Here is a 144,179-nt window from a genome sequence, read left to right as displayed (position 1 = left end):
CCATCCCTGTTGGAATACAGTAACCCAGCCATATGACAATGTAGATGTGCCATAGTCTAATCATGTCAAACCACGCCAGTCTCCTCATGTCATGTTGTTTGCCGTAGACCTACACACTCGTAGTCACTTTAAACACGCCTGTCTAAAGCACTTTACGTTTCGACCAATCCATTTCCTTGAGATGGTCTAATGCAGTAAATCAGGAAGTTGTCATTGATGGAGTGTAAATGCCGTCACACACGTCACGATGCTAATAAACTCCTTGTAACAATGGCGGCAGGACATGACTTAAGAGAGTGACCATTGATAAACCACCACAGATACTTCCTGGTTACTATTTGTTTCGAGGCTGAATATCTATTACAGTTGCCCAACAGTGAGATCAAACACATTTTTTAAATATTTTTTTTAGATTTCCTGAAACGGGTTTGTTTTGAATGAGACACAGAAAGACGAACGTTGTAGACAGGTTGTCAGTCAGTCGAGGAAGGAGACACCGGAAGAGGAACGTTGTAGACAGGTTGTCAGTCAGTCGAGGAAGGAGACACCGGAAGAGGAACGTTGTAGACAGGTTGTCAGTCAGTCGAGGAAGGAGACACCGGAAGAGGAACGTTGTAGACAGGTTGTCAGTCAGTCGAGGAAGGAGACACCGGAAGAGGAACGTTGTAGACAGGTTGTCAGTCAGTCGAGGAAGGAGACACCGGAAGAGGAACGTTGTAGACAGGTTGTCAGTCAGTCGAGGAAGGAGACACCGGAAGAGGAACGTTGTAGACAGGTTGTCAGTCAGTCGAGGAAGGAGACACCGGAAGAGGAACGTTGTAGACAGGTTGTCAGTCAGTCGAGGAAGGAGACACCGGAAGAGGAACGTTGTAGACAGGTTGTCAGTCAGTCGAGGAAGGAGACACAGAACAAACATGATATCAGAATATGTGTTTAATAGAGAGTAGTTTTACTGGTGCACACTAGTTTTGATCAGAGCCCTTGGTCAAAAGTAGTGCACTAAAAGCAGTGCACTAAAAGTAGTGCACTCGTTTTGATCAGAGCCCTTGGTCAAAAGTAGTGCACTAAAAGCAGTGCACTAAAAGTAGTGCACTAGTTTTGATCAGAGCCCTTGGTCAAAAGTAGTGCACTAAAAGCAGTGCACTAAAAGTAGTGCACTAGTTTTGATCAGAGCCCTTGGTCAAAAGTAGTGCACTAAAAGCAGTGCACTAAAAGTAGTGCACTAGTTTTGATCAGAGCCCTTGGTCAAAAGTAGTGCACTAAAAGCAGTGCACTAAAAGTAGTGCACTAGTTTTGATCAGAGCCCTTGTTCAAAAGTAGTGCACTAAAAGTAGTGCACTAGTTTTGATCAGAGCCCTTGGTCAAAAGTAGTGCACTAAAAGCAGTGCACTAAAAGTAGTGCACTAGTTTTGATCAGAGCCCTTGGTCAAAAGTAGTGCACTAAAAGCAGTGCACTAAAAGTAGTGCACTAGTTTTGATCAGAGCCCTTGTTCAAAAGTAGTGCACTAAAAGTAGTGCACTAGTTTTGATCAGAGCCCTTGGTCAAAAGTAGTGCACTAAATGGGGGAATGAATAGGGTGCAATTTGAGATGCAGACAAGACTGTGATGAAGTGTGTTATTGAGTTTATGCTTGAACTAAACTGAGTGGTGGTGATGGAAATACACTCATGTAGAGATGCCAAAGAGAAGAGGCTCTTCTCTATCATATCTATGTTGGCCAGTGCAGGCTTTTGTTCCAACCCAGCACTAAACATTTGTTTTAAATCATGGCCCTCTGAAAAGAGAAGAGAAGAGGCTCTTCTCTATCATATCCAAGTTGGCCAGTGCAGGCTTTTGTTCCAACCCAGCACTAAACATTTGGTTTAAATCATGGCCCTCTGTAGGTGTCAGCCAAACGGCTGACCGGCTTCTCAGGGTTCACTGTCAGTTTCCACAGCCTCCTGTGTGTCAGGTATAGCCAATAGGATGGTCAGTCTGTGCGATGCTCTACTCTCATAGGTCCACTTCCCTGTCTGTCTCTGGTCTGGGTGGGCATTTTGATCCCATGGCAACAGCACTTTGCCATGATCATGTGACTTTACAGAGAGACTAGCAGTTACTGTACACACCAACAACGTACACTTTATGATCATGGATCTCAAATGATCCAAAATCAACCTCTCTCTCTCTCTCTCTCCCACTTAACTTTTCACCATCTCTCTCTCTCTCCCACTTAACTTTTCACCATCTCTCTCTCTCTCCCACTTAACTTTTCACCATCTCTCTCTCTCTCTCCCACTAACTTTTCACCATCTCTCTCTCTCTCCCACTTAACTTTTCACCATCTCTCTCTCTCTCCCACTTAACTTTTCACCATCTCTCTCTCTCTCTCCCACTTAACTTTTCACCATCTCTCTCTCTCTCCCAAACTTTTCACCATCTCTCTCTCCCCCCACTCTTAACTTTTCACCATCTCCCTCTCTCTCCCACCACTTACCTTTCCTCGCTCTCCTTTTCCTTTCATCTCCACCCCTCAACATGCCCCCCACCACCACCACCTATGGGTCTGCTGTTGCTGATGAACAGAGTGAAATGAGAAGGTGGGTGTATTAAAACTGGTAAAGGACCAGGCCAAGTTAAAGAGTGATTTAAGGAAGCTGGGGTGTAAAGTGATGATATTGCGGTTCCCGGAACAGGAAGAGAATCCTCAGGTGAGGGGTTTACAGAATGTTGAAAGGAGAGTGAGGGAGGTACAGAACGGTGTAAATATAATGTGGTATGGTTACATTACCGTGTAGGTATTGGATTATGACTGCTGAATGTCCCTTTTTTTGGGGGGTGTGGTTGGCGAAGCTGCTGTCGCCCCTGCAATGCTCCTGTACCCCCCCCCAGCTCAAGCTCACCCCGTCGTTACCGCCCCCTAACACTTCCTCCCCACCGGACCACCCTCCGATTCCCTCCTCAGACAGACCCATCTACCCCCCGTGAAGGAGCGTATTGGAGAATATTGATGTCTAAAATAAAGTGTATATATATATATATATATATATATAAGGTGGATATGTGAAGTGAAGAGCGTATAGATATATATAAGGTGGGGGAGGTGTGGCAAAATAATGATATATAAAATATATATATATAGTCGATTTAACGTCGATTTCTCCTTTGGAGGATCTGGGATGTATTGGATAAAATGTGTTAATATTGTACATTTAGAATAAAAACATTATTTAAAACAAAGAAAAGCAATTCAAAGTCAAGACAAATGAACTGCTTGTATTGTGAAGTCACTGTGATAACTGACACGGTCTCTAACGATGGTATTTAACAAGACAATGAATACGAAAACATCAACCACATACCTTGTACACACACAAAAGGTGTGGTTCTGGAGCAGTTCTATTGAGTTCTGTTGGATTGATCCCATTGAGTTCTTTTGGAGCCCATTGAGTTCTTTTGGAGCCCATTGAGTTCTGTTGGAGCCCATTGAGTTCTTTTGGAGCCCATTGAGTTCTTTTGGAGCCCATTGAGTTCTTTTGGAGCCCATTGAGTTCTGCTGGAGCCCGTTGAGTTCTGTTGGAGCCCATTGAGTTCTTGAGTTCTGGAGCCCATTGAGTTCTTTTGTTGAGTTCTTTTGGCCCATTGCCCGGAGCCCATTGAGTTCTTTTGGAGCCCATTGAGTTCTTTTTGGAGCCCATTGAGTTCTTTTGGAGCCCATTGAGTTCTTTTGGAGCCCATTGAGTTCTTTTGGAGCCCATTGAGTTCTGCTGGAGCCCGTTGAGTTCTGTCGGAGCCCGTTGAGTTCCGTCGGAGCCCGTTGAGTTCCGTCGGAGCCCGTTGAGTTCCGTCGGAGCCCATTGAGTTCCGTTGTCTCCACCAGTTCAGATTCTCCACTGACCTGTGAACTATTCTCAATCTTCTCTCTTTCACACTCATCCTTTCTGAAAAGAACCTTCAGGTCTCTCCCCAAACTGAGGAGGATGTGCTGTACTCCTCTTCCATCTTCACCCTTTTAATGTTTTTTATTTTCTGTTGGTGGTTTTATTTATCTTATTGAGAGAAATGGTTGGTTTTATCTACATTGATTGATCTCATTTCGATTGGCCATATTATGATGAGATCTACTTTGAATGGTGAGATTTAAATTAGAGATTCACTCTGATTTGGTTCATCCTTGGGGTGGCAGGATGACATCTCTGTACAGTCTGTTTGATCAGTATTCCTCTTCATTTGTTTTCACTTCCCAGGTTGAGTTACAGTACCCAATCCCATGTAGCCTGTGTTAAACTGTATAGATTGTGCAAAAAAAAAGATGTCTGAAAGATTACATAAAAGAAAAACCCTATCAATTACAGAAAAATAAAGTGATTTTAAAATGTATAAAAGAAGTTGAGAAACAGTTTTAAGGGACAAATGTAATGTTTTGTCATTAATGTTTTTGTTGGAAGCGGGCTACTGGACAAAGAATCGACTGTAATAAAGTCATTTTGGTACTTCTGAGTCCTGTCAGAGTGTAGTGTGGGTTCAGCGTGAATGTGTGTGTGTGTGTGTGTGCGTGCGTGCGTGTGTGCGTGCGTGCGTACATACTGCTTATTCAACAACTCTGCAAGACAATGACAGATGATTGTGGAAAGAATACAAATCCTTCTAGCTTTACTCAAAGAAGATATAGTAACCGAACACATGACCAGGGATATTTTTGACATCAGGTCACATGGTGGGTCCGGTATGGCACCTTGCACTGTTGAATGTCAATGTGGCGTTTCATTCCCTATACGCCCCTTTCTGTGTTTGTGGCATGAGGGCGATGCGCGTACCCCTCCCTGCTAATACGGAAACCTCTCGTTACGGATGTTGTAAATCTGGAACCTCTCGTTACGGATGTTGTAAATCTGGAACTGATAGTTACGGATGTTGTAAATCTGGAACTGATAGTTAAGGATGTTGTAAATCTGGAGACTGGGAGACTAGTCAGGATCGAGGCAAAGATGAACAGAGCAAAGTACAGAGAGATCTTTGATCACAACCTGCTCCAGAGTGCTCAGGACCTCAGACAGGGGCGAAGGCTCACCTTCCAAGAGCAACGACTCTAAGCGCACAGCCAAGACAACACAGGAGTGGCTTCGGGACAAGTCTCTGAATGTCCTTGAGTGGCCCAGCCAGAGCCCAGACTTCAACCTGATCGAACATCCCTGGAGGGACCTGAAAATAGCTGTGCAGAGCCTGAGAGGATCTGCAGAGAAGAATTCCCCTTTTTATCCAACCTGGAAAAAGTCATTTAACCTTTATTTAACTAGGCAAGTCAGTTAAAAACAATTTCTTATTTTCAATGACAGCCTAGGAACAGTGGGTTAACTGCCTGTTCAGGGGCAGAACGACAGATTTTTACCTTGTCAGCTTGGGGATTTGAACTTGCAACCTTCCGGTTACTAGTCCAACGCTCTTAACCACTAGACTACCCTGCCGCCCCTACACTCTAACCACTAGACTACCTACCCCCCCACTACACTCTAACCACTAGGCTACCCTACCGCCCCTACACTCTAAGCACTAGGCTACCTGCCGCCCCTACATTTTAACCACTAGGCTACCTGCCCCCTGTACACTCTAACCACTAGGCTACCTGCCGCCCCTACACTCTAACCACTAGGCTACCTGCCCCTCCCCTCCCTACACTCTAACCACTAGACTACCTGCCCCCCCCCTCCTCTCTTCTCCCTCCCTCTACTCTTCTCCCTCTCTCTCCCTCCCTCCCTCCCTCTTCTCCCTCTACTCTTCTCCCTCTCTCCCCCCTCTCCCATCTCTCTTCTCCCTCTCCATCTACTCTTCTCCCTCTCTCCATCTACTCTCTATATGCTCTTCTCCCTCTCTCCTCCCTCTATCTGCTCCTCTCCCTCTGTCCTCCCTCTCTCGTCTCTCTATCTACTTTAATCCCTCTCTCCATCTACTCTTCTCCCTCTCTCCTCTCTATATATGCTCTTCTCCCTCTTTCCTCTCTATATATGCTCTTCTCCCTCTGTCCTCCCTCTATCTACTCCTCTCTCCTCTCTCTCTCTTTCTACTCTTCTCCCTCTCTCCTCCATCTATTCTTCTCCCTCTGTCCTCCCTCTCTCCTCCATCTATTCTTCTCCCTCTGTCCTCCCCCTCTCCTCTCTCTCGTTTTACTCTTCTTCCTCTGTCCTCCCTCTCTCTTCCATCTATTCTTCTCCCTCTGTCCTCCCTCTCTATCTTCTCCCTCTGTCCATCTCTCTCTCCAGGTATGTTTGTTGTGGTTGTGGTCATCAGAGCTATGGCTCCTGGTTATGTGCCTTCAGAAAATATTCACAACCCTTGACTTTTACCACATTTTGTTGTGTTACAGCTTGAATTTAAAATGTATTAAATTTCGATTTTATTTGTCACTGGCCTACAAACAATACCCCATCGTGACATCACAATACCCCGTCGTGACATCACAATACCCCGTCGTGACATCACAATACCCCAATAATGTCAACGTGGAATTATGTTTTAGACTTAAAAAATGAAAAGCAGAAATGTCTTGAGTCAATAAGTATCCGACCCTCTTTGTTACGGTAATCATTCAACCCTCTTTGTTATGGTAATCATTCAACCCTCTTTGTTACGGTAAGCATTCAACCCTCTTTGTTATGGTAATCATTCAGCCCTCTTTGTTATGGTAATCATTCAACCCTCTTTGTTACGGTAATCATTCAACCCTCTTTGTTATGGTAAGCCTAAGTAAGTTCACTAGTAAACATTTCCTTAACAAGTCACATAATTCGTTTCATGTACTCCCTCTGTGTGCAATAATAGTGTTTAACATGTTTTTTGAAGGACTACCTCATCTCTGTTCCCAACACGTACAATTATCTGTAAGGTCCCTCAGTCGAGCAGTGAATTTAAAACGTGACGCTTGACATTCAGGTCAAAGAGTTGGTTTCATCAGACCAGAGAATCTTGTTTCTCATGGTCAGAGTCCTTTAGGTACCTCTTGGCAAACTCCAAGCGGGCTGTTGTGCCTTTTACTGAGGAGCTTCCGTCTGACCACTCGACCATAAAATGCCTGATTGGTGAAGTGCTGCAGAGATGGTTGTTCTTCCTTCCAAACCTCATGGCTTGGTATTTGCTCCGACATGCACTGTCAACTGTGGGACCTTTTATATAGACAGATGTGTGCCTTTCCAAATCATGTCCAAACAATTTAATTTACCACAGGTGGACTCCAATCAAGTTGTAGAAACATCTCAAGGATGATCAATGGAAACAGGAGTAGAGATATGAATGATTTATTTTTTTCCCCATATACAGTGGGGCAAATAAGTATTTAGTCAGCCACCAATTGCGCAAGTTCTCCTACTTAAAAAGATGAGAGAGGCCTGTAATTTTCATCATAGGTACACTTCAACTATGACAGACAAAATTAGCAAAATAAAATCCAGAAAATCACATTGTAGGATTTTTAATGAATTTATTTGCAAATTATGGTGGAAAATAAGTATTTGGTCACCTACAAACAAGCAAGATTTCTGGCTCTCACAGACCTGTAACTTCTTCTTTAAGAGGCTCCTCTGTCCTCCACTCGTTACCTGTATTAATGGCACCTGTTTGAACTTGTTATCAGTGTACCTATGATGAAAATTACAGGCCTCTCATCTTTTTAAGTGGGGAACTTGCACAATTGGTGGCTGACTAAATACTTTTTTGCCCCACTGTATAAAAAAAAATGACTATAGCGTCTATTAAGTGCCAAATAAAGTAACAGTTGTATCTTAAATGACAGAGGGAATGGAAGCTGTGTGGTGTGCAACAGGGAGGATGTCTTCATCTTAAATCAGAAAATGTGTTCTTGTTCAAACCTTTCTGTCTAATGGGTTTGGCGTGTTCCAGCTCGACCCACTCAGTTTTCCACAAAATACCAGAAAATGGCAAAAAAAAACAACAACAAAAAAAGAGTAGAACCAACTCACCTGCTGGTTTATTTCTCTATTTGTCCATTTATTTTACCAGGTAAGTTGACCCCTACTCTCACTGATTGTACTATTAGATGTTTAATGTTTATTTTGGAGGAATGAATAGTTTCATCATATTTAAAACGCGAGTTTGGTTCACCTTAAGGGACAGACGTAAACGAATCACTAATCACATAAAATAAATAATAATCTTCAGATTATTGTCAAAGCAACAATATAATTAGGACTTTACAAATGATGGTGAAAACATGGAGAAATGTTGTGGCTAAGTGGGATAAAAAAAAATCTTCCTAGAAGTGACACAGGGTTGATGGACGGATTCAAAACCGCTGAATTTTGGGCACTTTATTCAAATGTATTGAATTGTCCATGTGGTCTATATTATATGTATCTATATTAAAAGGGCACATCAGTTAATATAACAGACTTTTTAAAATTCAATATCGATCCATCATTTCTTCTCAAATGATCAAAAAAAGGCAGGTTATGAGCTACGCAAATCCATAAAAATAAAAAAACTATACAAACTCAAACTTGAATAGATGTTTGACAACTCAAGACCTGTCCTACGCAAGGACTACAGACAACAAATCCAGCCGCGTGTTGCCTTCCTCACAGACGAGCTATGCATACTATGCTCGCTTCGAGGCAGACGATACCGAGCCATCCACAAAGACGGTCGCCGCTCCGGACGTCCAGGTGCTGTCGCTCTCCGAGACTAGCTGGAGGAAAACTCTCAGAAGAGTGATTACTCAACAAAAAAACAAAAACGCTGGCCCAGATGGCATCCCTGGCCGCGTCCTCAGAATGTGCGCTGACCAGCTGGGGGTGCTTCAAGGAGATCACCATCGTCCCAGTCCCCCAAAATCAAGGTAACATGCCAAAATGATTATCGCCCTGTCGCACTTGTCCCGGTCATCATGGAGTGCTTCGAGAGGCTGGTCATGGCCCACATCAAGGCCAGCATGCCAGGCACACCGGACCCAGTCGCCTACCGTTCCACCCGATCCATCACTATTCACACGGACTCAACACATCTGGACAAGAGGAACACCTATGTGAGAATGTTGTTCATTGACTACAGTTCAGCATTCAACACTATTGTTTCCCCTCCAAGCTCGTCACCAAGTTCAGAGCCCTGGGTCTGGACACTACCCTCTGCAACTGGATCCTGTACTTCCTGATGAGCACACCTGTGAGGATTGGCAACAAAACACCTCCTCTACACTGACTCTTAACACAGGATTCCCCCAGGGGTGTGTCTTCATCCCTCTGCTGCACTCCCTTAGGGCCCCCCCAGGGGTGTGTCCTCACCCCTCTGCTGTACTCCCTTAGGGGCCCCCCAGGGGTGTGTCCTCAGCACTCTACTGTACTCCCTGTTCACCCACGACTGTGTAGCATTGCACGACACCAACTCTATCATCAAGTTTGCTAAAGACACCAGTCAGTTGTAGGCCTGATAACCAATAACGATGAGTCAACCTGTAGGGAGGAGGTCCCCACTTGTCCAAATGTTCCTTGTTTTACTGTCCTTGTGAGGACTTCTGGTCCCCACAAGAATAGTAAAACCAAACACACACACAATTGCTGTTATCAGACTCTTATTTACTACTGCTAATACTGCACAATTTAAACACTCGGCCGCCCCAAACCACTTTTCTCTGATACAGCAAGAACAATATTTACACATGTATTATACTTATGCTAAAATCTTTTTTCTACTCGACTGGGATAAATGTATATTATGTTTGTATTCTTGTGTGTGATTGTTGTTGCATTGTAGAGAAGGAACCAGGAAGTAAACATTTGGTTGGACGGTGTTCACCAATGATTATCCTTGAAAACACTTGTAATGGCTGATGTATTTGGTGCTGTTCTTCTTCTCTTGTAAACACATCAGCCAGACAGCAGGACTCTGGTCCTGTTTACGCTGATTAGGCTGTTTGTTTAGCAGCCTAGATATACAAAACCAAGACTGGCAGTCTTTTGTGTTTAAAAAATAATAATAATTCTACCTGCCGTTTAGTTTAGTTCACCTGTGATTCAGCCTAGACGTACTTTATTCAGAGAACTACCAGATAACATCTGATGAATAATTCAATTCATAAAATCGCCACCGGACAATTAACATTGAACCCCCTCCTCCCCTCCCCTCCCTTTTCTACACTGCTTCTACTCGCTGTGTGTTTGTTACCTGTGAATAGTCACGTCGTCCCCACGTATATGTACAGATTACATCAACTAGACTGTACCCCTCCACATTGACTCTGTACCGGTTCCTCCTGTATATAGTCTCCACATTGACTCTGTACCGGTACCCCCTGTATATAGCCTCCACATTGACTCTGTATCGGTACCCCCTGTATATAGCCTCCACATTGACTCTGTACCAGTACCCCTGTATATAGCCTCCACATCGACTCTGTACCGGTACACCCTGTATATAGTCTCCACATTGACTCTGTACCGGTACCCCCTGTATATAGTCTCCACATTGACTCTGTACCGGTACCCCCTGTATATAGCCTCCACATTGACTCTGTACCAGTGCCCCTGTATATAGCCTCCACATTGACTCTGTACAGGTACCCCTGTATATAGCCTCCACATTGACTCTGTACCGGTACCCCCTGTATATAGCCTCCACATTGACTCTGTACCGGTACCCCCTGTATATAGCCTCCACATTGACTCTGTACCGGTAACCCCTGTATATAGCCTCCACATTGACTCTGTACCATAACACCCTGTATATAGCCTCCACATTGACTCTGTACCATAACACCCTGTATATAGTCTCCACATTGACTCTGTACCGGTACCCCCTGTATAAGGCCTCGTTATTGTTATTCTTATTGTGTTACTTTTTATTTTAGTTTACTTGGTAAATATTTTCTTCTTCTTGAACTGCACTGTTGGTTAAGGGCTTGTCAGTAAAGCATTTCACGGTAAAGTGTACACTTGTTGTATTCGTCGCATGTGACAAAGTTTGATTTGATGCAATATAGCATAAACACATAACGAGCAATCATGGCTCAAGTAATACTACTGTACTGTAGCTTTAATATATTTACAGAAATGCAAAACCATAGAACTGAAATTCCCATTTAAAGACGCTGGACTATGCTTCTGTTGAGGCGTTGTCATAAACAATGAAGTGCTGTGTCTGTTCTAGATTTAAGAGCAAGATAAGTTCTACCACCCATTCTATGTCTATATCTATGCTAGAATCATTCCCGGTCCCATCTGTTTCCTTATGAAAGCTAAGCTCACAGAGTGCCTGTTAGAATCACAGATCAATGCATTAATTGTTTTTTGGTAGGCTGGGTCCTGAAAGTGACATGTACCCCCACCTCCCTCCTGCTGTGACTGAAGATCACATCTGCATCCCACATCTCCTGTTCTGAGTAACACTGATTCAGGAGGAGACCACTCAATAACCCATTCAATAAACAAGACTGTTCTCCAAGTAGCTGGACAGCACAGCCACACACACACACGCAAGACTTGGTTCTGGGTTTCGAGATTAAATGGGACATTCAGATTCACTGTGCTCTTTCAACTTTGGTTGACCAATCGAATTTGTCCATTGAAGAAAAGCACGTGTCCAAACCAAGGGAGGCTGCTGAGGACGGGCTCATAATAATGACCGGAACGGAGTAAATGGAATGGCATCAAACACCTGGAAACCATGGAAACCATACGTTTGAGGTATTTCATACCATTTCCCGCTCCAGCCATTACCTCCAGCCCCGTCCTCCCCAATTAAGGTGACACCAACCCCCTGTGGTCCAATCCTCAGCCATATCTAAGGAGGGCGAGAGGATTAAATTTGATCGCGCTTTTGTCAGCTATGCAAATTTTAAAGGCAACTTTCCCGCCTTCGCAGAGACCCAATTCACGGTAAACACTCCATACGTCAGCTCAATCGGAAATTACCTTTAAATGTCAAGCTTGCTATAACGCGGATCTACCTCTGATCGGATTGAATCCAGTCTTAAAATTATTATTTTTCTTTCCCTGTACTCCCCTCATCTTCCTCATTTTCTCTCTTTCATCAGTGCTCTCTGGGGTGTCTCCTATTTCACTCTTCCTCCTTCTCTCCACCCTCTCCTCCTTTCTCAACGTGTGTAGGACCTCTGCCAGGTAAACTGTCCCTCCTCCCCTCCTCCCCCTCCATCATTGAGGTGTTCCTGTGTGTGTGACTGTGTGCTCGGTCTCTCTCTCTTCATCATGGACTCCCTCCTCTTCCTCTGGGGGGGGTAGCATGGTACTGCCCCTCTGCCCACCCCTGCCCATGCCCGTACTCCCCCTACACCCCCACCTCATCCCCTTCCTCTCCTCCCCCTTCAGAAATTCAGCCACCACCCTGAAGTACTCCAACACAGACACGCTACTCCAGTTACCTCCCACCTCTCCCTCCCCCTGTCCTCCCTCCTCCAGTCCAAACCCACAGTGTCCACCCGTCTCCGTGAGCGCCAGCAAGAAATAAGGGTTGTTTTGGAAAAGGGCGAGGGGCAGGGTGGAGGGGGGCGGCAGGAGGGGGTCGTCACGGCTACAGAGGCAGAGCACGGGAACCGCCACCTCGTCTGCGTCCCTCAGAGGTTCGTTCCTCTCCCAGTAACTCTCCCAGTCCCTGGCAGGACGACCCCGCTCCCCCAGCACCCAGGATGCCACCCCACCTACCCCTGATACCCCTGCTACCCCAGCTCCCCTAAGGGAGGCTGGGGGAGCAGTGGCCTCTCTGGCACCTGATCTGGCTCCAGAGGTGGAGGCTGGGGCCCCAGGGATGTGTGTGGAGGTCCCAGGGAGGAGGGGTCCTATTGAGTGGTGTGGGGTGTGTTGGTGGGGTGCTGTGTCCCCTGCTCTGGTGGTTGGAACCCTGGGAGTGGAGGCAAGGGTGGGGGAGACTGTTTTGGCACCGGGCATGGCCTCCAGTTTGGTGTTGTGGGGTCCTGTCAGATGGGGGGTGTTCAGGGGGCGTACAGTAGTCCCTGGTTTGGTGGTTGGTGTCCCGCTGGCGGTTCTGGCCCCTGGGGTCGGTGTGTGACTGGTTGGGTGGTGGGGGATATTGGGTCGTAGTGCAGAGCAGAACAGGGTCTCTTCAAAGTCTCTGAGGGAGGAACAGTGGAGAGCCCTGTCTACATCTAACACCCCACTAAGGGCACTGGCATACCTGGGGAAGACAAAGAAGTCAGAACATCATCTCTGATGCTTTAGCACAGTTTACCAACCCCATCATCACTATGGCCGGGATTCAATGCCAGGCATTGTTAGAGTGGCACACTATAATGGACTTTTCCAGGTAATTTACGGTTCAGCCGTCACCGTTTATCCTGAAGGTGATAATGTAGGAGGAAATGACATCAAAAAGGTACACTGTGTTGTGGGTTAACATAAACATCATAACGATAATCATCATCATCATCTCTCTCCTACCTGCTGAGCTGCAGTTTGCGTTGGATCAGCACTGCCCAGCGGTAGAGTGGCGGCAGGGGCGTGTCAAACCACAGTTGGCCCTGCAGGACAGGTGAGATGCAGGCTGCAGCCGTCAGGTAAGAGGAGGAGCCACACTCTCCCAAGTAGGACAGCAGCAGGCCCGAACCAGAACCCTCGCTCACCGCTACCAGCACAGAGGACGGGTGCCGGCTACGCACATATGCTACTGTCTGGAGGACACAAGGTTAAAGGTTGTTTAATATTGTTGTTATAAAACCAGCTGATATTGTTCTGAAACCAGCTAGCTAGCTAGCTTACTGATATTGTAATAAAACCAGCTAGCTAGCTAGCTTACTGATATTGTTCTGAAACCAGCTAGCTAGCCTACTGATATTGTTATAAAACCAGCAAGCTAGCCTACTGATATTGTAATAAAACCAGCTAGCTAGCTAGCTTACTGATATTGTTCTGAAACCAGCTAGCTAGCTAGCCTACTGATATTGTTAGAAAACCAGCTAGCTAACTTACTGATATTGTTATGAAACCGGCTAGCTAGCCTACTGATATTGTTAGAAAACCAGCTAGATAACTTACTGATATTGCTACACTCACTAGGAGGGGTCTCACTAGGTGGGTTCTAGGACTAGCTCAATGGTCTCACTAGGAGGGTTCTAGGACTAGCTCAATGGTCTCACTAGGAGGGTTCTAGGACTAGCTCAATGGTCTCACTAGGAGGGTTCTAGGACTAGCTCAATGGTCTCACTAGGATGGGACCTAGGTGTGCATTTACAGTTTAAGTTGGAAGTTTACATACCCTTAGGTTGGCTTTCAACCACTCCACAAATTTCTTGTTAACAAACTATAGTTTTGGCAAGTCGGTTAGGACATCTACTTTGTGCATGACACAAGTCATTTTTCGAACAATTGTTTACAGACAGATTATTTCACTTATAATTCACTGTATCACAATTCCAGTGGATCAGAAGTTTACATACACCAAGTTGACTGTACCTTTAAACAGCTTGGAAAATTCCAGAAAATTATGTCATGGCTTTAGAAGCTTCTGATAGGATAATTGACATAATTTGAGTCAATTGGAGGTGTACCTGTTGATGTATTTCAAGGCCTACCTTCAAACTCAGTGCCTCTTTGCTTGACATCATGGGAAATTCAAAAGAAATCAACCAAGACCTCAGAAAAAAGGTGTAGACCTCCATGAATCTGGTTCATCCTTGGGAGCAATTTCCAAATGCCTGAAGGTACCACGTTCATCTGTACAAACAATAGTACGCAAGTATAAACACCATGGGACCACGCAGCCGTCATACCGCTCAGGAAGGAGACGCGTTCTGTCTCCTAGAGATGAACGTACTTTGGTGTGAAAAGTGCAATTCAATCCCAAAACAACAGCAAAGGACCTTTTGAAGATGCTGGAGGAAACAGGTACAAAAGTATCTATATCCACAGTAAAACAAGTCCTATATCGACATAACCTGAAAGGCCGCTCAGCAAGGAAGAAGCTACTGCTCCAAAACCGCCCTAAAAAAAGCCAGATTACCGTTTGGAACTGCACATGGGGACAAAGATCGTACTTTTTGGAGAAATGTCCTCTGGTCTGATGAAACAAAAATAGAACTGTTTGGCCATAATGACCATCATTATGTTTGGAGAAAAAAGGGGGATGCTTGCAAGCCGAAGAACACCATCCCAACCATGAAGCACGGGTGTGGCAGCTTTGCTGCAGGAGGGTCCTGTGCACTTCACAAATAGATGGCATCATGAGGGAGGAAAATTAGGTGGATATATAGAAGCAACATCTCAAGACATCGTTCAGGAAGTTGATACTTGGTTGCAAATGGATCTTCCAAATGGACAATGACCCCAAGCATACTTCCAAAGTTGTGTCAAGGTATTGGAGTGGCCATCACAAAGCCCTGATCTCAATCCCATATAATTTTTTGAGGCAGAACTGAAAAAGCATGTGCGAGCAAGAAGGCCTACAAACCTGACTCAGTTACACCAGCTCTGTCTGGAGGAATGGGCTGAAATTCACCCAACTTATTGTGGGAAGCTTGAGGAAGGCTACCCAAAACGCACCCAAGTCAGGCTATTTAAAGGCTATGCTACCAAATACTAATTGAGTGTATGTAAACTTCTGTCCCACTGGGAATGTGATGAAAGAAATAAAAGCGGAAATAAATCACTCTCTACTATAATACTGACATTTCACATTCTTAAAATAAAAGTGGTGATCCTAACTGACCTAAGACATGTTAACTTGGATTAGATGTCAGGAATTGTGAAAAACTGAGTTTAAATGTATTTGGCTAAGGTGTACGTAAACCTTCCGACTTTAACTGTAAAGTCTGAGATGTCAGAGTACTGAGACCACGTTGTACGCACGTGTCCCATTCAGCATTTGTATGTTCAACATTAAACACAATATCATTATTAGGTCAATTATAGACCATACAATTATTATAGTAATATTGTGTACCTGCATCAGGTCAACAGAGTCTCCATACTCAGTCAGCCGTGGCGTGGTGAGAGGGCACCCCCCCGTGCCCCTACGGTGAAACACGAGGGAATAGAAACCCTGACGAAGAGCCATTCTACACAGACCTCTCAGGTGGGGCGTCACTCCTCCCCAGTAGTGAGGGATGAGGAGGAGGATTGGAGGTGTGGAGGTGTGGCAGCCCAATGCCTTCCCCCCAGGATGGTGCTCCTTCCCTCTCTCCCATCCCACTGCCTCTCCCCCGCCTACAGCCCAGTCCAGAGCCACTAACCCCCCGTCCTTCAGTAGAAGGTGGTCTCGGGTAAAGTTGACCTCTTGTCCCTGGTCTCCTGCAGTCAGGCCCCCCAATAGAAAACTTGAGAGGGTCTGGAGGTGGGGGTCCCCCCTGGGCCATGGGGCCAGTCTGGGTCTGGCCAGGGAACAGCAGTGCTGGAGCAGGAACCGGGCCAGGGCTGTGGGCTTACAGGCTAGAGTGGGTCCTGGGGCTGGGGAGAGGGCTGGATGTGATCCCAAGCCAAGGCCCATTCCACTCTCCCTACCCCAGCTTTTCTCTGTTGACGGTCCTATGGCAAGGCCTGGGGATGATCCATGCTCCTGTTCCTGTGTTCCTGCCCTATCCTTGCCCCAGCCTGGCTCTGTGTGAGGGTGGTGGATGGGGAGCTCCAGGACCCAGCACAGTGCCACCCACAGCCACCAGGCGGCAGCCCTCACCCCCAGCCTCGCCATTCGCTGTACCGGGGGCCAGCGGAGAGCCAGGTAGAGCAGGAACAGCAGCAGGGAGGGCAGGAGGTACAACACCCTGTCACACTCCCACTCACAGGAGGAGACGACATCCTGGTCAGTGGCCATTGTTACCATGTTTAGAACCAGGTCTAGAACTCCACAATGTCCAGGTCTAGAACTCTACAATGTCCAGGTCTAGAAATCTACAATGTCCAGGTCTAGAAATCTACAATGTCCAGGTCTAGAAATCTACAATGTCCAGGTCTAGAAATCTACAATGTCCAGGTCTAGAACTCCAGAATGTCCAGGTCTAGAACTCCAGAATGTCCAGGTCTAGAACTCCAGAATGTCCAGGTCTAGAACTCCAGAATGTCCAGGTCTAGAACTCCAGAATGTCCAGGTCTAGAACTCCAGAATGTCCAGGTCTAGAACTCCAGAATGTCCAGGTCTAGAACTCCAGAATGTCCAGGTCTAGAACTCCAGAATGTCCAGGTCTAGAACTCCAGAATGTCCAGGTCTAGAACTCTACAAGGTCAAGTTTTTCAGGTCAGCTAGAACCTCTTTCCATTCACAACATTTTCTCTCATTTGGTGGCTACTGAATGTGGCCCTGAGTAACAGATATGGATCGCACAGAGAGCTAAAGTACAGCCAGGGTTGTATAGCAGGTATTTACATTGATCTAGTATAGCAGATCTTTACAGCAGTCCAGTGATATTGTATAATGTAGCAGGCCTTTGCAGCAGTCCAGTGATCTAGTATAGCAGGTCTTTACAGCAGTCCAGTGATCTAGTATCGCAGATCTTTACAGCAGTCCAGTGATCTAGTATAGCAGGTCTTTACAGCAGTCCAGTGATCTAGTATAGCAGATCTTTACAGCAGTCCAGTGATCTAGTATAGCAGATCTTTACAGCAGTCCAGTGATCTAGTATAGCAGGTCTTTACAGCAGTCCAGTGATCTAGTATAGCAGGTCTTTACAGCAGTCCAGTGATCTAGTATAGCAGGTCTTTACAGCAGTCCAGTGATCTAGTATCGCAGATCTTTACAGCAGTCCAGTGATCTAGTATAGCAGGTCTTTACAGCAGTCCAGTGATCTAGTATAGCAGATCTTTACAGCAGTCCAGTGATCTAGTATCGCAGATCTTTGCAGCAGTCCAGTGATCTAGTAAAGCAGGTCTTTACAGCAGTGTTGGCTCCCCTGTTTCTCCCTTTGTCCCCTGCTAATATAGCAGCCAGTTAGTGTTGCTCAACCTCTACGAGTGACAGAAAGAATAGACTGAGAGAAAAAAGGGGAGGTGAGGGGAGGGGAGAGCACGTCACCTCTCTCTCTCTCTCTCTCTCTCTCTCAGATACCAAATATATTTCCCTCTCACCCTCCCTACTCTATCAATCTTTCCCAACCCCATTAGTCCCTCCCTCCCTCTCTAAATCATTAGCAATCAGTGCTGGGTTTAAACTCACCATAGATATAGAGTGAAAAGAACAGACACAACACTTTTATTCCATGTCTACATAGAGAAGGTAATTTGGCAATTTGGGTAAACAGATAACAGTTACACGTGTTGGACTGAGCAAACCCTGAGCAAACATGAATATCTAAACTCAACCAATCAAAGTGGTCACATCAACAATTGGCTGGTGATAAACTATGGTTTCTATGTTGCTTACACAGACACACCAGGGTTTGGTTAGCGGTAATTACGGCTTTTGGCCTTTAAAAAAAATAAATTGAAAAGCCAATAAATAAAATTGGCACCGGCCAATTGTCCAGAAGAGAGAGAAATAAGGCCAGTTGATGGAAATATATTTGACCTGTCATGCTTATCGGTCTATGCCTTAATTTGCATAATTTCGTGGAATTAAATTGGCACGTGTTATGTATTTTATTTATCACACACACGTCATACAGACACAGAGCGGAAGAGTCAGCCTTCGAGCAGAAAATATTTCCGCGGTCTAATAAGCCCAATCATTGCGAAACAATTCTAAATGCAATCACGTGTTTAAAAAAAATTGGTTTTGGCCATGATCATTTTTTTTCTTCAATATTTGTATTTCACAACTGGTAATTGAAGCGTTTCCCATTCACCATTCAAATACATAGTCCACGGAAGGTAGGCTTCATCAGCACGTCACACACCACTTTGCAATGAGTTGGAGGCAGTACGCATTTGGAAAACATAAAACATTGAAACCTGAACGTTTTACTACACTTTATGAGGCATGTTTTACCTTGCTTCTGAACATATACTTTTCTACTATGGGGTATAGTAGATTAACATAGGTTCATAGGCTAGGTAAATCTTTACCTAAGTAAATTTAAATAAATTACCAAAATTACACTACATGACCAAAAGTATGTGGACACTCGAGTTCCAAACTGGACACAGCGTGAGCACAATAACTGTTAAATGGAAGCTTCATGAAATGGGTTTCCATGGCCGAGCAGCTGTATACAAGCCTAAGATCACCATGTGGAATGCCAAGCGTCGTCTGGAGTGGTGTAAAGCTCGTTGCCATTGGACTCTGGAGCAGTGGAAACACGTTCTCTGGAGTGATGAATCACGCTTCACCATCTGGCAGTCCAACGGACGAATCTGGGTTTGGCTGATGCCAGGAGAACGCTACCTGCCCCAATGCATAGTGCCAACTGTAAAGTTTGGTGGAGGAGAAATGATGGTCTGGGGCTGTTTTTCACGGTTGGGGCTACGCCCCTTAAAGGGCTCCCAGTCTAAGGCACTGCATGTCAGTGCTAGAGGTGTCACTACAGACCTTGTTTCGATTCCATAGGGCAGCGCACAATTGGCTCAGCGTCGTCCGGGTTACGGGAGGGTTTGGCCAGGGTAGGCCTCATTGTAAAATAAGAATTTGTTCTTAACTGACTTGCCTAGTTAAATAAAGGTTAAATAAATAAAAAAGTTACATTGAAGGGAAATCTTAACGCTACAGCATACAATGACATTCTAGACGAATCTGTGCTTCCAACTTTGTGGCAACAGTTTAGGGCAGGCCCTCTCCTGTTTCATGCACAAAGTGAGGTCCATACAGAAATGGTTTGTCAAGATCGGTGTGGAAGAACTTGACTGGCCCTCACAGAGCCCTGACCTCAACCCCATTGAACACCTTTGGGAATAATCGGAACGCCGACTACGAGCCAGGTCTAACCGCTCAACATCAGTGCCCGACCTCCCTAATGCTCTCGTGGCTGAATGGAAGCAAGTCCCCGCAGCAATGTTCCAACATATAGTGGAAAGCCTTCCCAGAAGAGTGGAGGCTGTTATAGCAGCAAAGGGGGGACCAATTCCATATTTTAATGCCCATGATTTTGGAATTAGATGTTCGATGAGCTTGTGACCTTTGGTCATGTAGTGTATATAGCCTAATTAGCCTACTCCTGTCTATACATAAATAAAATAATTCATAATAGACTACTAAAACAAGGTTTGGCCACAGAGGATCATTAGATTCCCGTAGCCTTAAAAAATAAATAAATTGTGGATTGTTTTAAATCGAATTGCCTACAGCTCTCTTTCCTTCCCGCTGTAGGCAATTCGATTTAAAACAATCCACAATTTATTTATTTGCACGCTGCAAATACCAAATAGATGATTGTTGAGTTGCGACTGTCAGTGAATATAAGTAGAGACCCAGCCAGGCAATATTCAATTAAATTGTGGGAAAACAGTTTGGAAAGCAAATGATAAAGAGAATATATTGAAAATACTCGAATCTTTCTTTTAGTTGAGCAAACAACAGTAACGTTAGGCGATATACCTATTTTATTGGCACCAGAGGAGAGCATATTCACTCATTATTGTTGGGTCAGTGGCACTTAAAAAAAAAAAAAAATTGTAAAAAAAAATGTTTCCTCCTGTCATAATCTATTTCTATATATTTTCTATATATTCTATATATATATATTTCTATATATTCTATATATTCTATATATATATTTCTATATATTCTATATATTCTATATATATATTTCTATATATTCTATATATTTCTATTTCTATCTATTTGTCTCTTTCCTCTTTGTTCCAAAGTCGCTTTTATTGATTGTTTTGTCCAGGTTAGCAGAGTAGGCTCCCCAGTAATCTATCGTAGTAAAACTCCAGTCGTACAAAGTGTAGTCGAATTGTATGCATTTTTCTCCCATGCGAAGAAAGAAGAAACGTATCTGATAAATCCAATAGCCCAGTCCTTTTTTTTGTTGCGAAAAGGGATTGAGTTATATATATTTTTTTGCCTAAATTATGACTATCCAATATACTCATCACATTACAAATAGTAGGCTATCTTACATAAGTCTGTAAATGCGATGATGCATGGAATGCTTTATGATAAATGTGCATTTTATTTTATGGTGAAAATGTGCTTCCCGAAATATGAAACTCCCGTTCTGCCTACGCATAGACTAGTGATTTATTTTGCTGTTCGTTACTCGTCTTGTTGGCTGAGGAAAAGGACATGTGGTAACCATTCAGTTACTCGAACATCTTCAAAGTGCGCGGTAAGAAGAACACAAGTCATTGCATCCTCGATTTGCATGTTCTGTTGAGATGAATTACCATAATCTAAACGTGATTTCTGTTATTCGGTGTACTGTGGGTGGACGTCATATTCAGGTTACACACCCAATACATACAGTGCATTCGGAAAGTATTCAGACCCCTTGAATTTTTCCACATTTTTTTTTTAGAGTTACAGCCTTATTCTAAAATGGATGAAATAGATTCCCTCCCTCATCAATCTACACACAATACAACATAATTACAAAGCAAAACCCGATTTTAGAAATATTGGGACCTTATATGGACAGGAGTGTGCCTTACAAATCATGTCCAATCAACTGAATTTACCACAGGTGGACTCCAATCAAGTTGTAGAAACATTTCAAGGATGGTCAATGGAAACAGGATGCACCTGAGCTCAATTTCGAGTCTCATAGCAAAGGGTCTGAATACTTATGTAAATAAGGCGAGGTCTGAATACTTATGCAAATAAGGTGGGGTCTGACTACTTATGTAAATAAGGCGGGGTCTGAATACTTATGTAAATAAGGTGGGGTCTGAATACTTATGTAAATAAGGTGGGGTCTGAATACTTATGTAAATAAGGCGGGGTCTGAATACTTTCCGAATGCACTGTATGGTGCCGGGACTTTTCTCAAATGTCCGGTAAATGCTGCCGGTCAAATGACAGGCACCTCATTTTCATAACGGAAACCCTGACACACACACGCACGCACGCACACACACACACGCACTGCCATCAGAGGTTATCAGGTTATTGATTCTGAGAGCAGCAGTATATTTCACTTTGTTTCTCCCTGTGTGTGTGTGTGTGTGTGTGTGTGTGTGTGCGTGCCTGCGTGTGTGCGCGCAAGAGAGGTCAGGGTGTGTGTGTGTGTGTGTGTGTGTGTGTGTGTGCACAAGGGAGGTCAGGGTGTTTGTATGTGTGTGTGTGTGTGTGTGTGTGTGTGTGTGTGTGTGTGTGTGTGTGTGTGTGTGTGAGTGTGAGAGAGAGAGATGGGGAGGGAGAGACTTGTGGATTTGCCACCATTTTCTGACCTAATAACACACAGCTACAATATGAGCAGCTCCGTGAGAAATTGAAAGGATAGCTCAAGCTTTAAAAAAAAAGAAAGATTGTTTTTATTGATGTCGTGTCTCATCCGTTACAGAATACACAAAAATCTATTTGTTATTTTTGTTATTTTTATAATTGCACTATTTACATTTTGAAAAGGTTGACAGGTCCTGTTATTACTGAGTATTGGTCAGCGATGGGTGGATAAGGATGGGGGCAGAGTGGGGGACAGAGGGGGAGACAGAGGAGGGGGACAGAGGAGGGGGCAGAGTGGGGGACAGAGGAGTGGGACAGGGTGAGGGAAAGAGGAGGGGGACAGAGTGGGGGACAGAGGAGTGGGACAGGGTGGGGGACAGAGGAGTGGGACAGAGGAGTTGGAGACAGAGGAGTGGGACAGGGTGGGGGACAGAGGAGGGGGACAGAGGAGTGGGACAGGGTAGGGGGCAGAGGAGTGGGACAGGGTGAGGGAAAGAGGAGGGGGACAGAGGAGGGGGACAGAGGAGTGGGACAGGGTGGGGGACAGAGGAGGGGGAGACAGAGGAGTGGGACAGGGTGGGGGACAGAGGAGTGGGACAGGGTGGGAACAGAGGAGGGGGACAGGGTGGGGGAACAGGAGGGGGACAGGGGGGGAGACAGAGGTGGGGGGTGGGGGACAGAGGAGGGGGACAGAGGAGTGGGAGACAGAGGAGTGGGACAGGGTGGGGAACAGAGGAGTGGGACAGAGGAGTGGGAGACAGAGGAGTGGGAGACAGAGGAGTGGGAGAGAGGAGTGGGAGACAGAGGGGGACAGAGGAGGGGGACAGGGTGAGGGAAAGAGGAGGGGGACAGAGGAGGGGGACAGGGTGGGGGACAGAGGAGTGGGACAGAGGAGTGGGAGACAGAGGAGTGGGACAGGGTGGGGGACAGAGGAGGGGGACAGAGGAGTGGGACAGGGTGGGGGACAGAGGAGTGGGAGACAGAGGAGGGGGACAGAGGAGTGGGAGACAGAGGAGTGGGACAGGGTGGGGGACAGAGGAGGGGGACAGAGTGGGGGACAGAGGAGTGGGACAGGGTGAGGGAAATAGGAGGGGGACAGAGGAGGGGGGGGACAGAGGAGGGGGACAGTGTGGGGGACAGAGGAGGGGGACAGAGTGGGGGACAGAGTGTGTGTGATCCAATTTCCAGAAGCACCTAGAGCGAGAGAACTTTCATCAAAACCTTTCCTCTGAAAACAATAATAAAGAACATCTAAACAAACTTGAATCACATACTTTAGTCCTTCAACCAGACCTGCATTAATCTTTTGGACAGTATGTAAATACAAACACAAAACTAGGATTGGCTGCAAAATTCAGATAACCCACATAAAAAAAATACTACAGTTTACTATAGAATACTACAGGATTTAATATAAAATACTCCAGTAAACTTTAGTATACTGTACTACACACTGTAGTACACACCTCAATCATGTGTAGTACTTAGTATAGAATTTTGTAGTATGCTGTAGAATACTGTAGTAAATACTACAGCATTATCAACAAAATAACACTGTAGTAAATACTACAATGTCAGAAAAAAACACTATGTTTAAAAAGAATATAGTAAATACTACAGTATTTCAATTTGCATATACCCTGCCCATTCCCCGCCCCCCATTCCCCGCCCCCATATGAGAAACCAACATGCAAAGTTTAGACCGTATATTGTGTTCCATCACAGGTTGTAGAGAAGAGCAGAAGCGCTGAAGTCTCCTTTCCTTACAGAAAATTTGCTCTTTTAGTATTTCTCCAGCAGGTTCCTTCAAGGAGACCCCCCCCAACACACACACTTCTATGTCAAAGATAATAAAATAAAAACACTTCAGTAAATACTACAGTATACTACAGTCTGCAAAAACACTATAGTAAATATTACAGTATACCACAGTCGGCAAAAACACAACAGTAAATATTACAGTATACTACAGTCTGCAAAAATACAACAGTAAATACTACAGTGTTCTACAGTCTGCAAAAACACAACAGTAAATACTACAGTATACTACAGTCTGCAAAAATACTACAGTAAATACTACAGTATACTACAGTCTGCAAAAATACTACAGTAAATACTACAGTATACTACAGTCTGCAAAAATACTACAGTAAATACTACAGTATACTACAGTCTGCAAAAATACTACAGTAAATACTACAGTATACTACAGTCTGCAAAAATACTACAGTAAATACTACAGTATACTACAGTCTGCAAAAATACTACAGTAAATACTACAGTATACTACAGTCTGCAAAAACACAACAGTAAATACTACAGTCTGCCAAAACACAACAGTAAATACTACAGTATTCTACAGTCTGCAAAAACACAACAGTACATACTACAGTATACTACAGTCTGCAAAAACACAACAGTAAATACTACAGTATACTACAGTCTGCAAAAATACTACAGTATACTACAGTATACTACAGTCTGCAAAAACACAACAGTAAAAACTACAGTATATTACAGTCTGCAAAAACACAACAATAAATACTACAGTATTCTACAGTCTGCACAAATACTATAGTAAATAATACAGTATACTACAGTCTAAAAATACTACAGTAAATACTACAGTATACTACAGTCTGCAAAAATACTACAGTACATACTGTTATTTTTACTACAGTATTTATACTATAATAAACTTTAAATACTACAGTACATACTGTTATTTTTACTACAGTATTTATCCTATAATAAACTCTAAATACTACAGTGTTTTGCTGACTCCACTCCGTATTAACACTACAGTAAATACTACAGTCGTCCTACCAGAGTAAACACTACAGTGTTTTTTCATGTGGGAACTTTCAAAACAATTCCCAGGTTTTCCAGAAATCCTGTTTGTAGGATTCCAGATTTCCGGCTCATTCTCTCCTGATTCTAGAATTCTTCAAACACAAGATTTCTGGAACATTTTGGAGAAATGACCGGAAATTTTGCAAACCGACTAACAGCTCACTTTCTCACAACCCTTTACTCATACAGTATGTTCAACTGACATCTCTCTCTCTCTAGGGTGAGCATTGGTGTGGTGTGTGTTTTTATGCATGTGTGTTTGTGTGTTTTGAGGGGGTGGGGGTTATGTTTGTGTGTTTTGAGGGGTGGGGGGGGTTATGTTTGTGTGTTTTGAGGGGTGGGGGGTTATGTTTGTGTGTTTTGAGGGGGTGGGGGTTATGTTTGTGTTTTGGGGGGTGGGGGTTATGTTTGTGTGTTTTGAGGGGGGGGGGGTTATGTTTGTGTGTTTTGGGGGGTGGGGGGTTATGTTTGTGTGTTTTGAGGGGTGGGGGGTTATGTTTGTGTGTTTTGAGGGGGTGGGGGTTATGTTTGTGTGTTTTGAGGGGGGTGGGGGGTTATGTTTGTGTGTTTTGAGGGGTGGGGGGTTATGTTTGTGTGTTTTGAGGGGTGGGGGTTATGTTTGTGTGTTTTGAGGGGTGGGGGGTTATGTTTGTGTGTTTTGAGGGGGGGGGTTATGTTTGTGTGTTTTGAGGGGGTGGGGGGTTATGTTTGTGTTTTTGAGGGGGTGGGGGTTATGTTTGTGTGTTTTGAGGGGTGGGGGTTATGTTTGTGTGTTTTGAGGGGTGGGGGTTATGTTTGTGTGTTTTGAGGGGGTGGGGGGGTTATGTTTGTGTGTTTTGAGGGGGTGGGGGTTATGTTTGTGTGTTTTGAGGGGGTGGGGGGTTATGTTTGTGTGTTTTGAGGGGGGGTGGGGGTTATGTTTGTGTGTTTTGAGGGGGTGGGGGTTATGTTTGTGTGTTTTGAGGGGTGGGGGTTATGTTTGTGTGTTTTGAGGGGGTGGGGGGGTTATGTTTGTGTGTTTTGAGGGGTGGGGGGTTATGTTTGTGTGTTTTGAGGGGGTGGGGGTTATGTTTGTGTGTTTTGAGGGGGGGTGGGGGTTATGTTTGTGTGTTTTGAGGGGGTGGGGGTTATGTTTGTGTGTTTTGAGGGGGTGGGGGGTTATGTTTGTGTGTTTTGAGGGGTGGGGGTTATGTTTGTGTTTTTGAGGGGGTGGGGGTTATGTTTGTGTGTTTTGAGGGGGTGGGGGGTTATGTGTGTGTTTTGAGGGGGGGTTATGTTTGTGTGTTTTGAGGGGGGGGGGGTTATGTGTGTGTTTTGGGGGGGGGGGGTTATGTGTTTTTTTTGGGGGTATGTGTTTTTTTATGTGTGTTTTTTGGGTGGGGGATATGTGCTTTTTTTTTGGGGGGTTATGTTTATGTTTTGGGGGGTGGGGGTTATGTGTGTTTGAAGTTAGGGGTTATTGGGATTGTTAGGGACAGATTCATTTAAAGGCAGGTTGCACACTGCACCTCTGACAATGCGCCTTTAAAGGTCAAGTGCAATGTGCTTGTTGATTACGCCTTTGACTGAATCACGCTGTGTATATAAGGTAAGTAAGGTTATTGTGCAGTGTGTGTAGGGGAATGGCGCTGTTGTTTCAGTGTGTTTTAACGTTGTATCTGTATTTGTGTGTGTAGGGGTTGCCGCGGTGTGTGTGTGTGTGTGTGTGTGTGTGTGTGCGGGATGTGTATGTGTGTGTGTGTGTGTCAGGCTGTGCCGTTGGTATACTTGGATAGTTTATTCTCCAGGTCACAGATTCTCTTCTCTTGAGACAGAACTGTCACCTTGAGATTCTTAACTTCCTCCAACAACCGATCTACCAACTGAGGCTGGAGGGATGGAGGGAGGGAAGGAGAGAGGGAAGGAGGGAGGGAAGGAGGGTGGAAGGAGAGGGGATGGAGAGGAGGGAAGGAGAAGGTGGAGGGATGGAGGGAGGGAAGGAGAGAGGGATGGAGGAGGGAAGGAGAGGGGAAGGAGGGAGGGAAGGAGAGAGGGAAGGAGGGAAGGAGAGAGGGATGGAGGGAGGGAAGGAGAGAGGGATGGAGGGAGGGAAGGAGAGAGGGAAGGAGGGAGGGAAGGAGAGAGGGAAGGAGGAAGGAGGGATGGAGGGAGGGAAGGAGGAAGGAGGGATAGAGGGAGGGAAGGAGACAGGGAAGGAGGAAGGAGAGATGGAGGGAGGGAAGGAGAGAGGGAAGGAGGAAGGAGGGATGGAGGTAGGGAAGGAGGAAGGAGGGATGGAGGTAGGGAATGAGAGAGGGAAGGAGGAAGGAGGGAGGGATGGAGGGAGGGAAGGAGGGAAGGAGAGAGGAGGGATGGATAGAGGGAAGGAGGAAGGAGGGATGGAGAGAGGGAAGGAGAGAGGGAAGGAGGGATGGATGGAGGGAGGGAAGGAAGGAGGGAAGGAGGGATGGACGAAAGAGAGAGAGGGAGGAAGGAGAGATGGAGGAAGGAGAGAGAGGATGGAGGGATGGAAGAAGGCAAGATGGAGGAAGGAGAGAGAGGGAGGAAGAGATGGAAGGAGGAAGGGAAAGAAGAGATGGAAAGAAGAAACAGGAGAGAAAGGTCAAGGACAGGACAGACAGGTCAAGGACCCTACAGGCAGGTCAAGGACAGGACAGACAGGTACAGGACAGGACAGACAGGTACAGGACAGACAGGTCAAGGACAGGACAGACAGGTACAGGGAGAGGACAGACAGGTACAGGACAGACAGGTACAGGGACAGGACAGACATGTCGGGGACAATGATTTTTAGACAAACAGTCAGATAAAGAGGTGATATATTTAGTGTGACTCACGGGCAGGTTGGCTGAGCCATCGCAGGAGGACATGCTGCGTCTGGGGATGGGTCTAGAGTCCAGAACATTCTTCCTAGCCACTTTGAGCTCGCGGCTCTTGGGGGGAACGTAGCCATCCCTCATGGACTGAAGGATGGGGTCCTCGTCTCGCCCCTCCAGCCACTCCTCTGGCTCCAGGGCCGGGTCGGGGCCCGTCGTGTCTGGATACAGGTCATCCTGGAACAGGTCCGACTGGAGGGGAGGGAGGTGCAAATGGGGAGAGAGGGAAACATGGCTCGTTTTAACAAGCCGTTAATGCAGGGCAGTCAAACACATTCCATGGAGGGCCTAGTGTCTGCTGGTTTTTCAATTGAGCCCTAGACAACCAGGTGAAGGGAGTTCCTTACTAATTAGTGACCTTTATTCATCAATAAAGTACAAGGGATGAGAGAAAACCCACAGACACTCAGTACTCCGGGGAATGAGTTTGACACCTGTGTTAATGTAAGGGGAGAGAGAGAGAGAGAGAGAGTGAGAGAGAGAGAGAGAGAGAGAGAGAGAGAGAGAGAGAGAGAGAGAGAGAGAGAGAGAGAGAGAGAGAGAGAGAGAGAGAGAGAGAGAGAGAGAGAGAGAGAGAGACTTACCTTTCTAGGTACTGTCATGGCAATGGGTTCACACTTCTTGTCATGGAGTTTATATAATCTGGAGAACAGAGAAAAGTCAGATTTAGAGAATAACCACAACAAATACTCTCACATTAGCCTGCTGAGCTAAAGCCTACACCCTGTGCACCTGTGCATAACGTCTATCCCTAATTGTGTGTGTGTGTGTGTGTGTTTATTGACAGGAACCGGGTAACCGAGATTTACTAAGATTTACCTCCCAAACCCACTCTTGATTTTCCCGGGATAAATACTTGCGAGAAACTGGTAAATTATAATAAATGTTTTCTATGAACAGCATGACGTGAAATGGAACTGTTAAATAATATAAATATAAATAAATATAAATATATATAAATAATATACAATGTCTAAATGTAGCTTCTCTATGGCCAATCTCTCTGCATTCTCAATTATCAATCATCAATGCTCAGGGTGCTGACAGACAGCTGGTAACTTTCTCACTTTGCGACAGGTACATTTGTTGCATCATAGCCGATGCTACAGTGATATTAGGACAGAATGTGTAATTTACACATCTCCGTCTGGATTTCGGGGGGGGTCACCTTATTTTGTAATTGTAAAGATATATATTTATATAGTCCTTTATTGCAGCTGAAGAGGTTTTAAACTATACAACAGAACAGATGAACAGGAATGACATTTACTCCAGAAAACATTGATCTTAAAGCCACGCCCCTACTAAGCCACACATCCGCTCCAGGGGACCTGTTGCTGCATTGCAACATTAAAGGTTCCTCCAAGAACCCCTCTACCCTCCGAAGGTGCAAATAGGAACCACTGACTAGCAATAGTTCCTTGAGTATCTCCAAGGGTTCCTTGAAGATCTCCAGGGGCTCCTTGAGGATCTCCAGGGGTTCCTTGAAGATCTCCAGGTTTTCCTTAATCATCTCCAGGGGCTCCTTGAGGATCTCCGGCGGCTCCTTGAGGATCTCCGGCAGCTCCTTAATGATCTCCAGGGGCTCCTTGAGGATCTCCGGCAGCTCCTTAATGATCTCCAGGTTTTCCTTAATGATCTCCAGGGGCTCCTTGAGGATCTCCAGGGGCTCTCCAGGGGTTCCTTGAGTGTAGTGTGCTTGTATGTGTGTGGGTGTGTTTGTATGTGTGTAAGTCTCCTACCTGGCAATTTCACACTTGCTGACATCCACTCCCCTCTTGGGCATGAAGCCCATCCCCCTCTGAGGCTCCTTGCTGCTGAAGGTACTGAGGTAGTGGACATAGGGAGGTTCCTCTGTTATCTCAAAGTACCGGATACTACTGTCCCCCTGGAGAGGTGGGAGGGGAGAGCAAAGAGGAGAGTAGTGGGGAGGTGAGGTAAGGGGAGGGCAGAGGAGATGGGAGTAAGGGAGGCGAGAGGAGGGGTGGGAGAGGAGGGGTCGGGAAGGGATAGCAGGGGAGGGGAGAGGAGATGAAGGGAGAGGAGGGGTGAGGAGAGGAGGGGTGGAGAGCGGAGGTGAGGGGAGAGCAGAGGAGAGCAGAGCAGAGGAAAGGAGGTTGGGTGGGGAGGAGAAAGGAGAGGAGAGGGTAGAAGAGGGGAGGGGACAACATTATTTACTACTAAAGCACGTGTCAAACTCATTCCACGGAGGGCTAAGTGTCTTTGGGTGTTTTCGCTCCTCCCTTGTACCTGATTGATGAAATAAGATCACTAATTAGTAAGGAACTCCCCTCACCTGGTTGTCTAGGGCTTAATTGAAAAACCAGCAGACACTAGGCCCTCCATGGAATGAGTTTGACAGCCCTGATCTAAAGGGAGGTTTACAGCACTAGTAGTACTAGAGGAGGTAGTATTATCTACTGCCACTGTACACAGAGAGGGAGTGTGAGTGTGTGTGTGTGTGTGTGTGTGTGTGTGTGTGTGTGTGTGTGTGTGTGTGTGTGTGTGTGTGTGTGTGTGTGTGTGTGTGTGTGCGTGCATGTGTGTATGTGTGTGTGTGTGAGTGTCTGTGTGTGTGTGTCTGTGTGTGTGTGTGTGTGTGTGTGTGCGCGTGTGTGTGTGTGTGTGAGTGTGTGCGTGTGCGTGTTTAGGTACGTGTGTGTGTCTGTGCGTGTGCGTGTGCGTGTGTGTGTGTGTGTGTGCTCATAACGTCATACCTTTCCACAGAGGTAAACCATGTTGGTGTCTGTGTGTGTGTGTGTGTGTGTTCATACCTTTCCACAGAGGTAAACCATGTTGGTGTCTGGGTGTGTTTATACCTTTCCACAGAGGTAAACCATGTTGGTGTCTGGGTCGTAGTACGGTAACAACACCCCGTTACTTGTGTCCAACTCCAGCAGAGCAATGGGCTCCTCAAAATGTGTCTGAACAAAGATTAGAAAAGACATGATTGATGTTCATTGTTCTTCAAGAGATACGAGTCATAGATATGAGTGTGTCTGTCCACACCTGTCCACTCTGTGTGTCCCGTCTGTCCACACCTGTTCACTGTGTGTGTCCTGTCTGTGTCTGTCCACACCTGTCCACTCTGTGTGTCCTGTCTGTGTCTGTCCACACCTGTCCACTGTGTGTGTCCTGTCTGTCCACACCTGTTCACTGTGTGTGTCCTGTCTGTCAACACCTGTCCACTGTGTGTGTCCTGTCTGTCAACACCTGTTCACTGTGTGTGTCCTGTCTGTGTCTGTCCACACCTGTCCACTGTGTGTGTCCTGTCTGTGTCTGTCAACACCTGTTCACTGTGAGTGTCCTGTCTGTCAACACCTGTTCACTGTGTGTGTCCTGTCTGTCCACACCTGTCCACTGTGAGTGTCCTGTCTGTGTCTGTCCACACCTCTCCACTGTGAGTGTCCTGTCTGTCAACACCTGTTCACTGTGTGTGTCCTGTCTGTCCACACCTGTCCACTGTGAGTGTCCTGTCTGTGTCTGTCCACACCTGTCCACTGTGAGTGTCCTGTCTGTGTCTGTCAACACCTGTTCACTGTGTGTGTCCTGTCTGTCAACACCTGTCCACTGTGTGTCCTGTCTGTCAACACCTGTCCACTGTGAGTGTCCTGCCTGTGTCTGTCAACACCTGTCCACTGTGAGTGTCCTGCCTGTGTCTGTCAACACCTGTCCACTGTGAGTGTCCTGCCTGTGTCTGTCAACACCTGGCCACTGTGTGTCCTGTCTGTGTGTCCTGACTGTGTGTGTGTGTGTGTCGGCTTGTGTCTGTGTTTATTACCGGGTCCCACAGGCCCAGCTCTCTCTGGCTCATCCTGGTGAAGCCGGTAGTGAACAGGTTTCCGTCTCTGGTGAAGATGGCCCTCATTGGTCGGATCCCATCGTGTGGAGCCATCCTCTCCTATTGGACAGAACGGAGTAGTGAGTAGTGTTGTAGTAGCTTGACATTTACAGGTAATTTCTGTTTGAGTCGTCATGTGCAGCTTTTACCATGAACGCAATCTCCATGGAAACGGGAGCATCGACAACAACACTTTACAACACAACCCCCACCCCTCCCCAACTCACCCCTCCCCAACTCACCACTTCCCACCCCTCCCCAACTCACCACTTCCCACCCCTCCCCAACTCACCCCTCCCCAACTCACCACTTCCCACCCCCTCCCCAACTCACCACTTCCCACCCCCTCCCCAACTCACCACTTCCCACCCCTCCCCAACTCACCACTTCCCACCCCTCCCCAACTCACCACTTCCCACCCCCTCCCCCAACTCACCACTTCCCATCCCCTCCCCAACTCACCACGACCACCCCTCCCCAACTCACCACTTCCCACCCCCTCCCCAACTCACCACTTCCCACCCCCTCCCCAACTCACCACGACCACCCCCCCCCAACTCACCACGACCACCCCCTCCCCAACTCACCACTTCCCACCCCCCCCCCAACTCACCACGACCACCCCTCCCCAACTCACCACTTCCCACCCCTCCCCAACTCACCACTTCCCACCCCTCCCCAACTCACCACGACCACCCCCTCCCCAACTCACCATGACCACCCCCTCTCCAACTCACCACGACCACCCCCTCCCCAACTCACCACTTCCACCCCTCCCCAACTCACCACTTCCCACCCCAACTCACCACTTCCCACCCCCTCCCCAACTCACCACTTCCCACCCCCTCCCCAACTCACCACTTCCCACCCCCTCCCCAACTCACCACTTCCCACCCCCTCCCCAACTCACCACTTCCCACCCCTCCCCAACTCACCACTTCCCACCCCTCCCCAACTCACCACTTCCCACCCCTCCCCAACTCACCACTTCCCACCCCTCCCCAACTCACCACTTCCCACCCCTCCCCAACTCACCACTTCCCACCCCTCCCCAACTCACCACTTCCCACCCCCTCCCCAACTCACCACTTCCCACCCCTCCCCAACTCACCACTTCCCACCCCTCCCCAACTCACCACTTCCCACCCCCTCCCCAACTCACCACTTCCCACCCCTCCCCAACTCACCACTTCCCACCCCCTCCCCAACTCACCACTTCCCACCCCTCCCCAACTCACCACTTCCCACCCCTCCCCAACTCACCACTTCCCACCCCTCCCCAACTCACCACTTCCCACCCCTCCCCAACTCACCACTTCCCACCCCCTCCCCAACTCACCGCGACCACCTCTCTCTTGCGGGGATCACAAACGCGGAGGCGTCGGTCCTTACAGGTGGTGCAGAATAGGCTGCCATTACGGTTCCAGCTGACGTTGTAGATGAGGTCTGGGTGGTCGTCCATGGAGATGAGGGCCTCGCCAGTCCCCACGTTCCAGATTATTATCAGGTTATCACTGCCTGGGGGAGGGAGAGAGGGAGTAAAAGTGTGTGTGTGTGTGTGTGTACCTGCATTGAGTAGTATGTTGTGTGTGTGTGTGTGTGTGTGTACCTGCAGTGAGTAGTATGTTGCGTGCAGTGGGGTGCCAGGTGACAATGCCAACACGTTTGGAGTGTCCCTCCAGCACCACAATGGGCTCTGATATGGGCTGGGTCCCCATCTGGTCAGGGATCTGCCACACCTGCAGGGGGACACAATACAACGTTACACATATAGGGGGACACAATATAACGTTGCACATATAGGGGGACACAATACAACGTTACACATATAGGGGGACACAATACAACGTTACACATATAAGGGGGACACAATACAACGTTGCACATATAGGGGGACACAATACAACGTTACACCTACAGTAGCAGTCAAACGTTTGGACACATCTACTCATTCAAGGGATTTTCTTTATTTGTACTATTTTCTACATTGTAGGACAATAGTGAAGACATCACAACTATGAAATAACACACATGGGATGATGTAGTAGCCAAAAAAGTGTTACCCAAATCAAAATATATTTTATATTTTAGAATCTTCAAAATAGCCACCCTTTGCCTTGCTGACAGCTTTGCACACTCTTGGCATTCTCTCAACCAGCTGCATGAGGTAGTCACCTGGAATGCATTTCAATTAAAAAGTGTGCCTTGTTAAAAATGTATTTGTGGAATTTGTTTCCCTCTTAATGCGTTTCAGCCAATCAGTTGTGTTGTGACAAGGTAGGGGTGGTATACAGAAGATAGCCCTATTTGGTAAAAGATCAAGTCCATATTATGGCAAGAACAGCTCAAATAAGCAAAGAGCAACAACAGTCCATCATTACTTTAAGACATGAAGGTCAGTCAATGCAGAAAATATCATGAACTTTGAAAGTTTCTTCAAGTGCAGTCGCAAAAACCATGAAGCTCTATGATGAAACTGGCTCTCATGAGGACCACCACAGGAAATGAAGACCCAGAGTTACCTCTGCTGCAGAGGATAAGTTCATTAGGGATACCAGCCTCTGAAATTGCAGCCCAAATAAATGCTTCACAGAGTTCAAGTAAAAGATACATCTCAACATCAACTGTTTAGAGGAGACTGCGTGAATCAGGCCTTCATGGTCGATTTGCTGCAAAGAGACCACTACTAAAGGACACCAATAATAAGAAGAGGCATGTTTGGGCCAAGAAACACGAGCAATGGACATTAGACCAGAGGAAATCTGTCCTTTGGTCTGGTGAGTCCAAAATTGAGATTTTGGGTTCCAACCGCTGCGTCTTTGTGAGCCGCAGAGTAGGTGAACGGATGATCTCCGCATGTGTGGTTCCCACCGTGAAGCATGGAGGAGGAGGAGTGATGGTGCTTTGCTGGTGACACTGTCAGTGATTTATTTAGAATTCAAGGCACACTTAACCAGCATGGCTACCACAGCATTCTGCAGTGATACGCCATCCCATCTGGTTTGCGCTTAGTGGGACTATCATTTGTTTTTCAACAGGAAAATGGCGGTAAATAATAATTTGTTATTTTTAAAAATGTTTTTATGTTTTTTACCCCTTTTTCTCCCCAATGGTGTCCAATTGTTTTAGTAGCTACTATCTTGTCTCATCGCTACAACTCCCATACAAATTGGATGCAGTCTATCACAGTGCAATCCGTTTTGTCACCAAAGCCCCATATACTACCCACCATTGCGACCTGTACGCTCTCGTTGGCTTCATACTCGTCGCCAAACCCACTGGCTCCATGTCATCTACAAGACCCTGCTAGGTAAAGTCCCCCCTGATCTCAGCTCGCTGGTCACCATAGCAGCACCCACCTGTAGCACGCGCTCCAGCAGGTATATCTCTCTAGTCACCCCCAAAACCAATTCTTTCTTTGGCCGCCTCTCCTTCCAGTTCTCTGCTGCCAATGACTGGAACGAACTACAAAAATCTCTGAAACTGGAAACACTTATCTCCCTCACTAGCGTTAAGCACCAACTGTCAGAGCAGCTCACAGATTACTGCACCTGTACATAGCCCACCTATAATTTAGCCCAAACAACTACCTCTTTCCCAACTGTATTTAATTAATTAATTTATTTTGCTCCTTTGCACCCCATTATTTTTATTTCTACTTTGCACATTCTTCCATTGCAAAACTACCATTCCAGTGTTTTACTTGCTATATTGTATTTACTTTGCCACCATGGCCTTTTTTGCCTTTACCTCCCTTCTCACCTCATTTGCTCACATTGTATATAGACTTGTTTATACTGTATTATTGACTGTATGTTTGTTTTACTCCATGTGTAACTCTGTGTCGTTGTATCTGTCGAACTGCTTTGCTTTATCTTGGCCAGGTCGCAATTGTACCTACCTGGTTAAATAAAGGTGAAATAAATAAAATAAAAACAGGCTCGGGAGAGACGAAGGTTGAAAGTCATGCATCCTCCGATACAAAACCCAACCAAGCCGCACTGCTTCTTAACACAGCGCGCATCCAATTCGTGGAGGAAACACTGTGCACCTGGCAACCTGCTTAGCGTGCACTGCGCCCGGCCCCCCACAGGAGTCGCTGGTGCGCGATGAGACAAGGATATCCCTACCGGCCAAACCCTCCCTAACCCGGGCGACACTAGGCCAATTGTGAGTCGCCCAACGGACCTCCCAGTCGCGGCCGGTTACGACAGAGCCTGGGCGCGAACCCAGAGTCTCTGGTGGCACAGCTGGCGCTGCAGTACAGCGCCCTTAACCACTGCGCCACCCGGGAGGCCTAAATCATTTGTTCCTAACTGACTTGCCTAGTTGCCTAGTTAAATAAAAATGTTTATAAAAGCATATGTGAGATCACCTTCAAGACTGTTGGAAAAGCATTCCAGGTGAAGCTGGTTGAGGGAATGCCAAGAGTGTGCAAATCTGTCATCAAGGCAAAGGGTGGCTACTTTCAGGGATCTAATATATAACATATATTTTGATTTGTTTAACACTTTTTTTGTGGGGTTGCTACATGTCTGTCTGCCTGCCTGCCTGCCTGCCTGTCTGCCTGTCTGTCTGCCTGTCTGCCTGTCTGTCTGCCTGTCTGTCGCAGTGCTTTATCCCATTACCAGAACAAAGGCATCAGTGTAGTGACACATGGTCTTATGAACATAGCCTGTACTGTACTCCATTCATTCACACAAGCAGCTGTTAGAAGACTGGCAGTACCATCATATGATAGCTACTCCTTGATTTCAATAGATGTTCATTGTCAGAAAATACCCTTGTTTGCATCAACATGTTCTCTCTTTGATAGACACACACACACACACACACACACAAACACACACACACACACACACACAGGAGGTTGGTGGCACCTTAATCAGGGAGGACGGGGCTCGTGGTAATGACTGGAGTGGAATCAGTGGAACGGTATCAAATACATTAAACACAGGAGGTTGGTGGCACCTTAATCAGGGAGGACGGGGCTCGTGGTAATGACTGGAGTGGAATCAGTGGAACGGTATCAAATACATTAAACACAGGAGGTTGGTGGCACCTTAATCAGGGAGGACGGGGCTTGTGGTAATGACTGGAGTGGAATCAGTGGAACGGTATCAAATACATTAAACACAGGAGGTTGGTGGCACCTTAATCAGGGAGGACGGGGCTCGTGGTAATGACTGGAGTGGAATCAGTGGAACGGTATCAAATACATCAAACAACATGGTTTTGATGCCGTTCCATTCGCTCCGTTTCAGACTTTATTATGAGACCCCTCAGCAGCCTCCACGGACGCACACACGTCCTTGTGCTAGCCTTGTGGTGCAAGGCTTTGGTGGACTGTAGCCCTAGAGGGTCTGATAAACCACATTCCTTACACACACACACACACACACACACACACACACACACACACACACACACACACACACACACACACACACACACACACATAGCTTTGATATCTCATCCCTCTCCATCTGCTCACCCTTAGAGGCTCATACCTGTCATCTGATTGGTTGATAAGGGGGGCTCAGGGGCACTATGTTAAAACATGTTAACCAACCAGTGGTTACCCCAACAAAACCCCCAGCCCCGCCCCGCCCCACCCCTTTTCTAAAAGTGCACAGTACTCCTCATGAAGAGCCATGGGATCTTTAGTGTCCACAGAGAGTCAGGATCTTTAGTGACCACAGAGAGTCAGGATCTTTAGTGACCACAGAGAGTCAGGATCTTTAGTGACCACAGAGAGTCAGGATCTTTAGTGACCACAGAGAGTCAGGATCTTTAGTGACCACAGAGAGTCAGGATCTTTAGTGTCCACAGAGAGTCAGGATCTTTAATGACCACAGAGAGTCAGGATCTTTAGTGACCACAGAGAGTCAGGATATTTAGTGACCACAGAGAGTCAGGATCTTTAGTGACCACAGAGAGTCAGGATCTTTAGTGACCACAGAGAGTCAGGATCTTTAGAGACCACAGAGAGTCAGGATATTTAGTGACCACAGAGAGTCAGGATCTTTAGTGACCACAGAGAGTCAGGATATTTAGAGACCACAGAGAGTCAGGATCTTTAGTGACCACAGAGAGTCGGGATCTTTAGTGACCACAGAGAGTCGGGATCTTTAGTGACCACAGAGAGTCGGGATCTTTAGAGACCACAGAGAGTCGGGATCTTTAGTGACCACAGAGAGTCAGGATCTTTAGACACCACAGAGAGTCAGGATCTTTAGTGACCACAGAGAGTCAGGATCTTTAGTGACCACAGAGAGTCAGGATCTTTAGTGACCACAGAGAGTCAGGATCTTTAGTGACCACAGAGAGTCAGGATCTTTAGTGACCACAGAGAGTCAGGATCTTTAGTGACCACAGAGAGTCAGGATATTTAGTGACCACAGAGAGTCAGGATCTTTAGACACCACAGAGAGTCAGGATCTTTAGTGACCACAGAGAGTCAGGATATTTAGTGACCACAGAGAGTCAGGATCTTTAGTGACCACAGAGAGTCAGGATCTTTAGTGACCACAGAGAGTCAGGATCTTTAGTGACCACAGAGAGTCAGGATCTTTAGTGACCACAGAGAGTCAGGATCTTTAGTGACCACAGAGAGTCAGGATCTTTAGTGACCACAGAGAGTCAGGATCTTTAGTGACCACAGAGAGTCAGGATCTTTAGTGACCACAGAGAGTCAGGATCTTTAGTGACCACAGAGAGTCAGGATCTTTTAGTGACCACAGAGAGTCAGGATCTTTAGTGACCACAGAGAGTCAGGATCTTTAGTGACCACAGAGAGTCAGGGATCTTTAGTGACCACAGAGAGTCGGGATCTTTAGTGACCACAGAGAGTCGGGATCTTTAGTGACCACAGAGAGTCGGGATCTTTAGTGACCACAGAGAGTCGGGATCTTTAGTGACCACAGAGAGTCGGGATCTTTAGTGACCACAGAGAGTCAGGATATTTAGTGACCACAGAGAGTCAGGATCTTTAGTGACCACAGAGAGTCAGGATCTTTAATGACCACAGAGAGTCAGGATCTTTAGTGACCACAGAGAGTCAGGATCTTTAGTGACCACAGAGAGTCGGGATCTTTAGTGACCACAGAGAGTCAGGATCTTTAGTGACCACAGAGAGTCAGGATCTTGGTTTGACAGATCAGTAGAAGAACAGCTTGTTGGAAACACTGGCAGTTCATACATGATGTTCATTTACACTACAGTATGAACACACACACACACACACACACACACACACACACACACACACACACACACACACACACACACACACACACACACACACACACACACACACACACTCAGGCTGCCAGCCTTACCATGGCGGTGGTGTCCTCTGAGCAGGATGCCAGGATGTTGTCGTTGTGAGGGCACCAGTCGATGTCCAGGACAGGCCCAGCGTGGCCAGTCACCAACGGGTGGTTCTTATCCAGACGACCCATCTACATCACACAGGACAGGACAGACAGGAGGATGACGTCACGGCACTGTACATAGTCTCTAATTACTGTAGTTAGTTCACTCTACATCCTAGCAACAGCAATAGACATCTAGTTAGTTCACTCTACATCCTAGCAACAACAATATGCATCTAGTTAGTTCACTCTACATCCTAGCAACAACAATATTCATCTAGTTAGTTCACTCTACATCCTAGCAACAACAATATGCATCTAGTTAGTTCACTCTACATCCTAGCAACAACAATATGCATCTAGTTAGTTCACTCTACATCCTAGCAACAACAATAGACATCTAGTTAGTTCACTCTACACCCTAGCGCTCAGCAATATGTATCTATCCTCTAACAACATGGTTACAGTGGGTTGGATTGTAGTAACAAGGGCATTTCCATGTACAAGGCACTAACATATACATTTGGTGTCAAATGAAAGCTAAGAGAGTCTAGGCTATAATTCTCTGAAATTAAAGCATATATAAATGTTTAAAACATGTTCCATTCTGAAAATCAGGGATAAACAAATGCTTTTATTTCTGGTCAAACAGATCGAAAATGTGTCTTAGAAAACAGTAGAGTATAGTTCAGGAGAGCAGATTAGATTAGAGTACATTATAATCTACCGTGTTGTACTGTAATGTACTGTACTGAACTCTACTGCTGTGGTGTCCAAGCCTGTGAAACATAGACGTCTTATGATTGGTACAGATTTGGTCAGGTCAGGACCAACCAAATTTGGTCTTGTTTGCAGGCGGAGCTCATTAAAATAATAGCCCGTGTGTAGAATGATACCAAAACATGCAGAGTAGGATTCTACGTTATTCTCCCTTGTGTACCTATCACCGTGAAGAGAATGACATTCATCATTATGCATTTCTGTATGGTACAGATCAGGAACCCATGATGTTATTCTGTTACCCATGGAATTTCCCACAACCGTCCCCAAAATGTTTATAATACAGTTGATTGTGACAACCAAACCCCACATTCCATGTGACAACCAAACCCCACATTCCATGTGACAACCAAACCCCACATTCCACGTGACAACCAAACCCCACATTCCACGTGACAACCAAACCCCACATTCCACGTGACAACCAAACCCCACATTCCACATGACAACCAAACCCCACATTCCACGTGACAATCAAATCAAATTTATTTATATAGCCCTTCGTACATCAGCTGATATCTCAAAGTGCTGTACAGAAACCCAGCCTAAAACCCCAAACAGCAAGCAATGCAGGTGTAGAAGCACGGTGGCTAGGAAAAACTCCCTAGAAAGGCCAAAACCTAGGAAGAAACCTAGAGAGGAACCAGGCTATGTGGGGTGGCCAGTCCTCTTCTGGTTGTGCCGGGTGGAGATTATAACAGAACATGGCCAAGATGTTCAAATGTTCATAAATGACCAGCATGGTCGAATAATAATAAGGCAGAACAGTTGAAACTGGACCAAACCAGACCCCACATTCCATGTGACAACCAAACCCCACATTCCATGTGAATAACCAAACCCCACATTCCACGTGACAACCAAACCCCACATTCCACGTGACAACCAAACCCCACATTCCATGTGAATAACCAAACCCCACATTCCATGTGACAACCAAACCCCACATTACACCATGTGACAACCAAACCCCACATTCCATGTGAATAACCAAACCCCACATTCCATGTGACAACCAAACCCCACATTCCATGTGAATAACCAAACCCCACATTCCATGTGAATAACCAAACCCCACATTCCACGTGACAACCAAACCCCACATTCCTTGTGAATAACCAAACCCCACATTCCATGTGACAACCAAACCAACCAAACCCCACATTCCATGTGACAACCAAACCCCACATTCCATGTGACAACCAAACCCCACATTCCATGTGACAACCAAACCCCACATTCCATGTGACAACCAAACCCCACATTCCATGTGAATAACCAAACCCCACATTCCATGTGACAACCAAACCAACCAAACCCCACATTCCATGTGACAACCAAACCCCACATTCCATGTGAATAACCAAACCCCACATTCCATGTGACAACCAAACCCCACATTCCATATGACAACCAAACCCCACATTCCATGTGACAACCAAACCAACCAAACCCCACATTCCATGTGACAACCAAACCCCACATTCCACGTGACAACCAAACCCCACATTCCACGTGACAACAAAACCCCACATTCCACGTGACAACCAAACCCCACATTCCACGTGACAACCAAACCCCACATTCCACGTGACAACCAAACCCCACATTCCACGTGACAACAAAACCCCACATTCCACGTGACAACCAAACCCCACATTCCACGTGACAACCAAACCCCACATTCCACGTGACAACCAAACCCCACATTCCACGTGACAACCAAACCCCACATTCCATGTGACAACCAAACCCCACATTCCATGTGACAACCAACTGCAAACATTTACAAAGAAAATACCAACATCATTCAAAAAACCTTCACATTTTGCTGCCTTAAATTTAAATCTAAAAAGAAAGATGTTTTTTTTTCTACACAACCTATTCCACAAGTTTCAAAGTGAAAGAAAATGACATGAACATTTTCCAAATTATTAATAAAAAAAATAAAAAATTGAAGCTGTATTGTGGTGGCAGCCTCATGTTATGGGTATGCTTGTCACTGGCAGAGATTAGGGCGTTTGTTAGGATAAAAATCCACTTGAATGGCGCAAAGCCCATCTAAAACATTTGTGGAAACCGTGCCTCAGTCTTCTGAAAATCTAACCTTGGGATATAGTTCAAATCAAATCAAATCAAATCAAATTTATTTATATAGCCCTTCGTACATCAGCTGATATCTCAAAGTGCTGTACAGAAACCCAGCCTAAAACCCCAAACAGCAAGCAATGCAGGTGTAGAAGCATAGTTGTATTTTCAGCAGGAATACCACCAAATATTTAATACCAAAGACACCAGAATGGCTTGTCCTGAGTGGTCCAGCCGCAGTCCTGACATAAATTTGCTTGAAAACCAGAGACAAGGTTTGATAATTGCTGTCCATCAATGACTCCTAACCAAATTTACTGAGCTTGAGTAATTTTGACAAAAACAATGGAAAAATGTTGCCCTAAGAGTTGTGCGAAGTTGGTTGAATCTTATTCACAATGAATCCCAGCTGTAATGGCTGCCAAAGGAGCTTCCACCAAGTGTTAACTCTGGGCTGAGAAGACACAATGCATCATTGTTCTTTTAGTGTAAGGCAGCTACATGTGAAGACTGTGCAAGTGGTGTGTAGACTTCACTAGCGACTCTAAATTCCCCTCACCTCAATGTTTTGTCATGAATTGACCAGGTGGATGAGTTATTTTAAAGAATTCACACATTTGAACCTTAAAATTATTACACACTGCTGTTAAGATCGGGAGTAATTAGCACTGTGACAACCAACCCTGAGACAACCAACCCCGAGACAACCAACCCCGAGACAACCAACCCCTGAGACAACCAGCCACTGAGATAACCAGCCCCTGAGACAACCAGCCCCTGAGACAACCAGCCCCTGAGACAACCAGCCCCTGAGATAACCAACCCCTGAGAGGACCAACCCATGACATAACCAACCCCTGAGACAACCAACCCATGACATAACCAACCCCTGAGACAACCAACCCATGACATAACCAACCCCTGAGACAACCAACCCATGACATAACCAACCACTGAGACAACCAGCCCCTGAGACAACCAGCCCCTGAGACAACCAGCCCTGAGACAACCAGCCTCTGAGACAACCAACCACTGAGACAACCGACCCCTGAGACAACCAACCCATGACATAACCAACCACTGAGACAACCAGCCCCTGAGACAACCAGCCCCTGAGACAACCAGCCACTGAGACAACCAACCACTGAGACAACCAACCACTGAGACAACCAGCCCCTGAGACAACCAGCCCCTGAGATAACCAACCCCTGACACAACCAACCCCTGACACAACCAACCCCTGACACAACCAACCCCTGACACAACCAACCCGACACAACCAACCCCTGACACAACCAACCCCTGAGACAACCAGTCCCTGAGACAACCAGCCCCTGAGACAACCAGCCCCTGAGATAACCAAACCCTGAGACAACCAGTCCCTGAGACAACCAGCCCCTGAGACAACCGACCCCTGAGAAAACCAGCCCCTGAGACAACCGACCCCTGAGAAAACCAGCCCCTGAGACAACCGACCCCTGAGACAACCAACCCCTGAGACAAAAAGCCCCTGAGATAACCAACCCCTGAGACAACCAACCCCTGAGACAACCAGCCCCTGAGACAACCAGCCCCTGAGACAACCAACCCATTACATAACCAACCCCTGACACAACCAACCCCTGACAACCAACCCATGACATAACCAACCCCTGAGACAACCAACCCATGACATAACCAACCCCTGAGATAACCAACCCCTGAGACAACCAACCCTGAGACAACCAACCCCTGAGACAACCAGCCCCTGAGACAACCAGCCCCTGAGACAACCAGCCCCTGAGACAACCAGCCCCTGAGACAACCAACCCCTGAGACAACCAACCCCTGACACCCAACCCATGAGATAACCAACCCCTGAGACAACCAACCCCTGAGACAACCAACCCTGAGACAACCAGCCCCTGAGACAACCAGCCCCTGAGACAACCAGCCCCTGAGACAACCAGCCCCTGACACAACCAACCCCTGACACAACCAACCCGACACACCCAACCCCTGACACAACCAACCCCTGAGACAACCAGCCCCTGAGACAACCAGTCCCTGAGACAACCAGCCCCCCGAGACAACCAGCCCCTGAGATAACCAGCCCCTGAGACAACCAACCCCTGACACAACCAACCCCTGACACGACCAACCCCTGACACAACCAACCCCTGAGACAACCAGCCCATGAGACAACCAGCCCCTGAGACAACCAGCCCCTGAGACAACCAACCCCTGACACAACCAACCCCTGACACAACCAACCCCTGACACAACCAACCCCTGAGACAACCAACCCCTGAGACAACCAGCCCCTGAGACAACCAGTCCCTGAGACAACCAACCCCTGAGACAACCAACCCCTGAGACAACCAGCCCCTGAGACAACCAGCCCCTGAGACAACCAACCCATGACATAACCAACCCCTGAGACAACCAACCCATGAGATAACCAACCCCTGAGACAATGAGACAACCAACCCATGAGAGGTGTGTATTTATAGCATCGTGAGGTGGTGTTGAAGGGGGAGTTTTTCTTTTGGTTCACCAGGGAGCCAGTGCATGGTGGATGGAGCAGCATAGATACAGTTGAAGTCGGAAGTTTACATACACCTTGGCCAAATACATTTAAACTCAGTTTTTCACAATTCCTGACATCTAATCCTAGTAAATATTCCCTGTCTTAGGTCAGTTATGATCACCACTTTATTTTAAGAATATGAAATGTCAGAATAATAATAGAGAGAATGATTTATTTCAGCTTTTATTTCTTTCATCACATTCCCAGTAGGTCAGAAGTTTACATACACTCAATTAGTATTTGGTAGCATTGCCTTTAAATTGTTTAACTTGGGTGCGTTTTGGGTAGCCTTCCTCAAGCTTCCCACAATAAGTTAGGTGACTTTTGGCCCATTCCTCCTGACAGAACTGGTGGAACTTTGTTTGTAGGGTCAGGTTTGTAGGGCTCCTTGCTCACACATTCTTTTTCAGTTCTGCCCACACATTTTCTATAGGATTGAGGTCAGGGCTTTGTGATGGCCACTCCAATACCTTGACTTTGTTGTCCTTAATCCATTTTGCCACAACATTGGAAGTATGCTTGGGGTCATTGTCCATTTGGAAGACCCATTTGTGACCAAGCTTTAACTTCCTGACTGATGTCTTGAGATGTTGCTTCAATATATACACATCATTGTCCTGCCTCATGACGCCATCTATTTTGTGAAGTGCACCAGTCCCTCCTGCAGCAAAGCACCCCCACAACATGATGCTGCCACCCCCGTGCTTCACGGTTGGGATGGTGTTCTTCGGCTTGCAAGCCTCCCCCTTTTTCCTCCAAACATAACGATGGTCATTATGGCCAAACAGTTCTATTTTTGTTTTTGTTCAGACCCGGTGGCATTTATCCAAAAAGTACGATCTTTGTAGCCATGACATCATTTTCTGGAATTTTCCAAGCTGTTTAAAGGCACAGTCAACTTAGTGTATGTAAACTTCTGACCCACTGGAATTGTGATACAGTGAAATAATCTGTTTCTAAACAATTGTCGGAAAAATGACTTGTGTCATGCACAAAGTAGATGTCCTAACCGACTTTCCAAAACTATAGTTTGTTAACAAGAAATTCTTGGAGTGGTTAAAAAACGAGTTTTTTATGACTCCAACCTAATTGTATGTAAACCTCCGACATCAACTGTATATATAGAATCTCCATCCATCTATTATATAACCATGTCTATCTCTCCCTCTCTCCTACTCTGCTTCCCTCTGTCCATCCGTCTATTATATAACCATGTCTATCTCTCCCTCTCTCCTACTCTGCTTCCCTCTGTCCATCCGTCTATTATATAACCATGTCTATCTCCACCTCTCTCCTACTCTGCTTCCCTCTGTCCATCCGTCTAATATATAAACATGTCTATCTCTCCCTCTCTCCTACTCTGCTTCCCTCTGTCCATCCGTCTAATATATAACCATGTCTATCTCTCCCTCTCTCCTACTCTGCTTCCCTCTGTCCATCCGTCTAATATATAACCATGTCTATCTCTCCTACTCTGCTTCCCTCTGTCCATCCGTCTAATATATAACCATGTCTATCTCCACCTCTCTCCTACTCTGCTTCCCTCTGTCCATCCGTCTAATATATAACCATGTCTATCTCTCCCTCTCTCCTACTCTGCTTCCCTCTGTCCATCCGTCTAATATATAACCATGTCTATCTCTCCCTCTCTCCTACTCTGCTTCCCTCTGTCCATCCGTCTAATATATAACCATGTCTATCTCTCCCTCTCTCCTACTCTGCTTCCCTCTGTCCATCCGTCTATTATATAACCATGTCTATCTCCACCTCTCTGAATTGAAGAGGATATTCAGCCACGTCAGTCTGCTCCTCAAATGTCTATCTCTCCCTCTCTCCTACTCTGCTTCCCTCTGTCCATCCGTCTAATAATAACATACACCTTGGATGGAGAGAGATAGCGGCAGTGTTCATTTCATGGATCTCTCTCTCTCTCCACCTCTCTCTCTCTCTCCTCTTCTCTCTCCTTGGATCTCTCTCTCTCTCTCTCTCTCTCTCTCTCTCTGTCTCTGTCTCTGTCTCTGTCTCTGTCTCTGTCTCTGTGCATGCTGGGAGTTTTTGGAGTTTGAGTGTTTGGTGTGGAAAGCTCTATCCTAACTAACTTTCTTTATTCTTTTCTTTACATGTTATTTTCTATGGTGGAGGGTTAATGCAATATTTGTTTTTAGCGGTATCCAAAGTTTTTTTTCAAAGTTAGGGTGGAAGAGGACAGAGTAACTTTCCTGGGGGTTGGAAGGTGTAGTGTGCGCAATGGCTTCTCAGCCTAGCGCGGAGGAGACGCTGTCGATATGGCATGGATTCAGGTGTGTTCCTGAGAACGGAGTTAAGGTGGAGGAGGTTCTGCTCGCGGTCGGTGAACAGGTAGGAGCTGAGTTTATACATTCTGCTTCTAGAATGAACAAAGCTGTGGTTGTGTTCATGAAAAGGGCTAATTTGGTCGGTAGGCTAATTGCTAGCGGAATATTTGTAAGGGATGTGTTGGTGTCAATTTCACCTCTCTCTACCCCTTCAACAAGAGTTGTAGTGGCAAATTTGCCTCCGTTTATTACGGATGATCAAATTAGGAAAGAGCTGAGTCGTTTTGGTAAGTTTGCTAGCGGTTTCCGTGTACTGTCAGCAGGTTTTCAGGCAGATGCCGTTAAGCACGTTGTTTCGTTCCGGAGGCAAGTGTTTATGTTTCTGAACAACAATGAGCAACAGCTAAATGTGCATTTTAAAGTGAGGCATGGGGAGGGGCTCTATGCAGGTTTTGCCAGCACAGATAGTCTACGGTGTTTTGAATGTGGGGATTTGGGGCACAAGAGTTTTGCGTGCCCACATAAAGGCCATAGACAAGATGAGGGTACAAGCGCAAGTGGGGGAAATCGAGGTCAAAATGCAGGGGGTAAGGAGATGCAGACAGCAGAGGCTGGGCCTAGTCAGTCTAGAGATGGTGGTGTAGATGAGGCTGGGTCTAGTCAGGCTAGAGATGGTGGAGAAGCAGAGGCTGGGTCTAGTCAGGCTAGAGATGGTGGAGAAGCAGAGGCTGGGTCTAGTCAGGCTAGAGATGGTAGGGTAGTGGAGGCTGGGTCTAGTCAGGCTAGAGATGGTGGAGAAGCAGAGGCTGGGTCTAGTCAGGCTAGAGATGGTAGGGTAGTGGAGGCTGGGTCTAGTCAGGCTAGAGATGGTGGAGAAGCAGAGGCTGGGTCTAGTCAGGCTAGAGATGGTGGGGTAGCTGAGGCTGGGCCTAGACATGCTATGGAGGGTGGTGCAGATGATGCTGGGCCGAGTCATGCTTTGGAGGGTGGTGTAGCTGAGGCTGGCCCTAGTCATGCTATGGAGGGTGGTGTAGCTGAGGCTGGCCCTAGTCATGCTATGGAGGGTGGTGCAGATGATACTGCGTCTAGTCAGGTTATTCTAGTGGATGAGGAGAGTATAGTGGGGAAGTGTAAGAGATTAGGGGGAGGAGGAGGGTGTCAAGAGGAAAAGGAAAAAGGGTGTGGACAAAGGCACCATGGAAATGTTGCCTGTTGCTGTGGGTGAGGCCCTAACCAGAGAGAAAGGGCAGGTGGTCAGGGTGGGAGATAGAGAAGAGGAGGAAAGTGAGTCTGAGGAAGAGGATGAGGAGTTATTTTTTCAGACTCCTCTTCAATTGGCCCGGAGCTGACAGCCAGTCAACCAGAGGGGTCTAAGTACACGTTGAGAGAACTGACAAGGTTCCTGAATGAGACTAAGGGGAAAAAGTTAATCTTGAGGCTTTTTTTCCTGATCCTAGAAAGTTTGTAAGATCAGTACAACATGCTATGACAAATGAGGGGCATGGTGTCCTCTCACCCAGGAAACGGTTTAGGTTGAGGAAGTGGGTCACAACAGTGCGTAAAGGTTTACCTTCAGACACTGTTTAAATGTTTAATTTCTTACTGACACTGGGGCTTTTTGAGCTTTGCTATTTGGTCTATTTCTCTGCTGGCTTTTCTCCCACTTCTTATGGAGACTCTTCGGGTAGGCTCGCTCAATATAAATGGCGCCAGAGATGCGGGAAAGAGGAGTGTGTTGGGTGAATATGTAAAACAAAAAAAAGTACAGGTGTTGTTTCTGCAGGAGACGCATAGTGATGTGGTGAATGAAGTTGATTGGGGGCTCTGGTGGAAAGGGGCAAGTGTGTTGAGCCATGGGACAAATCTTAGTGCAGGGGTGGCAGTCCTTTTTGCACCGGGTCTGGCTGTAAAAATTTGCTCCTCAAAGGAGGTGTGTAGGGGTAGGTTGCTTGTTGTTAAAGCAGAAATTAACAACATGTGTTTTGTCTTTATAAATGTGTATGCGCCTAACACAGGGAGAGAAAGAGGGGTTCTATTTGGGAGTCTTAGACAGGAACTCTCACAAGTAGCGCCTGAGGAGACGCTGGTGATCGGAGGTGACTGGAACTGTACAATGGATTTTACAAAAGACAGAAATGGGGAAGAGCCTCATTCAGTGTCAGTGGGAGTGTTAAGGGATATCTTTAATCAGTTTGACCTAGTGGATGTTTGGAGAACTAAACATCCAAACACAAGACAGTATACGTGGGTGAAGGTTTTGGGGCTAGGGTGAGTGCAGCTCGACTTGATCGTTTTTACATGTCCAGGAATCAGAGCAATAGGCTGCTGGGTGCTACCATTCTCCCAGTGGGGTTTTCGGATCACCACATAACCATGGCTCGGCTGTCTATTTCACCAGGGCCCCGGCAGGCATCTTATTGGAAGTTCAATGTAAAGCTCTTACAAGATGCCACTTTTTGCTCAGGTTTCCAGACTTTTTGGGAAAGATGGGGGCAGCGAAGAGAGGAGTATGAGTCTCTGAGTCAATGGTGGGATGTGGGGAAAGTGCAAATTCGGCTTTTCTGTCAACAGTACACAGCTCTCTCATCCTCAGAGGCTAGGAGAGTATTGGGGGAACTAGAGCGGTGTATTAGTGAGATGGAGGTAGAGATGGTGGGGCAAGGCAATGTAGGCCTCCAGGCTAACTTAGCCGAATTACGTAGGGACCTGGGCAGTTTTTTCCAGGTTAAAGCAAAGGGAGCACTTGTAAGAGCTAGGTTCTCCATGCTCAAGGAGATGGATGCTCCCAGCTCCTTCTTCTTTGGTTTGGAAAGACAGAGCAGTGAAGCCAAGGGTATGCATTGTCTACGGCTGTCTGATGGGCGGGTGACCTCTGTGGTGGGGGAGATGCGGGAGCGGACTGTGGAGTTTTATACTGAATTGTATAGGGCAGAAATGTGTGATCCTATGTGTGCTCAGGTCTTGTTCGCAGGACTCCCTAAGCTCTCTCGGGCACAGAGGGATGAAATGGACATTCCTCTGTTGTCACATGAACTGGCAGAGGCAGTAACCCAGATGTCCCCGGTCGTGCACCCGGGGTCGATGGACTTCCAGTGGAATTTTACAAAAAATTCTGGGGAACAATTGGACAGGATTTCTTTTGCGTGTTGCGTGAATGCGTCGGGGTAGGAGAGTTGCCGATGAGCTGCCGTCGGGCGGCTCTGACTCTCCTGCCCAAAAAAGGGGACTTGTGTGAACTTAAGAACTGGAGGCCTGTGGCATTACTCTGTGCGGACTACAAGATTTTTGCCAAGGTCCTCTCTAACAGACTGAAGTCCCATCTGGACTCTATAATACACAAGGACCAGACATATTGTGTACCGGGACGCTCAATCACGGACAACTTGTTCTTGATTAGGGACATGTTGGACTTGTCGAGAGGTTCTAATGTGAACTTTGGACTGGTCTCTTTAGATCAAGAGAAGGCTTTTGATAGAGTGGATCATGAGTATCTGTTTAATGTGATGTCTGTGTTTGGGTTTGGGAAGAGTTTTGTGACCTGTGTGAAGCTGTTGTATGCTGGGGCGTCATGTATGGTTAAGGTGGGAGGGGGCTCAGTAGGCCAGTCTGGGTGAGACGGGGCATTAGACAAGGATGCCCTCTATCTGGGCAGCTGTACACACTAGCCATTGAGCCTTTTTTAGGACTGCTACGCAGGAGACTGCGGGGAGTGTGCTGGACAGGCATGGATGTGGTGACAGGAATAGCAGTCTCAGCATATGCAGATGATGTTTCTGTGATGGTCAGGGATGGGCAAGATATGCAGGAACTAGAGACCAGTCTGAAGGTGTACGAGGGAGCTTCATCAGCTAAGGTAAACTGGGGAAAGAGCAAAGCTCTGTTATGTGGGGCATGGGGGGATAGGGCTCCTCCTCTGCTTCCAGGGGGTTTGCAGTGGGGTTGTGAAGGGCTTAAAGTGTTGGGGGTGTACCTGGGCTCGGAGAGGTGGGTCAGCAAGAACTGGGAGGGGCTGTCACAGGCAGTGGTGTCAAGACTGGCCAGGTGGAGGTGGCTCCTGTCCCAAGTGTCATATAGAGGGAGGGTGCTGATAATCAACAACCTGGTGGCATCTTCCTTGTGGCATAAACTGGCTGTCCTCAACCCCCCGCCGGTCTGCTTGCAGACCTGCAACGCAAGCTGGTGGACTTCTTTTGGTCGGGACATCACTGGCTGAAGGCAGCAGTTTTGTACATGACCGTCCACGAAGGAGGACAGGGCCTGGTGGAACTGGAGAGCAGGATGGCTGCTTTCCGACTAAAGGCGGTGCAGAGACTGCTGTACCACACTGATGTTGGCTGGAGGGAACCAGCATGCGCGCTGCTGAGGAGAGCTGGCGGATTAGGGTTGGACCGGCAGCTGTTCCTCATGAAGCTGGAGAGGCTGAGTACAGCAGGTCTCTCAGAGTTTTACTCTGCGGTGCTGAGGGCCTGGCAGCTGCTAAGGCCCACACGAGAAGGGGGTGTGGAGCCTGGGCAGTGGGTGTGGGAGGAGCCTATCTTCCACACAACCCAGCCATCCCTTTGAGATCGGTTCAGTCGGCCACCCTGCAGAGGCAACTGATGGCAGGGGGTTTTACAAAGGCTGGGTGACCTGAGACTGCTGGGAGAGGAGGGGTGGAAAACCCCGGAGGTCTTGGCGCAACAAACAGGAATAACGTCTCTTAGGCTGCTGGAGAGATTCCTGGAGGAGGTCCAGGAGGCACTGTCTGAGCCGGTAAGGGGGTGTTTGAGAGGCCAAAGGGAGAGGGGCCACCAATGTTCCCGCCACTGCAGGTGACGGCAGAGACTGGAGACTGGCAAGGGGGTCTGGAGGACTTGTTAGATTTTAACACTCCGAGCCTGGGGAGTTTGAGGGGGTGGAGGTAAAGCCCTCTACAACCTCTGCGTTAAGGTTAGGAGCATTAGAAGCCTAACAGGAGTGAAGGCTCATCAGTGGCAGGGGGTATGTGGGGCGGAGAGTATGGTGGGTTTTAGATGGAGGGCGCTCTACAAACCCCCAGTACCAAAGAGGTCAGGGGACCTCCAGTGGAGGGTTCTTCATGGAGCCCTGGCCACTAACAGCTGGTTGGCACGGGTTGATCCGGGAATTGGGCAGGGGTGTCCTTTCTGTCAAATGAAAGAAACTGTAATTCATGTGTTTTCTGTGTGCACCAGGTTAATGCCATTAATGTCTCTGTTGGAATGTCTGTGTGACAGGTTGGGGGTGGTTTTTGCTGTTGGGATGTTTATAATGGGATACAGGTATTCGAGTAAGGAGAAAGAAAAATGTGTTTTGTTGAATTTTCTGTTTGCTCAGGCAAAGTTAGCTATTTGGCTAACAAGGAGGAACAGGGTCAAAGGTGGGGGATAACAGACCCTTTACTACTGTTTAATGGGATGGTCTCTGCGCGCCTTAGGGTTGAGTTTGAGTTCTATAAAATGATCAAATGTGTGGAGATGTTTGAGGAGATATGGTGTGTTGGGGGGCTGTCTGTATTGCTGGGGAAGGTGCATGCTGGGAGTTTTTGGAGTTTGAGTGTTTGGTGTGGAAAGCTCTATCCTAACTAACTTTCTTGATTTTTTCTTTACATGTTATTTTCTATGGTGGAGGGTTAATGCAATATTTGTTTTTAGCGGTATCCAAAGTTTTTTTTCAAAGTTAGGGTGGAAGAGGACAGAGTAACTTTCCTGGGGGTTGGAAGGTGTAGTGTGCGCAATGGCTTCTCAGCCTAGCGCGGAGGAGACGCTGTCGATACAGCATGGATTCAGGTGTGTTCCTGAGAACGGAGTTAAGGTGGAGGAGGTTCTGCTCGCGGTCGGTGAACAGGTAGGAGCTGAGTTTATACATTCTGCTTCTAGAATGAACAAAGCTGTGGTTGTGTTCATGAAAAGGGCTAATTTGGTCGGTAGGCTAATTGCTAGCGGAATATTTGTAAGGGATGTGTTGGTGTCAATTTCACCTCTCTCTACCCCTTCAACAAGAGTTGTAGTGGCAAATTTGCCTCCGTTTATTACGGATGATCAAATTAGGAAAGAGCTGAGTCGTTTTGGTAAGTTTGCTAGCGGTTTCCGTGTACTGTCAGCAGGTTTTCAGGCAGATGCCGTTAAGCACGTTGTTTCGTTCAGGAGGCAAGTGTTTATGTTTCTGAACAATAATGAGCAACAGCTAAATGTGCATTTTAAAGTGAGGCATGGGGAGGGGCTCTATGCAGGTTTTGCCAGCACAGATAGTCTACGGTGTTTTGAATGTGGGGATTTGGGGCACAAGAGTTTTGCGTGCCCACATAAAGGCCATAGACAAGGTGAGGGTGTAAGCGCAAGTGGGGGAAATCGAGTCAAAATGCAGGGGTAAGGAGATGCAGACAGCAGAGGCTGGGCCTAGTCAGTCTAGAGATGGTGGTGTAGATGAGGCTGGGCCTAGTCAGGCTAGAGATGGTAGGGTAGTGGAGGCTGGGTCTAGTCAGGCTAGAGATGGTGGAGAAGCAGAGGCTGGGTCTAGTCAGGTTAGAGATGGTGGGGTAGCTGAGGCTGGGCCTAGACATGCTATGGAGGGTGGTGCAGATGATGCTGGGCTGAGTCATGCTATGGAGGGTGGTGTAGCTGAGGCTGGCCCTAGTCATGCTATGGAGGGTGGTGTAGCTGAGGCTGGCCCTAGTCATGCTATGGAGGGTGGTGCAGATGATCATGCTATGGAGGGTGGTGCAGATGATACTGCGTCTAGTCAGGTTATTCTAGTGGATGAGGAGAGTATAGTGGGGAAGTGTAAGAGATTAGGGGGAGGAGGAGGGTGTCAAGAGGAAAAGGAAAAAGGGTGTGGACAAAGGCACCATGGAAATGTTGCCTGTTGCTGTGGGTGAGGCCCTAACCAGAGAGAAAGGGCAGGTGGTCAGGGTGGGAGATAGAGAAGAGGAGGAAAGTGAGTCTGAGGAAGAGGATGAGGAGTTATTTTTTCAGACTCCTCTTCAATTGGCCCGGAGCTGACAGCCAGTCAAACAGAGGGGTCTAAGTACACGTTGAGAGAACTGACAAGGTTCCTGAATGAGACTAAGGGGAAAAAAGTTAATCTTGAGGCTTTTTTTCCTGATCCTAGAAAGTTTGTAAGATCAGTACAACATGCTATGACAAATGAGGGGCATGGTGTCCTCTCACCCAGGAAACGGTTTAGGTTGAGGAAGTGGGTCACAACAGTGCGTAAAGGTTTACCTTCAGACACGTTTTAAATGTTTAATTTCTTACTGACACTGGGGCTTTTTGAGCTTTGCTATTGGTCTATTTCTCTGCTGGCTTTTCTCCCACTTCTTATGGAGACTCTCTTCGGGTAGGCTCGCTCAATATAAATGGCGCCAGAGATGCGGGAAAGAGGAGTGTGTTGGGTGAATATGTAAAACAAAAAAAAGTACAGGTGTTGTTTCTGCAGGAGACGCATAGTGATGTGGTGAATGAAGTTGATTGGGGGCTCTGGTGGAAAGGGGCAAGTGTGTTGAGCCATGGGACAAATCTTAGTGCAGGGGTGGCAGTCCTTTTTGCACCGGGACTGGCTGTAAAAATTTGCTCCTCAAAGGAGGTGTGTAGGGGTAGGTTGCTTGTTGTTAAAGCAGAAATTAACAACATGTGTTTTGTCTTTATAAATGTGTATGCGCCTAACACAGGGAGAGAAAGAGGGGTTCTATTTGGGAGTCTTAGACAGGAACTCTCACAAGTAGCGCCTGAGGAGACGCTGGTGATCGGAGGTGACTGGAACTGTACAATGGATTTTACAAAAGACAGAAATGGGGAAGAGCCTCATTCAGTGTCAGTGGGAGTGTTAAGGGATATCTTTAATCAGTTTGACCTAGTGGATGTTTGGAGAACTAAACATCCAAACACAAGACAGTATACGTGGGTGAAGGTTTTTGGGGCTAGGGTGAGTGCAGCTCGACTTGATCGTTTTTACATGTCCAGGAATCAGAGCAATAGGCTGCTGGGTGCTACCATTCTCCCAGTGGGGTTTTCGGATCACCACATAACCATGGCTCGGCTGTCTATTTCACCAGGGCCCCGGCAGGCATCTTATTGGAAGTTTAATGTAAAGCTCTTACAAGATGCCACTTTTTGCTCAGGTTTCCAGACTTTTTGGGAAAGATGGGGGCAGCGAAGAGAGGAGTATGAGTCTCTGAGTCAATGGTGGGATGTGGGGAAAGTGCAAATTCGGCTTTTCTGTCAACAGTACACAGCTCTCTCATCCTCAGAGGCTAGGAGAGTATTGGGGGAACTAGAGCGGTGTATTAGTGAGATGGAGGTAGAGATGGTGGGGCAAGGCAATGTAGGCCTCCAGGCTAACTTAGCCGAATTACGTAGGGACCTGGGCAGTTTTTTCCAGGTTAAAGCAAAGGGAGCACTTGTAAGAGCTAGGTTCTCCATGCTCAAGGAGATGGATGCTCCCAGCTCCTTCTTCTTTGGTTTGGAAAGACAGAGCAGTGAAGCCAAGGGTATGCATTGTCTACGGCTGTCTGATGGGCGGGTGACCTCTGTGGTGGGGGAGATGCGGGAGCGGACTGTGGAGTTTTATACTGAATTGTATAGGGCAGAAATGTGTGATCCTATGTGTGCTCAGGTCTTGTTCGCAGGACTCCCTAAGCTCTCTCGGGCACAGAGGGATGAAATGGACATTCCTCTGTTGTCACATGAACTGGCAGAGGCAGTAACCCAGATGTCCCCGGTCGTGCACCCGGGGTCGATGGACTTCCAGTGGAATTTTACAAAAAATTCTGGGGAACAATTGGACAGGATTTCTTTTGCGTGTTGCGTGAATGCGTCGGGGTAGGAGAGTTGCCGATGAGCTGCCGTCGGGCGGCTCTGACTCTCCTGCCCAAAAAAGGGGACTTGTGTGAACTTAAGAACTGGAGGCCTGTGGCATTACTCTGTGCGGACTACAAGATTTTTGCCAAGGTCCTCTCTAACAGACTGAAGTCCCATCTGGACTCTATAATACACAAGGACCAGACATATTGTGTACCGGGACGCTCAATCACGGACAACTTGTTCTTGATTAGGGACATGTTGGACTTGTCGAGAGGTTCTAATGTGAACTTTGGACTGGTCTCTTTAGATCAAGAGAAGGCTTTTGATAGAGTGGATCATGAGTATCTGTTTAATGTGATGTCTGTGTTTGGGTTTGGGAAGAGTTTTGTGACCTGTGTGAAGCTGTTGTATGCTGGGGCGTCATGTATGGTTAAGGTGGGAGGGGGCTCAGTAGGCCAGTCTGGGTGAGACGGGGCATTAGACAAGGATGCCCTCTATCTGGGCAGCTGTACACACAGCCATTGAGCCTTTTTTAGGACTGCTACGCAGGAGACTGCGGGGAGTGTGCTGGACAGGCATGGATGTGGTGACAGGAATAGCAGTCTCAGCATATGCAGATGATGTTTCTGTGATGGTCAGGGATGGGCAAGATATGCAGGAACTAGAGACCAGTCTGAAGGTGTACGAGGGAGCTTCATCAGCTAAGGTAAACTGGGGAAAGAGCAAAGCTCTGTTATGTGGGGCATGGGGGATAGGGCTCCTCCTCTGCTTCCAGGGGTTTGCAGTGGGGTTGTGAAGGGCTTAAAGTGTTGGGGGTGTACCTGGGCTCGGAGAGGTGGGTCAGCAAGAACTGGGAGGGGCTGTCACAGGCAGTGGTGTCAAGACTGGCCAGGTGGAGGTGGCTCCTGTCCCAAGTGTCATATAGAGGGAGGGTGCTGATAATCAACAACCTGGTGGCATCTTCCTTGTGGCATAAACTGGCTGTCCTCAACCCCCCCGCCGGTCTGCTTGCAGACCTGCAACGCAAGCTGGTGGACTTCTTTTGGTCGGGACATCACTGGCTGAAGGCAGCAGTTTTGTACATGACCGTCCACGAAGGAGGACAGGGCCTGGTGGAACTGGAGAGCAGGATGGCTGCTTTCCGACTAAAGGCGGTGCAGAGACTGCTGTACCACACTGATGTTGGCTGGAGAGAACCAGCATGCGCGCTGCTGAGGAGAGCTGGCGGATTAGGGTTGGACCGGCAGCTGTTCCTCATGAAGCTGGAGAGGCTGAGTACAGCAGGTCTCTCAGAGTTTTACTCTGCGGTGCTGAGGGCCTGGCAGCTGCTAAGGCCCACACGAGAAGGGGGTGTGGAGCCTGGGCAGTGGGTGTGGGAGGAGCCTATCTTCCACAACCCAGCCATCCCTTTGAGATCGGTTCAGTCGGCCACCCTGCAGAGGCAACTGATGGCAGGGGGTTTACAAAGGCTGGGTGACCTGAGACTGCTGGGAGAGGAGGGGTGGAAAACCCCGGAGGTCTTGGCGCAACAAACAGGAATAACGTCTCTTAGGCTGCTGGAGAGATTCCTGGAGGAGGTCCAGGAGGCACTGTCTGAGCCGGTAAGGGGGGTGTTTGAGAGGCCAAAGGGAGAGGGGCCACCAATGTTCCCGCCACTGCAGGTGACTGCAGAGACTGGAGACTGGCAAGGGGGTCTGGAGGACTTGTTAGATTTTAACACTCCGAGCCTGGGGAGTTTGAGGGGGTGGGAGGTAAAGCCCTCTACAACCTCTGCGTTAAGGTTAGGAGCATTAGAAGCCTAACAGGAGTGAAGGCTCATCAGTGGCAGGGGGTATGTGGGGCGGAGAGTATGGTGGGTTTTAGATGGAGGGCGCTCTACAAACCCCCAGTACCAAAGAGGTCAGGGGACCTCCAGTGGAGGGTTCTTCATGGAGCCCTGGCCACTAACAGCTGGTTGGCACGGGTTGATCCGGGAATTGGGCAGGGGTGTCCTTTCTGTCAAATGAAAGAAACTGTAATTCATGTGTTTTCTGTGTGCACCAGGTTAATGCCATTAATGTCTCTGTTGGAATGTCTGTGTGACAGGTTGGGGGTGGTTTTTGCTGTTGGGATGTTTATAATGGGATACAGGTATTCGAGTAAGGAGAAAGAAAAATGTGTTTTGTTGAATTTTCTGTTTGCTCAGGCAAAGTTAGCTATTTGGCTAACAAGGAGGAACAGGGTCAAAGGTGGGGGATAACAGACCCTTTACTACTGTTTAATGGGATGGTCTCTGCGCGCCTTAGGGTTGAGTTTGAGTTCTATAAAATGATCAAATGTGTGGAGATGTTTGAGGAGATATGGTGTGTTGGGGGGCTGTCTGTATTGCTGGGGAAGATGTTTTGGATATACGGTTGTAGGAGAGGGTTTTTATTTTTTTATTTTAGGAGTGGGGGTGAGTTTTAAATGAATTGAGAATGTCTCAATAAAGAAAGACTCTCTCTCTGTCTCTGTCTCTCTCTCTCTCTCTGTCTCTCTCTCTCTCTCTCTCTCTCTCTCTCTCTCTCTCTCTCTCTCTCTCTCTCTCTCTCTCTCTCTCTCTCTCTCTCTCTCTCTCTCTCTCTCTCTCTCTCTCTCTCTCTCTCTCTCTCTCTCTCTCTCTCTCTCTCTCACATTGATGTGTGAGGATAGACTGAGGAGACTCTCTCTCACGGAGCTTTGTCCTCCATAGACAGACAGGAGAAGACAGATAACACCAAAAACACATACCTCACTAGACTTCAACAACAGCTGAATTAATCCCCTAGCAAGGACATGTATACAGACTGAATAAGGTTACCAACACAGCCTGTTACCGACACAGCCTGTTACCAACACAATATGTTACCAACACATCCTGTTACCAACACACTATTTTACCAACAATGTCTGTTACCAACACAGCCTGTTACCAACAATGTCTGTTACCAACACAGCCTGTTACCAACACAGCCTGTTACCAACACACTCTGTTACCAACACAGCCTGTTACAAACACAGCCTGTTACCGAAACACAGCCTGTTACCAACATAGCCTGTTACCAACACAGCCTGTTACCAACACAGCCTGTTACCAACACAATATGTTACCAACACACTCTGTTACCAACACAGCCTGTTACCAACCCAGCCTGTTACCAACACACCCTGTTACCAACACAGCCTGTTACCAACACAGCCTGTTACCAACATAGCACAGCCTGTTACAAACACACTCTGTTACCAACGCAGCCTGTTACCGACGCAGCCTGTTACCAACATAGCCTGTTACCGACACAGCCTGTTACCGACACAGCCTGTTACAAACACAGCCTGTTACCGAAACACAGCCTGTTACCAACATAGCCTGTTACCAACACAGCCTGTTACCAACACAGCCTGTTACCAACACAGCCTGTTACCAACACAGCCTGTTACCAACACAATATGTTACCAACACACTCTGTTACCAACATAGCCTGTTACCAACATAGCCTGTTACCAACACACTCTGTTACCAACACACTCTGTTACCAACACAATATGTTACCAACACACTCTGTTACCAACATAGCCTGTTACCAACATAGCCTGTTACCAACACAATATGTTACCAACACACTCTGTTACCGACACAGCCTGTTACCGACACAGCCTGTTACCGACACAGCCTGTTACCGACACAGCCTGTTACCGACACAGCCTGTTACCAACACAGCCTGTTACCAACACCCGCATAAAAACAAAAAGAAGGTTTCATGGTGTTCTATTGCTATATTGATGCAATACATTTATTAATTAGCCAACGTTTCTGCTTATACATAGCTGCTTTATTGAGGAACGTTTCTTACTAACACTGTGATACGTGGTTGCCTTACCTGGCTACCTTGAGATGAATGATGTGGTTGCCTCACCTAGCTACCTTGAGGTGAATGATGTGGTTGTCTCACCTGGCTACCTTGAGATGAATGATGTGGTTGCCTTACCTAGCTACCTTGAGATGAATGATGTGGTTGCCTCACCTGGCTACCTTGAGATGAATGATGTGGTTGCCTCACCTGGCTACCTTGAGATGAATGATGTGGTTGTCTCATCTGGCTACCTTGAGGTGAATGATGTGGTTGCCTCATCTGGCTACCTTGAGATGAATGATGTGGTTGTCTCACCTAGCTACCTTGAGGTGAATGATGTGGTTGCCTCACCTGGCTACCTTGAGATGAATGATGTGGTTGTCTCATCTGGCTACCTTGAGGTGAATGATGTGGTTGCCTCATCTGGCTACCTTGAGATGAATGATGTGGTTGTCTCACCTGGCTACCTTGAGATGAATGATGTGGTTGTCTCACCTGGCTACCTTGAGATGAATGATGTGGTTGTCTCACCTGGCTACCTTGAGATGAATGATGTGGTTGTCTCACCTGGCTACCTTGAGATGAATGATGTGGTTGTCTCACCTGGCTACCTTGAGGTGAATGATGTGGTTGTCTCACCTGGCTACCTTGAGGTGAATGATGTGGTTGTCTCACCTGGCTACCTTGAGGTGAATGATGTGGTTGTCTCACCTGGCTACCTTGAGATGAATGATGTGGTTGTCTCACCTAGCTACCTTGAGATGAATGATGTGGTTGCCTTATCTGGCTACCTTGAGATGAATGCACTAACTGTAAGTCTCTCTGGATAAGAGTGTATGCTAAATGAGTAAAATCTCATGTAAAAATGTTGGGCCAATTGTGCGCCACTCTATGGGACTCCCAAGCACGGCCGGTTGTGGTACAGCCTGGAATCGAACCAGGGTCTGTAGTGATACCTCTAGCACTGAGATGCAGTGCCTTAGACCACTGTGCCACTCGGGAGCCCAAGTATACTCATCTAGCTATACTTATTTATATAGCTATACTTATGTAGCTATACTTATGTAGCTATACTTATTAATCTGTACTTATGTAGCTATACATATTAATCTATACTTATGTAGCTATACTTATTAATCTATACTTATTTATATAGCTATACTTATCTAGCTATACTTATTTATATAGCTATACTTATCTAGCTATACTTATTTATATAGCTATACTTATCTAGCTATACTTATTTATATAGCTATACTTATTTATCTATACTTATGAAGCTATACTTATTCCCTGTAGTTCTATTGTTTCTGTGTGTTCTTCCCTGTGGAATGAAACAGGTGCAGAACTTTGCTCTGGTGAACAAAGCAACCACTAGAGAGAAGACCCCTAATAAGGGTGAAAGGTGAGGCTCAGGGGCGTAGAGATTACTGTACACACACACACAGAGGCATTAGAGGCGTAGCGACGTTAGCACATTGTGTTCTGGTTGAATCCTGATCCCTGTCGTTGAGTTGATTTCAATGGGTCACACATTTTTGACATATTGTGAGTTGTCCCTATCCTATCCCATTTTTGGTTAGCAGTGGCTATAACGTTAAAATAGTTTTACTAGTGGCTTTGGAAACCATGGATGACTGTCTGTCGGCCCATAGACTTGCTTTCAAATACAGGTAAAGGTCAAGAACAGATACCCTTGACCTCCAGACCCATCCCTCAGCTGTTAACCAAAAGAAGTGGTAGGGTTACTGCTTTGCTATTAGTTTAAACTGCGGATTGCTCCTTCAAAGAGCTGACTGACCTTAGAGAGGGGCAGGACGAGGAAGGCTCCGCCCCCGCTGGACTCCACGATGACGGCCAGGAACTTTGGGTTGACGGCACAGAACGAGCTGTCCCACGTCACCTTGGAAACGCGTATGTCATCGTAGCCCTGCTCCGTCTTCACCGCCTGGCCAAAGACGTGTCGGAACTTACTCTGTCGTACGATGCTGCGACTCATCGCTATAGAGACGAGGGAGGGAGTGGTCGGGGGAGAGATAAAGTTGAGTGGGAGAGGGTAAGACAAAGATGTAGGTGGGGGGGGAGAGAGATTGACAATCTCAGAAATCAGAAATGCAATTTCCATCAATCAATCATTTAATCAATCATTCCATAATTTATGATGAATATACATCTTGTATTATGTGAATCATCCGACTGATCTCTCCTCCTCTCCATTGAGAAGATACACGGGGCGTCAAGGTAGTCCAGTGGTTAGAGTGTAGAGGCGGCAGTGTTGGGATAGGTAAATAATAATGCTCTAAAATGTATATTAGAATATGTCATAGGCAAAAATATTCAAGGAACATCTTTATTTATAGTGTACAAACTTAGCATGATGAACAGGAATGACATTTTTTCAAAGCAACACTTCTTATCTAACTTTGCTGTTGAAGTATAGACACCGGAGTTGCCCGAACCCGTTCACAGGATTGGGTAACCCTTTCCTGTGGTTGAATGACCTTGAGCCCTCATGGGTGGAATATTATTTCATGGGTCGATATTTTTCATTTTTTCGGTAAAATTCTGGTGTTTCTATGTCAAACGGTTTTGTTATATTTCAGTCTTCTGTGATGTATACGGAACATGTAAAGTGTTGGTCCCATGTTTCATGACCTGAAATAAAAGATCACAGAAATGTTCCATACGCACAAAAAGCTGATTTCTCTCGGATTTTGTGCACAATTTTGTTTACATCCCTGTTAGTGAGCATTTCTCCTTTGCCAAGATAATCCATCCAATTGACAGGTGTGGCATAGCAAGACGCTGATTTAACAGCATGGTCATTACACAGGTGCACCTTGTGCTGGGGACAATAAAATGTTACTCTAAAATGTGCAGTTTTGTCACAACACAGACGTCTCACAGCTGATGAAACTATCGTGTTGTACAAAGGTATACAACTCACACACATGGTTATGGGCTTAAAATAAGCCACCTATACCATGTCATATATAGAGTTGAAATGTATTACATTTTGAGTTTGCATCCAAATGTTACACTATATATACAGTACCAGTCAAAAGTTTGGACACATCTACTCAATCAAGGGTTTTTCTTTATTTTGACTATTTTCTACATTGTAGAATAATAGTGAAGACATCAAACTATGAAATAACACATATGGAATCATGTAGTAACCAAAAAAGTTTTAAATAAGTCAAAATGTATTTTATACTTTAGGATCTTCAAAGTAGCAACCCTTTGCCTTGCTGACATATTTGCACACTCTTGGCATTCTCTCAACCAGCTTCATGAGGTAGTCACCTGGAATGCATTTCAATTAACAGGTGTGCCTTTTTAAAGTTAAGTTGCGGAATTTGTTTCCTTCTTATTACATTTGAGCCAATCAGTTGTGTTGTGACAAGGTATGGGTGGTATACAGAAGATAGACCTATTTGGTAAAATACCAAGTCCATATTATGGCAAGAACAGCTCAAATAAGGAAATAGAAACGACCGTCCATCATTACTTTAAGACATGAAGATCAGTCAATATGTAACATTTCAAGAATTTTGAAAGTTTTTTCAAGTGCAGTCACAAAACCAACAAGCGCTATGATGAAACTGTCTCTCATGAGGACCGCCACAGGAAAGGAAGACCCAGAGTTACCTCTGCTGCAGAGGATAAGTTCATTAGAATAACTGCACCTAACTGTAGCCCAAATAAATGCTTCACAGAGTTCAAGTAACAGACACATCTCAACATCAACTGTTCAGAGGAGACTGCGTGAATTGCTGCAAAGATTTGCTGCAAAGAAACCACAACTAAAGGACACCAATAAGAAGAAGAGACTTGCTTGGGCCAAGAAACACAAGCAATGGACATGAGACTAGTGGAAATCTGTCCTTTGGTGTGATGAGTCCAAATGTGAGATTTTTGGTTCCAACCACCGTGTCTTTGTGAGAGGCAGAGTAGGTGAACATATGACCTCCACATGTGTTTCCCACCGTGAAGCATGGAGGAGGAGGTCTGATGGTGTGGGGGTGCAAATTTCATTCCATGCATCAACCAGCTATGAGGAGAAACTTGTGATCCTATTCCGATCCTATTCCAAACTCTAAAAGCCAGGGCTCTCAGGAAGTGCTTGATTTGATTTTCAATTGCATTTGCATTGATGTCAGAGTGGTTAGAGGGACAATAGAGCCCTGAGTACCAGGCCATTAGGACATGATGGAGGGACAATATAGCCCTGAGTACCAGACCATTAGGACCTGGTGGAGGGACAATAGAGTCCTGAGTACCAGGCCATTAGGACATGATGGAGGGACAATATAGCCCTGAGTACCAGGCCAGTGGGACCTGATGGAGAAACAAGAGAGCCCTGAGTAGCAGACCATTAGGACCTGGTGGAGGGACAATATAGCCCTGAGTACCAGGCCAGTGGGACCTGATGGAGAAACAAGAGAGCCCTGAGTAGCAGACCATTAGGACCTGATGGAGGGACAAGAGAGCCCTGAGTAGCAGGCCATTAGGACCTGATGGAGGGACAATAGAGCCCTGAGTACCAGGCCAGTGGGACCTGATGGAGGGACAATAGAGTCCTGAGTACCAGGCCATTAGGACCTGATGGAGGGACAATAGAGCCCTGAGTACCAGGCCATTAGGACCTGATGGAGGGACAATAGAGCCCTGAGTACCAGGCCATTAGGACCTGATGGAGGGACAATAGAGCCCTGAGTACCAGGCCAGTGGGACCTGATGGAGGGACAATAGAGCCCTGAGTACCAGGCCATTAGGACCTGATGGAGGGACAATAGAGCCCTGAGTACCAGACCATTAGGACCTGATGGAGGGAAAATAGAGCCCTGAGTACCAGACCATTAGGACCTGATGGAGGGACAATAGAGCCCTGAGTACCAGGCCATTAGGAAATGATGGAGGGACAATAGAGCCCTGAGTACCAGGCCAGTGGGACCTGATGGAGGGACAATAGAGCCCTGAGTACCAGGCCATTAGGACCTGATGGAGGGACAATAGAGCCCTGAGTACCAGGCCATTAGGACCTGATGGAGGGACAATAGAGCCCTGTGTACCAGGCCAGTGGGACCTGATGGAGAAACAATAGAGCCCTGAGTACCAGGCCAGTGGGACCTGATGGAGGGACAATAGAGCCCTGAGTACCAGACCATTAGGACCTGATGGAGGGACAATAGAGCCCTGAGTACCAGGCCAGAGGGACCTGATGGAGGGACAATAGAGCCCTGAGTACCAGGCCATTAGGACCTGATGGAGAAACAATAGAGCCCTGAGTACCAGGCCAGTGGGACCTGATGGAGAAACAATAGAGCCCTGAGTACCAGGCCTGTGGGACCTGATGGAGGGACAATAGAGCCCTGAGTACCAGGCCAGTGGGACCTGATGGAGGGACAATAGAGCCCTGAGTACCAGGCCATTAGGACCTGATGGAGAAACAATAGAGCCCTGAGTACCAGGCCAGTGGGACCTGGTGGAGGGACAATAGATCCATGAGTATGTCAGGATTCACGTAGCGGTCATGATTTGGGGCTGTTCAAATGTTTGATGTATTAGAATAATTTATTATGCTTATGTTATATTAATAGTCCTCCTTACATTTATAGGGTCCTGACTACAGATTAACAACATATATTTTCATGATATAGTTTTAGAATTGTTCCACAGTTGTTTTCTCATTCACTCACTCAATGTCATTCACTCACTCACTCACTCAACTCAACTCTGCAGGGGAGTGTGGGAGATAAGAGACTACTCAAACATTCCGCAATAAATCAACTTTGGGGAGGGGACATTTATTGCCTAGCTTTTAGATCATCTGAATGGTTATGGGTCTGAATGGTTATGGGTCTGAATTAACAACTGCTATAGTCTACCACCATCTGAATGGTTATGGGTCTGAATAAATAACTGCTATAGCCTACCACCATCTGAATGGTTATGGATCTGAATTAATAACTGCTATAGTCCTCCACCATCTGAATGGTTATGGGTCTGAATGGTTATGGGTCTGAATTAATGACTGCTATAGTCTAACACCATCTGAATGGTTATGGGTCTGAATTATTAACTGCTATAGTCTACCACCATCTGAATGGTTATGGGTCTGAATTAATAACTGCTATAGTCTACCACCATCTGAATGGTTATGGGTCTGAATTAATAACTGCTATAGTCCAACACCATCTGAATGGTTATGGGTCTGAATTAATAACTGCTATAGTCCAACACCATCTGAATGGTTATGGGTCTGAATTAATAACTGCTATAGCCTACCACCATCTGAATGGTTATGTGTCTGAATGGTTATGGGTCTGAATGGTTATGGGTCTGAATTAATAACTGCTATAGTCCTCCACCATCTGAATGGTTATGGGTCTGAATTAATAACTGTTATAGTCTACCACCATCTGAATGGTTATGGGTCTGAATTAATAACTGCTATAGTCCTCCACCATCTGAATGGTTATTGGTCTGAATTAATAACTGTAATAGCCTACCACCATCTGAATGCAACGATATTTGTGTGATAGGCAGTTTTAAAATTCTGCAGCTGAAAGAAAATAAAAATATAATCTTTACAATTAAAAAACAAAGTGACAGGCTGTGCTGCAGCAAATGTAGGCTTACCTATTCCCCCTCAGGAGACTGAAAAGATTTGGCATGGGTCCTCAGATCCTCAAAAGGTTCTACAGCTGCAACATCGAGAGCATGGTTGCATCACTGCCTGGTATGACAACTGCTCGGCCTCCGACAGCAAGGCACTACAGAGGGTAGTGCGAACGGCCCAGTACATAACTGGGGCCAAGCTTCCTGCCATACAGGACCTCTATTACAGGCGGTGTCAGAGGAAAGCCCTAAAAATTGTCAAAGACTCCAGCCACCCTAGTCATAGACTGTTCTCTCCGCTACCACATGGTAAGCAGTACCGGAGCGGCAAGTCTAGGTCCAAGAGGCTTCTAAACAGCTTCTACCCCCAAGCCATAAAACTCCTGAACACCTTATCAAATGGCTACCCAGACTATTTGCATCCCCCCCTCTTTTACACTGCTGCTACTCTCTGTTGTTGTCATCTATGCATAGTCACTTAACTCTAACTCTCTTAACTCTAATAACTCTACCTACATGTACATATTACCTCAATTACCTCAACTAACTGGTGCCCCCCCACGCTCTGTACCGGTACCCCCTGTATATAGCCTCCACATTGACTCTGTACCGGTACCCCCTGTATATTGTCTCCACCTTGACTCTGTACCGGTACCCCCTGTATATAGCCTCCACATTGACTCTGTACCGTAATACCCTGTATATAGCCTCCACATTGACTCTGTACCGGTACCCCTGTATATAGCCTCCACATTGACTCTGTACCGGTACCCCCTGTATATAGCCTCCACATTGACTCTGTACCGGTACCCCCTGTATATAGCCTCCACATTGACTCTGTACCGGTACCCCCTGTATATAGTCTCCACATTGACTCTGTACCGGTACCCCCTGTATATAGTCTCCACATTGACTCTGTACCGGTACCCCTGTATATAGCCTCCACATTGACTCTGTACCGTAATACCCCCTGTATATAGCCTCCACATTGACTCTGTATCGGTACCCCCCTGTATATAGCCTCCACATTGACTCTGTATCGGTACCCCCTGTATATAGCCTCCACATTGACTCTGTATCGGTACCCCCTGTATATAGCCTCCACATTGACTCTGTACCGGTACCCCCTGTATATAGCCTCCACATTGACTCTGTATCGGTACCCCTGTATATAGCCTCCACATTGACTCTGTATCGGTACCCCTGTATATAGCCTCCACATTGACTCTGTACCGGTACCCCCTGTATATAGCCTCCACATTGACTCTGTACCGGTACCCCCTGTATATAGCCTCCACATTGACTCTGTACCGGTACCCCCTGTATATAGTCTCCACATTGACTCTGTACCGGTACACCCTGTATATAGCCTCCACATTGACTCTGTACCGGTACTCCCTGTATATAGCCTCCACATTGACTCTGTAGCGGTACCCCCTGTATATAGCCTCCACATTGACTCTGTACCGGTACCCCCTGTATATAGCCTCCACATTGACTCTGTACCGGTACCCCCTGTATATAGTCTCCACATTGACTCTGTACCGGTACCCCCTGTATATAGTCTCCACATTGACTCTGTACCGGTACCCCTGTATATAGCCTCCACATTGACTCTGTATCGGTACCCCCTGTATATAGCCTCCACATTGACTCTGTATCGGTACCCCCTGTATATAGCCTCCACATTGACTCTGTATCGGTACCCCTGTATATAGCCTCCACATTGACTCTGTATCGGTACTGTTAGAAATTAGATATGTAGACGGGCGAGTCGGTCAAGGATCGATTCAGACAAGGTGGTAAATTGTATGACAAGCGACAGTTTATTCAGAGTGAAGATATCTAGAACAGCGTAATTACGGCTCCTCCGCTGGTTCGTACGGAACTGCAGGCAAAGAGACCGTTACAATCAATACACCACTTATATATAGAACAGAAAGTAGGTTGATTCTGGAAGATCGGATCTTTGGATTGGTTCAGCTGGGGTGTAGTCTGTAGTCTTCCGCCATTGGCTCAGTTGTCTGTCCGTCATCGTAGAATCCTCTTCGGGCACACAATGTTCAGCTACAAAGGAGATTATGTGTGTGTGCGCTGGTTTTGGCAATTAGTGTAATGCGGGAGCGATCCTGTAGGGGACCCCACAGGCTTTACTTTGAGTCGTAGCCCTATATTAACAATAGTTTGGTCACCTGTATAAGAAATAGCATTTCTCTACAGTACCCCCTGTATATAGCCTCCACATTGACTCTGTATCGGTACCCCTGTATATAGTCTCCACATTGACTCTGTATCGGTACCCCCTGTATATAGCCTCCACATTGACTCTGTATCGGTACCCCCTGTATATAGCCTCCACATTGACTCTGTATCGGTACCCCCCTGTATATAGCCTCCACATTGACTCTGTACCGGTACCCCTGTATATAGTCTCCACATTGACTCTGTACCATAACACCCTGTATATAGTCTCCACATTGACTCTGTACCATAACACCCTGTATATAGTCTCCACATTGACTCTGTACCATAACACCCTGTATATAGTCTCCACATTGACTCTGTACCATAACACCCTGTATATAGTCTCCACATTGACTCTGTACCATAACACCCTGTATATAGTCTCCACATTGACTCTGTACCATAACACCCTGTATATAGTCTCCACATTGACTCTGTACCGGTACCCCCTGTATATAGCCTCCACATTGACTCTGTACCGGTACCCCCTGTATATAGCCTCCACATTGACTCTGTACCGGTACCCCTGTATATAGTCTCCACATTGACTCTGTATCGGTACCCCCTGTATATAGCCTCCACATTGACTCTGTATCGGTACCCCCTGTATATAGCCTCCACATTGACTCTGTATCGGTACCCCCCTGTATATAGCCTCCACATTGACTCTGTACCGGTACCCCCTGTATATAGTCTCCACATTGACTCTGTACCATAACACCCTGTATATAGTCTCCACATTGACTCTGTACCATAACACCCTGTATATAGTCTCCACATTGACTCTGTACCATAACACCCTGTATATAGTCTCCACATTGAAACTCTGTACCATAACACACTGTATATAGTCTCCACATTGACTCTGTACCATAACACCCTGTATATAGTCTCCACATTGACTCTGTACCGGTACCCCCTGTATATAGCCTCCACATTGACTCTGTACCGGTACCTCCTGTATATAGCCTCCACATTGACTCTGTACCGGTACCCCTGTATATAGCCTCCACATTGACTCTGTATCGGTACCCCCTGTATATAGCCTCCACATTGACTCTGTACCGGTACCCCCTGTATATAGCCTCCACATTGACTCTGTATCGGTACCCCCCTGTATATAGCCTCCACATTGACTCTGTATCGGTACCCCCTGTATATAGCCTCCACATTGACTCTGTACGGTACCCCCTGTATATAGCCTCCACATTGACTCTGTATCGGTACCCCCTGTATATAGCCTCCACATTGACTCTGTATCGGTACCCCTGTATATAGCCTCCACATTGACTCTGTACCGGTACCCCCTGTATATAGCCTCCACATTGACTCTGTATCGGTACCCCCTGTATATAGCCTCCACATTGACTCTGTACCGGTACCCCTGTATATAGCCTCCACATTGACTCTGTACCGGTACCCCCTGTATATAGCCTCCACATTGACTCTGTACCGGTACCCCCTGTATATAGCCTCCACATTGACTCTGTATCGGTACCCCCTGTATATAGCCTCCACATTGACTCTGTATCGGTACCCCCTGTATATAGCCTCCACATTGACTCTGTATCGGTACCCCCTGTATATAGCCTCCACATTGACTCTGTACCGGTACCCCCTGTATATAGTCTCCACATTGACTCTGTACCATAACACCCTGTATATAGTCTCCACATTGACTCTGTACCATAACACCCTGTATATAGTCTCCACATTGACTCTGTACCATAACACCCTGTATATAGTCTCCACATTGACTCTGTACCATAACACCCTGTATATAGTCTCCACATTGACTCTGTACCATAACACCCTGTATATAGTCTCCACATTGACTCTGTACCATAACACCCTGTATATAGTCTCCACATTGACTCTGTACCGGTACCCCCTGTATATAGCCTCCACATTGACTCTGTACCGGTACCCCCTGTATATAGCCTCCACATTGACTCTGTACCGGTACCCCCTGTATATAGTCTCCACATTGACTCTGTATCGGTACCCCCTGTATATAGCCTCCACATTGACTCTGTATCGGTACCCCTGTATATAGCCTCCACATTGACTCTGTATCGGTACCCCCTGTATATAGCCTCCACATTGACTCTGTACCGGTACCCCCTGTATATAGTCTCCACATTGACTCTGTACCATAACACCCTGTATATAGTCTCCACATTGACTCTGTACCATAACACCCTGTATATAGTCTCCACATTGACTCTGTACCATAACACCCTGTATATAGTCTCCACATTGACTCTGTACCATAACACACTGTATATAGTCTCCACATTGACTCTGTACCATAACACCCTGTATATAGTCTCCACATTGACTCTGTACCGGTACCCCCTGTATATAGCCTCCACATTGACTCTGTACCGGTACCTCCTGTATATAGCCTCCACATTGACTCTGTACCGGTACCCCCTGTATATAGCCTCCACATTGACTCTGTATCGGTACCCCCTGTATATAGCCTCCACATTGACTCTGTACCGGTACCCCCTGTATATAGCCTCCACATTGACTCTGTATCGGTACCCCCTGTATATAGCCTCCACATTGACTCTGTATCGGTACCCCCTGTATATAGCCTCCACATTGACTCTGTACCGGTACCCCCTGTATATAGCCTCCACATTGACTCTGTATCGGTATATAGCCTCCACATTGACTCTGTATCGGTACCTGTATATAGCCTCCACATTGACTCTGTATCGGTACCCCTGTATATAGCCTCCACATTGACTCTGTATCGGTACCCCCTGTATATAGCCTCCACATTGACTCTGTATCGGTACCCCCTGTATATAGCCTCCACATTGACTCTGTACCGGTACCCCTGTATATAGCCTCCACATTGACTCTGTACCGGTACCCCCTGTATATAGCCTCCACATTGACTCTGTACCCCCTGGTACCCCCTGTATATAGCCTCCACATTGACTCTGTATCGGTACCCCCTGTATATAGCCTCCACATTGACTCTGTATCGGTACCCCCTGTATATAGCCTCCACATTGACTCTGTATCGGTACCCCCTGTATATAGCCTCCACATTGACTCTGTATCGGTACCCCCTGTATATAGCCTCCACATTGACTCTGTCGGTACCCCCTGTATATAGCCTCCACATTGACTCTGTATCGGTACCCCCTGTATATAGCCTCCACATTGACTCTATCGGTACCCCTGTATATAGCCTCCACATTGACTCTGTACCGATACCCCCTGTATATAGCCTCCACATTGACTCTGTACCGATACCCCCTGTATATAGCCTCCACATTGACTCTGTATCGGTACCCCCCTGTATATTGTCTCACTTCTGTTATTTTACTGCTGCTCCTTAATTACTTGTTACTTTAATTTCTTATTCTTATCTGTATTTTTTTCTGTCTTTATTATACGACATTGTTGGTTAGGGGCTTGTAAGTAATCATTTCACTGTAAGGTCTACTACACCTGTTGTATTCTGCGCATGTGACTAATACAATTTGATTTGATTTGTCACAAGAAAAAAAAGTTGCCAAGATGAGATGACAGGTCTACATGCGTTGTACTGTCTGTCCCCACCCTGAGCGTTGATTCATCATGCAGAGGCCGTAGAGAAGCCATACTTAGACATTGTATATCATTTAACAATTCCATTTAACGTTATGCTGTTCATATAAATAATTTATTATAATTTCCCCTTTCCTTGAAGTTATTTATCCCGGGAAAAGGAAGTGGTTTTGGGCAGTAAATGACGGTAAATCTCGGTAACCGGGTACCCGTCATTCAACCCCAGTAGAAACCACGCTGTTGAACATAATGCTAACAGGAAATGTTTACTCTTACACAGGCATGATCCCCTCTTAGTTACCCAACTCCATCACAATAGGTTCTCTTTAAACAAGGATCCATCGTTGTTACTGAGATCTTTAGGGACATTTGTCTTGTTATTCAACAGTTTGTAACACTGTCATAAATTAGGCCTATTCTTTAAAAACAAACGGTTCAAAGTTAAAATATAGGAATGCATAGCTTTCTTGTTAGTTAATATCCCAGAAATAAAAGTTTAATTTACATTACATTCAAAATATAGTCACCTAGCAAACGTGCGTATCCAGAGCGACTTACAATCAGTTAATTAAACTAGTTCCATTACTGTGTAGACAAGTTCCGTTTGTTTGTAATATTCCAGTCAGTCAGTCTGTCTGTCTGTGTGTTTGTGTGTTCCGATAGGCCACAGCTCTTATTTTTTTGTGCTCTGCCCTGGCGCATGGCATGGCTCTCGAGACAGGGTGAAAGAATGACATGGTCACCTAATATAGACATGTCAAACTGTCCCTTCCAACCCCCCAGCCCTATCTCCCTGGGGCTCCGGGGAGAGGGCATAATCATCCCAAAGAGTATAATGATACCGATCTCCCTGATCTGTCAATAACAAGAATATCGGCACATACAGACACAAACTCCTTGTGCGCGTATGTGCGCGTATGGACACACACACACAAACACATCTGGAAACCTGAACCAGTAGCCTAATAATTTCACCCCTATAGGGAGAGAGGGGGGAGCGGGTGGTAAATCCTCCCCCCTCCCTTGCATAACGTGCTCCATTTAGTTCAGCAATCACAATTTAATGCTCGCCACTGTCCGGAGAAAAAGTGCGCAGTCACAATCTATGACTTTCCCAGCATTACTATGCACACACTGGCAATGCGATAAAAGCTGTCCATTCAACTGCATCGACGACTATTAACGATATTAAAACACGACTGGTTTAAGGCAATTCATTCAGGCAACTCACCCAATCAGCTTGGTATTTGATGGGGATCGCCACTGTCGTTTGACCTCCGAATTCTCCTCTCCCCCTTCCCTTGGTAGTTTTCTGTTCTCGGTAACGCTCCCTGCTTATTGGAATGCTTTATCTGGTTCTCTGTGGTCCAGTTTTGTACAGTCGGTGCGGGCTTTGCGAACGGGGAGCGAGGTACAACTACGACGCTCCTCAGCGGAGAGAGAAGGGAGTGGGTTTGAAGGGAGGGTGTGTGGGGGGGATAGGAGAGGGGGGTCAAAGCGGTCCGGTCTATTTTCGAAAGAGTCCTGTCCGTGTCGGGCTATCTCTCGCGTGAGGGTGGAAGAGCCATAGATTGTGCTGGGACCGCGCGTCGGGGACAGCTGGTCACGGGCCAGGCTGTTCTACACAAGCACCTGAAGAGGGAGAGTGGGATAGTGGCTCACATTAAAACTTAGACGACCTGTGGTGATTGTGAACTATATTCTACTACAAACTGTCAGATATGCCTAAATACTTTTTTTCCTTTTTCAAACAGATAGCCCCATATGGACCAATTGGCTTTCCTTACAAGCCTGCGGTCACAATTTGGTAGCCATTTCCTAAACTATCCTGGTTAAGGGTAACAGGCAGACAAAATCCATGTGCTACTCCGTCAGTCAGCGACGCAACGGAAACTGCCACTCCGTCACAAACTATCTGTCCTCCTTCGGCTCGACAGCTGCGTGCTTCTCCAGACCAGTGTTGTGCTGAGATGTACTGCATGCACCTACACGTAGTGCCGCTAGAGGGCGACAAAACGCAACACTTTACACTTGCTGCAATTAGACTGAAGGGATAGTACAAACAAATTCGAAGGTCTATGAAGTTTATGGTCCAATTAAAACGATTGTTTTTACTTCTTCAGTTCATTTTATTGGCCTTTGGAGGAATATGTCTCACATTATCGAGGACTGACGTTACAAAAGAGAATCAATATTTACATATTGATTCATGAGTAACTTAGCAGAGAACGTTAGGAAGTAGAGTTTCTTATTGATACCTAATAATGCCCGCCTTTATGGCTATAGACCAATAAGAAATGACAGTGATATCAACATACATTATGATTATTTATGATTACTTAGCAATACCATATGCATTTCGCTGCAGCTAGAACGAGCTGCAACAAACACTCAAACTGGACAGTTTTATCTCTTCATTCAAAGACTCAATCATGGACACTCTTACTGGCACTTGTATCTGCTTTGCCTGAATTGTTGTCTCTACCTTCTTGCCCTTTGCTCTGCTACCATGTTGTGCTGCTACCATGTTGTGCTGCTACCATGTTGTGCTGCTACCATGTTGTGCTGCTACCATGTTGTGTTGTCATGTGTTGCTGCCTTGCTATGTTGTTGTCTTTAGGTCTCTCTTCATGTAGTGTTGTTTGTCTTGTCGTGATCTGTGTTTTGTCCTATATTATTATTATTGTGTTTTTTCTTCCCAGCCTCCGTCCAGGATGCCTTTTAGAGACTGCCTTGGCACTTTGTTTTGGTACACTCAGCACAGATGACACGAGGTCCATCGAAAAGACACAAAGCCGCATGGCCTTAGACCTCAGTAGCTCAGTTGGTAGAGCATGGCGCTTGCAACACCAGGATAGTGGGTTTAATTCTCAGGACCGCCTTTACATAAAATGTATGCATGCATTACTGTAAAACACTTCTGCTAAACACGTCTGCTAAATTGCAAATATTATTAGAATTGACACAACAATGGAAAGTTACCAGACAGTATTATAACAGACAATCTATTGAATATGATTAAACATCTTTCAAGACCAGAAGTCACACCGTGACACTAGAGGCTCAAAACGAGTGTGACAGAGACCAACATGATGGAACAGAGATACGAGGAGAGGGATAGAGGATGGCTGCTGCTCGCGGCGGCGGCGGTGGCGGCGGCAACTTTAGGTGTAGTCACGGTGATGCTGTTCTTAGTGGTAGCATTGGTGACTGGTGGCTGGACAGTGGTATCCACTGTGACTCTGATGGACCTGAAACAGGTTCCCACGTTCCCCGCGCCGTCCACCACCACCAGCTCTACCTCCGGGGAACAGCAGGAGGCGCTGTAGGCTGCCAGAGTCACGGTCCAATTCCCAGCGCCCTTCACCGTGGTGGTGTTGAGGGTTCCGTTGCCCTGGCGCAGAGTGACGTGCTCGATGCCCGTCCCATTGCCGTCCGTCAGGTTGGCAGAGAGCTCCCACACGGACAGGCTGCAGTCGTCAGAACAATTAGCTGTTACGCTGACCACATCGCACACCGGACGGCTAACATCTGTCACCTGTAAAGGAGGGGAAAGAATTACATTTTTATAAGGATCCCCATTAGCTGACGGCATGACGTTAGCAAGTCTACCTGGGGTCTGACACATATCTAAAAATACATTTCAAACAATTACAACACTAACCCTGGAGGAAAGACATGAGTTATCCTTTTAATCCTTGATGTAATTCTAGCCTGGGTACCAGTCTGTTTGTGCCATCATTCCATTCCTTGCTACTCCTTGTCATGACAAGGAGTGGAATGTTGGCACAAACAGATCTGGGACCAGGCTACTGTAATTCTACCACTACACCCAGAACAGAGAAAAAACATCAGAGTTACCGGTGAAACCACTGTGAGGCGCAGGATGGCGTAGTTGGTGTCGGTGGCCCCGGGAGACTCAGCCTCGATAGTCAGGGTGACGTCAGTGCCCGATGCGGTGTTGGCGGGAGCCGTGAGAGTCACTGTACCGTTGGCACTGACCCCGGTCACTAGCGTCAGGTCTGTAGGGGAAGAGGAGGAGAACCCCCGGTCGTTTGTGGCCCGGATGGTGAAGGATCCGCCTGTCCCGTTGGTTGTCACAGTGAACAGAACTGAAAACGGTGTTCCAGGCTCCAGGTCACCTTCTGCCTCAGCCTGAAATCAGACAGAAAACAACAGAACATTCTGCCTCAGCCTGAAACCAGGCAGAACGCAGCAGAACGTTCTGCCTACTCTAGTCATATATTCCTCTGAATATGGAGCTCTGTGTACTCACTACCCAGTATTGGTAGGCTACAAGTATCCCCAGGATACCTCCCCAACACTAACCATCACAGGGTAAAATGAAAAAATTACCAGACCCAGCGTCACAGGGCGACTTCAACAACTCTGAATCTTGACATTTGACCTTGGCACTCACCATCACCATAACAGTGGAGGCTCTGAGGCGGGTGGAGGACTGTCTCTGGAAGCTGTCTGGTAATGCCCTAGTGGTGGCTCTGTTCTCTCCTCTCAGACGCACAACAAATTCCCCCGCCGGGATTCTGTCCATGGTAACCAGGAAGTCCCCGCTGCCGACTGATTCCAAGGTTCCATTGACCTCCCCTGACCCCGAGTCCTCAACCAGGGCCACCTCTGTCAGACTCACAGATTCACTCCCCGTCACTGACACCAGCAGGGTGGCATTACCACCTGGGGCGGAGAAATGTGGTGAGGAGGTAGCTAATGTATAAGTAGCAAATCACATTATTGCTGAGCTAGAAACTAGTAAGTAAAAAAATCAAAAAGTTAGGAGTGTTAAATCAGCATCAATGTTAGGAACCACGATGGAGGAACAGACATACATAGACAGCATTTTGGTGCCCCTGTAAATATCCACCCCATGTCACTGTGCTCCAACTGTTAACAAACTGTTTGTTTAAATCCTGTCTCACCAGCTTGAGGACGGGACTCTAAAACAGCGAAGGCTGGATGAGGTCCCTGGGACACCTCCACAAAGTCAAACAGGAAGTCGATGGCGCTCTGACCTGGAAAGAGAAAGTCAAAGAGCTCTTTGACCTCTGAACATGGAATAAAATATGCTCAAAAGTTGTCAATAAACAATCATCACACTAGAGTTGTAGGTACTCTGTAACAATGTGTTACCCACACACTTAACCTGCAAATCTAAATACCATGTAACACACTGTTCAGCACACTATTACAAATGGCTAACTTGCCTAATTTCTGTGTAATATGCCCTCCAGAAAAGCCAACATCGTCACACTCACCTACGACCTTCAGTGAGTAGGGCACAGTTGACGACACACGGATTTCCCATAATCCCGCTTGGCTGTCCAGCCCCAGTGTGAGGAAGTTCCCCACGGTTTTAATCGTTGCCAGAGACCCATTTACCTCCCCACTACTCTGGGACACACCTGTGGGATGACATCACCATAACCATAGCAACAAACATGGGAATTTGCCCCAAGCTACAACATAAATACATCTCTAATGATCTGAATAGAGAGCATGTTTGTGATTTTTTAAATGTAACCTTTATATCAGGGCTCTCCAACCAAGTTCCTGGAGAACTAACGCCTATAGGTTTGAACTCCAAACCTTGTTCCTGGAGAACTAACGCCTTTAGGTTTTAACTCCAACCCTGTTCCTGGAGAACTAACGCCTGTAGGTTTTAACTCCAACCCTGTTCCTGGAGAACTACCTCCCTGTAGGTTTTAACTCCAAACATGTTCCTGGAGAACTACCTCCGTGTAGGTTTTAACTCCAAACGTGTTTATGGAGAACTATGTCCCTGTAGGTTTAGCTCCAAACCTGTTCCTGGAGAACTACCTCCCCGTAGGTTTTATCTCCAAACCTGTTCCTGGAGAACTAACACCTGTAGGTTTTAACTCCAAACCTGTTCCTGGAGAACCCCCTCCCTGTAGGTTTTAAGTTTTAACTCCAAACCTGTTCCTGGAGAACTACCTCCCGTAGGTTTTAACTCCAACCCTATCTACTGTAGGGTTTCCCAAACTCAGTCATAGGGCTCCCCCTTATTGCACGTTGTGATATTTGCCCTAGTACTACACAGCTGATTCAAATAATCAAAGCTTGAGTATGAGTTGCACATGGAGGGCCCCGGGACCTAGTTTGGGAAACCCTGGTCTAGCACACCCGAGTAGCTGTTTGATAAGCTGAATCTGGTTTGTTACAACTGGGGTTGGAGTTAAAACCTACAGGAGGGTATCTCTCCAGGAACAGGGTTGGAGTTAAAACCTACAGGAGGGTAGATCTCCAAGAACAGGGTTGGAGTATAAACCTAAAATAGGATGTCTCTCCAGGAAAAGGGTTGGAGAGACCTGGTTTATATACAATATCCAGGAAGTCCTATTGAGATCAGAAGACCTTTCTTTCAACAGAGACCTGACTTTGTGATGAGAGATTTTAATGTCAATGAGACTCCCCTGGTTAAATAAAAATGATAAATGAATATCTCTGGAATACCTGAGGGGCTGGTGAGTGTGAAGGAGAGGGAGCTTCCTGTGACATAAGCAGTCAGGTTTCTCACAGTCTCATCTACAGTGAAGGAGAAATTATCAGCCCTTCCTGTACTCCGCACAGCCTGTAGAATGGTCACCTGAAAGAAAGAAGGAGAGGAGCAGAGAGAGAGTAGAGAGAGTGGGTGGGAGAAAAATGGCAGATGCATCTTTCAGAAGCAACTCTCCCAGGGTGACATGTTGTTGCACTACAGAAGCCTCGTCTTGGAGCATGGCCATTGGGGCTAGGCTAGGTCCAACATCACAAGTTTGGGACAAAGTCTTTAATAAACGAGTGCAAGCTTTTGAAAATAAATAAAATCCTTGGACCAGCACTGATCCTTTGTTTAGACTTCTTCCACATTTATGTAAAGAGTTATGGGATATTAGAACTCTCTTGTCCCAACCTTCACATTGTGGACCTAGCGTTACCCTAATGTTTACTATTGGTGTCAAGGCTACCAATGAAGAGCTGGAGGATTCCACAATTATGCTGGTGGCCTTGGGCAGTTCTGTCTTGGTGACCTCTATGGCTTGGCCACCTGAGGACTGGGCCAGCTCCCTGTAGAGCTGGGAGTCTGACACTGCCATCCGACTGTGCTGGACCTGTCCTTGGCCCTGGTCACTACCCCTCCTACGACGGAGCCCCAAAGAGCCAGTTAGGAAGAAGGTCACCTGTGCAGAGAGAGAGTGAAAGAGAGAGAGAGAGATATTGGAAGGATACATTGTGAATTCAATGTGTAAATTGAAGGGCAGAGAAAGGAGAGAAATCCAAGGAATTTGATGATCTTCTCTCTACGATTGTGAAAGTAAATAAATCCAAAAAGCAATTAAAAAGACAGAGGAACATTTTTATATTACTGGTTAATGTTGCTTGTTACATGGAGTATAACAAGGACCAGCTACTCACCACTGACTTAGTGCGTTCTATTAGAGCGATCACCGTGCCCATTAAATTCAAGTCTTTTGCGGGGGCATCAGTGAAAAGGAAGATCTCTGAAGAGGGGGGTGCACCAGTTAAAGCCAACTGTAGAAAGTACAGGGGATACAGTCACACTAGCACACCACTACAATGTATTGGGAATACATTCTGTGTTGAACTGGCAGCTTGAATGCAAATTCACAATTCAAATTCATAAATATACAGTGGGGAGAACAAGTATTTGATACACTGCCTGTTTTGCAGGTTTTCCTACTTACAAAGCATGTAGAGGTCTGTAATTTTTATCATAGGCACACTTCAACTGTGAGAGACGGAATCTAAAACAAATATCCAGAAAATCACATTGTATGATTTTAAGTAATTAATTAGCATTTTATTGCATGACATAAGTTTTTGATACATCAGAAAAGCAGAACTTAATATTTGATACAGAAACCTTTGTTTGCAATTACAGAGATCATACGTTTCCTGTAGTTCTTGACCGGTTTTGCACACACTGCAGCAGGGATTTTGGCCCACTCCACCACACAGACCTTCTCCAGATCCTTCAGGTTTCGGGGCTGTCGCTGGGCAATACGGACTTTCAGCTCCCTCCAAAGATTTTCTATTGGGTTCAGGTCTGGAGACTGGCTAGGCCACTCCAGGACCTTGAGATGCTTCTTATGGAGCCACTCCTTAGTTGCCCTGGCTGTGTGTTTCGGGTCGTTGTCATGCTGGAAGACCCAGCCACGACCCATCTCCAATGCTCTTACTGAGGGAAGGAGGTTGTTGGCCAGGTTCTCGCGATACATGGCCCCGTCCATCCTCCCCACAATACGGTACAGTCGTCCTGTCCCCTTTACAGAAAAGCATCCCCAAAAGAATGATGTTTCCACCTCCATGCTTCACAGTTGGGATGGTGTTCTTGGGGTTGTACTCATCCTTCTTCTTCCTCCAAACACAGCGAGTGGAGTTTAGACCAAAAATCTCTATTTTTGTCTCATCAGATCACATGACCTTCTCCTATTCCTCCTCTGGATCATCCAGATGGTCATTGGCAAACTTCAGACGGGCCTGGACATGCGCTGGCTTGAGCAGGGGGACCTTGCGTGCGCTGCAGGATTTTAATTCATGACTGTGGTCCCAGCTCTCTTCAGGTCATTGACCAGATCCTGCAGTGTAGTTCCGGGCTGATCCTTCACCTTCCTCATGATCATGTATGCCCCACGAGGTGAGATCTTGCATGGAGCCCCAGACTGAGGGTGATTGACCGTCATCTTCGAACTTCTTCCATTTTCTAATAATTGCGCCAACAGTTGTTGCCTTCTCACCAAGCTGCTTGCCTATTGTCCTGTAGCCCATCCCAGCCTTGTGCAGGTCTACAATTGTATCCCTGATGTCCTTACACAGCTCTCTGGTCTTAGCCATTGTGGAGAGGTTGGAGTCTGTTTGATTGAGTGTGTGGACAGGTGTCTTTAATACAGGTAACGAGTTCAAACAGGTGCAGTTAATACATGTAATGAGTGGAGAACAGGAGGGCTTCTTAAAGAAAAACTAACAGGTCTGTGAGAGCCGGAATTCTTACTGGTTGGTAGGTGATCAAATACTTATGTCATGCAATAAAATGCGAATGAATTACTTAAAAATCATACAATGTGATTTTCTGGATTTTTGTTTTAGGTTCCGTCTCTGACAGTTGAAGTGTACCTATGATAAAAATTACAGACCTCTACATGCTTTGTAAGTAGGAAAACCTGCAAAATCAGCAGTGTATCAAATACTTGTTCTCCCCACTGTACATATATACAGTCTCATTTTGGTTGTACATGCCTCTCCAACACTACAGGTTTGTCAGTCACTGTACCTGAAGTCCTGATAGACTCATCTCCGGGTAATCCCCTCCTCCATCAGCATTCAGTGCATTGATCTGGGCCTTAAAGATGTTTGGGTCTGTGGTCCGCATCAGGGGCCCAAAGTCTTGTGGCACAAAAATAATAGGAAAGGACAAGGTCCATGTCACAGGCGTTGTCCATGTCATATGTGTAGGATGCCGAAATGTTGGTAAATACCCATTAAATTGCTGGGAGATAATACATGGTGTGTGTGATTTTCTTTATTTTGATAGTTTATAGTAATTATTCGCCGTTAGTCAGCACCTCCACACAAACTGTTTTCTGGGTGTGCGTTTTTTTATACACGTTATCCATGTCATACGTGTATAAGCCTTTTCAAACTATTTAACCTTATTTATTACTTTAGCAAACATGACATCATGACATTAGTGATAGTCAAAGTCTTTTACATTTGTTGGAGTCTAAATCAACATTTGGCCCATTTAAGCAGCGTGCGTCCCTCCTACAGACAAGGGGAGAAGGCCTATATGAAGGAATCCATTTTTTCCTTTTGAACATATGCAATGTGTCTGCCTCTGATGTAAAACAAATGTTTGACTTCCACACAAAATTACTTCATTACCGGTTTTAGGTTTAAGGAAGTGTGTAGGTCGCATTCTTTATCATAGAGCTATGAAAGCTATGTATTAAGATCCCCCTATTCGAGACAAAGTCAGTGATTGCTTTGCCATGTCTGTGGCGTGAAGCAGTCCAGCTGGATAAATGTTTTTCGAAGGACCGCCCCTTTGACGTAACGTTGCAGTGAAGTGATATAAATGGATGTAATGATGCAGCCGACCACCAGGGGGAGGCAAATACACATTTATTCAACAGAGGACATTTACACGGTCCTAAGAAGGTCTGAACAGCTGTCTTCTGATTTTTAAAATGGTGGAAAATCAATAAAATAAGTAATGTAAACATTTTTTAAAGAAATTATTCAAGTGATCATACCGTTCGGGACTCATCCCATCTCTCACCTGGGTCATTGAAGGGGACCAAGATGTAGACTGAGGGCTCATCTGGCGTTCCTCTCTTGCTGTCAATGATGAACGATGCCGTCTCCCTTACTGATGCAATGGTGTCCGACATGCTGCCGGTGGTGTCGATTACAAAACACAGAACTCTAGATCCATTCTTAGAGATTCCCATCATCCTGAGAGTGAGAGAAAGAAGGAGAGCGAGAAAGAGAGAGACCGAGAGGGAGAGGAAAGGAATCTCATTATTTGTTGTGCAGTGCAAAAGTTGTTGCACATGTGCAGAAGGGGCAGAGGCAGATAAATGGGCTTGAAGAAAAGGACTAGGGCTAGGATGGACTGTAAGTTAGGTTCAGGATTTGTTGGTCAATGGGCCTTGGCTATCCCACGGATCATCAAATGTGGAGTTTCCAGCAGAGGGCGGCATGCTCCAAAGGCCACAGACGGAGGAAGGCGAACTCATCTTCCCGCTGGACAGTTGGAGGGTTTTGGTTTGTCTTGCTGGCTCAACATTCCAGCGCCGACAGAGATGGCCGCCTCGCTTCGCATTCCTAGGAAACTATGCAGTTTTTTGTTTTTTTACGTGTTATTTCTTACACTAGTACCCCAGGTCATCTTAGGTTTCATTACATACAGCCGAGAAGAACTACTGAATATAAGATCAGCGTCAACTCACCATCAGTACGACCAAGAATATGTTTTTCGCGATGCGGATCCTGTGTTCTGCCTTACAACCAGTGCCACGGAATGGTTCCCATGCAGCGACCCAAAAAAACGACTCAGAAAAAGAGGGAAACGAAGCGGTCTTCTGGTCAGACTCCGGAGACGGGCACATCGTGCACCACTCCCTAGCATTCTTCTTGCCAATGTCCAGTCTCTTGACAACAAGGTTGATGAAATCCGAGCAAGGGTAGCATTCCAGAGGGACATCAGAGACTGTAACGTTCTCTGCTTCACGGAAACATGGCTAACTGGAGAGACGCAATCCGAAGCGGTGCAGCCAGCGGGTTTCTCCACGCATCGCGCCGACAGAAACGAACATCTTTCTGGTAAGAAGAGGGGCGGGGGCGTATGCCTTATGGCCAACGTGACATGGTGTGATGAAAGAAACATACAGGAACTCAAATCCTTCTGTTCACCTGATTTAGAATTCCTCACAATCAAATGTAGACCGCATTATCTACCAAGAGAATTCTCTTCGATTATAATCACAGCCGTATATATCCCCCAAGCAGACACATCGATGGCTCTGAACAAACTTTATTTAACTCTCTGCAAACTGGAAACGATTTATCCGGAGGCTGCATTCATTGTAGCTGGGGATTTTAACAAGGCTAATCTGAAAACAAGACTCCCTAAATTTTATCAGCATATCGATTGCGCAACCAGGGGTGGAAAGACACTGGATCATTGTTACTCTAACTTCCGCAACGCATATAAGGCCCTGCCCCGCCCCCTTTCGGAAAAGCTGACCACGACTCCATTTTGTTGATCCCTGCCTACAGACAGAAACTAAAACAAGAAGCTCCCACGCTGAGGTCTGTCCAACGCTGGTCCGACCAAGCTGACTCCACACTCCAAGACTGCTTCCATCACGTGGACTGGGAGATGTTTCGTATTGCGTCAGACAACAACATTGACGAATACGCTGATTCGGTGTGCGAGTTCATTAGAACGTGCGTTGAAGATGTCGTTCCCATAGCAACGATTAAAACATTCCCTAACCAGAAACCGTGGATTGATGGCAGCATTCGTGTGGAACTGAAGGCGCGAACCACTGCTTTTAATCAGGGCAAGGTGTCTGGTAACATGACTGAATACAAACAGTGCAGCTATTCCCTCCGCAAGGCTATCAAACAAGCTAAGCGCCAGTACAGAGACAAAGTAGAATCTCAATTCAACGGCTCAGACACAAGAGGCATGTGGCAGGGTCTACAGTCAATCACGGACTACAGGAAGAAACCCAGCCCAGTCACGGACCAGGATGTCTTGCTCCCAGGCAGACTAAATAACTTTTTTGCCCGCTTTGAGGACAATACAGTGCCACTGACACGGCCTGCCCTCAGGAGGCTGAAGAAATTTGGCTTGTCACCAAAAGCACTCACAAACTTCTACAGATGCACAATCGAGAGCATCCTGGCGGGCTGTATCACCGCCTGGTATGGCAACTGCACCGCCCTCAACCGTAAGGCTCTCCAGAGGGTAGTGAGGTCTGCACAACGCATCACCGGGGGCAAACTACCTGCCCTCCAGGACACCTACACCACCCGATGCTACAGGAAGGCCATAAAGATCATCAAGGACATCAACCACCCGAGCCACTGCCTGTTCACCCCACTGTCATCCAGAAGGCGAGGTCAGTACAGGTGCATCAAAGCTGGGACCGAGAGACTGAAAAACAGCTTCTATCTCAAGGCCATCAGACTGTTAAACAGCCACCACTAACATTGAGTGGCTACTGCCAACCACTGTCAATGACACTGACTCTACTCCAGCCACTTTAATCATGGGAATTGATGGGAAATTATGTAAATATATCACTAGCCACTTTAAACAATGCTACCTTATATAATGTTACTTACCCTACATTATTCATCTCATATGCATACTTATATACTGTACTCTATATCATCGACTGCATCCTTATGTAATACATGTATCACTAGCCACTTTAACTATGCCACTTGGTTTACATACTCATCTCATATGTATATACTGTACTCGATATCATCTACTGTATCTTGCCTATGCTGCTCTGTACCATCACTCATTCATATATCCTTATGTACATATTCTTTATCCCCTTACACTGTGTATGACAGTAGTTTTTTTTGGAATTGTTAGTTAGATTACTTGTTCGTTATTACTGCATTGTCGGAACTAGAAGCACAAGCATTTCGCTACACTCGCATTAACATCTGCTAACCATGTGTATGTGACAAATAAAATTTGATTTGATTTGATTTGGCCAGAAGGCCTGGGGTTGAAATGGTGGCCACCAGGGGCCATCTTGGACGTTGCATACTTGCCACAGGAGATTTACCCGAAGGGCGTGGCACGCTGGTCACACAAGAGGAAATGCACGGAGGTTGCACACTGACCACTGGTGAGGGATGGCCATGGAGTGGAACACTGACCACTGGAGGAGAAAGACCCTTGTGTGGCACAGTGGCCACTTTAAAGGGTAGACCTGGAATTGGTGGCCCGCTTGCCACTGGAGAAAGGCCTGGAGGTTGTGGAAGAACTAAAGAATGAGGCTGAACATGGTGGGAACTTGACGGAGGTGATGTCCGCTGTACCAGCTGCTCCAAGAGGTAGTCACGGGATGGGAGCTTGTGTTGTTTGTCTGTATTATCTGGTTGGTTGTTGACGTCTGTTACCATCTCTAGGAGGAGCTGGTATTGAAAGGGGCTGAAGAGTTTTTTTCTGTGTTCTGTGTGTGTTTTGAAGGCATTTGGGGATGACCCCTGCGCCTTCTTCTGGTAGGTTGTCTGGTTCCATGGCAAGAGTCTGTTCAGGACTGTTAATACCGCTTAGGTACATCGGTCAGGATGTTAGAGGAATGAGCAGGAATCTTCATTTTATTGTGCACACAGATACAAAGAGAACATTGGGTTGTTTGGAGGAATTGAATGTGTATTATGTTGCCTTTAACTTGTCATATCTCTTTGCATATCCATGTCCTCAGTTTCATAATGTCCCTTAGTAATTTGATCATATTACTCCAGTGCTAGCCTCCCTACACTGGCTTCCTGTCAAGGCAAGGGCTGATTTCAAGGTTTTACTGCTAAAAAGCATTACATGGGCTTGCTCCTACCTATCTCTCTGATTTGGTCCTGCCGTACATACCTACACGTACGCTACGGTCACAAGACGCAGGCCTCCTAATTGTCCCTAGAATTTCTAAGCAAACCGCTGGAGGCAGGGCTTTCTCCTATAGAGCTCCATTTTTATGGAACGGTCTGCCTACCCATGTAAGAGACGCAAACTCGGTCTCAACCTTTAAGTCTTTACTGAAGACTCATCTCTTCAGTGGGTCATATGATTGAGTGTGGTCTGGCCCAGGAGTGGGAAGGTGAACGGAAAGGCTCTGGAGCAACGAACTGCCCTTGCTGTCTCTGCCTGGCCGGTTCCCCTCTTTCCACTGGGATTCTCTCCCTCTAACCCTATTACAGGGGCTGAGTCACTGGCTTACTGGGGCTCTTTCATACCGCCCCTGGGAGGGGTCACCTGAGTGGGTTGAGTCACTGATGTGATCTTCCTGTCTGGATTGGCGCCCCCCCTTGGGCTGTGCCGTGGCGGAGATCTTTGTGGGCTATACTTGGCGGAGGACATGAGCCCTAGGACCATGCCCCAGGAATACCTGACATGATGACTCCTTGCTGTCCCCAGTCCACCTGGCCGTGCTGCTGCTCCAGTTTCAACTGTTCTGCCTTATTATTATTGGACCATGCTGGTCATTTATGAACATTTGAACATCTTGGCCATGTCTGTTATAATCTCCACCCGGCACAGCCAGAAGAGGACTGGCCACCCCTCATAGCCTGGTTCCTCTCTAGGTTTCTTCCTAGGTTTTGGCCTTTCTAGGGAATTTTTCCTAGCCACCGTGCTTCTACACCTGCATTGCTTGCTGTTTGGGGTTTTAGGCTGGGTTTCTGTACAGCACTTTGAGATATCAGCTGATGTACGAAGGGCTATATAAATACATTTGATTTGATTTGATTTGAGTTGTGTTTCAGTGTCCTTAGTTTATACATGTTATATGTTAAGTCTATTCCCCATTGTCACCTGGCACTGCTTTGTCACGTCTGCACCTTTGTGTGTTTCTAATGTTTCCCTTTTAAATCTCCCTTCCAGACCACCACATCCTGAAGTACATGGCAAAAGAATATGGACACCGCTTCAAATGAGTGGATTCGGCTATTTCAGCCACACCTGTTGCTGACAGGTGTACAAAATCGAGTACACAGCCATGCAATCTTCATAGACAAAGATTGGCTGTAGAACGGCCCGTACTGACGAGCTCAGTGATTTTCAACGTGGCACCGTCATAGGATGCCACCTTTCCAACAAGTCAATTAGTCACATTTCTGCCCTGCTAGAGCTGCCCTGGTCAACTGTAAGTACTGTTATTGTGAAGTGGAAACATCTAGAAGCAACACTCACTACCGAGTTCCAAACTGCCTCTGGAAGCAACGTCAGCACAAGAACTGTTCGCTGGAAGCTTCATGAAATGGGTTTCCATGGTCGAGCAGCCGCACACAAGCCTAAGATCACCATGCGCAATGCCAAGCCTCAGCTGGAATGGTGTAAAGCTCGCCGCCAACGGACTCTGAAGCAGTGGAAATGCGTTCTCTGGAGTTATGAATCACGCTTTATCATCCAACAGGTTTGGCGGATGTCAGGAAAACGCTACTTGCCCCAATGCATAGTGCCAACTGTAAAGTGTTTCATGGTTCAGCCCCTTAGTTCCGATGAAGGGAAATCATAACGCTACAGCATACAATGACATTCAGAAGTGATTTGTCGAGATCGGTGTGGACAAACTTGACTAGCCTGCAAAGAGCCCTGACCTCAACCCCATCGAACATCTTAGGGATGAATTGGAACGCTGACTGCCAGCCAGGTCTAATAGCCCAACATCAGTGCCCGACTTAACTAATGCTCTTGTGGCTGAATGGAAACAAGTCCCAGCAGCAATGCTCCAACATCTAGTGGAAAGCTTTCCCAGAAGAGTGGAGGCTGTTATAGCAGCAAAGGTGGCACCAACTCCATGTTAATGTCCATGATTTTGAAATGAGATGATTGACAAGCAAGTGTCTACATACTTTTGGCCATGTAGTGTATCCCCGAGGCCTTACAAGACAAAACTCAACACATCCATATTGAGGCCTACAGTGCATTCGGAAAGTATTCAGACCCCTTCCCTTTTTCCACATTGTTATGTTACAGACTTATTCTAAAATGTATTAAATACATTTTTACCCTCCTCAATCTACACACAATACCCCATAATGACCAAACAAAAACAGGTTTTTAGACTTTTTTTGCAAAAAAATCAGAAAGACCTTATTTACATAAGTTTTCAGACCCTTTGCTATGAGACTAGAAATTGAGCTCAGGTGCATCCGGTATCAATTGATCATCCATGAGATGTTTCTACAGGCACAAACCTGTCTATTTAATAAGGTCCCAAAGTAGACAGTGTATGTCAGAGCAAAAAGCAAGTCAAAGGAATTGTCTGTTGGCTCTGAGACAGGATTGTGTTGAGGCACAGATCTGGGGAAGGGTACCAAAAAATGTCTGCAGCATTGAAGTTCCCCAAGAACACACTGGCCGGGCCTCCCGGGTGGCGCAGTGGTTAAGGGCACTGTACTATCAGAGTCCCTGGGTTCGCGCCCAGGCTCTGTCATAACCGGCCGCGACCGGGAGGTCCGTGGGGTGACGCACAATTGGCCTAGCGTCGTCCGGGTTAGGGAGGGCTTGGTCAGTAGGGATGTCCTTGTCTCATCACGCACCAGCGACTCCTGTGGCGGGCCGGGCGCAGTGCGCGCTAACCAAGGTTGCCAGGTGCACGGTGTACCCTCCGACACATTGGTGCGGCTGGCTTCCGGGTTGGATGTGTGCTGTGTTAAGAAGCAGTACTGCTGGTTGGGTTGTGTATCAGAGGACGCATGACTTTCAACCTTCGTCTCTCCTGAGCCCAGGAGTTGTAGCGATGAGACAAGATAGTAACTACAACAATTGGATACCACGAAATTGGGGAGAAAAAAGGGGTAAAAAAAAGAAGAAAAAAAGAAGAACACAGTGGCCTTCATCTTTAAATGGAAGAAGTTTGGACTCTTCCTACAGCTGGCAGCCCAGCCAAACTGAGCAATTGGGGGAGAAGGCCCTTTGTCAGGGAGGTGCCCAAGAACCCGATGATCACTCTGACAGAGCTCCAGAGTTCCTTTGTGGAGATGAGAGAAACTTCCAGAAGTATAACCATCTCTGCAGCACTCCACCAATCAGGCCTATATGGTAGAGTGGCCAGACGGAAGCCACTCCTCAGTAAAATGCACATGACAACCCGCTATGAGTTTGCCAAAAGGTTCCTAAAGGACTCTGAGACCATGAGAAACAAAACTCTCTGGTATGAGGAAACCAAAATTGAACCTTTTGGCCTGAATGCCAAGCATCAAGTGTGGAGGAAACCTGGCATTGTCCCTATGGTGAAGCTTGGTGGTGGCAGCATCATGCTGTAGGGATGTTTTTCAGTGGCATGAACTGGGAGACTAGTCAGGATGGAGGGAAAGATGAATGAGAGAAAAAAAAACTGCTCCACAATGACCCTAAGCACATAGCCAAGACAACGCAGGAGTGGCTTCGGGACAAGTCTCTGAATGTCCTTGAGTGGCCCAACCAGAGCCCGGACCGATCTAAAATCTCTGGAGAGACCTGAAATGAGCTGTGCAGCGACGCTCCCCATCCAACCTGATAGAGCTTGAGAGGCTTGACAGAGAAGAATGGGAGAAACTCCCCAAATATAGGTGTGCCAAGCATGTAGCGTCATACCCAAGAAGACTTGAGGTTGTAAATGCTGCCCAAGGTGCTTCAACAGAGTACTGAGTAAAGGGTCTGAATACTTATGTAAATGTGATATTTCAGTTTTTTTCGATCAATTTGCTAACGTTTCTAAAAACCTGTTTTTGCTTTGTCATTATGTGGTATTGTTTACCTATTTATTTTTCTAAATTTTATTTAACCTTTATTTAACCCGGTAGGCCAGTTGAGAACTGTGACCTGGCCAAGATAAAGCAAAGCAGTGCTACAAAAACAACGCAGAGTTACACATGGGATAAACAAACAAACAGTCAATAACACAATAGAAAAATCTGTATACAGTGTACGCAAATGAAGGAGGTAAGGCAATAAATAGGCCAATAGTGGCGAAGTAATTACAACTTAGCAATTTACACTGGAGTGATATATGTGCAAATGAAGATGTGCAAGAAGAGATACTGGTGTGCAAAAGAGCAAAAAAACACATATGGGGATGAGGTAGCTGGGTGGGCTATTTACAGATGGGCTGTGTACTGCTGCAGCGATCGGTAAGCTGCTCTGACAGCTGACGCTTAAAGTTAGTGAGGGAGATATAAGTCTTCAACTTCAGTGATTTTTGCAATTCGTTCCAGTCATTGGCAGCAGAGAACTGGAAGGAAAGGCGGCCAAGTGAGGTGTTGGCTTTGGGGATAACCAGTGAAATATACCTGCTGGAGCACGTGCTACGGGTGGGTCTTGCTATGGTGACCAGTGAGCTGAGATAGGGCGGAGATTTACCTAGCAAAGACTTATAGATGACCTGGAGCCGGTGAGTTTGGCGACGAACATGTAGCGAAGACCAGCCAACGAGTGCATACAGGTCGCAGTGGTGGGTAGTATATGGAGCTTTGGTGACAAAACGGATGGCACTGTGATAGACTGCATCCATTTTGCTGAGTAGAGTGTTGGAGGATACTTTGTAAATGACATCGCCGATGTCAAGGATAGGTTGAATAGTACGTTTTATGATGGTATGTTTGTCAGCATGAGTGAAGGAGGATTTATTGCGAAATAGGAAGCAGATTCTAGATTTAACTTTGGATTGGAGATACTTAATATGAGTCTGGAAAGAGAGTTTACAGTCTAGCCAGACACCTAAGTATTTATAGTTTTCCACATATACTAAGTCAGAACCGTCCAGAGTAGTGATGCTAGTCGGGTGGCGGGTGCGGGCAGCGATCAGTTGAAGAGCATGCATTTAGTTTTACTAGCATTTAAAAGCAGTTGGAGGCCCACGGAAGGAGTGTTGTATGGCGATGAAGCTCGTTTGGAGGTTTGTTAACACAGTGTCCAAAGAAGGGTCAGATGTATACAGAATGGTGTCAAAGAATCACCCGCAAGAGCGACATCATTGACATATACAGAGAAAAGAGTCGGCCCGAGATTTGAACCCTGTGGCACCCCCATAGAGACTGCCAGAGGTCCGGACAACAGGCCCTCCGATTTGACACACTGAACTCTAATCTGAGAAGTAGTTACTGAACCAGGCGAGGCAGTCATTTGAGAAACCAAGGCTGTTGAGTCTGCTGATAAGAATGTGGTGATTGACAGAGTCGAAAGTCTTGGCCAGGTCAATGAAGACAGCTGTATTTATCGATGGCGGTTATGATATCGTTTAGGACCTTGAGCGTGGCTGAGGTGCACCTGTGGACAGCTCGGAAACCAGATTGCATAGCGGTGAAGGTATGGTGGGATTCGAAATGGTCAGTGATCTGTTTGTTAACTTGGCTTTCGAAGACTTTAGAAAGGCAGAGTAAATTGTGTGTATATTTGTGATGGGGAAAAAACAATGAATCAATTTTAGAATAAAGCTGCAATGTAACAAAATGTGAAAAAGTAAATGGGTCTGAATACTTTCCGAATGCACTGTTCAGATCTTACCTTCTTCCAACCCTTTTCCTCATAGTCCTTCGAGCCAGATGCCAAGACCCTTCACAACAGTGCTTATAAGATCAAGTACAATTCCCCACCGTAGGAAGTCTGTGTCCCCGGCAGCCCCTCTGATGTCCTCCAGCAGCTGACTGGTTGCAGCCACGGCCACCTCTGCAGCTGCAGTGTGCCAGTTGCCATGGTTGGATTTAAGCGAGTCCTTGTTGATCCCACCCATAGGCTCCTTCCCGCTTGTCTGGTCAAATGAGCCCCCATGGCTGCACTTCCCTGCCAACCGATAGAGATTATCAGGACAATATGATGGTCACTTACAACTGCTGTCAGGATCTTGTATGTTATTACATTGATGTTTCTTCTCTGACTGTTAGTCAGTATGCTACTAACCAGGTCCTACAGATGCCATATCTTAATTTGATCATCTTGTTGTTGGAGGAAATTTCATGCACAGCAGAAAATGCAAATTTGTAGAGTATTCAAGATTTTAAAAAGCTTCTAAAGTTTGTAATTTACAATTTAAAATGTCAGACTTGATTTACCCTAACCCCTACAAAAATATAATCCACATTTCCTGCTGCTGCAGGATTATTTTCCTGCTGTGAGAAACCGGGTCAAATTAAGATGTGGTATCTTTAGGTCAGTTCTGTATGTGTGTTAGCTAACTTCTCCTTTTGCTGTTGAGGAGCTGTATAACTCCTCTACAGCAGGTATTCCCAAACTGGGGTACGCATACCCACAGGGGTATGCACAATGCAGTCGAGGGTACGGCAAATAAAAATGTGATTCACATTTTTTTTTTTTAATTCTGCGCAACAAAAGCAACAGATACCATTAATAAGAAAGGGCTAGAAGAGTCTTATGTGGTGAGCTGCCGAGTGGCTAGGACAGGCAAGCCCCATACTATTGTGGAGGACTTAATTATTCCTGCTGCCGCGGATATGGCTGGAACAATGCTGGGAAAAAAGGCCCAAAAAACTATACAGACAATGACCTCATCAAACAACACTGTTTCACAACGCTTCAGTGACATGGCATGAGTTATTTTGAAACAATTGCTGCTTTGCCAGTGAATTATATGCGTTACAGCTGGATGAGTCAGACGTGGCACAGCTCCTGGTATATGTCCGTTACATGTGTGTGGGGTCAATTAAGGAAGACATCCTCTTCTGGAAACCAGGACAACATGAGAGGATATTTTTTAAGTACTGGACATCATTGTGACATCAAATGGACTTTGGTGGTCAAGATGTGTTGGTGTCTGTACTGATGGCGCAAAAGCCATGACACGGAGACACAGTGGAGTGGTAACGCGCGTGCCAGCAGTTGCTCCCGACGCCACTTGGGTACACTGCAGCATCCACCAAGAGGATCCTGCTGCCAAGGGAATGCATGACAGATTAAAAGACGTTTTGGACACTATAGTGAAAATGGTTAACTTTGTTAAAGCAAGGCCCCTGAACTCCGGTGTATTTTCTGCATTATGCAATGATATAGGCAGTGACCATGTAATGCTTTAACAACATACAGAAGTGTGCTGGTTATCAAGGGGCAAAGTATTCACACATTTTTTTGAATTGAGAGACGAGCTTAAAGTTTTCTTCACTGACCATCATTTTCACTTGTCTGACAGCTTGCATGATGATGAGTTTCTCACACAACTTGCCTATCTGGGTGATGTTTTTTTTCACCTGAATGATCTGAATCTAGGATTACAGGGCCTCTCCGCAACTATATTCAATGTGCGGGACAAAATTGAGGCTATGATTAAGAAGTTGTAGCTCTTTTCTGTCTGCATGAACAAGGACAACACACAGGTCTTTCCATCATTGTATGATTTTTTGTGTGCAAATTAACAAGTTTACAGACAATGTCAAATGTGATATAGCGAAGCATCTGAGTGAGCTGGGTGCGCAATTACGCAAGTACTTTCCCGAAATGGACGACACAAACAACTGGTTTTGTTATCCCTTTCATGCCCTGCCTCCAGTCCACTTACCGATATCTGAACAAGAGAGCCTCATCGAAATTGCAACAAGCAGTTATGTGAAAATTTAATTTAATCAGAAGCCACTGCCAGATTTCTGGATAGGGCTGCGCTCAGAGTTTCTTGCCTTGGCTAATCGCGCTGTTAAGAAACTCATGCCCTTTGCAACCACGTACCTATGTGAGAGTGGATTCTCCCTCACTAGCATGAAAACTAAATACAGGCACAGACTGTGTGGAATATTATTTAAGACAGAGACTCTCTCCAATACAACCCAACATTGCAGCATTATTATCCAACATTATGTGCATCCTTTTGAGCACACCCTTCTCATTAACCTGTGGTGAGTTATTCACAATTGTTGATGAACAAATAAGGTTTTTATATGTAAGATGGTTAAATAAAGAGCAAAATTATTGATTATAATTATATTATTATTTGTGCCCTGGTCCTATAAAAGCTCTTTGTCACTTCTCACGAGCCAGATTGTGACAAAAAATCACACTCATTTCTATGTTTAATTAATGTATCGTATAGTGTGTGTGTGGCAGGCTTACAATGATGACAAAAGACAACATTTGAGAGTGCTGACCCTGGTGTTAGAGGGATTAATGAGGGGTTAATTAAATAATACCATGATATTGTTTGAGGCACAACAGCAACAAAAAACTTTTATCACGGCAACTGGTTTGATACATTCACCTCTGAAGGTAAATTATGTTATTATTATTATTACATTCAGTAATCTGGCTCTGATTTGTCATCCTGAGGGTCCCAGGCATAACATGTAGCATCATTTTGTTTGATAAAATAGATGTTTATATGCAAATGTGGGAACTGGGTTCTACAGTTTGAACCCTTGCTGTCTCTCGCTCCACACCCTCCCGGTGTGGGCGTGTCTTAGATGTGTGAAAGTTAGTGTATGAGCTCCCGGCCATCTATGTATGACATTCCTGGGATCCATCATGTATGCAACCTTTCGGCTGCTAGTCCAACGCTCTAACCACTAGGCTACCCTGCCGCCCCAATGATCCATCATGTTTGACATTCCTGGGAGTAAACTTACATGTTTTATTACCATATCATTGTTTTATGTTCTCTATAGTTATGTACTTGAAAATGTATCAATTGACCAATTCGGCACATTTGGGCAGACTTGATACAAAATATTGTCCAGTATTGCAACGCTTCACTGTATCAGTCTGAAACGTTGCACACACACTGCTGCCATCTGGTGGCCAAAATCTAAATTGCGCCTAAACTCCTATATGATATATCTTTAAAAAAAAATCACCTTTATTTAACCAGGTAGGCCAGTTCTCATTTACAACTGCGACCTGGCCAAGATAAAGGTAAGCAGTGCGACACAAACAACACAGAGTTACACATGGAATAAACAAATGTTCAGTCAATTACACAATAGAAAAAATCTGTGTGTCAAATGAGGAAAGATTAGGGAGGTAAGGCAATAAATAGGCCGTAGTGGTGAAGTAATTACAATTGAGCAATTAACACTGGAGCGATAGATGTGCAGAAGATGAATGTGCAAGTAGAAATACTGGGGTGCAAAAGAGCAAAAAAACAAAAACAATATGGGGATGAGGTAGTTGGATGGGCTATTTACAGATGGGCTATGTACAGGTGCAATGATCTGTGAGCTGCTCTGACAGCTGACGCTTAAAGCTAGTGAGGGAGATATGAGTCTCCAGCATCAATGATTTTTGCAATTCATTCCAGTCATTGGCAACAGCAAGAGTGACATCATTGATGTATACAGAGAAAAGAGTCGGCCTGAGAATTTAACCCTGTGGCACCCCCATAGAGACTGCCAGAGGTCCGGACAACAGGCCTTCCGATTTGGCACACTGAACTCTGTCTGGGAAGTAGTTGGTGAACCAGGCGAGGTAGTCATTTGAGAAACCAAGGCTGTCGAGTCTGCTGATAAGAATGTGGTGATTGACAGAGTCGAAAGCCTTGGCCAGGTCGATGAATACGACTGCACAGTATTGTCTTTTATCGATGGCGGTTATGATATCGTTTAGGACCTTGAGCGTGGCTGAGGTGCATCCATGACCAGCTCGGAAACCAGAATGCATAGCATTGAAGTTACAGTGGGATTCGAAATGGTCGGTGATCTGTTTGTTCAATTGTCTTTTAAAGACCTTAGAAAGGCAGGGTAGGATAGATACAGGTCTGTAGCAGTTTGGGTCTAGAGTGTCTCCCCATTTGAAGAGGTGGATGACCGCGGCAGCTTTCCAAGCTTTTGGCATCTCAGACGATATGAAAGAGAGGCTGAACAGGCTAGTAATTGAGGTTGCAACAATTGCAGCAGATAATTTTTGAAAGAGAGGGTACAGATTGTCTAGCCCAGCTGATTTGTAGGGGTCCATATTTTGTAACTCTTTCAGAATATCAGCTATCTGGATTTGGGTGAAGGAGAAATGAGGGAGGCTTGGGCAAGTTGTAGCTTTTTTTTGTTTGTATTATGTTTTACCAGATCTAATATGTTATATTCTCCTACATTAATTCTACATACAAACTTCAAAGAGTTTCCTTTAAAATGGTATTAAGAATTTGCATATCCTTGCTTCAGGTCCTGAGCTACAAGCAGTTAGATTTGGATATGTCCTTTTCGACGAAAATTGAAAAAAAGGGTCCGATCCTTAAAACCTGTTTGGACTAGGGGGCAGCATTTTCACTTTTGGATGAAAAGCGTGCCTAGAGTAAACGGCCTGAAACTCAGTATAAACTCAGTATATAATATATGCATATTATTAGTAGTATTGGATCGAAAACACTCTGAAGTTTCTAAAACTATTTGAATGATGTCTGTGAGTATAGGTGAAAACCTGAGAAAAATCCAACCAGGAATTGGGAAATCTGAGGTTTGTAGTTTTTCAACTCATTGCCATTCCAATATACAGTGTCTGTGGGGTCATATTGCACTTCCTAAGGCTTCCACTAGATGTCAACAGTCTTTAGAACCTTGTTTGAGACTTCTACTGTGAAGGAGGGGGGAATGAGAGGGGAATGAGCCAGGTGTCTGGCAGAGTGCCACGAGCTCGTGACGTGCGTTCATGTGAAAGTTAGCTCGAGTTCCATTGCTTTTCTACAGACAAAGGAATTCTCCGGTTGGAAAATTATTGAAGATTTATGATAAAAACATCCTAAAGATTGATTCTATACTTAATTTTACATGTTTCTAACACCTGTAATAACATTTTGGACTTTTCGTCCAACCTTTCGGCTGGACTTGCACACGCGTTTGGATTTGTTTACCAAACGTGCTAACCAAAGGAGGTATTTGGACATTATCGAACAAAACAAACATTTATTGTGGAACTGGGATTCCTGGGAGTGCATTCTGATGAAGATCATCAAAGGTAAGTGAATATTTATTATGCTATTTCTGACTTCTGTTGAACACACAACATGGCGGATATCTGTTTGGGTTGTTTTGGTCTCTGAGCGCTGTACTCAGATTATTGCATGGTGTCCTTTTTCCGTAAAGTTTTTTGAAATCTGACACAGCGGAGAGAGGAATGAGTGGAGAACAGGAGGGCTTCTTAAAGAAAAACTAACAGGTCTGTGAGAGACGGAATTCTTACTGATTGGTAGGTGATCAAATACTTATGTCATGCAATAAAATGCAAATTAATTACTTAAAATCATACAATGTGATTTTCTGGATTTTTGTTTTAGATTCCGTCTCTCACAGTTGAAGTGTACCTATGATAAAAATTACAAACCTCTACATGCTTTGTAAGTAGGAAAACCTGCAAAATCGGCAGTGTATCAAATACATACATGTATACATGTATAGTGTAACATGTTGTCCAGGGAGTGTCATCTAATGAAGAGGTTAGAGATTAATTTTTTCTCTATTTCTGCTTTTTGTGACTCCTCTCTTTGGTTGGAAAATGTCTGTATGCTTTCTGTGAAAAGGTGCTGACCTAACGTAATGAAATGTTGTGTTTTCACCGAAAAGCCTTTTTGACTGTGGTTGGATTAACGATAAGTTTATCTTTAAAATGGTGTCTAATACTGGTATGTTTGAGAAATTTGAATTATGAGATTTCTGTTGATTTGAATTTGGCACCCTCCAATTTCATTGGCTGTTGGTGAAGGGTTCCGCTAGCGGAATGGGGTTCAGACAGGTTAAGAGGATTCAACCCCTATGACCAAAGCACATAGAGACATGAAACTAGGTTGGTATGCTATTGCTATACTACTTCTGGTCAATTCACAATGTAAATCTTATTAAAATCAGATAAGTGACTGACTCTACCTTTTGGTTTGGTGGAAAATAAAGGTACAAGGCCAAAATATCCCGAGGTCAGCTTCTTGTCTCTGCCGATGTTTTCTAGGATGTTGTTCTGGCAGTCTTTACCGACACAGCTCTGACATGTGGGAGTGTCCTTATCTGGTGGATAGAGGTTTCACAATATCAACTACATCCTGGTACTTTGCTACACAACACTACTTGATCTAAAACACATTTGATGTAAAATACCATTACATCACCTTTACTAGGGCAATATTTTGTGACTGCATAAGGCAATATTTAACCCACATCCTGTTGATTCTGTGTAATGAGCAACAGACATGTACTTTTCATTACAGCATAACATGACCTCTATTTTGGCAACCAACAATTCACTACGGGAGACAGATTGCTGGTGTCAAGTGCAGGGCGCAACAGGTGTTTATTGTAAACGACCGCAGGAGGAGGTAGGTAGGTAGCTGGGTCCAGGGGCAGGCAGAAGGTCATACACAGGGGGTCAAAAAAAGGCAACAGTACAGGCAGGGAAAAGGCTAGTAATGTCGTCCGGGAGATCAGGCAATTGGTTGATAACAGGAAATCCGATAAAGGCTAAAGTACAGGCAGGTAATAGGCGAAAGGTGTCGTGTAGTGAGGCAGGTAGAAACTATCATACAGGGAGGAGTAAATTATGGGAAAAACAGAGCTCCGAATAGAATTGTGTCACAAAATAAACAATACCTCACAATGACGGGTGCAAATAACTGAACTAAATCGTGTGTGATAATGACATACAGATGTGTGAACAGGTGATCTGAATTCAGGTGATTGGGATCTGGAGAGTGAGCTGCGTTCAGGGGATCTACGTGTTCGAGAGTGTGAGTTGGAAACAGACGTTACATAACCAAAAGGTTCCTAGATCGAATCCCCGAGCTGACAAGGTAAAAATCTAGCGTTCTGCCCCTGAACAAGGCAGTTAACCCACTATTCCTACGCCGTCATTGTAAATAAGAATTTGTTCTTAACTTGCCAAAGTCAATACTTTGTAGAGTCACCTTTTGCAGCAATTACAGCTGCAAGTCTCTTGGGGTATGTCTCTATAAGCTTGGCACATCTGGCCACTGGGATTTTTGCCCATTCTTCAAGGCAAAACTGCTCCAACTCCTTCAAGTTGGATGGGTTCCGCTGGTGTACAGACATCTTTAAGTCATACCACTGATTCTCAATTGGATTAAGGACTTGGCTTTGTCTAGGCCATTCCAAGACATTTAAATGTTTCAACTTAAACCACTCGAGTGTTGCTATAGCAGTATGCATAGGGTCATTGTCCTGCTGGAAGGTGAACCTGCATCCCAGTCTCAAATCTCTGGAAGACTGAAACATGTTTCCCTTAAGAATTTCTCTGTATTTAGCACCATCCATCATTCCTTCAATTCTGACCAGTTTCCCAGTCCCTGCCGATGAAAAACATCCCCACAGCATGATCCTGCCACCACCATACTTCACTGTGGGAATGGTGTTCTCAGGGTGATGAGAGGTGTTGGGTTTGCGCCCGACATAGCGTTTTCTGTTTTTGCAGAATCCTGCACAGGTCTGTATCAGTTTGTTGTCCTGAATTGAGTAACTGCTTTTCTCCATCTATCTTGACATCCTCTGCACCCTACTACTCTCTTTGAAAATCACCAATTCACATAACCTCCATTGTGTTGAATGTGTAAGGAACTTTGTCAAACCTGAATGTTACACCCCTGGTTTCTTCAGAGGAATATCAACCTACATGCTTTAGTTGGCAATGAGTCATCTTCAAATTCATTGAGCCATCTTCAAACTACTCTGCCTCCTTAACACACACCCAGGACCACACCCTCGCAATACCTGCAACTGGGCCGATGTTCGATACATCTGATCTGATGAGATTTGAATGGGGAAATCTGTTACCCAGTTCTATCCAGTTACTGTGACTGTAGAAGTCCTGGAAATATAAGAATGATAAGTTGTTTAAAATAGTGTTTTTGACAAATGCCATGTTATTTATTTATTATTAAGAACACTGTTTTCAAATTATTTTAGCAAAAGTAATATTTCATCAAAAGCACTCTCTCTTGTCTTGTGGAGTAAGGAGATAATGAGAACCATCTAAATCACCTGTAAGGTGTGTAAAATGTCTCCCAGCTTCTGTCTTGCTGCCTCAATGTTCCCTTGCTTGATGCTGGCTTTGACAGAGCTCATGCCATCTATGATGAGTTTCCGCCCCTCCACGAACCTCTCCCCATCAAAGTGGTACTCTCCATTGAACAGGTGACGGAAGTCAACTCTGGCATTTCTCCAGGTGACGTCTGATATGGCACTCTGGAAACTCTTAGCAGACCCTGATGAGAAGCAGGCTAGAGCCAGAGACTCTGCAGTCAGTGGTCCTGGCTCCTGGCACACACACACACACACACACACACACACACACACACACACACACACACACACACACACACACACACACACACACACACACACACACACACACACACACACACACACATTGGTGTAAATAAAATGTATTCTACTTTATACTATAGTATAAAACACAACACAAATACTTTCTTTACTAAGACGAAGCTTAAATATAAACAGTTACTGAATATGAGTCTGACGTAGTCCTTAGTTTTGTGGCTTTAGTTTACTTACTGGCAGAGTGAAGTCTCTTCCCTCAACCGAGGCCAGTTGCTTGCACACCTTTGCCGTGGTCTGTAAGATGGCTTCCCTAGTGATCTTCAGATGGTCCATGGAGCTGCCTGAGAAGAGCACCAGGAACCCCTGGACCTCTGTCTGCAGGAGGAGGAGAGAGACTACGGCCAGGACTGATGACATCATCAACCTGTCTGTGGGAGGGAGAGAACAGTTAACATGACATAATATTATAGTTTGATCATAGACTGCCTTCAGTAAGTATTCACGCCCCATGTCCTTTTCCACTTTTTTTTTTGTGCTACAGCCTGAATGTAAAATTGATTAAATTTAGATTTTTTTCCGCTGGCCCACACACAATAACCCATAACGTCAAAGTGGAATGATGTTTTTTGAAGTTTATTTGATTTAATTAAAACTTGTTATGGCTAGCGTTCCCTGAATGGGGAACTCCCCCCCCCCATTCAGCTGAAAAGGTGGTGCCGGAAATTCAAAAAAATATTCTTTAGAAATATTTAACTTTCACACATTAACAAGTCCAATATAGCAAATGAAAGATAAACATCTTGTTAATCTACCCATCGTGTCTGATTTTTTAAATGTTCTACAGCGAAAACACAACATATATTTAAGTTAGATCACCACCAAATTCAAAAACACACACAGACATTTTTCACAGCCAAGGATAGAGTCACAAAAGCAGAAATATAGATAAAATGAATCACTAACCTTTGATTATCTCCATCAGATGACACTCATAGGACATCATGTTATACATGTATTGTGTGTTTTGTTCGATAATGTGGATATATATATAAAAAAATCTCAGTTTACATTGGCGCGTTACATGCAGTAATGTTTTGGTTCCAAAACATCTGGTGATTTTGCAGAAATACTCACAATAAACATTGATAAAAGATTCAAGTGTTATTCACAGAATTAAAGATAAATGTATCCTCTATGCAACCGCTGTGTCAGATTTCAAAAAAACTTTACGTAAAAAGAATAATCTGAGAACGGCGCTCAGAACCCAAATTAGAAACTTCAGAGTGTTGTCTATCCACCAGTAATAATAATATGCATATATTCACATCTGGGAAAGAGTAGGATGCAGTTTACTCTGGGCATGCCTTTCATCCAAAGGTGAAAATGCTGCCCGCTAGCTCCAACAGGATATTATTAAAATTGAAAATCTGAAATGACTTGAGTCATTAAGTATTCAACCCCTTTGTTACGGCAAGCCTAAATAAGTTCAGAAGTAACATTTTTATTAACAAGTCACATAAGTTGCATGGACTCATTATGCCATAATAGTGTTTAAGATGATGTTTTAATGACTACCTCATCTCTTTACCCATCACATACAATTATCTGTAAGGTCCCTCAGTCGAGCAGTGAATTTCAATGACTGATTCATCCACTAAGAACTAGGGAGGTTTTCCAATGCCTCGCAGAGAAGTTAATCTATTGGTAGATGGGTATAGATAAAAAAGCAGACATTGAATATCCCTTTGATCATGGTGAAGTTATTAATTACACTTTGGATGATGTATCAATACACCCAGTCACTACAAAGCTACAGGCGTTCATCCTAACTCAGTTATCGGTAAGGAAGGAAACCATTCAAGGATTTCACCATGAGGCCAATGGTGACTTTAAATCAGTTACAGAGTTGAATGGCTGAGATAGGAGAAAATGGAGGATGGATCAACAACATTGTAGTTCCTCTACTCTACTAACCTAATTTGCAGAGTGAAAAGGAGGAAGCCTGTAAATAATGCAAATATTCCAAAACATGCAAACTGTATGCAACTAAAGTAATACTGCAAAAAAATTGACAAAGGAATTCTCTTTTTTCCTCAATACAAAGTCTTATGTTTGGGGCAAATCCGATACAACACATTACTGTGTACCGTTCTCCATATATTCATGTATAGTGGTGGCTGCATCACGTTATGGGTATGCTTGTAATTTGTTAATAAAAGACTGAGGAGTTTTTTCAGGATATAAAAAGAAACAGAATGGAGCTAAGCACAGATCAAATCCTAGAGGAAAACCTGGTTCAGTCTGCTTTCAACCAGACACTGGGAGATGAATTCACCTTTCAGCAGGATAATAATTATATAACCTTAAACACAAGGCCAAATCTACACCGGAGATTCTTACCAAGAAGAAAGTGAATGTCCCTGAGTGGTTGAAAGACCTGAAAATGGTCATCTCTCAATGATCAACAACTATTTTGAAAGAGCTTGAAGAAAAATGGGCAAATTTTCATTTATTTATTTTTATTTCACCTTTATTTAACCAGGTAGGCTAGTTGAGAACAAGTTCTCATTTGCAACTGCGACCTGGCCAAGATAAAGCATAGCAGTGTGAGCAGACAACACAGAGTTACACATGGAATAAACAATTAACAAGTCAATAACACAGTAGAAAACAAAGGGGGAGTCTATATACAATGTGTGCAAAAGGCATGAGGAGGTAGGCGAATAATTACAATTTTGCAGATTAACACTGGAGTGATAAATGATCAGATGGTCAAATGTTGCACAATCCAGGTGTGGAAAGCTCTTAGAGACTTACACAGAAAGACTCACAGCTGTAATCACAGCCAACGGTGATTCTAAAACGTATTGACTAAGGGGTCGAATACTTATGTAATCAATATACACTACCGTTCAAAAGTTTGGGGTCACTTAGAAATGTCCTTGATTTTGAAAGATAAGCACATTTTCTGTCCATTAAAATAACAGCAAATTTATCAGAAATACAGTGTAGACATTGTTAATGTTGTAAATGACGATTGTACAGTTGATTGTACAGTTGAAGTCGGAAGATTACATACTCCTTAGCCAATTACATATAAACTCAGTTTTTCACAATTCCTGACATTTAATCCAAGTAAAAATTCACTGTCTTAGGTCAGTTAGGATCACCACTTTATTTTAAGAATGTGAAATGTCAGAATAATAGAAGAGAGAATGATTTATTTAAGCATTTCTTTCATCACATTCCCAGTGGGTCAGAAGTTTACATACACTCAATTAGTAATTGCTAGCATTGCCTTTAAATAGTTTAACTTGGGTCAAACGTTTCCACAAGCTTCCCACAATAAGTTGGGTGAATTTTGTCCCATTCCTCCTGACAGAGCTGGTGTAACTGAGTCAGGTTAGTAGGCCTCCTTGCGCGCACACACTTTTTCAGTTCTGCCCACAAATTTTCTATAGGATTGAGGTCAGGGCTTTGTGATGGCCACTCCAATACCTTGACTTTGTTGTCCTTAATCATTGATTAAGGATCATTGTCAATTGATCATTAATCATTGTCCATTTGGAAGACCCATATGGGACCAAGCTTTAACTTCCTGACTGATGTCTTGAGATGTTGCTTCAAAATATCCACATAATTTTCCTGCCTAATGATTCCATATATTTTGTGAAGTGCACCAGTCCCTCCCGCGGATTTGAGCAGTGGCTTCTTCCTTGTTGAGTGGACATTTAGGTTACATAGATATAGGACTCGTTTTACTGTGGATATAGATACTTTTGTACCCGTTTCCTCCAGCATCTTCACAAGGTCATTTGCTGTTGTTATGAGATTGATTTGCACTTTTCGCACCAAAGTACGTTCATCTCTAGAAGACAGAACGCGTCTCCTTCCTGAGCGGTATGACGGCTGCGTGGTCCCATGGTGTTAATACTTGCGTACTATTGTTTGTACAGATGAACGTGGTACCTTCAGGCGTTTGGAAATTGCTTGGAAATGAACCAGACTTGTGGAGGTCTACAATTTCCAGGGTTGGTCCTGGTCAGTTCCTGGATGGGAGACCAGATGCTGCTGGAAGTTGTGTTGGAGGGCCAGTAGGAGGCACTCTTTCCTCTGATCTAAAAAATATCCCAATGCCCCAGGGCAGTGATTGGGGACACTGCCCTGTGTTGGGTGCCGTATTTCGGTAGGGACGTTAAACGGGTATCCTGACTCTCTGAGGTCATTAAAGACCCTATGGCACTTATGGTAAGAGTAGGGGTGTTAACCCCGGTGTCCTGGCTAAATTCCCAATCTGGCCCTCAAACCATCACGGTTACCTAATAATCCCCAGTTTACAATTGGCTCGTTCATCCCGCGTAACTATTCCCCAGGTCGTTGCTGCAAATGAGAACGTGTTCTCAGTCAACTTACCTGGTAAAATAACAGATAAATAAATAACTTCTGACCCACTGGAATTGTGATACAGTGTAATATAAGTGAAATAATCTGTCTGTGAACAATTGTTGGAAAAATGTCCTAACCGACTTGCCAAAACTATAGTTTGTTTACAAAAAATGTGTGGAGTGGTTGAAAAACAAGTTTTAATGACACCAACCTGTATGTAAACTTCCGACTTCAACTGTAGCTGGAAACGGCCGATTTTTTATGGATTATTAACATAGGCGTACATATAATGGGCTCAAAATGGCCAGAAGCAAAGGACTTTCTTCTGAAACTCGTCATTCTATTCTTGTTCAGAGAAATGAAGGCTATTACATGCGAGAGATTGCCAAGAAAATGAAGAACTTGTACAACGCTGTCTAATATTCCCACAGAACAGCGCAAACAGGCTCTGACCAAAATAGAAAAGGAGGGGGAAGCCTCGGTGCACAACTGAACAAGAGGACGAGTACATTAGAGTGTCTAGTTTGAGAAACAAACACCTCACAAGTCCTCAACTGGCAGCTTCATTAAATAGTAACCGCAACGTCAACAGTGAAGAGGCGACTCCGGGATGCTGGCCTTGTAGGCAGAGTTCCTCTGTCCAGTGTCTGTGTTATTTTGCCCATCTTAATCTTTTATTTTTATTGGCCAGTCTGAGATATGTATTTTTCTTTGCAACTCTGGCCTAGAAGGCCAGCATCCCAGAGTCACCTCTTCACTGTTGACGTTGAGACTGGTTCTATTTAATGAGTTTCAGAAGAAAGTTCTTTGTTTCTGGCCTTTTTGAGCCTACAATCGAACCCTAAAAAATGCTGATGCTCCAGATACTCAACTAGTCTAAAGAAGGCCCGTTTTATTGCTTCTTTAAGGAGCACAACAGTTTTCAGCTGTGCTAACATAATTGCAAAAGGGTTTTCTAATGATCAATTCGCCTTTTAAATTGATAAACTTGGATTAGCTAACACAATGTGCCATTGGAACAAAGGAGTGATGGTTGCTGATAATGGACCTCTGTACATCTATGTAGAAATTCCATAAACAATGATCTGTTTCCAGCTACAATAGTCATTTACAACATTAACAATGTCTACACTGTATTTCTGATCAATTTGATGTTATTTTAATAGAACAAAAAATGTGCTTTTCTTTTAAAAACAAGGACTTTTTGAAGTGACCAAAACTTTTGAATGGTGGTGCATCTTTCGTGTTTTATTTACCATTAATTTCAAACAAATATAAGAATCTTTCTTCCACTCTGACATTGCAAAGTATTTTGTGTAGATCGCTGACAAAACAAGACAAATCCATTTGAATGCCGCTTTGTAACACAACAAAATGTGAACAAAGTCAAGAGGTGTGAATACTTTCTGAAGGTACTGTATATATAATTATAATAGAGCAAGGTTCTGTACATTCATTCAAAAAAAGAACAATGTCAGACTATTCTAGAAAGCATAAAACATATTTCTGCAATGTAGTGTGCTCTTTGGTTTTAAATCACTAAATTGCAATAAAAATATGTTTTATGCCTTGTGTTTGTTAGGTAACCTTTTACCGTCACATCTTTAGTGGTTTTTATGTAGTGATTTAGAAAATAACTTTTGCAACAACAACTGGACAAAGATAGAATTTTCACAACAAATAACTGTCTGACAATTATTTTCTACCATAAATTCAGATTTTCCTTTATAGAATTTTAAATTACACACAGCATTAGAATATGAACACGTTTAAACTGTAAATATTTGCAAAATATAATATCCATTTACATACTGAAGTAGTCTTAACAAGCTTTAATTTGTGCAATTCAATTTGTGCTGCAAAGTATACCTTCCAAATGTGTTCCAATCAGTCAATATATTTTTCCAAGGACACCTGAGCTGTCACACCCAGACCTCACACAGTGCTCTTTTATCCTACTGCCCACACCCTTATCCACTAATAACACATTTGACTACCAAGATTAACAAACTGACCAGTGCCTACCTTATTGCCTCACAGGTTCAGAAGTGTGTCTCCTATGAAGAGATCTGATTCACACAGATGATGTGTCTCTTTATACAACACAACAAAGTGCCGTGCCAACATGATTTACATGAAACCTTTCACTGTTGTCACCTGTTGCTTTGGCATGATATCTGTTTACAGTAGAAATATTTTTTGTTTTCATTGTTCTGGTTTCTCAGAAGAGTCACATACATCTGCTATCAGGAACTTGTATGTTATTACATTTATTTTTTCTTCTCTGCCAGTCAGTATGCTACTAGCCTGGTCCTACAGATGTTGTATCTTAATTTGATCATTCTGTTCTTGCAGGATTTTTTCTGAACAGCAAGAAATGCAGATGTGTAGTGTATTCAAGGCTTCTAACATTTTAAATTTCCGATTTAAAATCTCAGACTTGATTTGGCCTAATGAAAAATGTATCAACACCTACAGAAATTCATAAATGAATTCTAATACACATAATAATTCACATTTCCTGTTGCTGCAGGATTATTTTCCTGCTGTGAAAAACCGGTTCAAATGAAGATAAGGTATCTTTAGGTCTGTTCTGTATGTGTTTTAGTTAACTTCCCTGATTGCTGTTGTGGAGCTGTATAAAGCAAATACTACCAAAGCACATGGAGACATGCAACTAGGTTGGTATGCTATTGCTATGCTACCTCCGGTCAATTCTCGGTGTAAATCTTATTAAAATCAGAATACTGCCTGACTGCCTTTTGGTTTGGTGGGGAAAAAAAGGTACAAGGCCAAAATATCCCGAGGTCAGCATCTTGTCTCTGATGATGTTTTCTAGGATGTTGTTCTGGCAGTCTATACCGACACAGCTCCGACATGTGGGAGTGTCCTTATCTGGTGGATAGAGGTTTCAACATATAAACTACATCCTGGTACTTTGCTACAAAACACTACTTCATCTAAAATACTTGTTGATGTATCACCTTTACTAAGGCAATATATTGTGACTGCATAAGGCAATATTTGACCCACATCCTGTTGTTTCTGTATAATGAGCAACAGACATAACATAACATGACTCTATTTTGGCAACCACCAATTTAGGACAAAGAAACTCTAACAATTGGCATGTGGCTGTTCTTTCAGCAGCATGGTGCACTGGTCTGTATCGGTTTGTTGTCCTGAGTTGAGTAAACACTTTCTGCATCTATCTTGGCATCCTCTACACCCTAGTCCCTTTGACAATCTCCAGTTTTGCCTTTAAATTGTTTAACTTGGGTCAAACATTTTGGGTAGCCTTCCACAATCTTTCCACAATATGTTGGGAGAATTTTGTCCCATTCCTCCTGACAGAGCTGGTGTAACTGAGTCAGGTTTGTAGGCCTCCTCGCTCGCACACACTTTTTCAGTTCTGCCCACAAGTGTTCTATAGGATTGAAGTCAGGGCTTTGTTATGGCCACTCCAATACCTTGACTTTGTTGTCCTTAAGCCATTTTGCCACAACTTTGGAAGTATGCTTGGGGTCATTGTCCATTTGGAAGACCCATTTGTGACCAAGCTTTAACTTCCTGACTGATGTCTTGACATGTTGCTTCAATATATCCACATAATTTTCCTGCCTCATGATTCCATCTATTTTGTGAAGTGCACCAGTCCCTTCTGCAGCAAAGCACCCCCACAACATGATGCTGCCACTTCACGGTTGGGATGGTGTTCTTCGGCTTGCAAGCTTCCCCCTTTTTCCTCCAAACATAACGATGGTCATTATGGCCAAACAGTTCTATTTTTGTTTCATCAGACCAGAGGACATTTCTCCAAAAAGTACGATCTTTGTCCCCATGTGCAGTTCCAAATCGTAGTATAGCTTTTTCATGGCGGTTTTGGAGCAGTGGCATCATCCTTGCTGAGCGGCCTTTCAGGTTATGTCGATATAGGACTCGTTTTACTGTGGCTACAGATACTTTTGTACCTGTTTCCTCTAGCATCTTCACTAGGTCCTTTGCTGTTGTTCTGGGATTGAATTACACTATTCGCACCAAAGTAGGTTAATCTCTAGGAGACAGAACACGCCTTCTTCCTGAGCGTTATGATGGCGCGTGGTCCCATGGTGTTTATACTTGCGTACTATTGTTTGTAAAGTTGAAGGTGGTACCTTCAGGTGTTTGGAAATTGCTCCCAAGGATGAACCAGAATTGTGGAGATCTATAATGATTTTTTCTGAGGTCTTTGCTGATTTCTTTTGATTTTCCCATTATGTTAAGCAAAGAGGCACTGAGTTTGAAGGTAGGCCTTGAAATACATCCACAGGTAAACCTCCAATTGACTCAAATGATGTCAATTGATGCCCCACATTCTTCTTACCCTCTTGCTCTTTTGCACCCCAGTATCTCTACTTGCACATTATCATCTGCACATCTTTCACTCCAGTATTAATGCTAAATTGTATTTATTTTCGCCTCTCGGGCCTAGTTATTGCCTACCTCCCTACGCATCTACATTTGCACACACTGTACACAGATTTTTCTATTTTTCTTTAATTATGTGTTATTGACTGTATGTTTGTTTATGTATGTAACTCTGTGTTGTTGTTTTTGTCGCACTGCTTTGCTTTATCTTGGCCAGGTCACAGTTGTAAATGAGAACTTGTTCTCAACTGTCCTACCTGGTTAAATGAAGGTGAAATAAAAATAAATAAAATAAAATAAATTATCAGAAGCTTCTAAAGCCATTACATCATTTTCTGGAATTTTCCAAGCTGTTTAAAGGTCCAGTCAACTTGGTGTATGTAAACTTCTGACCCACTGGAATTGTGATACAGTGAATTATAGGTGAAATTGTCACGACTTCCTCTCCTTGTTCGGGCGGCGTTCGATGTCACCAACCTTCTAGCCAACGCTGATCCTCTTTTCATTTTCCTTTGGTTTTGTCTTGTCTTCCATCACACCTGGTTCCAATCCCATCAATTACATGTTGTGTATTTAACCCTCTGATCCCCCTCATGTCCTTGTCGGTGATTGTTTATTGTAAGTGCTTGTGCACGGCTGTACTGGTGTGCGTTGGGGTATGTACCCCTTTGTTTTATTGTTCTGTTTTCCGGTAGGTTTTTGTAAATTAACTGCGCCGTTGGAAAAACAGTGATTTCTCTCCCACGTCTGACTTTTCTGCCACCAGTTCGCACAAAAATAATCAATGTCAATTAGCCTATCAGAAGCTGCTAAAGCCATGACATCATTTTCTGTAATTTTCAAAGCTGTTTAAAGGCACAGTCAACTTTAGTGTATGTAAACTTCTGACCCACTGGAATTGTGATACAGTGAAATAATCTGTCTGTGAACAATTGTTTGAAAAATGACTTGTGTCATGCACAAAGTAGATGTCCTAACCGACTTGCAAAAAACTATAGTTTGTTAACAAGACATTTGTGGAGTGGTTGAAAAACGATATTTAATGACTCAAATCAAATCAAATTTTATTTGTCACATACACATGGTTAGCAGATGTTAATGGGAGTGTAGCGAAATGCTTGTGCTTCTAGTTCCGACAATGCAGTAATAGCTAACAAGAAATCTAACAATTTCAATACAACTACCTTATACACACAAGTGTAAAGGAATGAATAAGAATAGGTATATAAAAATATATATGGATGAGCGATGACCAAACGGCATAGGCAGGATGCAGTAGATGGTATAGAGTACAGTATATACATATGAGATGAGTAATGTAGGGTATGTAAACATCATATAAAGTGGCATTGTTTAAAGTGACTAGTGATACATTTATTACATCTGATTTTTCATTATTAAAGTGGATAGAGATTTGAGTCAGTATGTTGGCAGCAGCCACTCAATGTTAGTGATGGCTGTTTAACAGTCTGATGACCTTGAGATAGAAGCTGTTTTTCTGTCTCTCGGTCCCAGCTTTGATGCACCTGTACTGACCTCGCCTTCTGGATGATAGCGGGGTGAACAGGCAGTGGCTCGGGTGGTTGTTGTCCTTGATAATTTTTTTGGCCTTCCTGTGACATCGGGTGGTGTAGGTGTCCTGGAGGGCAGGTAGTTTTCCCCCGGTGATGCGTTGCGCAGACCTCACTACCCTCTGGAGAGCCTTACGGTGTGGGCGGAGCAGTTGCCGTACCAGGCGGCAATACAGCCCGACAGGATGCTCTCGATTGTGCATCTGTAAAAGTTTGTGAGTGTTTTTGGTGACAAGCCAAATTTCTTCAGCCTCCTGAGGTTGAAAAGCCGCTGGTGCGCCTTCTTCACGATGCTGTCTGTGTGGGTGGACAATTTCAGTTTGTCCGTGATGTGTACGCTGAGGAACTTACAACTTTCCACCTTCTCCACGACTGTCCCGTCGATGTGGATAGGGGGGTGCTCCCTCTGCTGTTTCCTGAAGTCCACGGTCATCGCCTTTGTTTTGTTGACGTTGAGTGTGAGGTTATTTTCCTGACACCACACTCCGAGGGCCCTCACCTCATCCCTGTAGGTCGTCTCGTCATTGTTGGTAATCAAGCCTACCACTGTAGTGTCGTCGGTAAACTTGATTATTGAGTTGGCGACGTGCATGGCCACGCAGTTATGGGTGAACAGGGAGTACAGTAGAGGGCTGAGAACGCACCCTTGTGGGGCCCCAGTGTTGAGGATCAGCGGGGTGGAGATGTTGTTACCTACCCTCACCACCTGGGGGCTGCCCGTCAGGAAGTCCAGGACCCAGTTGCACAGGGCGGGGTTGAGACCCAGGGTCTCGAGCTTAATGACGAGTTTGGAGGGTACTATGGTGTTAAATGCTGAGCTGTAGTTGACGAACAGCATTCTTACATAGGTATTCCTCTTGTCCAGATGGGGTAGGGCAGTGTGCAGTGTGATTGCGATTGCGTCGTCTGGGAAAGATTGAATATGTCCGTAAACACACCAGCCAGCTCGTCTGCGCATGCTCTGATGACTGTGCATGCTCTGAGGGATGCCGTCTGGGCCGGCAGCCTTGCGAGGGTTAACACGTTTAAATGCTTTACTCACGTTGGCTGCGGTGAAGGAGAGCCTGCAGGTTTTGGTAGTGGGCCATGTTGTTGGCACTGTATTGACTCCAACCTAAGTGTATGTAAAGTTCTGACTTCAACTGTATAATTATAATTTTATAATTTTATACATCCAAAAAGCGCAAAACATATTTCTGGTTTTAGATCACAAAATTGCAATAAAAATATATGTTTCGTGCCTTGTGTTTGTTAGGTAACCCTTCACCATCACATCTTTAGTGGTTTAATGTTGTGATTTAGAAGAAAATAACATTTGTAACATCGACTGGGCCAAGATAAAACTTTTACAACAGTCTGACAACTTCTAATCAAATCAAATTTATTTATATAGCCCTTCGTACATCAGCTGATATCTCAAAGTGCTGTACAGAAACCCAGCCTAAAACCCCAAACAGCAAGCAATGCAGGTGTAGAAGCACAATTCACACACAATTCTTAAAACTTAATTAGTGACAAAAAGACACGCAAACACATTTGACAATGGCATGTAAAGGTGGAAAACACCCAATAACTTCACTTTCAACCTAAAAATACTGCTTATTCTAATCATTTTAATATATCAAATACAATAAATTCAATTTCCCTCAATAGAATTTGAAATAACACATATAATTAGAATGTGAGCCCATTTAACCTGTAAATATTAGCAAAATATAATATCCATTTAAACTTTACTTTCTGCAATTTAATTTGTTCATTCCAAATGTGTTCCAATCAGTCAATATCTGTTTCCAAGGACACCTGAGCTGCCACACCCAGACCCCCACAGTGCTCCTATCCTTTTCATAACCACTGCCCACACCCTTATACATCAATAGCCCATTTGACTACAAAAATCAACAAACTGACCAGTGCCTACTGTTACGGGTGTAAGATGGCACAGTGATGTCATCTGTTGGTAAATGTTCATTACTGCAACTCTTGTGTTTTACCGGGGTGCTTGAGATACCCTGGATGGGTTGTGATGTACTGAACAAAACTGGTTACTCACATCAATGCATCTGTCTCGTCATTTAACATTCAAACATGGTGTTAGAGTCGGATAACTAACCATGCTTTCCGCAAATTAGAGTCACCTGTTCTGGTTTACCAAACAAAAACTTATTTGTGTAAAATTTCGCCTGGAATTGGCCTTAGCTAGAGTGAGTTTGCTAGTTAGCTTCAGTGTTGTTAGCACCGGTTAGACATGGCAGCGAACATTCCCCCTCCCGCAGTTATGAAGCTCAGCGGGGATTGGAGCACGAACTGGGATACGTTTAGAGGTGAATGGGAGGACTATGCGCTAGCAACGGGACTTCTAGAAGAGGAAGATGAGGCAGTGGCTGCCACTTTGAGGACTATAACGGGAACTGAATGCCGACACGTATACAAACACAACCTGAACCTAACAGCAGCACAGCAAGGAATAGCTAAAGCTATTCTTGATGCTCTTGAACATTACTTTACGCCAGCAAAGAAGCTACGAGATTTATGTTTTCGGTCGTTGCAAACAGGAGGACAGGGAGTCCATTGACAGCTTTGTCACTAGGTTAATAAGGGAAAAGGCAGCTACATGTGACTATGGTGTTTTAAGAGATGAACTGATCAGAGATAAGATTGTGCTTGGCATAACTGATGAGGGCACCTGCAGACGTTTGCTGAGAGAACGTGACCTGACGCTGGCCTTGGCAGTGGAGACATGCCGTGCAGCAGAGCTTACTGATATACGGATAAGGTCCATAGAGCTAGAAAGGCAACATATGGACAATGTCAATGCTACATTCAGGCAGCCAGTAAAGAAATTCCCCTTTGCCACAACTAATGCTAATACTACAGCCAACTCTGCAGTAGACGACCCCAATACATGCCGATATTGTGGCATTTCTCATGGACGAGGAAAAGAACACTGCCCAGCCTATGGAAAAATATGCAAATCCTGTGGTAGAGCTAATCACTTCGCAAGGGTCTGCATGGAAAGCAAGAGAAAGGAGGGTAAGTGCACTCCATGGAAACAAACACAGATGAAGGGAACGACAGCACAGAGGATGTATATGCTAGCGAGTGCATAGGGGCAGTGAGGGGAAAAGGACAAAAGTGGTTTGTCACTCTGCTACTTAATAATAAACCACAGCAATGCCAGCTAGATTCAGGGGCCACATGCAACGTTATGATCCTTAAAGACAAAAGGGGGCACGCGCCCAGAGACAAACTCACACAGAGTAGCACTAACCTGAAACTGTATTCAGGCCAATTCATGACCTCTTTAGGCCTGTTTGTAACAGAGTGTGTTTTACGCCCTTGAGTTTGAAATAGTTGAGGCTAGTCAACAGCCATTACTGTCAGGTTCTACATGCGAGCGCCTTGGGCTTATTAACTTCACCATCCCAGCTGATCTTAACAGTATAGACAAAGTCCAGGCTGGGCCCCTGAGCAAGGAGACACTCCTAAGTAAGTACCATGATGTCTTCAACACACCGGTCGAGTCAGTTCCCGGGGAAGTCCACTTTGAGTTGGACGCAGCAATCCAGCCTGTCCAGTGTGCACCCCGCAATGTACCAGTGGCCATGAAAGCAGCTACGAAGGCTCAGCTTGACAAATACGAAGGAGATGGCCACATCATATCCGTCACCGAGCCTACAGACTGGATAAGTAATATGGTTATCGTCAAGAATCCAGACAAGCTACGGATATGCATTGATCCTAAACACCTCAACCGGGCTCTGCGACGTTCACATTACATTATGCCCACGTTGGAGGATGTTCTTTACAAGCTCCCAAAGGCCAGAGTCTTCACGCTCGTGGATGCCAGAGATGCCTTCCTGCAGTACAAGCTCGACGAGCCCAGCAGCTACATGACCACCTTTTGGACACCCTGGGGCAGGAAGAGGTGGTTGAAGCTTCCGTTTGGTGTCTCTGTGGCTCCAGAGGTGTGTCAGCGGAAACAGCATGAGTTGTTGATGGGACTCAGTGGCGTGGAACCCATAGCAGATGACATCCTCGTAGTGGGCTGTGGGGACAGTGATGAGGAGGCAGAACGTGACCATGACGCCAAGCTGCTGGCCCTGATGGTCAGATGCAGACAGGTCAAGCTAAGGCTAAGCATAAAAAAGCTTCAGTTTAAAGTGCCAGAGGTCCGCTGTCATGGGCACATCTTGTCCTCCACCGGATTGAAGGCGGATCCTGAAAAAGTGAAGGCTGTCTTGGAAATGCCCCACCCAACTGACGTGAAGGGAGTGCAGCGCTTCGTCGGATTCGTCACCTACCTGGCCAAATTCCTACTGCGGCTCTCTGAAGTGTGTGAGCCACTAAAGCAGCTCATGGACAAGGACACCATCTGGCATTGGCTCCCAAAACATGATGCAGAGGTGAGGGAAATAAAACAACTGGTCACCCAGACACCTGTACTGGGATAATACAATGTGTCAAAACCTGTCACGATTCAGAGTGACTCAAGCCAGTATGGACTTGGCTGTTGCCTCATGCAGGAGGGCCAGCCTGTGGCATTCGCCTCTAGGGCTCTCACCCCACAGAGCAGAACTATGCCCAGATAGAGAAGGAGTGCCTCAGCATTGTGTTTGCATGCCAACGCTGTACCACTACCTGTACGGGCGCGACAATATTACCGCAGAGACAGATCACAAGCCCCTTATTGCTTATTCAGCAAGCCTCTTCTGAATGCCCCAAAACGACTGCAGAGCATGCTACTGGCCCTACAAAACTACAACCTCAAGGTGGTGTATAAGCCAGGGCCAGAGATGTATGTGAGTGACACGCTCAGCAGGGCTAATGGATCAGGCACTCACACATGCTCCATGTATGAACAACACGCAGTGTGCAGCTTACAAACAGAGCAAGTGGATGTTGAACACATCAACCAGGCTGACTACCTTAATGTTACGGACCAGCGCCTTATACAAATCAGACAGCACACAGACAGGGACGCGCAACTCCAGGCATTGAGGTCTGTGATTCTGATTGGCTAGCCCGACTGCAGGGAAGAAACTGCTTTAGCCGTCAGAGAATATTGGCCAGTCAAAGAGGAGCTCAGTGTTCAAAACGGAGTAATATTCAAGAGTCAGAGAGTCGTTATTCCCCGTTCTCTGCGCCCTGAGATGTTGGCAAGCACGTGACACACTGTATTGGCCAGGAATGCAGAGTGAAATCAAAGACTATGTCAGTAAATGCACAGTCTGCAATGAATATGCCATTGAGCAACAGAAAGAGACGGTGATGTCCCACGAGCTACCGATGCGCCCCTGGCATATAGTAAGTCTAGATCTCTTCCAGCACAGTGGCAAAGACTTTCTGCTGGTAGTCGATCATTACTCAGACTTTTGGGAGATTGACCTCCTCCCCGACCTCTCAGCAGAGACAACGATCAAACGCTGCAAGGCTCAGTTTGCCCGCTATGGCCAGCCAGATAGGTTAATTTCAGACAATGGACCCCAATTCTCCGGAGTTGAGTTGCGAAAATTTGTTGCAGGATGGTAATTCGAGCACGTCACTTCATCACCACGACACCCAAAAGCTAATGAGAAGGCAGAGTCTGCAGTAAAAATTGCAAAGAACCTCTGCAAAAAGGCTCTGCGAGAGAGCAAAGATGACTGGAAAGCAATCTTGCAGTGGCGCAATACCCCGACAGAAGGCATGGATAGCAGCCCGGCACAGCGCCTCATGGCACGGTGCTTAAAAGCTGCTCTGCCAGTAGCCAGCACTCTCCTGGAGCCATGTGTGGTGACAGACGTGCTGGTGAAGCTACGTCACAGAAGACAGGTCTCCAAGTTCATCTACGACAAATCAGCAAAAGACTTACATGAGTTCAGGGTGAGTGAAACGGTGCGAATGAAGCCACTACCAGGGGACCGGACAGGCCTCTGGAGACTCGGATCCTGTGTACAGAAAGTGGCACCACGCTCCTACTTGGTCGAAATGAATGGATCACTGTACCATCGTAGCAGGGTTGACCTTCGGATTGCTGAGCCAGCATCTACTCAGAACCCTGATGGCCAAAGGGGTCGCATGACAAAGACAGAACCCCAGCAAGTCACATGGGGCCTGAGGCACTGGGCGAAGAGCCAGGGGATCACAGGTCGGCCGCTCCCTCGCCCATCAATTCTCCCCTTAGACAGTCAGGTGACACGCCTGTGCAGGAACCCGCAGTCCTCGCAGACAAGCCTCCTGTCTTTTCACGCTGTGGGCGTCTGTCCCAGCCACCAAAAATACTTAATCTGTAGGTTTCCCATCAGGGATTGTTGACAGAGATAAAAGTGAAGAGAATATCAAAATGTGTTGTTGTTACCTGAGAAATAAAAAAATAAAAAATAATACTAAACTGTTCATGTTGGAAATTGTTACTAGGTTTGTTTTGTTAGTGAATTGACACCTCCTGTCCTATTTTATTAAATGGAAGATGTTATGGGTGTAAGATGGCACAGTGATGCCATCTGTTGGTAAATGTTCATTACTGCAACTCTTGTGTTTTGAGATACCCGGATGGGATGTGATGTACTGAACAAGACTGGTTACTCGCATCAATGCCTCTGTCTCGTCATTTAACATTCAAACACCTACCTTGTCATGTCACAGGTGTGTCTCCTATGAAGAGATCTGATTCACACAGATGATCAAATCAAATCAAATCAAATGTGTTTATATAGCCCTTCGTACATCAGCTGATATCTCAAAGTGCTGTACAGAAACCCAGCCTAAAACCCCAAACAGCAAGCAATGCAGGTGTTGAAGCACGTTGGCTAGGAAAAACTCCCTAGAAAGGCCAAAACCTAGGAAGAAACCTAGAGAGGAACCAGGCTATGAGGGGTGGCCAGTCTTCTTCTGGCTGTGCCGGGTGGAGATTATAACAGAACATGGCCAAGATGTTCAAATGTTCATAAATGACCAGCATGGTCAAATAAAAGGTCTGGGACAGGTAGCACGTCCAGTGAACAGGTCAGGATTCCATAGCCGCGGGCAGAACAGTTGAAACTGGAGCAGCAGCACGGCCAGGTAGCCTGGGGACTGCAGGGAGTCATCATGCCAGGTAGTCCTGAGGCATGGTCCTACGGCTCAGGTCCTCAGAGAGAGAGAAAGAAAGAGAGAATAAGAGCATTAGAGAGAGCATACTTAAATTCACACAGGACACCAGATAAGACAGGAGAAGTACTCCAGATATAACAAACTGACCCTAGCCCCCCGACACAAACTACTGCAGCATAAATACTGGAGGCTGAGACAGGAGGGGTCAGGAGACACTGTGGCCCCATCCGATGATGCCCCCGGACAGGGCCAAACAGGAAGGATATAACCCCACCCACTTTGCCAAAGCACAGCCCCCAAACCACTAGAGGGAGATCTTCAACCACCAACTTACCATCCTGAGACAAGGCCGAGTATAGCCCACGAAGATCTCCGCCACGGCACAACCCAAGGGGGGCGCCAACCAAGACAGGAAGATCACGTCAGTGACTCAACCCACTCAAGTGACGCACCCCTCCTAGGCACGGCATGAAATAGCACCAGTAAGCCAGTGACTCAGCCCCTGTAATAGGGTTAGAGGCAGAGAATCCCAGTGGAAAGAGGGGAACCGGCCAGGCAGAGACAGCAAGGGCGGTTTGTTGCTCCAGAGCCTTTCCGTTCACCTTCACACTCCTAGGCCAGACTACACTCAATCATATGACCCACTGAAGAGATGAGTCTTCAGCAAAGACTTAAAGGTTCAGACCGAGTTTGCGTCTCTCACATGGGTAGGCAGACCATTCTATAAAAATTGAGCTCTATAGGAGAAAGCCCTGCCTCCAACTGTTTGCTTAGAAATTCTCGGGACAATTTGGAGGCCTGCGTCTTGTGACCGTAGCGTACGTGTAGGTATGTACGGCAGGACCAAATCAGAGAGATAGGTAGGAGCAAGCCCATGTAATGCTTTGTAGGTTAGCAGTAAAATATTGAAATCAGCCCTTGCCTTGACAGGAAGCCAGTGTAGGGAGGCTAGCACTGGAGTAATATGATCAAATTTTTTGGTTCTAGTCAGGATTCTAGCAGCCGTATTTAGCACTAACTGAAGTTTATTTAGTGCTTTATCAGGGTAGCCGGAAAGTAGAGCATTGCAGTAGTCTAACCTAGAAGTAACAAAAGCATGGATTAACTTTTCTGCATCATTTTTGGACACAAAGTTTCAGATTTTTGCAATGTTACGTAGATGGAAAAAAGCTGTCCTTGAAACAGTCTTGATATGTTCGACAAAAGAGAGATCAGGGTCCAGAGTAACGCCAAGTTCCTTCACAGTTTTATTTGAGACGACTGTACAACCATTAAGAGTAATTGTCAGATTCAACAGAAGATCTCTTTGTTTCTTGGGACCTAGAACAAGCATCTCTGTTTTGTCCGAGTTTAAAAGTAGAACGTTTGCAGCCTTCCACTTCCTTATGTCTGAAACACAGGCTTCTAGCGAGGGCAATTTTGGGGCTTCACCATGTTTCATTGAAATGTACAGCTGTGTGTCATCCGCATAGCAGTGAAAGTTAACATTATGTTTTCGAATGACATCCCCAAGAGGTAAAATATATAGTGACAACAATAGTTGTCCTAAAACGGAACCTTGAGGAACACCGAAATGTACAGTTGATTTGTCAGAGGACAAACCATTCACAGAGACAAACTGATATCTTTCCGACAGATAAGATCTAAACCAGGCCAAAATTTGTCTGTGAAGTGTCTCTTTATACAACACAACAAGGAAGTGCCAAGCCATCATGATTTATAAGAAACCTTTCACTGTTGTCACCTGTTGGATTAACATGACATGATATCTGTTTACAGAATAAATATTTTTTGTTTTCATTTTCTCAGTTTCTCAGAAGAGTCACTTACATCTGCTATCAGGATCTTGTATATTATTACATACATCTTAATTCTCTGCCAGTCAGTATGCTACTGGCCTGGTCCTTGTTTGGGTTCGTTCCTTGTTCCTTGTCATTTATTGGCTCATTGGTGAAATTAGCATTCTGACAATATCTTTAATTGGCTTCTCATTGATTCTGGAGGGAAATGCTGTAGGAATGCTCAACCGGTGTCGCTCATTCAGCCGACAGAAACTTTCAACCGGTTCTCACCATTAAGCAGCGAGTCGGAGTCAGAGGCCGAGCCTTCTCTTGTCTCTACTCCTCCCGTTACGGGGTCTGAGACACCGAAGCTTGCCACCATTCGCTCTGACAAATTGAAAACCCTAGTCATTGGCGACTCCATTACCCGCAGTATTAGACTAAAAACAAATCATCCAGCGATCATACACTATTTACCAGAGGGCAGGAGTAATCGTCTCTGGCCCCCTCCCAGTTAGGGGGAGTGATGAGCTCTACAATAGAGTCACACAACTCAATCGCTGGTTGAAAACTGTTTTCTGCCCCTCACAAAAGATAGCATTTGTAGATAATGGTCCCTCTTTCTGGGACTCACCCACAAACAGGACCAAGCCTGGAGTGACAGTCTCCTTCCTAGCTGGAGGGGTGCTCTCATCTTATCTACGAGAATAGACAGGGCTCTAACTCCCCTAGCTCCACAAAGCCAGCCTGCCAGCTTAGTGGAGTCTGCCACTAGCACAGTCAGTGTAGTCAGCTCAGCTAACCCCATTGAGACCATGTCTGTGCCACTACCTAGGTTGGGCAAAACTAAACATGGCGGTGTTCGCCTTAGCAATCTCACTAGAATAAAGACCTCCTACATTCCTGCCATTATTGACAGAGATTGTGATACCTCACATCTCAAAACAGGGCTACTTAATGTTAGATCCCTCACTTCAAAGGCAGTTATAGTCAATGAACTAATCACTGATCATAATCTTGATGAGATTGGCCTGACTGAAACATGGTTTAAGCCTGATGAATTTACTGTGTTAAATGAGGCCTCACCTCCTGGCTACACGAGTGACCATATCCCCTGTGCATCCCGCAAAGCTGGATGTGTTGCTAACATTTACGATAGCAAATTTCAATTTACAAAAACCCCCCCAACTTTTTCGTCTTTTGAGCTTCTAGTCATGAAATCTATGCAGCCTACTCAATTACCTTTTATAGCTACTGTTTACAGGCTGACTCCACACTCCAAGACTGCTTCCATCACGTGGACTGGGATATGTTTCGTATTGCGTCAGATAACAATATTGACGAATACGCTGATTCGGTGTGCGAGTTCATTAGAACATGCGTTGAAGATGTCGTTCCCATAGCAATGATTAAAACATTCCCTAACCAGAAACCGTGGATTGATGGCAGCATTTGCATGAAACTGAAAGCGCGAACCACTGCTTTTAATCAGGGCAAGGTGTCTGGTAACATGACCGAATACAAACAGTGCAGCTATTCCCTCCGCAAGGCTATCAAACAAGCTAAGCGTCAGTACAGAGACAAAGTAGAATCTCAATTCAACGGCTCAGACACAAGAGGCATGTGGCAGGGTCTACAGGCAATCACGGACTACAGGAAGAAATCCAGCCCAGTCACGGACCAGGATGTCTTGCTCCCAGGCAGACTAACTTTTTTGCCCGCTTTGAGGACAATACAGTGCCACTGACACGGCCTGCAACGAAAACATGTGGTCTCTCCTTCACTGCAGCCGAGGTGAGTAAGACATTTAAACGTGTTAACCCTCGCAAGGCTGCAGGCCCAGACGGCATCCCCAGCCGCGCCCTCAGAGCATGCGCAGACCATCTGGCCGGTGTGTTTACGGACATATTCAATCAATCCCTATACCAGTCTGCTGTTCCCACATGCTTCAAGAGGGCCACCATTGTTCCTGTTCCCAAGAAAGCTAAGGTAACTGAGCTAAACGACTACCGCCCCGTAGCACTCACATCCGTCATCATGAAGTGCTTTGAGAGACTAGTCAAGGACCATATCACCTCCACGCTACCTGACACCCTAGACCCACTCCAATTTGCTTACCGCCCAAATAGGTCCACAGACGATGCAATCTCAACCACACTGCACACTGCCCTAACCCATCGGGACAAGAGGAATACCTATGTGAGAATGCTGTTCATCGACTACAGCTCGGCATTCAACACCATAGTACCCTCCAAGCTCGTCATCAAGCTCGAGACCCTGGGTCTCGACCCCGCCCTGTGCAACTGGGTACTGGACTTCCTGACGAGCCACCCCCAGGTGGTGAGGGTAGGCAACAACATCTCCTCCCCGCTGATCCTAAACACTGGGGCCCCACAAGGGTGCGTTCTGAGCCCTCTCCTGTACTCCCGGTTCACCCACGACTGCGTGGCCACGAAAGCCTCCAACTCAATCATCAAGTTTGCGGACGACACAACAGTGGTAGGCTTGATTACCAACAATGACGAGACGGCCTACAGGGAGGAGGTGAGGGCCCTCGGAGTGTGGTGTCAGGAAAATAAACTCACACTCAACGTCAACTAAACTAAGGAGATATGTGGACTTCAGGAAACAGCAGAGGGAACACCCCCCTATCCACATCGATGGAACAGTAGTGGAGAGGGTAGCAAGTTTTAAGTTCCTCGGCATACACATCACAGACAAACTGAATTGGTCCACTCACACAGACAGTATCGTGAAGAAGGCGCAGCAGCGCCTCTTCAACCTCAGGAGGCTGAAGAAATTCGGCTTGTCACCAAAAGCACTCACAAACTTACATCAGCATGGTCGAATAATCAGCATGGTCGAATAATAATAAGGCAGAACAGTTGCAACTGGAGCAGCAGCACGGTCAGGTGGACTGGGGACAGCAAGGAGTCATCATGCCATGTCAGACCAGCTAGATCTACTGTCTCTATTATATAATGACAGACCAGCTAGATCTACTGTCTCTATTATATTATGACAGACTAGCTAGATCTACTGTCTCCATTGTATTATGACAGACCAGATAGATCTACTGTCTCCATTGTATTATGACAGACCAGCTAGATCTACTGTCCATATTATAATATGACAGACCAGCTAGATCTACTGTCTCTATTATATTATTACAGACCAGCTAGATCTACTGTCTCTATTATATTATGACAGACCAGCTAGATCTACTGTCTCTATTATATAATTTCAGACCAGTTAGATCTAGTCTCTCCATTATAATATTACAGACCAGCTAGATCTACTTTCTCTATTATAATATTACAGACCAGCTAGATCTACTTTCTCTATTATAATATTACAGACCAGCTAGAGCTACTGTTTCTGTTATAATATGACAGACCAGTTAGATCTACTGTCTCTATTATATAATGTCCGACCAGCTAGATCTACTGTCTCTATTATATTATGTCAGACCAGCTAGATCTACTGTCTCTATTATAATGTTACAGACCAGCTAGATCTACTGTCTCCATTATATTATGACAGACCAGCTAGATCTACTGTCTCTATTATATTATGTCAGACCAGCTAGATCTACTGTCCATATTATACTATGACAGACCAGCTAGATCTACTGTCTCTATTATATTATGACAGACCAGCTAGATCTACTGTCTCTATTATAATATGACAGACCAGCTAGATCTACTGTCTCTATTATAATATGACAGACCAGCTAGATCTACTGTCTCTATTATATTATGACAGACCAGCTAGATCTACTGTCTCTATTATAATATGACAGACCAGCTAGATCTACTGTCTCTATTATATTATGACAGACCAGCTAGATCTACTGTCTACTGTCTATTATATTATGACAGACCAGCTAGATCTACTGTCTCTATTATAATATGACAGACCAGCTAGATCTACTGTCTCTATTATATTATGACAGACCAGCTAGATCTACTGTCTCTATTATATTATGACAGACCAGCTAGATTTACTGTCTCTATTATATTATGACAGACCAGCTAGATCTACTGTCTCTATTATATTATGACAGACCAGCTAGATCTACTGTCTCTATTATATTATGACAGACCAGCTAGATCTACTGTCTCTATTATATTATGACAGACCAGCTAGATCTACTGTCTCTATTATATTATGACAGACCAGCTAGATCTACTGTCTCTATTATATTATGACAGACCAGCTAGATCTACTCTCTCTATTATAATATGACAGACCAGCTAGATCTACTGTCTCTATTATATTATGACAGACCAGCTAGATCTACTGTCTCTATTATATTATTACAGACCAGCTACAGACAGACCAGCTAGATCTACTGTCTCTATTATATTATGACAGACCAGCTAGATCTACTGTCTCTATTATATTATGACAGACCAGCTAGATCTACTGTCTCTATTATATTATGACAGACCAGCTAGATCTACTGTCTCTATTATAGACCAGCTATGACAGACCAGCTAGATCTACTGTCTCTATTATATTATGACAGACCAGCTAGATCTACTGTCTCTATTATAATATGACAGACCAGCTAGATCTACTGTCTCTATTATATTATGACAGACCAGCTAGATCTACTGTCTCTATTATATTATGACAGACCAGCTAGATCTACTGTCTCTATTATATAATGTCAGACCAGCTAGATCTACTGTCTCTATTATATTATGACAGACCAGCTAGATCTACTGTCTCTATTATAATATGACAGACCAGCTAGATCTACTGTCTCTATTATATTATGACAGACCAGCTAGATCTACTGTCTCTATTATATTATTACAGACCAGCTAGATCTACTGTCTCTATTATATTATGACAGACCAGCTAGATCTACTGTCTCTATTATATTATGACAGACCAGCTAGATCACTGTCTCTATTATAATATGACAGACCAGCTAGATCTACTGTCTCTATTATATTATGACAGACCAGCTAGATCTACTGTCTCTATTATATTATGACAGACCAGCTAGATCTACTGTCTCTATTATATTATGACAGACCAGCTAGATCTACTGTCTCTATTATATTATGACAGACCAGCTAGATCTACTGTCTCTATTATAATATGACAGACCAGCTAGATCTACTGTCTCTATTATATTATGACAGACCAGCTAGATCTACTGTCTCTATTATAATATGACAGACCAGCTAGATCTACTGTCTCTATTATATATGACAGACCAGCTAGATCTACTGTCTCTATTATATTATGACAGACCAGCTAGATCTACTGTCTCTATTATATAATGACAGACCAGCTAGGTCTAATGTCTCTATTATAGAATTTCAGACTGCCTAGATCTACTGTCTCTATTATATTATGACAGACCAGCTAGATCTACTGTCTCTATTATATTATGACAGACCAGCTAGATCTACTGTCTCTATTATATTATGACAGACCAGCTAGATCTACTGTCTCTATTATATTATGACAGACCAGCTAGATCTACTGTCTCTATTATATTATGACAGACCAGCTAGATCTACTGTCTCTATTAAATTATTACAGACCAGCTAGATCTACTGTCTCTATTATAATATGACAGACCAGCTAGAGCTACTGTCTCTATTATATTATGACAGACCAGCTATATCTACTGTCTCTTATATAATGTCAGACCAGCTAGATCTACTGTCTCTATTATAATATGACAGACCAGCTAGATCTACTGTCTCTATTATAATATGACAGACCAGCTAGATCTACTGTCTCTATTATAATATGACAGACCAGCTAGATCTACTGTCTCTATTATATTATGACAGACCAGCTAGATCTACTGTCTCTATTATATAATTTCAGACCAGCTAGATCTACTGTCTCTATTATATTATGACAGACCAGCTAGATCTACTGTCTCTATTATATTATGACAGACCAGCTAGATCTACTGTCTCTATTATATTATGACAGACCAGCTAGATCTACTGTCTCTATTATATTATGACAGACCAGCTAGATCTACTGTCTCTATTATATTATGACAGACCAGCTAGATCTACTGTCTCTATTATATTATGACAGACCAGCTAGATCTACTGTCTCTATTATATTATGACAGACCAACTAGATCTACTGTCTCAATTATATAATTTCAGACCAGCTAGATATACTGTCTCTATTATATTATGACAGACCAGCTAGATCTACTGTCTCTATTATAATATGACAGACCAGCTAGATCTACTGTCTCGATTATATTATGACAGACTAGCTAGATCTACTGTCTCTATTATAATATGACAGACCAGCTAGATCTACTGTCTCTATGATAATTTGACAGACCAGCTAGATCTACTGTCTTTATCATACTATGACTTCCAGCTAGATCTACTGTCTCTATTATATTATGACAGACCAGCTGTATATACTGTCTCTATTATATCATGTCAGACCAGCTAGATCTACTGTCTCTATTATAATATGACAGACCAGCTAGATCTACTGTCTCTATTATATTATGACAGACCAGCTAGATCTACTGTCTCTATTATATTATGACAGACCAGCTAGATCTACTGTCTCTATTATATTATGACAGACCAGCTAGATCTACTGTCTCTATTATATTATGACAGACCAGCTAGATCTACTGTCTCTATTATATTATGACAGACCAGCTAGATCTACTGTCTCTATTATATTATGACAGACCAGCTAGATCTACTGTCTCTATTACAGATAGATTTATTATATAATGACAGACCAGCTAGATCTACTGTCTCTATTATATTATGACAGACCAGCTAGATCTACTGTCTCTATTATAATTATGACAGACCAGCTAGATCTACTGTCTCTATTATATTATGACAGACCAGCTAGATCTACTGTCTCTATTATAATATGACAGACCAGCTAGATCTACTGTCTCTATTATATTATGACAGACCAGCTAGATCTACTGTCTCTATTATAATATGACAGACCAGCTAGATCTACTGTCTCTATTATAATATGACAGACCAGCTAGATCTACTGTCTCTATTATATTATGACAGACCAGCTAGATCTACTGTCTCTATTATATTATGACAGACCAGCTAGATCTACTGTCTCTATTATATTATGACAGACCAGCTAGATCTACTGTCTCTATTATAATATGACAGACCAGCTAGATCTACTGTCTCTATTATATTATGACAGACCAGCTAGATCTACTGTCTCTATTATATTATGACAGACCAGCTAGATCTACTGTCTCTATTATATTATGACAGACCAGCTAGATCTACTGTCTCTATTATATTATGACAGACCAGCTAGATCTACTGTCTCTATTATATTATGACAGACCAGCTAGATCTACTGTCTCTATTATATTATGACAGACCAGCTAGATCTACTGTCTCTATTATATAATTTCAGACCAGCTAGATCTACTGTCTCTATTATATTATGACAGACCAGCTAGATCTACTGTCTCTATTATATTATGACAGACCAGCTAGATCTACTGTCTCTATTATAATATGACAGACCAGCTATATCTACTGTCTCTATTACATTATGACAGACCATCTAGATCAACTGTCTCTATTATATAATGACAGACCAGCTAGATCTACTGTCTCTATTATAATATGACATACCAGCTAGATCTACTGTCTCTATTATATAATGACAGACCAGCTAGATCTACTCTCTCTATTATATAATGGCAGACCAGCTAGATCTACTGTCTCTATTATATTATGACAGACCAGCTAGATCTACTGTCTCTATTATAATATGACAGACCAGCTAGATCTACTGTCTCTATTATAATATGACAGACCAGCTAGATCTACTGTCTCTATTATATTATGACAGACCAGCTAGATCTACTGTCTCTATTATAATATGACAGACCAGCTCGATCTACTGTCTCTATTATATTATGACAGACCAGCTAGATCTACTGTCTCTATTATATTATGACAGACCAGCTAGATCTACTGTCTCTATTATATTATGACAGACCAGCTAGATCTACTGTCTCTATTATATATGACAGACCAGCTAGATCTACTGTCTCTATTATATTATGACAGACCAGCTAGATCTACTGTCTCTATTATATTATGACAGACCAGCTAGATCTACTGTCTCTATTATATTATGACAGACCAGCTAGATCTACTGTCTCTATTATATTATGACAGACCAGCTAGATCTACTGTCTCTATTATAATATGACAGACCAGCTAGATCTACTGTCTCTATTATAATATGACAGACAAGCTAGATCTACTGTCTCTATTATATTATGACAGACCAGCTAGATCTACTGTGTCTATTATATAATTTCAGACCAGCTAGATCTACTGTCTCGATTATATTATGACAGACCAGCTAGATCTACTGTCTCTATTATATTATGACAGACCAGCTAGATCTACTGTCTCTATTATATTATGACAGACCAGCTAGATCTACTGTCTCTATTATATTATGACAGACCAGCTAGATCTACTGTCTCTATTATATTATGACAGACCAGCTAGATCTACTGTCTCTATTATAATATGACAGACCAGCTAGATCTACTGTCTCTATTATATTATGACAGACCAGCTAGATCTACTGTCTCTATTATATTATGACAGACCAGCTAGATCTACTGTCTCTATTATATTATGACAGACCAGCTAGATCTACTGTCTCTATTATATTATGACAGACCAGCTAGATCTACTGTCTCTATTATATTATGACAGACCAGCTAGATCTACTGTCTCTATTATAATTATGACAGACCAGCTAGATCTACTGTCTCTATTATATTATGACAGACCAGCTAGATCTACTGTCTCTATTATAATATGACAGACCAGCTAGATCTACTGTCTCTATTATATTATGACAGACCAGCTAGATCTACTGTCTCTATTATATTATGACAGACCAGCTAGATCTACTGTCTCTATTATATTATGACAGACCAGCTAGATCTACTGTCTCTATTATATTATGACAGACCAGCTAGATCTACTGTCTCTATTATATTATGACAGACTAGCTATATCTACTGTCTCTATTATATAATGTCAGACCAGCTAGATCTACTGTCTCTATTATATTATGACAGACCAGCTAGATCTACTGTCTCTATTATATTATGACAGACCAGCTAGATCTACTGTCTCTATTATATAATGACAGACCAGCTAGATCTACTGTCTCTATTATATTATGACAGACCAGCTAGATCTACTGTCTCTATTATAATATGACAGACCAGCTAGATCTACTGTCTCTATTATATTATGACAGACCAGCTAGATCTACTGTCTCTATTATATAATTTCAGACCAGCTAGATCTACTGTCTCTATTATATTATGACAGACCAGCTAGATCTACTGTCTCTATTATATTATGACAGACCAGCTAGATCTACTGTCTCTATTATAATATGACAGACCAGCTAGATCTACTGTCTCTATTATATTATGACAGACCAGCTAGATCTACTGTCTCTATTATATTATGACAGACCAGCTAGATCTACTGTCTCTATTATATTATGACAGACCAGCTAGATCTACTGTCTCTATTATATTATGACAGACCAGCTAGATCTACTGTCTCTATTATATTATGACAGACCAGCTAGATCTACTGTCTCTATTATATTATGACAGACCAGCTAGATCTACTGTCTCTATTATAATATGACAGACCAGCTAGATCTACTGTCTCTATTATAATATGACAGACCAGCTAGATCTACTGTCTCTATTATATTATGACAGACCAGCTAGATCTACTGTCTCTATTATATTATGACAGACCAGCTAGATCTACTGTCTCTATTATATTATGACAGACCAGCTAGATCTACTGTCTCTATTATAATATGACAGACCAGCTAGATCTACTGTCTCTATTATAATATGACAGACCAGCTAGATCTACTGTCTCTATTATATTATGACAGACCAGCTAGATCTACTGTCTCTATTATATATGACAGACCAGCTAGATCTACTGTCTCTATTATAATATGACAGACCAGCTAGATCTACTGTCTCTATTATAATATGACAGACCAGCTAGATCTACTGTCTCTATTATATTATGACAGACCAGCTAGATCTACTGTCTCTATTATATTATGACAGACCAGCTAGATCTACTGTCTCTATTATAATATGACAGACCAGCTAGATCTACTGTCTCTATTATAATATGACAGACCAGCTAGATCTACTGTCTCTATTATATTATGACAGACCAGCTAGATCTACTGTCTCTATTATAATATGACAGACAAGCTAGATCTACTGTCTCTATTATATTATGACAGACCAGCTAGATCTACTGTCTCTATTATATTATGACAGACCAGCTAGATCTACTGTCTCTATTATATTATGACAGACCAGCTAGATCTACTGTCTCTATTATATTATGACAGACCAGCTAGATCTACTGTCTCTATTATATTATGACAGACCAGCTAGATCTACTGTCTCTATTATATAATTTCAGACCAGCTAGATATACTGTCTCTATTATATTATGACAGACCAGCTAGATCTACTGTCTCTATTAAATTATTACAGACCAGCTAGATCTACTGTCTCTATTATAATATGACAGACCAGCTAGAGCTACTGTCTCTATTATATTATGACAGACCAGCTATATCTACTGTCTCTTATATAATGTCAGACCAGCTAGATCTACTGTCTCTATTATACTATGACAGACCAGCTAGATCTACTGTCTCTATTATATTATGACAGACCAGCTAGATCTACTGTCTCTATTATAATATGACAGACCAGCTAGATCTACTGTCTCTATTATAATATGACAGACCAGCTAGATCTACTGTCTCTATTATAATATGACAGACCAGCTAGATCTACTGTCTCTATTATATTATGACAGACCAGCTAGATCTACTGTCTCTATTATATTATGACAGACCAGCTAGATCTACTGTCTCTATTATATTATGACAGACCAGCTAGATCTATCGTCTCTATTATATTATGACCGACCAGCTATATCTACTGTCTCTATTATAATATTACAGACCAGCTAGATCTACTGTCTCTATTATATTAAGACAGACCAGCTAGATCTACTGTCTCTATTATATTATGACAGACCAGCTAGATCTACTGTCTCTATTATATTATGATAGACCAGCTAGATCTACTGTCTCTATTATAATATGACAGACCAGCTAGATCTACTGTCTCCATTTTATTAAGACAGACCAGCTAGATCTACTGTCTCTATTATAATATGACAGACCAGCTAGATCTACTGTCTCTATTATATTATGACAGACCAGCTAGATCTACTGTCTCTATTATAATATGACAGACAAGCTAGATCTACTCTCTCTCTATTATAATATGACAGACCAGCTAGATCTACTGTCTCTATTATAATATGACAGACCAGCTAGATCTACTGTCTCTGTTATAATATGACAGACCAGCTAGATCTACTGTCTCTATTATAATATGACAGACCAGCTAGATCTACTGTCTCTATTATAATATGACAGACCAGCTAGATCTACTGTCTCTATTATAATATGACAGACCAGCTAGATCTACTGTCTCTATTATATTATGACAGACCAGCTATATCTACTGTCTCCATTGTATTGAGACAGACCAGCTAGATCTACTGTCTCCATTGTTTTTAGACAGACCATCTAGATCTACTGTCTCTATTATAATATGACAGACCAGCTAGATCTACTGTCTCTATTATAATATGACAGACCATCTAGATCTACTGTCTCTATTATATTATGACAGACCAGCTAGATCTACTGTCTCTATTATAATATGACAGACCAGCTAGATCTACTGTCTCTATTATAATATGACAGACCAGCTAGATCTACTGTCTCTATTATAATATGACAGACCAGCTAGATCTACTGTCCATGTTATAATATGACAGACCAGCTAGATCTACTGTCTCTATTATAATATGACAGACCAGCTAGATCTACTGTCTCTATTATAATATGACAGACCAGCTAGATCTACTGTCTCTATTATATTATGACAGACCAGCTAGATCTACTGTCTCTATTATATTATGACAGACCAGCTAGATCTACTGTCTCCATTGTATGATGACAGACCAGCTAGATCTACTGTCCATGTTATACTATGACAGACCAGCTAGATCTACTGTCTCTATTATAATATGACAGACCAGCTAGATCTACTGTCTCTATTATAATATGACAGACCAGCTAGATCTACTGTCTCTATTATATTATGACAGACCAGCTAGATCTACTGTCTCTATTATATAATTTCAGACCAGCTAGATCTACTGTCTCTGTTATATTATGACAGACCAGCTAGATCTACTGTCTCTATTAAATTATTACAGACCAGCTAGATCTACTGTCTCTATTATAATATGACAGACCAGCTAGAGCTACTGTCTCTATTATATTATGACAGACCAGCGATATCTACTGTCTCTTATATAATGTCAGACCAGCTAGATCTACTGTCTCTATTATATTATGACAGACCAGCTAGATCTACTGTCTCTATTATATTATGACAGACCAGCTAGATCTACTGTCTCTATTATAATATGACAGACCAGCTAGATCTACTGTCTCTATTATAATATGACAGACCAGCTAGATCTACTGTCTCTATTATAATATGACAGACCAGCTAGATCTACTGTCTCTATTATAATATGACAGACCAGCTAGATCTACTGTCTCTATTATGCTATGACAGACCAGCTAGATCTACTGTCTCTATTATATTATGACAGACCAGCTAGATCTACTGTCTCTATTATATTATGACAGACCAGCTAGATCTACTGTCTCTATTATAATATGACAGACCAGCTAGATCTACTGTCTCTATTATATTATGACAGACCAGCTAGATCTACTGTCTCTATTATATTATGACAGACCAGCTAGATCTACTGTCTCTATTATATAATGACAGACCAGCTAGATCTACTGTCTCTATTATATTATGACAGACCAGCTAGATCTACTGTCTCTATTATAATATGACAGACCAGCTAGATCTACTGTCTCTATTATATTATGACAGACCAGCTAGATCTACAGGCTCTATTATAATATGACAGACCAGCTAGATCTACTGTATCTATTATATTATGACAGACCAGATAGATCTGTCTCTATTATAATATGACAGACCAGCTAGATCTACTGTCTCTATTATATTATGACAGACCAGCTAGATCTACTGTCTCTATTATATTATGACAGACCAGCTAGATCTACTGTCTCTATTATAATATGACAGACCAGCTAGATCTACTGTCTCTATTATAATATGACAGAGCAGCTAGATCTACTGTCTCTATTATATTATGACAGACCAGCTAGATCTACTGTCTCTATTATATTATGACAGACCAGCTAGATCTACTGTCTCTATTATAATATGACAGACCAGCTAGAGCTACTGTCTCTATTATATTATGACAGACCAGCTAGATCTACTGTCTCTATTATAATATGACAGACCAGCTAGATCTACTGTCTCTATTATAATATGACAGACCAGCTAGATCTACTGTCTCTATTATAATATGACAGACCAGCTACTGTCTCTATTATAATATGACAGACCAGCTAGATCTACTGTCTCTATTATATTATGACAGACCAGCTAGATCTACTGTCTCTATTATATATATGACAGACCAGCTAGATCTACTGTCTCTATTATATTATGACAGACCAGCTAGATCTACTGTCTCTATTATAATATGACAGACCAGCTAGATCTACTGTCTCTATTATATTATGACAGACCAGCTAGATCTACTGTCTCTATTATATTATGACAGACCAGCTAGATCTACTGTCTCTATTATATTATGACAGACCAGCTAGATCTACTGTCTCTATTATATTTGACAGACCAGCTAGATCTACTGTCTCTATTATATTATGACAGACCAGCTAGATCTACTGTCTCTATTATATTATGACAGACCAGCTAGATCTACTGTCTCTATTATATTATGACAGACCAGCTAGATCTACTGTCTCTATTATAATATGACAGACCAGCTAGATCTACTGTCTCTATTATATTATGACAGACCAGCTAGATCTACTGTCTCTATTATATTATGACAGACCAGCTAGATCTACTGTCTCTATTATATTATGACAGACCAGCTAGATCTACTGTCTCTATTATAATATGACAGACCAGCTAGATCTACTGTCTCTATTATATTATGACAGACCAGCTAGATCTACTGTCTCTATTATATTATGACAGACCAGCTAGATCTACTGTCTCTATTATATTATGACAGACCAGCTAGATCTACTGTCTCTATTATAATATGACAGACCAGCTAGATCTACTGTCTCTATTATAATATGACAGACCAGCTAGATCTACTGTCTCTATTATATTATGACAGACCAGCTAGATCTACTGTCTCTATTATATAATTTCAGACCAGCTAGATCTACTGTCTCTATTATATTATGACAGACCAGCTAGATCTACTGTCTCTATTATATTATGACAGACCAGCTAGATCTACTGTCTCTATTATATTATGACAGACCAGCTAGATCTACTGTCTCTATTATATTATGACAGACCAGCTAGATCTACTGTCTCTATTATATTATGACAGACCAGCTAGATCTACTGTCTCTATTATAATATGACAGACCAGCTAGATCTACTGTCTCTATTATATTATGACAGACCAGCTAGATCTACTGTCTCTATTATAATATGACAGACCAGCTAGATCTACTGTCTCTATTATAATTATGACAGACCAGCTAGATCTACTGTCTCTATTATAATATGACAGACCAGCTAGATCTACTGTCTCTATTATAATATGACAGACCAGCTAGATCTACTGTCTCTATTATATTATGACAGACCAGCTAGATCTACTGTCTCTATTATAATATGACAGACCAGCTAGATCTACTGTCTCTATTATATTATGACAGACCAGCTAGATCTACTGTCTCTATTATAATATGACAGACCAGCTAGATCTACTGTCTCTATTATATTATGACAGACCAGCTAGATCTACTGTCTCTATTATATTATGACAGACCAGCTAGATCTACTGTCTCTATTATAATATGACAGACCAGCTAGATCTACTGTCTCTATTATAATATGACAGACCAGCTAGATCTACTGTCTCTATTATATTATGACAGACCAGCTAGATCTACTGTCTCTATTATATTATGACAGACCAGCTAGATCTACTGTCTCCATTGTTTTTAGACAGACCAGCTAGATCTACTGTCTCTATTATAATATGACAGACCAGCTAGATCTACTGTCTCTATTATAATATGACAGACCAGCTAGATCTACTATCTCTATTATATTATGACAGACCAGCTAGATCTACTGTCTCTATTATAATATGACAGACCAGCTAGATCTACTGTCTCTATTATAATATGACAGACCAGCTAGATCTACTGTCTCTATTATAATATGACAGACCAGCTAGATCTACTGTCTCTATTATACTATGACAGACCAGCTAGATCTACTGTCTCTATTATATTATGACAGACCAGCTAGATCTACTGTCTCTATTATATTATGACAGACCAGCTAGATCTACTGTCTCTATTATAATATGACAGACCAGCTAGATCTACTGTCTCTATTATATTATGACAGACCAGCTAGATCTACTGTCTCTATTATATTATGACAGACCAGCTAGATCTACTGTCTCTATTATATTATGACAGACCAGCTAGATCTACTGTCTCTATTATATAATTTCAGACCAGCTAGATCTACTCTCTCTATTATATTATGACAGAGCAGCTAGATCTACTGTCTCTATTATTTTATGACAGACCAGCTAGATCTACTGTCTCTGTTATATTATGACAGACCAGCTAGATCTACTGTCTCTATTATATAATTTCAGACCAGCTAGATATACTGTCTCTGTTATATTATGACAGACCAGCTAGATCTACTGTCTCTATTAAATTATTACAGACCAGCTAGATCTACTGTCTCTATTATAATATGACAGACCAGCTAGAGCTACTGTCTCTATTATATTATGACAGACCAGCGATATCTACTGTCTCTTATATAATGTCAGACCAGCTAGATCTACTGTCTCTATTATATTATGACAGACCAGCTAGATCTACTGTCTCTATTATATTATGACAGACCAGCTAGATCTACTGTCTCTATTATAATATGACAGACCAGCTAGATCTACTGTCTCTATTATATTATGACAGACCAGCTAGATCTACTGTCTCTATTATAATATGACAGACCAGCTAGATCTACTGTCTCTATTATATATGACAGACCAGCTAGATCTACTGTCTCTATTATATTATGACAGACCAGCTAGATCTACTGTCTCTATTATATTATGACAGACCAGCTAGATCTACTGTCTCTATTATATTATGACAGACCAGCTAGATCTACTGTCTCTATTATAATATGACAGACCAGCTAGATCTACTGTCTCTATTATAATATGACAGACCAGCTAGATCTACTGTCTCTATTATATTATGACAGACCAGCTAGATCTACTGTCTCTATTATATTATGACAGACCAGCTAGATCTACTGTCTCTATTATATTATGACAGACCAGCTAGATCTACTGTCTCTATTATAATATGACAGACCAGCTAGATCTACTGTCTCTATTATAATATGACAGACCAGCTAGATCTACTGTCTCTATTATATTATGACAGACCAGCTAGATCTACTGTCTCTATTATAATATGACAGACCAGCTAGATCTACTGTCTCTATTATATTATGACAGACCAGCTAGATCTACTGTCTCTATTATAATATGACAGACCAGCTAGATCTACTGTCTCTATTATATTATGACAGACCAGCTAGATCTACTGTCTCTATTATAATATGACAGACCAGCTAGATCTACTGTCTCTATTATATATGACAGACCAGCTAGATCTACTGTCTCTATTATATTATGACAGACCAGCTAGATCTACTGTCTCTATTATATTATGACAGACCAGCTAGATCTACTGTCTCTATTATATTATGACAGACCAGCTAGATCTACTGTCTCTATTATATTATGACAGACCAGCTAGATCTACTGTCTCTATTATAATATGACAGACCAGCTAGATCTACTGTCTCTATTATATTATGACAGACCAGCTAGATCTACTGTCTCTATTATATTATGACAGACCAGCTAGATCTACTGTCTCTATTATAATATGGCAGACCAGCTAGATCTACTGTCTCTATTATAATATGACAGATCAGCTAGATCTACTGTCTCTATTATAATATGACAGACCAGCTAGATCTACAGTCTATTTTATAATATGACAGACCAGCTAGACCTACTGTCTCTATTATAATATGACAGACCAGCTAGATCTACAGTCTCTGTTATATTATGACAGACCAGCTAGATCTACTGTCTCTATTATATTATGACAGACCAGCTAGATCTACTGTCTCTATTATATTATGACAGACCAGCTAGATCTACTGTCTCTATTATATTATGACAGACCAGCTAGATCTACTGTCTCTATTATATTATGACAGACCAGCTAGATCTACTGTCTCTATTATATTATGACAGACCAGCTAGATCTACTGTCTCTATTATAATATGACAGACCAGCTAGATCTACTGTCTCTATTATATTATGACAGACCAGCTAGATCTACTGTCTCTATTATATAATTTCAGACCAGCTAGATATACTGTCTCTGTTATATTATGACAGACCAGCTAGATCTACTGTCTCTATTAAATTATTACAGACCAGCTAGATCTACTGTCTCTATTATAATATGACAGACCAGCTAGAGCTACTGTCTCTATTATATTATGACAGACCAGCTAGATCTACTGTCTCTATTATAATATGACAGACCAGCTAGATCTACTGTCTCTATTATATAATGTCAGACCAGCTAGATCTACTGTCTCTATTATATTATGACAGACCAGCTAGATCTACTGTCTCTATTATATTATGGCAGACCAGCTAGATCTACTGTATCTATTATAATATGACAGACCAGCTAGATCTACTGTCTCTATTATAATATGACAGACAAGCTAGATCTACTGTCTCTATTATAATATGACAGACCAGCTAGATCTACTGTCTCTATTATAATATGACAGACCAGCTAGATCTACTATCTCTATTATATTATGACAAACCAGCTAGATCTACTGTCTCTATTATATTATGACAGACCAGCTAGATCTACTGTCTCCATTGTATGATGACAGACCAGCTAGATCTACTGTGTCTATTATAATATGACAGACCAGCTAGATCTACTGTCTCTATTATAATATGACAGACCATCTAGATCTACTGTCTCTATTATATTATGACAGACCAGCTAGATCTACTGTCTCTATTATAATATGACAGACCATCTAGATCTACTGTCTCTATTATAATATGACAGACCATCTAGATCTACTGTTAGACAGACCATCTAGATCTACTGTCTCTATTATATTATGACAGACCAGCTAGATCTACTGTCTCTATTATAATATGACAGACCATCTAGATCTACTGTCTCTATTATAATATGACAGACCAGCTAGATCTACTGTCTCTATTATAATATGACAGACCAGCTAGATCTACTGTCCATGTTATAATATGACAGACCAGCTAGATCTACTGTCTCTATTATAATATGACAGACCAGCTAGATCTACTGTCTCTATTATAATATGGCAGACCAGCTAGATCTACTGTCTCTATTATATTATGACAGACCAGCTAGATCTACTGTCTCTGTTATATTAAGACAGACCAGCTAGATCTACTGTCTCCATTGTATGATGACAGACCAGCTAGATCTACTGTCCATGTTATACTATGACAGACCAGCTAGATCTACTGTCTCTATTATAATATGACAGACCATCTAGATCTACTGTCTCTATTATAATATGACAGACCAGCTAGATCTACTGTCCATGTTATAATATGACAGACCAGCTAGATCTACTGTCTCTATTATAATATGACAGACCAGCTAGATCTACTGTCTCTATTATATTATGACAGACCAGCTATATCTACTGTCTCCATTGTATTGAGACAGACCAGGTAGATCTACTGTCTCCATTGTATTATGACAGACCAGCTAGATCTACTTTCTCTATTATAATATGACAGACCAGCTAGATCTACTGTCTCTATTATATTATGACAGACCAGCTAGATCTACTGTCTCTATTATATTATGACAGACCAGCTAGATCTACTGTCTCTATTATAATATGACAGACCAGCTAGATCTACTGTCTCTATTATAATTTGACAGACCAGCTAGATCTACTGTCTTTATCATACTATGACAGACCAGCTAGATCTACTGCCTCTATTATAATTTGACAGAAAAGCTAGATCTACTGTCTCTATTGTATTATTACAGACCAGCTAGATCTACTGTCCATTTTATAATATGACAGACCAGCTAGATCTACTGTCTCTATTATATTCTGACAGACCAGCTAGATCTACTGTCTCTATTATATTATGACAGACCAGCTAGATCTACTGTCTCTATTATAATATGACAGACCAGCTAGATCTACTGTATCTATTATAATATGACAGACAAGCTAGATCTACTGTCTCTATTATATTATGACAGACCAGCTAGACCTACTGTGTCTATTATATAATTTCAGACCAGCTAGATCTACTGTCTCGATTATATTATGACAGACCAGCTAGATCTACTGTCTCTATTATACTATGACAGACCAGCTAGATCTACTGTCTCTATTATATTATGACAGACCAGCTAGGTCTAATGTCTCTGTTATATAATTTCAGACCAGCTAGATCTACTCTCTCTATTTTATTATGACAGACCAGCTAGATCTAGTCTCTATTATTTTATGACAGACCCGCAGATCTACTGTCTCTATTATTTTATTGACAAGACCAGCTATGAAAGACCAGCTTGATCTACTATCTCTATTATTTTATGACATGCAAGCTAGATCTACTGTCTCTATTATAATATGACAGACCAGCTAGATCTACTGTCTCTATTATATTATGACAGACCAGCTCGATCTACTGTCTCTATTATAATATGACAGACCAGCTAGATCTACTGTCTTTTTAATGATGTTACAAACCAGCTAGATCTACTGTCTCTCTTATATTATGACAGACCAGCTTGATCTACTATCTCTATTATTTTATGACAGACCAGCTAGATCTACTGTCTCTATTATATTTTGACAGACCAGCTTGATCTACTATCTCTATTATTTTATGACATGCCAGCTATATCTACTGTCCCTATTATAATATGACAGACCAGCTAGATCTACTGTCTCTATTATATTATGACAGACCAGCAAGATCTACTGTCTCTATTATAATATGACAGACCAGCTAGATCTACTGTCTTTTTAATAATGTTACAAACCAGCTAGATCTACTGTCTCTATTATATTATGACAGACCAGCTAGATCTACTGTCTCTATTATATTATGACAGACCAGCTAGATCTACTGTCCCTATTATAATATGACAGACCAGCTAGATCTACTGTCTCTATTATATTATGACAGACCAGCTAGATCTACTGTCTCTATTATAATATGACAGACCAGCTAGATCTACTGTCTTTTTATAATGTTACAAACCAGCTAGATCTACTGTCTCTATTATAATATGACAGACCAGCTAGATCTACTGTCTCTATTATATTATGACAGACCAGCTAGATCTACTGTCTCTATTATAATATTACAGCCAGCTAGATCTACTGTCTCTATTATATTATGACAGACCAGCTAGATCTACTGTCTCTATTATATTATGACAGACCAGCTAGATCTACTGTCTCTTTATTTTATTACAGACCAGCTAGATCTACTGTCTCTATTATATTATGACAGACCAGCTAGATCTACTGTCTCTATTATAATATGACAGACCAGCTAGATCTACTGTCTCTATTATATTATGACAGACCAGCTAGATCTACTGTCTTTATATAATATGACAGACCAGCTAGATCTACTGTCTCTATTATAATATGACAGACCAGCTAGATCTACTGTCTCTATTATAATATGACAGACCAGCTAGATCTACTGTCTCTATTATATATATGACAGACCAGCTAGATCTACTATCTTTATTATATATGACAGACCAGCTAGATCTACTGTCTCTTATAATATGACAGACCAGCTAGATCTACTGTTTCTATTATAATATGACAGACCAGCTAGATCTACTGTCTTTTAATAATGACAAACCAGCTAGATCTACTGTCTCTATTATATGACAGACCAGCTAGATCTACTGTCTCTATTATAATATGACAGACCAGCTAGATCTACTGTCTCGATTATAATATGACAGACCAGCTAGATCTACTGTCTCCATTATATTATGACAAACCAGCTAGATCTACTGTCTCTATTATAATATGACAGACCAGCTAGATCTACTGTCTTTTAATAATGTACAAACCAGCTAGATCTACTGTCTCTTTATAATATGACAGACCAGCTAGATCTACTGTCTCTATTATATTTTGACAGACCAGCTTGATCTACTATCTCTATTATTTTATGACAGACAAGCTAGATCTACTGTCTCTATTATAATATGACAGACCAGCTAGATCTACTGTCTCTATTATATTATGACAGACCAGCTAGATCTACTGTCTCTATTATATTATGACAGACCAGCTAGATCTACTGTCTTTTTAATGATGTTACAAACCAGCTAGATCTACTGTCTCTCTTATATTATGACAGACCAGCTTGATCTACTATCTCTATTATTTTATGACAGACCAGCTAGATCTACTGTCTCTATTATATTTTGACAGACCAGCTTGATCTACTATCTCTATTATTTTATGACATGCCAGCTATATCTACTGTCCCTATTATAATATGACAGACCAGCTAGATCTACTGTCTCTATTATATTATGACAGACCAGCTAGATCTACTGTCTCTATTATATTATGACAGACCAGCTAGATCTACTGTCTCTATTATATTATGACAGACCAGCTAGATCTACTGTCTCTATTATAATATGACAGACCAGCTAGATCTACTGTCTCTATTATATTATGACAGACCAGCTAGATCTACTGTCTCTATTATAATATGACAGACCAGCTAGATCTACTGTCTCTATTATATTATGACAGACCAGCAAGATCTACTGTCTCTATTATAATATGACAGACCAGCTAGATCTACTGTCTCTATTATAATATGACAGACCAGCTAGATCTACTGTCTCTATTATATTATGACAGACCAGCTAGATCTACTGTCTCTATTATATTATGACAGACCAGCTAGATCTACTGTCTTTTTAATAATGTTACAAACCAGCTAGATCTACTGTCTCTATTATAATATGACAGACCAGCTAGATCTACTGTCTCTATTATATTATGACAGACCAGCTAGATCTACTGTCTCTATTATATTATGACAGACCAGCTAGATCTACTGTCTCTATTATATTATGACAGACCAGCTAGATCTACTGTCTCTTATTATGACAGACCAGCTAGATCTACTATCTCTATTATTTTATGACAGACCAGCTAGATCTACTGTCTCTATTATAATTTGACAGACCAGCTAGATCTACTGTCTCTATTATTTATGACAGACCAGCTAGATCTACTGTCTCTATTATAATATGACAGACCAGCTAGATCTACTGTCTTTTTATAATGACAGACCAGCTAGATATACTGTCTCTATTATATTATGACAGACCAACTAGATCTACTGTCTCTATTATATTATGACAGACCAGCTAGATCTACTGTCTCTATTATAATATGACAGACCAGCTAGATCTACTGTCTTTTTTATATAATGACAAACCAGCTAGATCTACTGTCTCCATTATATTATGACAGACCAGCTAGATCTACTGTCTCTATTATATTATGACAGACCAGCTAGATCTACTGTCTCTATTATAATATGACAGACCAGCTAGATCTACTGTCTCTATTATATTATGACAGACCAGCTCTGATCTACTATCTCTATTATAATTATGACAGACCAGCTAGATCTACTGTCTCTATTATATATTATGACAGACCAGCTAGATCTACTGTCTCTATTATAATATGACAGACCAGCTAGATCTACTGTCTCTATTATAATATGACAGACCAGCTAGATCTACTATCTCTATTTAATTATGACAGACCAGCTAGATCTAATGTTCTATTATATTATGACAGACCAGCTAGATCTACTGTCTCTTTATATTATCTACTACTGTCTCTATTATAATATGACAGACCAGCTAGATCTACTGTCTTTTTTATAGTTGACAAACCAGCTAGATTTACTGTCTCTATTATATTATGACAGAACCAGCTAGATCTACTGTCTCTATTATATGACAGACCAGCTAGATCTACTGTCTCTATTATATTATGACAGACCAGCTAGATCTGCTGTCTCTATTATAATATGACAGACCAGCTAGTCTACTGTCTCTATTATTTTATGACAGACCAGCTAGATCTACTGTCTCTTTATATGATGACAGACCAGCTAGATCTACTGTCTCTATTATGATTATGACAGCCAGCTAGATCTACTGTCTCTATTATATTATGACAGACCAGCTAGATCTATGTCTTTTAATAATGTTACAAACCAGCTAGATCTACTGTCTCTTTTATATTATGACAGACCAGCTAGATCTACTGTCTCTATTATATTATGACAGACCAGCTAGATCTAATGACTCTATTATAATATGACAGACCAGCTAGATCTACTGTCACTGTTATATTATGACAGACCAGCTAGATCTACTGTCTCTATTAATTCAGGCCAGCTAGATCTACTGTCTTTTATAATGTTACAAGCCAGCTAGATCTACTATCTCTATTATATTTATGACATAGACCAGCTAGATCTACTGTCTCTATTATAATATGACACTGTAGCCAGCTAGATCTACTGTCTTTTAATAATGACAAAGCTCGGAAAAACTGTCTTTATTATGTTATGACAGACCAGCTAGATCTACTGTCTTTATAATGATGTTACAGACCAGCTAGATCTACTGTCTCTCTTATATTATGACAGACCAGCTTGATCTACTATCTCTTTTATTTTATGACATGCCAGCTATATCTACTGTCCCTATTATAATATGACAGACCAGCTAGATCTACTGTCTCTATTATATTATGACAGACCAGCTAGATCTACTGTCTCTATTCTAATATGACAGACCAGCTAGATCTACTGTCTCTATTATATTTTGACAGACCAGATTGATCTACTATCTCTATTATTTTATGACATGCCAGCTATATCTACTGTCTCTATTATAATATGACAGACCAGCTAGATCTACTGTCTCTATTATATTAT

At 44.0% G+C, this 144,179-nt stretch overlaps 3 protein-coding genes and 1 pseudogene across 5 annotated transcripts; 1 reads left to right on the top strand and 3 right to left on the bottom strand.

Moving 5' to 3' along the window:
* Positions 1 to 11,751: 11,751 nt before the first annotated feature.
* Positions 11,752 to 18,007, bottom strand: LOC112239672 (protein ABHD15-like). Its single transcript, XM_042309160.1, has 4 exons — positions 15,890 to 18,007; positions 13,393 to 13,622; positions 12,278 to 13,129; positions 11,752 to 11,761 (listed from the first exon to the last, which is right to left on the bottom strand). Exons 1-4 carry the CDS (start codon positions 16,763 to 16,765, stop codon positions 11,752 to 11,754), a joined length of 1,968 nt encoding a protein of 655 aa, XP_042165094.1. The 5' UTR covers positions 16,766 to 18,007.
* A 5,959-nt stretch (positions 18,008 to 23,966) lies between these two features.
* LOC112239674 lies at positions 23,967 to 24,018 on the top strand (annotated as a pseudogene).
* A 2,452-nt stretch (positions 24,019 to 26,470) lies between these two features.
* Positions 26,471 to 74,123, bottom strand: LOC112239673 (coronin-6-like). The gene is made up of 11 exons (XM_042309070.1): positions 73,194 to 74,123; positions 61,323 to 61,522; positions 39,109 to 39,231; positions 33,378 to 33,507; positions 33,108 to 33,286; positions 31,709 to 31,828; positions 30,747 to 30,851; positions 29,670 to 29,815; positions 28,512 to 28,569; positions 27,889 to 28,119; positions 26,471 to 26,919 (listed from the first exon to the last, which is right to left on the bottom strand). The coding sequence occupies exons 2-11, from the start codon at positions 61,518 to 61,520 to the stop codon at positions 26,797 to 26,799; spliced, it is 1,413 nt and encodes a 470-aa protein (XP_042165004.1). The 5' UTR covers positions 61,521 to 61,522; positions 73,194 to 74,123; the 3' UTR covers positions 26,471 to 26,796.
* A 659-nt stretch (positions 74,124 to 74,782) lies between these two features.
* Positions 74,783 to 106,956, bottom strand: LOC112237547 (von Willebrand factor A domain-containing protein 7). Of its 3 annotated transcripts, none has more exons than XM_024406161.2 (16): positions 106,841 to 106,956; positions 100,664 to 100,857; positions 100,130 to 100,402; positions 99,860 to 99,956; positions 98,012 to 98,146; positions 91,823 to 92,009; positions 82,275 to 82,450; positions 81,267 to 81,379; positions 79,391 to 79,507; positions 78,943 to 79,155; positions 78,449 to 78,581; positions 77,233 to 77,379; positions 76,897 to 76,989; positions 76,383 to 76,654; positions 75,824 to 76,117; positions 74,783 to 75,500 (listed from the first exon to the last, which is right to left on the bottom strand). In XM_024406161.2, exons 2-16 carry the CDS (start codon positions 100,847 to 100,849, stop codon positions 75,018 to 75,020), a joined length of 2,919 nt encoding a protein of 972 aa, XP_024261929.2. In that variant the 5' UTR covers positions 100,850 to 100,857; positions 106,841 to 106,956; the 3' UTR covers positions 74,783 to 75,017. The 3 variants fall into 3 exon arrangements, with proteins under 3 accessions (XP_024261929.2, XP_024261930.2, XP_024261931.1); XM_024406162.2 differs by lacking the exon at positions 106,841 to 106,956 and adding an exon at positions 106,685 to 106,808; XM_024406163.2 differs by lacking the exons at positions 98,012 to 98,146; positions 99,860 to 99,956; positions 100,130 to 100,402; positions 100,664 to 100,857; positions 106,841 to 106,956 and having other exon boundaries at positions 91,734 to 91,866.
* Positions 106,957 to 144,179: the final 37,223 nt, after the last annotated feature.

Source organism: Oncorhynchus tshawytscha, linkage group LG30 (genome assembly GCF_018296145.1).
Source record: "Oncorhynchus tshawytscha isolate Ot180627B linkage group LG30, Otsh_v2.0, whole genome shotgun sequence".
NCBI lineage: Eukaryota > Metazoa > Chordata > Actinopteri > Salmoniformes > Salmonidae > Oncorhynchus > Oncorhynchus tshawytscha.
Note: the sequence above shows the minus strand (reverse complement) of the source record. Positions and strands in the feature narration are given on the sequence as shown.

What these genes read in the sequence shown, in the direction of transcription:
- LOC112239672 (XM_042309160.1), bottom strand. Translation starts at nt 16,765, where the DNA reads ATGGTAACAATGGCCACTGACCAGGATGTCGTCTCCTCCTGTGAGTGG. An exon ending in ACTCTGTTGACCTGATGCAG is followed by an intron (nt 13,623 to 15,889) that starts GTACACAATATT and finishes TGTGTCCTCCAG; the next exon opens with ACAGTAGCATATGTGCGTAG. An exon ending in CGCAAACTGCAGCTCAGCAG is followed by an intron (nt 13,130 to 13,392) that starts GTAGGAGAGAGA and finishes TGTCTTCCCCAG; the next exon opens with GTATGCCAGTGCCCTTAGTG.
- LOC112237547 (XM_024406161.2), bottom strand. Translation starts at nt 100,849, where the DNA reads ATGATGTCATCAGTCCTGGCCGTAGTCTCTCTCCTCCTCCTGCAGACA. An exon ending in GGTCCCCTTCAATGACCCAG is followed by an intron (nt 81,380 to 82,274) that starts GTGAGAGATGGG and finishes TTGTGCCACAAG; the next exon opens with ACTTTGGGCCCCTGATGCGG. An exon ending in AATCCTCCAGCTCTTCATTG is followed by an intron (nt 78,582 to 78,942) that starts GTAGCCTTGACA and finishes TCTTTCTTTCAG; the next exon opens with GTGACCATTCTACAGGCTGT.
- LOC112239673 (XM_042309070.1), bottom strand. Translation starts at nt 61,520, where the DNA reads ATGAGTCGCAGCATCGTACGACAGAGTAAGTTCCGACACGTCTTTGGC. An exon ending in CAGAGGACACCACCGCCATG is followed by an intron (nt 33,508 to 39,108) that starts GTAAGGCTGGCA and finishes GTCCCCCTGCAG; the next exon opens with GTGTGGCAGATCCCTGACCA. An exon ending in AGCTGGGCCTGTGGGACCCG is followed by an intron (nt 30,852 to 31,708) that starts GTAATAAACACA and finishes ATCTTTGTTCAG; the next exon opens with ACACATTTTGAGGAGCCCAT.